The 144,179-nt window shown below is 41.6% G+C and overlaps 1 protein-coding gene across 4 annotated transcripts; it reads left to right on the top strand.

Annotated features, from left to right (window-relative positions):
- The first annotated feature begins 23,796 nt into the window (after window positions 1–23,796).
- Window positions 23,797–127,547, top strand: LOC129695645 (ELAV-like protein 2). 4 transcript variants are annotated; one of them, XM_055632784.1, is made up of 8 exons: window positions 23,797–24,287; window positions 48,263–48,353; window positions 51,329–51,581; window positions 71,540–71,643; window positions 89,904–90,057; window positions 103,972–104,197; window positions 124,177–124,215; window positions 124,904–127,547. In XM_055632784.1, the coding sequence occupies exons 2-8, from the start codon at window positions 48,282–48,284 to the stop codon at window positions 125,229–125,231; spliced, it is 1,176 nt and encodes a 391-aa protein (XP_055488759.1). In that variant the 5' UTR covers window positions 23,797–24,287; window positions 48,263–48,281; the 3' UTR covers window positions 125,232–127,547. The 4 variants fall into 4 exon arrangements, with proteins under 4 accessions (XP_055488759.1, XP_055488758.1, XP_055488761.1 ...); XM_055632783.1 differs by having other exon boundaries at window positions 51,326–51,581; XM_055632786.1 differs by lacking the exon at window positions 48,263–48,353.
- Window positions 127,548–144,179: the final 16,632 nt, after the last annotated feature.

The raw sequence follows: 144,179 nt of genomic DNA, 5'->3' as shown, positions 1-144,179 counted from the left end.
CTGATGCTGCCAATGGAAAAGCCATTGCACCACACAGATTTATATCGTATTAGGCAATATTATGATTTTCAATGAATATCCAATCGATTGTTCATGTGATAGATTCCATGTAGATTCTTTATTTCCCCATTATAATATAGATAGGAAAGGTTTAGATGTATATGGGCCAAATGCAGGCAAGTGGGACTAGTGTCGATGGGACATGTTGGTCGGTATGGTCAAGCTGGGCTGAAGAGCTTGTCTCCACACTGAGTGACTATATATATATATATATATATCTATATATATATATATATATATATATATATATATATATATATATATATATATATATAAACACACAGGGCTGCCAACTCTCACGCTTTGAGCGTGAGACTCATGCCCTCAAGCAAACTCTCACGCCCTCACGCTGATCAGAAATTTCTCACGCTCAGTGGTGAGAAATTTTGTGATCAACGAAAATTTTCGGATAAAAACTGCGGGAGGGATGGGAGCAGAACCAGCAGCGGGAAAACTGCCTGAGGTTTGCGGCGCTGTCGATGGTGTTGCGGGGCTGACGCTGTGCGCCATGGGCGGACAGTGCGAGTGGGGGGATCGGAAGCCGCTGCTGCGAAGTCCAGCCAGGGACAGACTCTCAAAGGGAGTGGAGAGAGGGGAGGGGGAAGAGAGGGGAGAGAGGGTTAAGGGAAAGAGAGGGGAGAAAGAGGGAGAGAGGGGAGGAGAGGTTGAGAGACGAGAGAGGAGGAGAGAGAGGGGGAGAGAGAGAGAGTCTCTGTGTCGAATTTGCCCAGGTGACCGGCATGGATCAGGCTACAGCTTGGTGCATCCTGGAGGACAACCAGTGGCTGCTGGAAGTAAGTACCAAGCACTGGGTAGAAACGGTGGACGATAGTGGACTTCAAATGCGGGGTGGTTGGAGAAAGCATCCTGCTTGCCTGCTAGATTTTTACTTACGGTAACTGCAGGAAAAATGTTCCCGATGTTGGGGGCGTTCAGGACCATGGGTCACAGTTTAAGAATAAAGGGGGGAACAGTTAGGACTGAGATGTGAACAAACTTTCTTCACGCAGAGAGTTGTGAATCTGTGGAAATCTCTGCCACAGAAGGCAGTACAGGCCAATTCACTGGATGTTTTCAAGAGAGAATTACATTTAGTTCTTGGGGCTAACGACATCAAGAGATATGGGGAAAAAACAGGAAAGAGGTACTGATTTTAGATGAATTGCCATGATCATATTGAATGGCAGTGCTGGCTCGAAGCGCCGATGGCCTATTCCTGCATCTATTTTCTATGTTTCTATGCTTGAGTATATGACAATAAAACTCGATCACTTGATTTTGAAGCATTCATGCATGGTGGAGGTATAATGTAGTCATAGAGTGATACAGTGTGAAAACAGGCCCTTCGGTGCAACTTGCCCACACCCGCCAACATGTCCCAGCTACGCTACCTGCTTTTGGTCCATACCTCCAAACCTGTCCTATCCATGTATCAGTCTAACTTTTTCTTAAATGTTGGGATGGTCCCTGACTCAACTATCTCCTCTGGCAGCTTGTTCCATACACCCATCACCCTTTGTGTGGATAAAGTTGCCCCTTAAAAAGTTACCTCTTAAAAATACTTCATACAAAAAACATTGAAATCATACTTCTACAGTGCACTAAAACATGATTTTAATACAACAAATTTCAAAAAGTTCCTACCCTGGGAGGGGGGATACCCTTCTTCCACACCCTCTCCCCACTCGGTTGCTCGACTCCCTCACCGGGTACCCCCAAGGCCAGTGATCAGTGATCGCACAGCCTCCCCCCTTTTCAAAAACACTCCAATTTAAAGCATATATATTGTATTCAAGTGTACGTTAAAAGACTCGCTGCAGTATGCACCATATTGCACAATTTCAAGCTGCAAAATGCAAATGTTCCGTACCAATGGGAGTTGTCCACCTGTTTCCACACTGTATCACTCTCTGACTATATCCTGTGAGAAACAAAAGTGTGTCAGTGAAGCAAACGTGGAAATTTAAAAAGGAGAGGGTATGATGTGTAAATACATGAAGATCAAAAATATAAACAAAGGATCTGACAGGATGTGGATTAGATTGGGTGGTTCTTTCTGACCAGCATGGATAATGTTAAGCTAAATAGCTTTCTTCTTTTTTTAGTAAATATTCAAAAATTCTTGCTCTTGTTTTATTTTCGGTGATTGTCTGTCCAGGATGATGAAACTCTAGTACCAATATTTTGCCAATTTAACCCTTCATATGGCATGTCAAGTGAATTAGATTAAGGACCAGGTACTATGGTTTAATGGATCAATGATTCTTTATTATCTCATGAACCAAGGTAAGTGAAATTCTTCTTTTTGGCATACAGTTCAGTAAATTATTACTATACACAGGCACAATCCCATAATCAGTAGAAAATGTTTAGAAATAGCCCACTGGGACCAGATACGTGAGTCTCCATGTTTTGGCAAAAGTTCAGGTTGCAGCTGGGCAGAAAGGCCCATTGCAGCTGTTGCATTGATCCAGATCGTCCAGTGAACCATCATCTCTCTCTTTGCCCAGCCACCATTCAGCCTTTATGCCCCGGGGACATCTTCCGCAGCCAACCTCGAGGTTGCAGAATGTAAGAAATCCAGAACCTCTTAATGGCCCTTTGTTCTTGCGTCCACCATTCCCGGCTCCCTCCACCTCCTCTCTGGTTTATCATTCCTCAGGGCCAAGCAGGGACTCTGTTTGGCGGCATCCCTCTCCGGGCTGGTTTCCTGGTTCCGCGGCAGGTGAGCCAGTCCTGCTGTCAGGGTAGAGCTGCAGCTCCATGGTCCTTGTGCCATCTGGCCTGACAGACCTGATATGAACATACGCCTCCATCCTTACACATCTAACAACTGAGGGACACAAAGAACAACAAATTAAGAGATTGTAATGAAAATCACAAATAGGAAATGTTAGCAATGCAATCTTCATGTAGTACCCCAGTATTGAACCTGATATTTTTCACCCAAATTTGGCGTAATTTAACGCTTCTTTAATCAACATTTTGGAAAATTTCTCCTCCGGTTTAATCAGTGATGGTGACTCTATTTACCCGTGACACTCATTATCATTTATATGTATGCTTCGCCATTGCAAAAATGAAAAAGATTGACATAGGCTGGAACCTACTTCAAAATATGATTTGTTTTGTTGTGTGGGGACTCCATTTTGATCATGCTTTCAAGTACAAGTTATAAGAATTATATGTAATGATGTCATCATTCTAGCTTAGAACATTTTGGAATATTTGACTTTTTTGCAGCTGATGTTTCAATGTTTGTCATTACATGTTTGCATGTATCCCTGAGTACAATGCTCAAATTTATATATTTAGATGAAAGGATTCAACATCTCAAAACAACAATTGCACCATGCTTTGAAAAAATAAAATTCACCAAAAAGGGTGTTGATGAGGGCAGAGCTGTAGATGTTGAATATATAGACATCAGTAAGGTATTTGACAGGTTTCCACAAGGTAGGCTGTGCTGGAAGGTTAGATTGCATGGGATCCATGGAGAGCTAGCTGACAGGAGAAAAAAATGGCTTCATGAAAGGAAACTAGGGTGAGGGTGGAAGGTTGTTTTCGGACTGGAAGCCTGTGACTAGTGGTGTGCCTCAGAGTTCAGTGCTGGGCCCATTGTTGTTAGTCATCTGTATCAATGATTTGGATGAGAAAGTGGAAGGCATGATTAATAAGTTTGCAAATTACACTGAAGTGGAGGCTATTGGAGATAGCGAGGATGGTTGTCCAAAATTGCAGCATTGGTTGGGCAGGTGGGCTGAGGAATGGTTGATGGAGTTTAGTACATGGAATTACGAGGTGTTGCATTTTGGGAATTCTTACTAGGGCAGGACTACACAGTGAATGGGAAGGCTCTAGGGAATGTTGTAGAGTGGAGGTATCTAGGAGTGCAGGTACATAGCTCCTTGAAAGTGGTGTTCTCTTGTAGATAGGGTGGTCAAGAACATTGGTGTTCATCAGTCAGAGTACTGAGTATAGAAGTTGTGAAATCATGTTACAGTTGTACAAAACATTGGTGAGGCCACATTTGCAGTATTATAGTCATAGAGTCATTGAGTGATACAGTGTGGAAACAGGCCCTCGGCCTCAACTACCTCCTCTGGCAGCTTGTTCCATACACCCACCACCCTTTGTGTGAAAAGGTTACCCCTATTAAATCTTCTGGACAGGTACATGTATAGGATAGGTTTAGATGGATATGGGCCAAATGCAGGCAGGTGGACTACTGTAGATGGGGCATATTGGTCAGTGGGGACAAGTTGGGCCAAAGGGTCTGTTTCCATGTTGTATGACTGAGTCTAGACATGACTTTACATGAAGTAGATTGCATTATGCTGGTCAAAGATTGCTGCTATTGGTGAGTATATTTAGTTACTTCTTCTGGATAACATAACTGTTTTGCGGACAACACACACTGACACACGTATATATATTTATTTATTCGTATATATATATATATATATATATACACACACACACACACATATACATATTAGTTTTATGCCCATTGAAATATTCTGCAAAAATGATTTATTTACATCTATGTCACAAGTTCCCATTCTTAGAGGTGGTATCGTGATCTTAGAGGAAAGTGGAGTGAAATTATGGCGAAGGGGAGGTGTTCACCTCAAGTGGAGGTGAGGCGAGGAAGTGGAGGAGTGGAAAGACAATGACTGTTACTGCAGCGATCAAATATCCAAAACATTGAGCACCCATCATTGAAGATCTATCTGTGCTTTGAACAGATGTGTAAGACTTTTGCAATGGAATTTTTGATTGTTCTTTCCTGCATTTGGTCACTGCTGTAATTGTTTAATTTATTTTTAAGTGCTTCATGTTAGTTAGTAATGTACATTGCGGAAGTGGCCATTTAGCCCTTGAGCTGGTCCCATGATTCAATCAGATGCATAGTCATCTGTACTTACGCTTCCTTTATCCATGTTCTAGGTCCTTTGACACATCATTAAATCATTATGATATATATTAATTTAAATGTCTAATGTTCACGGACTTTTATTGTAATAGCTCCTGTATTCTTGACAATATTTTGCAATTTTTTTTGTTTGACTTTGGTCCAAAATAGCCTAGATCTAATTTTAAACTTTTCTGAATTACCCAATACAGGAAAGATAGTTTATTTTTTTCCCAAATTAGAGAAAGATCCTAGTTTAAGACAATCATTGACATTTAATCCCCAAATCTGGATCCATCCAACACATAGCACTTATTCAAATGCCCTATATTTCCTGTTGAGGCAATCATTATGACAATTTATTACATCTGATAACTCAAGAATACAACAACATTTCTCCCAATTATCTTAATCTGCACAAGCTGAAATCAATTGTCAGCAGACAAATCACCCTTGAAATTATCCTAATTGAGTATGCTGCAAATATGATTGGTGTTTTAGCCTATTGTGACAATATATTGAATGCAACTTGCCAATCTAAATGTTATGCTGTGTAATGGTAGTTCTTCAGTGAGCAAAAACGGTTGAAACCCAAACTAATCAGCAGCTGCATTTTGTTAGCTCACAGAAGTGCACTGAAATGTCCTTCTGTCAGGGAGGTGCGGGACCCAATTGGGAACAAGTTTGGTGAGCCCCAGGTTCCCAGCCAGGGTCTGTAGAATCACAGAAATATAAATAAAGTATTTTATCGACTTTATATCTCTATGGTAGAATGGAAAGTAATCAACATGTCCGCTTAAAAAGTGCCTGCGAGTTAATGGACCAAACAGATCTAAGCTACATTTTGATATAAAATTGCATACATGTAAGCCTACAGGTAACAAACAAAATGTGTAGACGAAAAACCAGTCCAGGCATTACATTTGTGTGTGTGTGTGTGTGTGTGAAGTCAAGTCAAGTTTATTTGTCACATACACATACGAGATGTGCAGTGAAATGAAAGTGACAATGCTCGCGGACTTTTGTGCAAAAGACAAACAACCAAACAACATTATAAAAACACTCACAACACACATATTTTTTTACAGAATAAGCTGTGTGTGTGTGTGTGTGTGTGTGTGTGTGTGTGTGTGTGTGTGTGTGTGTGTGTGTGTGTGTGTCTGTGTGTGTGTGTGTGTTGGCTGTATGTTGTCTGTGCGTTATGTGTGTGTCTCTCTCTGTCCAGCAGAGGAGAGGGGAGGGGAGGAATGAAGAAGGGAGAGAGAAGAGAGGGAGAGAGGAGGGGAGGAGAGGAGAGGGAGGAGAGGAGAGGAGAGAGGAGAGGAGAGAGGGAGAGAGGAGGAGAGAGGAGGAGAGAGAGGAGGAGAGGAGAGAGAGAGAGAGGAGAGAGAGAGAAGAGGAGGAGAGAAGAGAGGGAGGAGAGAGAGAGAGAGGAGGAGAGAGAGAGAGGGAGGAGAGAGATGGGGAGAGAGGGGAGGAGAGAGAGGGGGGGGGGAGGGAAGGAGAGAAAGGGGGGAGGGAAGGAGAGAAAGGGGGGGAGGGGGGAGAGAGAGAAAGGGGGGAGGGAAGGAGAGAGAAGAGAAAGAGTGAGGAAGGAGGGAGGGGAAGGAGAGAAGGGGGGGAGGAAGGAAGGAGAGGGAAAGGGGGGAGGGAGGGAGAAGGAGGAGAGGAGGGAAGGGAAGGGAGGAAGAAGGGAGGGAGGGAAGAAGGAAGGAGGGAGAAGGGAGGGAGGGAAGAGGGAAGGGAGGGAGGGAAGAAGGGAAGGGAGGGAAGAAGGGAAGGGAGGGAAGAAGGGAAGGGAGGGAAGAAGGGAAGGGAGGGAAGAAGGGAAGGGAGGGAAGAAGGGAAGGGAGGGAAGAAGGGAAGAAGGGAAGGGAGGGAAGAAGGGAGGGAGGGAAGAAGGGAAAGAAGAGAAGGGAGGGAGAGGGGACGGGGGGGACGAAGGGAGGAAGGGAAGGGAAGAAGGGAAGAAGGGAAGGGAGGGAAGAAGGGAAGGGAGGGAAGAAGGGAAGGGAGGGAGGGAGGGAAGGGAAGAAGAGAAGGGAGGGAGAGTTTCCGGCGGCGGGAGCGGATGCCGGGGTCCGGGCATGAGCTGAGGCCGAGGTTTGCCGGGGTCCGGGCATGAGCTGAGGCCGAGGTTTGTAAACGTTGCTCCAACCCTCGGCCCGGCCCTCCCTGTACTGTTCACCACTTCTCCCCGGGAAGAGAGAGGGGGGGAGCTGGGGCTGTGTGCGTGAAGCACGGCTACTGGAGGGGCGGGAGCGCTGCCCCGGGACCGTGAGGGAATGACCCACCTCCCCTTCTCCATTCCCCCCTCACACCCCCTCCTCTCCCTGTCTACCCCTCTCCACCCCTCTCTTCCTCCCTCCACCTGGGGTAGATCTACCCAGGCCAGGAGTAGATTACTCTAGTGCGGGGCCGCCTAAGGCGCGGCGCCCAATTGGGAACAATTGGTCCAATTGGCTTAAGACCTGCCCTGCCTTCTGTTGAATTCACTGAAAGAGACTATGACAGACAACATGTGCAGCCATGAGTAGAAAGATCAAGTATTGTATTGGAGTTGCCTACATAGGTATCTCCACCACCTATTCCAACTTCTGCTGTATCTCTCCTGTTTGATCCTCTCTTAGATTAGACATGGGTTTGTATGGAAATTCTGTGAATATTTCAGTGTTTTGGGTGCCTCAATCTGATTTACAAACATTTTTAATCCAGTCAAGTTAGAGTGGCGTCTGTATTAAAACCCATCCCATCATAATGGGGTAGAATTAGTCCCATCCAAGATGTCTGATCTAAAAGATGTTCTCCTGCTTAAGCCTTGAATAAATAGATTCATCAGCATGTTTGCTTTAAGGGGAAAGTGAGTTAGTTTAAACACCAAGGAACAGTAAAACATTCATTAGGATGCTGTCTGATTGAAAATGTGTATTATTCATGTGAAGAAAATTGCAAAATGAAGTCTGAAGGGATGGGATACAATTGCTTTCTGATGGCTGAGGGGTGTAACAAACCATAAATATAATATTTAAGGTGGCAACTGGGAAAAATATTTTACAAAATACTCTGTTATACCATTTAGATATGATTTTGACTTGGTCTATCTGGTCCATCAGCAAATCTAATCCAAGGACAATAAAACAAATCTTCTATATACTAAAAGTCTGATCTTGACCACTTCCTGTTGTTCTGTATATTGATTTTAGAAAAAACGCTGCAACTTACGGCTGTGATTTTTGGCCATCTTACTCAGAGTCCCCCTCCGCTGTGCAGGACAAAAGGATTTTTCCCATCTATGAAAAATAAAAGAGTTATTAATATATTAAAAATGTTGAGATTTTCTCTCCTGAAGGCCACGCCCCTTCCGGAGGGACTATAAAACCCAGATGTTTGGAGATGCCTCAGTTCTCTGCAAGATGGAGGAGCGAGAGGTCTCATTCTCAGTCTGAGCTGTGAATAACACTGAACGCATATCTACTAAACTGTGAGTGGTTTTACTGAACTGTCGGTGCCCTTAATGTGGTTTGAAAATGCTAAAGTGTGTTTTGGTTTGAAAGTGCTCAAGCTGCGTTGCCTTTGGTTTTGAAAGTGCTAAAGCGAGCTGCCTTGCCTTTGGTTTTGAAAGTGCTAAAGAGAGCTGCCTTGCTTATTTAGAGCTGCCTTGCCTTCTATATAATTAAAAGTCTAATCTTGACCACATCCTGTTTGTGCTTTATATTGATTTTAGTAAAAACGCTACCCCGTACGGCTGTGATTTTTGGCCATCTTACTCAGAGTCCCACGCCGCTCATCAGGTGCCGAGGATTTTTCCCAACAATGAAATATAAATGAGTTATTAGTGTTTAGAAAATGTTGAGATTCTCTCTCCTATCAATGACGCCATGAAGGCCATGCCCCTTCTGGTGGGAGGGAACTATAAAACCCGGAAGTGTGGGCGTGGCTCAGTCTCTGCAAGATGAGGGAGTGAGAGGTCATGACTCGCTGTCTATAGTGGCCTTGCACACTGATTGAAATGGTATGAAACTGCACTTGAATTTGGTGCCTGCTTGAAATGGAATTTTAAGGAGTAGCCGTGAGTCAACTGCGAGCCCACCAGCCGTGAGTGAGTGAGCTGCCAGCACAACAGGCTTGAGTGACTAAGCCGCCAGCCCAAGAATCCATTCAGCCCACAATGTCCATACTAGCCCTCTGGAAACCAGTCCCTTCAGCACACAACACCCATACTAGCGCTCCAGAAAGCCCCCTCCCCTCCCCACTGGTCACCAATATTGGAATTTGTAGAGAGGTGGAATATTGTGTTGGGGGACCAGCCCTCCCATGTGATGCTGGGACTCAAAGGGTCCCACTTAATCTAGTAAGTATAAGTAGATAGAATTAGGATTGCGGTTTATGCAGAAGATTATCTTTAATGTAAACTGACCAGGTCAAAAGGATTTCCATGTTTGAATAAGTCAATTAAATTGGGTGAACCCATGAACTAAGTGCAACATTTGAGTATTTCAGTTGTTTCTAAAATCACACTGGAGGGCAAGTGTTCAAGATGTAGAAGTTGAAAGATGAAATTGAAAACAAAGGTAAGAGAAGTATTTTACTTTAAGTCTGACAAAACAATTTGTTTTTACTCTCATTGCAGATCAGATGTAAAACTAATATATGCAATGTATATCAAAAAACAGAAAATATTTATTACCTATAAACACAATAGCAACACTAACATGATTTCAATATTGATGATACATTTACAAAGGTTGTTGAATTTGTAAGTAGATGCAACATTTAAAATGCTTAGAATCAGGGAAATTAAGGTTAGAAAATCTGTATGGAGAAAAGTTGAACATTAAATGATTGTTGTTTTCCGACCATAATGAAGCAATGTATTAATATTTAGTCTCAACATTGCCACATCATTATTGTTTTGACAAAAAATAAAGTAGATACATGGAACTGCAAATGCTGGTTTAGAAAAAAATAACAAGTCCAAGGGTAACTCAGTGGGTCAGACTGCATCCCAAGAGAACATCAATAGGTGATGTTTCGGGTCGGGACCCTGACCTGCTGAGTCATGCAGCACTTTGTGTTGATTTCTGACAGAAAAGAGGTTTGTTGAAAGGTCTGTATTCATCCTGTATATCTGATGTAATACTTGGTTTGTTGTTGCAGATTCTTAATTGGATAATAAGAGAATCTGTGAAAAATCAAGGGAATCTGTGAAAAATCAAGGGAAAAGATTTAGGCACGTCCCATATTTTTGGATGCACACTTGAGATTTAATGCACAAAGTACATAAGTTTTTATCTGTTCCCCATCATCTGAAGATTAAATATCTTCTTCCAACATTGTCAGAATTGGTACTGATTTAAGTTGAGATGGATGAAGACAATGCATCTATCAATATATAAAGGGTCATTATCTATTAATGGCTTTCAAATAGGCATTTACTGGAAAAGTAAAATGATTGATAGATACTGCGTAAGCCCACATGTACTGTTAAAATGGAATACTATTAGTTTGCATTGTTATACTGTAAAGATCCCTATGCTTTGTAGATAACTGAGAATCTGAATCCACTAATTGAAGTTTGGGGAGCATTGCTTCCTTAGTACTAGGGGAAAATTCCAATTTGGGATAAAAATAATTTCAGCTATCTTTCAAGGTAAAGTTTGGTTTAGAGATACAACACGGAAACAGGCCCTTTGGCTCGCTGGGTCTGCGCCGACCAGTGACACTATTCTACACACACTAAGGACAATTTTACACTTATACTAAGTATACAAACTCAGGCCAATTAACCTACAAACCTCTATGTATTTGGACTGTGGGAGGAAACCGAAGATCTCTGAGAAAACCCATGCAGTCACAGGGAGAATGTGCAAACTGTACAGATAGCACCCATAATCGAGTTCGAACCCAGGTCTCTGTAAGCAACTCCACCGCTGTGCCACCGTGCTGCCAAAGATTTGCTTAAAAAACTTAGCATCTTTGTCCACCTTTATTATAGAATAAATCAGTTTACTGATTTTCTTTTTTAACTTAAATTAGAAATATTTTATCTTACGTTGAACATTTTTAGTCTCTTAAAAGTAAATACTCCCCCCTTTCTCAAACCTTGTTGCAGCCATTGCCCATTTTGTTACCTGCCTGTCTGCCACAGGAAGTTGGGCTTGGTTGCTGACCATTTTAACTTTGCCCCAAGGATTGACAAAATCTTATACTGTGCATTCTTTGACACTAGTTTCACACAAAGTTGAAAACCACATTCCATTCCCCAATATTATTAATACTAAATTAGGTTGAAATGAAATAATGACTTCGGATAAAGCAAGTATCTGAGTATTAATAAATACTTCTCAGCATGTGATCATAACTTTTTTTTAAAAATGCATGTACTTTTAAATGCAGCAACTTTAAGTCGACCCAAGTGGGATACGTTTTTTAAATAGTTCTGCCACGTTCAATAGAAACATCAAAAAGTTTATGTAGGAACCAAAGTTCTTGTATTTCAAATATAAAATTGTTCTTTTTTGGGAATAGTTCCTCACTAATGTGAAATCTGGTAAAATGTCACTTGGCTAATATAATTTGAGGTGACCGCTGATGTGTCAGTGTTGAAAGGCTCAGATGGTAACTCTTAGTGAAAAAGGCAGGTTGATCACTCATGTTGCTGGCATTGGTGTGAAGAAAGAACAGGCAAATTCACATCACAGCTGATTATAGAATGATGTTCTCACTTTGGAAAAGAAAAGTCTCCTAAGAGACTTCACTGTGGTTATTCCGGCAAGATATGATAGTATCCTGATCGCAGCATTGTCAGCTGAAAGACTCCACCATATGTGTTTATTGATAACTCAATTTACTCCTAGCTGGCATATGTTTCCAGCATTTTGTAAACATCATTATCCAAAATTCTGTTTTCTATTCCAACTCACTTTTAAATCATTACTCTTTACTTTCAAACCTTGCTTGAACACATCTTAAAATAAAAATCACTTCTTTTCAAATTGTTCCATTGCTTTGTCCTTCACTATCTTTGTAATCTTCCCCAGCTCGGAAATCCTGAATGATGGTTACTGATCTAATGCTAACCTTTTGTGCTTCTCGGATTTTGAATGATTCACCGATCCTCAGCAGTAGAGTGCTCTCTAAATCCCGTACATCTTTTCCATTATTTAAAAAGTACTGCTTTGACTTTTTGTCATGTACCCTAATGTTATTTGGCGCAGTGTCAATGTTATCATATAACATTCCTGTGAATTACCTTTGCAATATTTTGCCATGTTATAGGTGCTAAGTCAATTTGCAATTTTCTTCCAACATATCACATCTTAATCATACAAACATCCGTTTCAATGGTCAGCCAGCACTTCCGCTATGTCATTGAGACTGCTGTTGTAATATCTATAGATTCTAAGGGACGACATGCACTTATCTTTTACCACATCTGTCTATTGAGGCAGATTACATCTGTCCGTTGAGGTAGAAACAAAGTTACCAGTGGAAGGACATTGAGTGCATTGTGTAGATCCTGAATGGTTCAACATTCTATCAAGAGACCTTATTTTATTCCCAGTGTTTCAGACAATAAAATGTCTACTTGTGGTGCAATGAGGGGTGGAGAGGTACTATGGTTATAATTCTACAACAGAGAAACAAAGCAAAAACAAACAAGTGAAGTGAATATTAACTCAATGTTTAAAAGAGAACAAATGAAAGAAGCCAAGAATTGCCTGAAATTCCTAACAGTTATATGTTTACACTAAATTGATTTACTGTTCTTGCTTTGTGCCCAACATAGAACAGTACAGTGTAAGAAAGAACTGCAGATGCTGGTTTAAATCAAAGGTAGTCACAAAATGCTGGAGTAACTCAGCGGGACATGCAGCATCTCTGGAGAGAAGATATGGGTGACATTTTGGGTCGAGACGCTTCTACAGAATTATACAGAAGGGTCTGTAGAAGGGTCTCGACCTGAAATGTCACCCATTCCTTCTCTCCAGAGATGCTGCCTATCCCGCTGAGTTACTACAGCATTTTGTGTCTACCATAGAACAGCATAGCATGGGAACAGGCCCATTGGCTCACAATGTCCATTCCGAATGTGATGCCAAGTTAAACTAATCTCCTCTGTCTGCATGTGATCCATATTCCTCCATTCCCGGCACATCTGTATGCCTATGCAGAAGTCTCAAATGCCAATTTTGATTCTGCCTCCACCATCACCCTGGGCATTGTGTTCCAGGCACCCACCACACTCTGTTCATAAAAATAAACCCAACACATCTTCACAATTTTCTTCCCTTACCTTAAAGCTGTGCTCTCTAGTCCTTTACATTTCCTCGGGGATGGGGGGAAGAAAAATATCTGACTGTTTACTGTATCTATGACACCGAGATGGAGATTTGATTCTATCTCAAATTCAATTGAAAAGATACAAATATAAGCATGAGAACAATGCTCTGTACATCAGTTAAATATTAAAATGATCTCCTACCAGATTTGTTGCACCTGTTTATAGCCTGCTAGAAATGCATTCTGTCATGTGTGAGAGGACTCTCTTCCACTCTCTGATCTAGGAAACTGATTGTTTTCAAGGTGATAGCTGGAAGGAAAAGTAATCACAATAGATCATAGGATTTTGTAATTATAAGAACACCATAGAAGGCCACTTTGCTCTTCAAGCCTGTATCGCCCAATAAGGAACTCCCCAGCACCTGGTCTCTTGCCGTACAGGAAACTACTCTTCAAGTGCACATCCAAGTTTTTGCCTCTGAGACACTGGGTTCCAGCCCCCATTGCCCATAAAGGGTTGGGGGTGAAAGAACTCTCCCCTAATCTTACATTGACTACTTTAATCTAAGCCCCATGTCTTGAATCTATTGGGCAAGTAGAATGGGGCCTTCCTATTTTCCCCGGATCCCCATAATTTTGTCTCGAGTTTCCCAACAGCCTTCTTTGCTACATTTTGTTTCCAATCCTAGCAACATCCACAAATACCTTTTGCAGTGTTTCTGTAATAACTGCATATTCTCTTTAATGTGACCTGTCTGTAATGTTGTGTGCATTCATAAGCATCAACATGACCTTTAAACGAGTGTTTATTAGAGTATTAAAGATAATTTGGTTCACTTGGGCTCCTCTGCATTGCCTGTCATTAGTATGGGATATAGGCAGACTAAGACTATGGTAGTAATGTGGTTTTGAACAAAGACTACAATGCCTACTTTAGAGAACCGTAAAAGTTAATGATCTTATCAAAATGTAAACACCAGGAATGCGAGGCATTAATTAGAGAAATTGGTGTCATCCGATTTTAGGGTTAGATACTAACAACAATGCTTCTCCCATTTAAAGAAAAACAACGAATCTTCTGATGTAAAGCAGTATGTTGTGTTGATGTGCACAGACAATGCAGTTGAGTACTGACTTGGCTAAATAATTAGAAGACCCCCTCCCCTACCACCACCCCACCCCTCCTCTTTTTGGTTGTTGAATCTTAATAAATAACTATGGGATACAAGGGTTTATATAACTGCACCCTTCAATATTTTTCACTGGACATTACATTAAATTTATTGAGAAAAAATAATAGAAAACTGCCTGTACTAATCATTATACACAATATATACAGTGGTTATACACAGTGGTTGAAACGTGTTGCACTCTATACAACATTGCAGTTGTTCCTATTCACTATCTCGCACTCGTTCCTGCAGTTATCTTGAACTCATTGTTGACACGGCTGTGGACACGGCTTTGCTATCGCAAATTCCGGAATCGTATGAAACCTTCGGCAAAAAAGTGCAAGAAACGCAACTTCCATGCCTGGGGTGGGTTGTATTCACGAACATATTTGCTTAAAAAAGCCTTTTGAGCACTAACATTCTCATTCCGTAATTGTATGTCATCCTGGTCTTTGTTGGCTCGATGTCAAGACAATCAGTCAAAATTATGGTATTCATTTTTATTGTATTTTAACAGCAACAGGTAAGCCAGTCCACAATTCAACTATGCCCTTTTTGTTATCATGAAAGTCTCCTTATAATCTTCTACTGCCGCGAAGTGGTGCCAAGGACGTGCAAATCCTTGATTTCTTATTTTATCTGTGCACAACTAAATCGATCCGCCGCGCTTCTGCACCTGCTCCCTCGCTTTTTGCACGAATAATGGTGCCATCTAACTCCCCTCTAATCAGACCATTTAAACCAAGCTATTACAAAGGAAAGTGAAATTCCTGCTGCAGAGTAATGTTCGCCCTCTGGTAAGAAAAGCTAATAAATTTCCCAAACATGGCACATTTAACTGATTGTATGTGCGCTTTTTTTCTTATTTGACACAACCAACTGTTACCAGGTTAGTGAACCTAGACATCCCCGAAGACTCACTGGCCAGATTAATGGCGCCATCTGATTACTACCAACAACTTGCAGAGTATTCCAAATTGGCCATTGTTATAGTTTACCCCGTTTATAGTTTTGATCGCAAATGCAAGTAAAATCATTACTATTAAATAGTTTCAAAAGACTTTCATTTCCAGGGGCATTCAAAATAGAACTGTTGCAAAAGGAATTTGCGGTAACTATATTCCGTTTGCACTCAGCGTTTCAATAAAAGCCTACACTCTAAATTAATTTAACAGTGGTTTATCTGGATTTAATCTAGTACTAAAAATCTAATATCTGACTATGTTTTGAGTTGGGAGAAATAATAATTCGGCGCAGGATTTGATTAAATATATTTCAATTATACAAACTAAGTGGTTCCGGAACGTGAAAACAAGAATAAAGTGCGAAATGAAACCAAACCGGACAAGATAAACGCAGTTTTCTATAACTGTTTTCTATATAACAGTTCGACAAGTTTTCTATATACTATGTTGAGAACATTATCAATGTAATCTTCAGTCTATCAACCAAGGTACGATCGTTCCATATTCACAACACCAATGCTATTTATTTCGCCAACTCGGTTCATATTTAAGGACACATTAATCACTTGTTGATGTCTATCCTTCTCCCACATTTAATTTTGAATATCTATATATGTAATGCTGGCAGAAAATGATAACATCGTTTGTGCATAAATCATCCTCTAAATCATAAATCACCGATCTTCGTTCATTTTAGTAAACATATTAGAAAGCAGTATGATCTTGGAGGTTTCTACGTTCTAAACCTGGGTTACCGTGGATAATATATGTAGGAAAGTAAATTTCCTATCACTTCGGCAACTCGAAACTTCACATTTCTGCTGGCCTAGTCATATTCATTAAACTGTAGATATCGTTATCTTACAATTCTTGGATCGTTCGGACATTAAACAACCAAAAATATACCAGCGACATCTTAAAAGGTGAGCACATCGAGAATGCATTCTTTCAGCACCATGGACAGCTCCAGCCGGTAGGAATTATGACATTTTTAACTTGCTTTAACCCAGCAAAACCCTCTCGTTCAAAAAATAAATTCTGTAGTTCAAATGTTCGCCGTCTGTTTTATCGGGAAAATAAGATATTTACGTTGCAACTATTGAAACACTCACTCTATTGAAGTTCTGCCAACATCAATCATTCTTAAATAAAGCTAACATCCCTTACCACTATCGCATACATTTCTCTTCCCCATTAGCTGACCCCAAAATTGACTGTTTTGACCAAGTGAAATGGTTATAATAGCTAATTCATATTTTATCCGTCATGTGTTCAAGAAAATAACTGTTGGCTTAACATTTAAAGCTGCATTAGCCAAGTGAGTGAATGCGCTGAGTACTTGGGGCTGTCGAGAGGCAGTTTACAATAATTATTTCCATTATCTCCCATCCGTCAATCTTCAATCACAGTCTCTTTGGGAAATATTTCACAACGGGGTTAGCACTGCTCAGTGACAGTACTTCAATTGCCCAGATGCAATTTAGATGTGATTGAAATGTGAAAACTTAAACAAAAACAAGAATATGCTAATATCTGAAAACAACCATACTTGACTTTTTGAACTCAATTTCTGTGACACTGTTCTTTAATTGATTTTCTCAATTGTACCCAGACAAGTTGTACCTTTGTAAGCAGAGACTGATGGGAGATTAAATTTCATGTGGGTGTTTGCAATTGTCGCACCACCTTCCAATAATTGTGACAGACACTGGCTTAACAATTTCTATTAAAAGTCACGTTTTTTAAGCAGAGGCACTCGAAACGTTGCAGTAATCAACAATGACTGCAAATGCATACAAGGTGAACGACTTTACCCCATTTTAACGCAACTGGTGCTTGAATGATTGTAATTATAGAGGCTTAAAGTCCAAATAGATGATGATGATGATTGCTGCTTTGTGGGAAAACACCACGAAGACACTGAACGAAGCAATGTATTTGCTTCATTATCTCCATATTCATTAGCCTAAAATACGACTAGAAAGATGTGCATTTGAAGGATAACGCATTGTGTAATTTCTCGGGGATCAGCTAAATGCACAGAGAAGCGAAGTAATTCTTCAGCCCAGTGTAAATAGTTTGCAAGTGATAGAGGAAGTGATTGTTTTTCCTATAATCCATGTACAAAACATACGGTTTGGAGGGAAAGAGTTCGGGCAACACAAATATACCTAGTTTCTGAAAATTTACAACTTGCAACTAGCGATAATTAGTAACTTTGGAAAATAGTTCAATTTGCTAATACATGATGACATTATCATATTAGTTTCAATTCAGAAATAGTTTCATTGAGCTGCGTAATACTTGGAGTTAGGACAACGTTCCTATCATGTTTATAAAATACATCGCGACAGAAGATATAACAACCGCATAGATTTTGCTTTGATGTAGCAATGTAGGACTGAGCCAACCATTCGGTTGCAAAGTCTTCTGTGGTCATTCGGGCGGTAGAGTTATATCTAACCTTGAAAATCTGTCTCATCTGACGCGAACACGATAGTTGGCATATTTTCAAAGACCGGCTGAGCAGTTTGCTCGTGTTTCGCGCCCCCTACATCAAATGTCACCCAAGAAGATAAAGTAAAATGTAAGTTCATTTCTATAGAGAAAGTTCACTCAAAGTAGCGGATGTTGTCGACGCAAATATATTCTGCAATGTCCACCTGGAGATAAATATACTTCAGAATCAATTATGTTTGGTGAAGTTTTCAATTCTAACAATTCACAATTGCAAAAATAAGCTCTAATTGCATAGGAGATCCCATTGTGTTTCCAAGAGTTCTGTTGAAGGAAACTACGTTAAGTGAACTGAAACAAAGCAAAAATACCAATTATATGCGGTTCTGAAAACGATTCAACTGAACTGCTGTATGCGCACATTAAAAAAAAAACGCGTTGAAGGATCAGCGGGGTCATAATGCATACACCATCCGGCACACCCCATAATGTAAGATACTTTTTACATAGCAAATCTGTGATGTTACTGGCGAAAGAGAATTTAGATTTTCGGTAAACCTCAAAACTGGCACTAATATCTGGACTTATGAAAGGTATTATGTTTATATTATGTCCCCTTGTATTAGAATACCAGTTATATGAACCGAATTCATTTGTTTCCCACTTCCCTGCGTTTAATTTATGTGGAAATCCTATCCTAATACCACATGAATTTCAATTTCTTAATTTATAGCGGCGATAAAGTAGGCAAGAGCTGGATTGGTGCTGTTGTTACCATGGGCAGGTCTTATCAAGCGTGAAGTTGGGTGCGTTGCAAACCTATTTAAGTGATTATCTGTGGAGCACCTCTCGAGTCATCTCCATCGCTGCAGTCTGGCGATAAGACAGCTGTTCCTATGGCTGCTGCCTCTCGCTGGACCCTAGTCGGCTTTTGATATAGTGTAGCTTTGTTATTGCACCCTGGCGCTATCACTTGCTCTCTTCTGAAAACATTTGATCTGAAGACAAAAAGAACGATTGATTGATGCTAAACACTGCACTACAACGAGAGCACGTATCTTCGGCGAAAATGTGTTAATCTAAATGCAAAATCGGAAAATTAATTAAATCTGTCGATACCAATCACTGCATAGCCCGAAAAACACCAGGGCGTTCTACAAAGGTGTAATCGGCCTGCAATCGTAAAAACTCAAAAGATAAATATTAATTTGTTATTAAAATACGTTGAAGAACCACCACGATCGTGTTTTCCCTTATCAACAAACACGGTTGATGTGGAAGAGAGGGGGGCTGGGGAGGAGGGAGGTGGGAGGAGGGAAAAAGGGGGGGGGGGGGGGGGGGGTGGTGGTGCCGAGAAACAAATCTTAGACAATTACTTCGTGCATAAAATACAGGTGACATTTCCCTTCATCCCCATGCTGGAACTTGCCGCGAAACGGGCATATGTCTTATCAGAGGTGAAATGTCAAATAAACTGGCGGTTCAGATGAATAGCAGGCTGATAGTCTTAAACTGAGAGAAGGCTGAAATGTTTGCGATTTTTATGTGACACACTACAAAATTTACCATCTGAACTAAAATGTTAGTCTTTCTAATTTATATTCATCCCGTCTCAAGAATCACACACGAACAAGTCTGCTTTTCTCATTGATTCGACGGAAGGTGCTTTTCCACAAGCCAAACAGTTGTTAATTACTTAAAATAAGCATTTAACAGTCGGGCTAAATGTCACAATTGGTAATCAATACATCTTAAATGTCTATACGGGTAACAAACAAAGTCAAAGTGACAGCCTAAATGTAATTCCTCGGGGTTGTAATTTGTCACGAAGACAAAATTGTAAACATTTCATATTAACTACAAGATCCCTTATTTTTGTGACAAGCTCTTAGTGCAGGAAATTACATTCTCAAACAGCTAGATGTTATGGCCAGGGTTAAACAGCAGAGGCATAAAATCCCACTGATCTCCAAGTACAAGTGGTAAAGTGCATAAACTAAATGTCCAATGCAAGGCTTCTTACTGTTGATCGTGGTCTTGAATACTAATCACGTTTGAAAACCTACAGATTCTTCGCTGTGCCACATCTTGTATGTACTATTTGCGTCTCCGAGTATGTATGATCTTTAGAAAACTGATCCCGTATGAGGTGTAGGCTTGATTGCATGGTTGATACGTGCTGTGCGCTTTATAGAAATACAGAATCTGTATTAATCTTTTGGGTTCAAATATCATAATAGCTTGTTTCAACGAAGACGAGTTGAGAATAACAGCTAGAACGTTAATACAGTCGGTTTTATTTTTACGATGCGTTATCCGACTGTCAGTTTGCGGGTCGTAATTACCGTTCCTAAAGCTTGGCTCGCTGCTGGTTTTATTGAGAGAACAATCATTTGTTATTACTGCAAGGTCCAGGACTAGACTGGTCGGTCTATCCTAAATTAGATAGCCCGTCTTTCTATGCTGCCGCCATTTTACACCAGCTCTAAGCAGATCACAAAAGCTGCACAGTAGGAAACGAATTGAAAACTGTTCATCTTGATAATTCGTTCTTCATTTAGTTTTCAGTTTTAGCTATTCATTTGATCGCGATGGCTGCAGGTGGAGGCTTTTTTCCCTTTCGCGACTGCTTGTGTAGTGAAACTACGTGACTTTGAAATATTTAACAACCGTGTAACCACGTGCTTTTATGAAAGTGCCCAAGACAGATGAATTCACTTTGAATCCAGAAGTTACAAGAGTTTGATTAATACTTATGGCATGCTTGAAACTATGATACCATCTTTTCATGGTTGGATCTGGTTTCCACGCAGTAAAGACAGATCTGAATAGTGAAAATCTAGATTAGATTTAAGTAGCTGTTTGTGGAATTATGTGCACTTTTAAAGCGAGTCGTGGATAATATATTCCAGCGAATTAAATTGAAATCAATTGGCGTTGCTCACTCAGCAGAACATCTACTTGGGTGCTCATTAATCTGAAAGCGGATGTGATTTCGATGTGAATAATATTCTTGTTACACTAATGGACGCACCAACTTGTTGGTATATCCGTGTTTCCACGATCACAAATCCTTTAATAAAATTACCGAATGTAGTGGTTTATGCAATTAGTTTATCGTGTGTCCATTATTATCACGGTGTTCTATCGCTTACATTCTCGTAAGTGGAAATAACGGTACTCAAATGTAAATTGTTTCACAGTAAAGGGTAATTTGTGGTGTTTCTTATCCAACCTTAATGTCAATTACAGTAGAATGATACACACTTGTCTGAAAATCTTTGTTTGACAGTAGGATGCTTATTCCCATAGTGAGATGGTCAAAGGACGTGGAAACCAAATCCACTTCCGCATGCACGCAACGTTCTGCACAAAGGTTGTAGTTAAAAAGAGAAATGCACAATATATTCTACAATTTATGTTTTCATATTTAAATACATTTGGAAAAATCCTGCAGAATTAGTTAGAATTGCAATAAACGAATTGGGAGGAATAGAAAATAAATAAATTCCACGTGGGCCCGCATAAAGTCATACGTCGAGAGTTAAATTACAATATTTTTAATTTAAAAGTTAATTCAATGTTCTCATTTGGGAAAAAATGATTTAAAAAGTTTCGGGTGTTTTGAAGAAGTTCTTCGTTTACGTTTTTCATTTACGATTATTGAAATCCTTCCGCACACAGGACAGTTAAAAGTTGTAAGTTTTCTCTGTCATGCCAGAACCGTTGAGGAATCGTTAGTGTACTGGCTGGTAAACACTGGAACGATCAAAATGATTCGTCCATGGAATTGATCCTTAAAAACGCAACTACCTTTGCCGATGTAATTAATGGAAAGTTACTTACCGTATGAGTGTCACTTTTATACAGATCATTTTGCTGTGGTGAAAATAAGGGCAGTTTCCATTACGGACTGCAAGATAAGAAAACTGCATCAGTACGTCACATTATCAGTTATTGCTTTCTGTTGATTTTTCGCAGATGACTTCCCATCAATATGATACTCACAAAGGCTATTATTTGTCACTAACCGGGTTTATGGTATTCTACCCGCGTTCCTAATCGCTGACAATACTGAAATAGGAACATTATTCAAACTCGCATTGTTTCAAATATAGAACATCTATATTCGAGTCGAGTAAACGACTCCAAACGTGAACTGACATCGACGGTGAAAAAGTACCGTGCAATAGAATGGTGTACGAAAACATTAAATTGAGGAGTTGTGTTCTGTATAACACACGATTGCATATGCAATTGTCATTTTAATTTACTGGTGCCCTTGATCCAACAGTAACATATTCTCAGGTCGATGTTACTCAAGTTCCCATACGTGTGGAAATGAACATCCAGTTCACAAGGCTCTTGTTTTGGTACCCATGATAAAACGTAGCCTTTCATGTTAGTCCATCTCCTTACACCTCCATTGTTTCGTACAAGCTCTCGTTAATTACTCGCGTTGGTAAGGGTTGACCTCCCCCACCCCTTCTCCGATTTGTTTAGTTTTGTTTGGTCTAAAAACTCAGAATTCGAGATGCAAAAGATCCACATTTGTGTCAAACAGCTTTACGTGTAACGACCGCTTTCTCGGAGCGATTGTAGAATCACCTCACTGTCAGGTTTGATCGTTTCCTCATTGTGGTATGAGCTTTACCCTGTACCAATGTTACATGACTAGTCATACCCCAACGGATATCACCAGCAGTTAACCAGAAGCCTTTTTCATATCCATCATGATTTGATGGGATTTCTTTGCTATGATCTAACGTACTGTAAAAGCAATAGGAGCACGTTGTTGTGCACTATCTCTTTAGCAATGGAATTGTACACTGGCGCGGGCTGCTTCAATGACCCTATTAGCTCGAATACACGCAGGAAATGTTGCTTTGTTTGAGGATTTGGGCTCGCTGGAAAAAAAAACCCGTTACCTGTACATATCTGACAGCGGCAACGTTAATAAAAACTTGAACTTTCAGTAATTTATAAAATTACCACATGCAGAATATTGGGATCTACGTTATCAATTGTAATTTGCGTTGTAGGGATGTATCATTTAGAAAACGTGTTTTGCCTCCGCCTAGGATCAATGTCACTCGATGGGTTGAAAGATTGGAAGGTTTACTTTGAGGAAAGAAATTTAGAGCAATAAATTTGAGGGAAGCAATTCTCTATAGTGCACTATGGTTTATTTTCCTCACTTAATGCCAATCTTTCTATATAAATGTATTTACATAATCATTACGATTAAAACGGACTGTACTTTGGTTGGTTTCTACATTTAGTTACGCGACGGAAAACAAGTGACCCAGGAGAGGGTATCGGAATCAAAAATAACAGTAACTTACCAACAGTAAATACAGTAGGGCATTTTCCTATTACAATACAAAGCTATAATCGGAGGAAATGTGGCAGCTAATTTTTGACACATTTAAAATGAGTGGTTTAACTGGAATATTGAAAACAATAAATCTGATTTGGCTTTTTTTTTAAAGTGCGACGTTAATCCAAAATCATGATTTCGCTCTTTGTTTTCGGCGAGAATGATGGGGATAACGTCGCTTCTTCAGTCGTCTGCCTGGTTATGTTACTCAATGATATATGGGGGGGGGGGGAGAGAGAGGGGGAAAAAAAGGCAGCTTTGCGTTCAAGCCAACCTGCTTGCGAATAACAGGCTGGGCGGATTCCTCTCTGCTCGACCCCCTCCCTCTCCCTCCTTGCACCCCCCTGGCCGTGATTGACAGGAAGGCAGGCACGCGCCCGCTCCGGGCCCGCTGGTGGACGGGGACACGAGCCATGCAGCCCGTGGGTGGGGAGCGGCGTCTCGGCCAATCGGTGGCTCCCTCTCCCTCCCCCTCCCTCCCCCGAGCAGGGCTGCCGCTCCACCGTATACGTCCGCCGCCGCTGTAGGAGGGTCTGTGCAGAGATTGCTGGTGGCGTGCGGGGCCCTGTGCCTGTGCTGTGTTACTGAGCGAGTGCGGATGTGGAAAGGTGTACGGATGCGGTGCTGTTCGGCTCTATAAAGCTGTGCGCGAACACACCTCTCAGTGACAGAAAAAGCGCCTTCTTATTTCTAATCTGCGTCAGACCTCCTTACAGCGGGATGCAGCTGGTGTTTCTGCTGTAGGGGAAGATTTGAAAGCCGCTTTGACGGTCCCGAATTCTTTTGTTCATTTAAGTTATTTTTTTTCTTAAGTTTGCTTAACGTTATATGCTAATTAAATTAATTAGACTTCTCATTTGGGTTGTTTTAAAGTTTATTTTGTGCATTTTTTTTATTTCTATGTTGGACGTTCGGGCACACTTTTCTACCCCAAATTACTTCTATAAACCGCTTTCACTTCAGGGTCTACAGTAGTTGAACTATTAATACCCTTTGCGTCACCTTTTTTCGTAGAAGGACTGCACTTAACTTTTCTACTTCCTAAAAGCCAGAAGGTAAGTAACCGCTCCATTGGTTTTTGGTTTTAACGTTTTAGTATGAAAATAATTTGGTTTTGAATGGCAATACTCAGTCCGGTGATAAAGTGGAATTTCGGCAATTGCGAATAAATATCGTTATTCAAGGGAATTATTTTCAAACAAAATCAAAAATAATAGAAAAGGTAGTTGGTATAATGTTTTATGTGTGTCGCGTTTCTTTAAATCCATTGGGTGCAGCCGTGTGGTGGTTAGGATTGCAGGAGCTACTTTATCAAATGACAGATTGTGAAACCCATCTTACAGACTACATTTTGAATGCTTTGTTAACTCTGCACACAACAGCAACGTATGGTTTGACTTTTTTAAAACAAATGTTATCTCCCACGGAGATAGTGCAATGTCGGTTATAAGGCTATGATAGTATCTAGGTGAGATCCCGTTACATCAGATTGCTATACCGAATGCAGGCTGTTTGCATTTCTACCTCTTACTTTTGTCTTAATCACTCCTTGAGGGGGAGAGATGCTTCGTTTAAGTGGCTTTGTAAATTACTGCACGTGATTTCAATATTCGATGGGTTCTCCAATTAAATGTATTGCGCTGGTCGTTCGGCATACAATTGAATGGCGCTGGCAGTTATAACTAGGAAGGAACTTGTATGGAACGGTTCACTCGGGTAACTGCATCCACGAAAGAATGTTTACGTTAAAAATCTTGACTGATGCCTTCGACACGTCGAACTTGAATAGACTAGTCTTTCGGTTGGAAGATCGGCACGTGCGTGGAAGTGTTTTTTTTTAACTCTACTTTTTCGAGGTTAAATGAGTGAATTTGAGACTTTCATTCGCTAAAATCGAACACCGCCTACACTTGATAGATTTAGCACTATTTAGAAATGATTCCTCTGGATTTGTAAAACATCTCTCATCTGTGTTTTCAGTTCAGAATGGCATTTGCACATTGCCCCTTTCCTTCCAAATCTTGGGTTGAAGAAACTGCCCACTGCAGACCTTTTTAATCTAACAATCTCAGGGTGGATAGAGCGGTCGAATGAAGACATTTGGTTCGTACTCGGCTTCAGATCTACTACTTCATATTAAATTATACTGGTTTCAAGTACATGCAAGGTTCGCTAGTCCTATATCGGGATATATTTCGGGGCTAGGTTTGGGGGCAGGCTGGAATTGGAATTGTGCATTGGACATTGAGCGATCGGAGCTAACTGGTGGAAACGGTGAACGGTTGCACCTCGAGGGTTATTTACCATGCCTAGACCGTGTGCGTTGTTCATTCACGACACGTTAACGTATGGTAGAACTAATAGTAAATAGGCCTACGTTTGCATTTTCAACACGCTTTGCCAGTCGTCATGAGCCCAGAACCTGGCGAGGGGTTTCGGAGGTGTCCTCCGTTCAACTGTGTCGGGCACCTGGAGAGGCGCCAACCTCCATCTGCATCGTAATTGTATCTAGGAGACACCGTCGTCTTTTCCCGCCAAGCCTTTTGGTCGTTTAGTAGCAAAAGAATGGAGGGCGATAGCCTGCCATTGCAGAACGCATGTGAGATTGGATGGGGAAGAGATGGAAGCTATGCTTGTTGGAATGTTTCTTTTTTGTCGGCTTCGTTTGCAGCACCAGCCCGGCTTGGAACCCCTGGAACGTGGCGTGATCCCCGGGGAGCGCTGGCCGTCGCTCGTGTCTCTCACACCCGGAAGCGGCTCCCCTGAAGGAGTGATGTATGGTGGATGGTTTTGGTTCAGGCGCGACTTGTATCCTTTCGGCATCCTAAGCGACATCTCGCATAACTTCTTGCCGGATAGGGATCACTTTATATATTTTTTTAAAAGCAAATGGACTGTGTTCTAAATATTGAGTGAACTTGGATCTATAAAGTTTGACAGCATGGGAAGGGGGCGGCGGCAATATCTTGAACTAACCTGTTGTGAATACGGTATAATGAACGTTGTTCACTACTATCAGTTTGATTTTTTTTTTATCATTGTACTTCGTTTTAGTGCAGTTGGTGCGAGCAAACGAATCTAAAGCGATAGGATAAATATTGCAATGACTAAAGCTGAGCCTTTTTCAGGATTTGGTCTTGCACAATCTAAAATTATAAGGGCTCACCTTAGAACAGGTTTTGGTTGTGATGCTTGGAGGAAGTAAACTTTACATGGAAATAATTCCAAATAGTGTATCTTGACATTCTGAAATGCCACACAAGAAGTAACTATTGGCTGACGTGATCAGGCCATGCAATCATTGAGGAGATTCAACCTTGTTTAAAAGAAAATGCCTTGCATAAAATACATTTGGCCAAGTAAAGATGAGGTTCTCAAGGTTAATTCCTCTTGTATGTTTACTTTGAATATGTTGCATCATTGCATTTGTTCGGAACCTTGGTTATCAGTGATTTCAATGCCAGTGATCCTGTCACTACTAGTTTCACCCCACTGGAACTCTCCTTCTTATTTTGCCCCTGCACACCAGTAGTACTTGTGCGGTTGACGGTTTGACTATTTCTATACTTGCGGTGTTTCTAGGTACCAACTCGTTTCTTTCATGAGATCTGAGCACAGAAGATAGTGGTTGCAGAGCATTTCGATTGAGGGATTTAAGTATATGAAAATAAGCTTTTGCATTTATTGTTAAAGTAACTGACTTATTTCTTAAGGTAGGCTTAGAAACTTTATAGTTCTAGAATTGTCGCAAGAAGCACACATTTCAATCAAGTCTTGTGGTGGATGCAAAGATGTTATGTATACATTTTAAAATCTTGATATACCACTCCAGATTGAGGATTGTTTAATTGCATCATCTTTTCATTTGAAGCGATCAATTTATGGAACAAGATCCTGTTTTGACCAGCACTCAAATGTTCATGATCAATGATTCCAACCTTTGAAGCAAAGGTCTAGGAAATAACTAAAACTGGTGCAATTTATTAGATTTTAGATATTTGGGGAGTTATGGGTAGGATGGATGGTAGGAAAAATATTTAATACAATGTACATATTACAAATATAAATTAACACTAACAGTGTTAACTCTATTCAGCTGTTAGACCAAGTACATTAGATTTGCATAATTGTCAGTCCAGTTAAATTTATTGCAATCTTGTAAATTTTCATTGTGCAGTAAACATTTTGTCTAAATTTTAGATCAATGTCTGATGTACTAAATTGTGTTTTATTTAATTGTCAAAATTAGGAGTGATTTTAATCATGGCGCTGGTTTTATTTAATGGCACCTTGTGTTGACCAAAATTGGGCTGAATGTTCAACATACAGGTTGAAACAAATTAGTTGATTTCGTTAATACACTTTGTAATACGTTTTGACTACTTCACATTGATTTTTTTTTAAATTGCCTCTCAGCATTAAACAGACCGTATAAGGGTGTGCAGAAAGGCCTGACACACTGCTTCACTCATAGAAAAAATTTTTCTGTACTTTGCCATTCATTTAAAATTTAATCTGTTTTGTCCACTTTAGCAAGTTGCTAGCTATTTCTATTTTCGATGCTTTTCCGGATATGCATTTAATAGCAGTTTGAGTGTTGCGATGAAAAACTTGTTTTCAGTACTCCTTGCACGAAAGTGTTAGTCTTTATAAGATGGGTTATTTTTGTTATTTAATGTATTTGCAGACGGGATGACGATAAATATTTGACCTATACCACATTACCACTAACTCTCAGATTATGCCATGAAAGGTTTGGTTTGAGAGGCTAGATAGCTTGCATAATCACTTTTTCCCGTAGGATATTCCTAAAGATATTTATTTGTATGGTCTGTGAAGTCTGAATGCCCCTAAGAATGTTCTTAATAGGCTTTAGTACATGGCATTTGTGAGGATGGATATGATGCATGTATGCGTTCCATCACTTGATTAGATTGGACCATGAACTTGGAGATTAGTGATAGGTATCGTAATGGTTTCAACATATTGTATCAAAATTTGGTTTTAACATAATGATACTTGGTATGCAGTTTAAATTTGCACCCAGAAACAGCTCTTAATAGACCTTGGAGATGTTTGAATTCTATGGCAGAGAGAAGGTCACTACATATAGTAAAAGCTGGTGTGGACATCTATTCATAGAACAATTTTAAGTTCCTCCAAGCTAGTTTGGAGCCCGGCGGCTGAGGTAATGGTGGAACTTTAGAAACAATATGTCAGAATTGGAGGATTATAGCTATCTGAAGATTGTGCCTGGAAGAATTTGGAAATGGGAATCTGGAAGCACTTGAGAACAGAATTTCAAAATATTTGTCAGATGAGGAGTTAATGTAGATCACTATCTGGGTAATAGTTTAAACCAAGTAAATTAGGATGTGGGCTTGGTGCTTTGGCTGGATTTAAATTTAATAAGGTAATTGGATTTAGAGGGCCAATTTGAAGGTTTTGAGGGGAAGAAGTGGGTGGGGGTGAGTGCAACAGAAAATTAAGCCTTTACCATGTGGTGGTTTGGTCCTGTTTGGATTCTGTTCCCCAATGGTGTAAAATGCTGGTTAATTTTGTGAAGAGTTGCTATTAAGAATGATTAAGGTATTACGTTTTACAAATATAGCTTTGCTTAATGTTGTGCTGGGGAGGGAGATATTTGTAGTGGCAGATGTTAACATGATTGGATGCTACAGATTTAATAAACTTTAATATGTTCAATATGTGGGACATAGATTTTGCCCAAAACTTCCAGCATTTTGACCTTTTTGTGCTCAACTAAAGAAATCTATCAATGTTCATGATATGGCACGACTTTTGAGGTTTGTGGCAGAGTAATAGGAAATTTAAACTATCGGTCTGTATTTTTCTAGTCATTAGCAAATATAATAGCACTGAACTGAATTCAAAACGCACTCGGATCTTGAGGAAGAAAAGCAAAAATATGGTGGCAGCATCTGTGCAAATGAAAAAACAGAATGTTTCAGACCAAAGACCCCCATTCAGAAAACACTGGTGGTGAAAAACTCGGGTTTTCGATTTCCATCATCTACAATTTTGATTTACAATTGTCCACATCTCTGGATGGCACCAAGAGTTGCTACCAGGCATTAACTGTAGAAGATGCTCGAGTACCTAGTGGTGATGCCATCAAGCTGATTGGGCAATCAACCAGATTAAAGACTTGCTGTATCCAGTTATGAAGTAAAAAGCATCTCTTTGAAACTACATTTTCGGAAGAAAAATACCCAATGGTTATGTACGAGATCATTGTAAAGAGAAATTGTCAGAGAGCAACTGAAACACTTGAAATGTAATAGTTATCTTAAAGATTTGGATATAAGATGGTGCATTTGAGCCAGAATTGGTTATGCCTCTTATGTGATTTGTGCTACATTTTAGAAACTTGGTTATGCTTCATTCAGCAAGGCATAACATCAGTTTTTGATAGATTGTTAAAATGAAGAATTCTCTACATTGATACTGGGGGAATGTGTGGCAGCATATTTTTTGAAGTTGGGAATTGTCGCTGCATTTTCAGGATTTCCACATTTTTGTCCCAGAAATTGCTGGCAGATATAATTTATTTTAATCATGAGCTGATGTCCTTTGCATATTGACCCAGAAATCTCTTTTTTGTTGGGAATGTGTAGGATACATTTCACTAGTTCAAGTGTGACTTCTAGCACATAGAACGGGATTCGATCTTGGCTACGGGTGCTGTCTGTATGGAGTTTGTACGTTCTCCCCGTGACATATGTGAATTTCTTCAGGGATCTTTAGTTTCCTCTCGCACTCAAGACAAACAGGTTTGTAGGTTAATTGGCTTGATATAATTTTAAGTTGTCCCTAGTGTAGGAAGATTGCAGATTGGTGTGGGCTCGGTGGGCCGAAGGGCCTGTTTCCTTGCTGCATCTCAAACTAAGTGTCATTCATGAAAGAAAAATCCCAAATGTACATTAACTTATCCAATAGAAATAATTGATTCTTTTTCGCAGCTAATGGAAAAACCTGTCAATAGAATTGCTGATTTTGTGATGACGTTTTGTAAGAATTTGCTGAACTTTGACGTTGCTACAGGCTCTTATGTTAGTGAAGCTGGTCTAATGTGGAATAAGTAAAAGAACACTGCTTAGTGAAAATTTCTGCAGCACAATGTTTGTCGTTCCAAAAGCGCCAAAGCAAATGATAATTTCAAATAAACCATTTTAACAAAGGAATACAGTTGACACGATTCAGCTGCATACCTTTACAGTGAAATGCGTGGTAGGTGCTGGGAGAAAACGTGGGTGGGGTTAGGTCTCATAGATGTTGGGGGATGAAATTTGAACAGAATAAAATATAAGGACATTGTAGTGTGAAGTCACTAAGTGGTTGGGACAATTAAATGATAAGCATTCTGAAATAAATGAAACGATAGAAAAACTGGTGAGAATGGAGACCTGTTAAGTATTTGAAATTGGTATTTGATCTGGGTTTGTAAAATTAAATATTTCTTTGGATAAGGTGTGGGCATTTTTAACAGGGAATTAATAAATGTTATTGATATACTTTTTCACCTTATTTCTTCAATTGGAACTTTTATTAAAGATGGTGAAATAAATTTGGTGGAGAGTACTCGGCAATTGGTATCTGGAGAAAAGTGGAGTTAATATTTTGGCCTGGTGATCATTAGAAGTGGTTCTGACTTGGCAAAATTACAACTAATTGGAAAAGTGAGATTTAAAGTGAATTAAAATTATGGGTTAAATGGGCAAAACGAAGAGCTGATTGTTGAAATGTGGAATCAAGTCTGTTTGTTTGGGTGATTCATCAGGGCACCAAATTGCTGAACCCATTGAATAAAGTCAGAGACGACCGTTTGCAAATAAGTGAGTGTAATGAGAATTTGCTCTTACTGGCAATTTGAAATGACGGTCAAAAATTATAAACAGCAGTTCAGGCAATATCTGCAAGAAGAGATACAATTAAATTTTCTGGTCGCAGACCTTTTAATAATCATCAAAGATTAGGGCGGCAAAGTAGCACAGTGGTAGAGTTGCTGCTTTATAGTGCCAGTAGACACTGGTTTGATCCTGACTATACGGTGCTGCTGTACGGAGTTTGTACGTTCTCCCCATGACGCTGTGGGTTTTTTCCGGGATCTTTGGTTTCCTCCCACATTTCAACGTTTATGTACACGTTTATAGGTTAATTGGCTGGGTGTAAATTGATCCTGACTACAGGTGGGGGGTGCTGTTTCCACGCTGTATCTCTAAACTAAACTAAAAATAATAATTTATCTTTTACCCCTTCCGTAAATGCTCCTTGACCTGTTTCCAACATTTTAATTGTAAATTTAATACTGGATAACCGTACAACCCCTTCAAAAAAAGATTTGTTTTCGTCTTATTTTGCACTTATGACAGATTTATCCTTCTGCAGAGATCTGTGGAACAAGAGGCAATTTTTTGCTATTTATTTAGCCTTATGAAATTGTTTGGTTGTAATCTGAGTTCCTGATTTAGCCCATGATAAAATAGCCCTTGCGTGGCTTGACAATTGAATAAGGACAGTTCTGGATTTTAAATGTGCTCTCGCTAGGTTTGCTAAAAGTTAGATTTAGTGACTTTGGGAATCTTGCTGTTTCAAAGGATCAATATATTGTGGTGCTCGATGCTCACGATGCCAGGAACAGCACCTCGGCTGGAATCTAAATGTTGAGTTTGTCGTGTGTCGAGGTGTTTTCCCCAGTACTACCCCATTAAGATCCTGATCAAGTCAGCTTTCCATCTTTGCACCCACAGCAATGAATTTATACGTTGTCACATGGTGTTAGGGCTGCTTGGGCCGATTGGTGCAACTGCTCATTGCGGGGGCTGGGGTGCATCCTGGCTTGTATGGTGAATATGGACCATTGCTGGAGACTGGCAACTCCTGCTCTGTGTTGCTAGATTGCTGGGGTATTATGATTCCCTTGTAACCCCCTCTTAGAATGTGTCAGAAGCCTCTATTACCTTGGCTGAAGATTTCTTTATGGTTAGGTTTCTGGTTGCTGCCCTATTTAGCTTGTCACTGGTTAAATCCCTAGATGAGGACAGTTGCACACCCAAACAGGGACAGCCCTTCATCTTGCAAGAGACCATAATAGCCAGGCAGTCAACACATGGAGAAGGTGTTGCCTCTCCCCATCAATGGCCCATACTTGCCATGCTCGGATGCAACCTAACTTGCACATTTCATTGTGGAATAGCTGTACTGTTTGCCCTAGTCCTTGTAGGTGACCCATTGCATTGGTGGTTCATTCCGCATCGAGCAATGTGATGATGCGATCACTGTTTCGCTGATTGTTGGAGAGGCAGTGTCTATGTTTAGCCCGAGTGGAAATCTTAAGAGGTATAAACTTGCAAGTCTGTGTTTTGCTCCCAGCACAGCAGTCACTGCAGTGATTCAGTGCTGTGTAAATTGCACATAGTTGGGTACTGGCAGGTGTATAATAAATGACACGTGTATATAGTAAAGGGCCTGTCCCACTTTCACGACCTAATTCATGACCTCTGCTGAGTTTGCCCTTGACTCGTACTCGCAGGAGGTCGTAGGTAGGTTGTAGCAGGCCGTGATGCTAGTCGTAGGTACTCGTGGCATCAAGTAGGTCGGGCTGTTTTTCTAGCATGATGAAAAATGTCCATGAGTGAAAAAAAGGTTGTGATTTAGGTCGTGCAATTATGCAAGATTCCAGTATCTGGTTCTTTGTCTCCATGGCACTGTTACGTTTATCTGCATGGCGATACTCGGTGTTTGTTATTTGCATACAGCAGAAAATGTGGGCTCTTGAATTGATCTCCTGTGGGTTCTCTTAAGTTTCCAATCAGTTGTGACCACCTCCCCACAATGATGTTGCTGAATTCTTTATTAGCATTGATATCAACAATGAAAATAGAGGTCAGAGAAGCTTTTCAGAGGACAAAAGAGCTGGAAATCTCCAGGACCTGACAATGTTTCCCCTCTACTTTTAAGCTCTGTGCCAAACAGCTGGCACTGGTCTATACAGCCATTTTTAACCAGTCCCTGCAAACATGTACTGACCCTGCCTGCTTCAAAGTCTCCACTATTGTCCCTGTACCCAAAAAGGCAAGGATTACTTGTCTTGATGACTACAGGCCTGTCGCACTGACCTCTGTAGTCATGAAGACACTCGAAAGACTTGTGCTGGCCAAGCTGAAAAATATCACAAACTCCCTGCTGGACCCTCTACAGTTTAAACCTACAGCACCTAGACCACCAGGGGACCTATGCGAGGACCCTGTTTGTTGATTTTAGCTCTGCATTCAACGCCATTGTGCCAGAACAACTACACTCCAAACTTTCTGAGTTGACTGTGCCTGAACCCCTGTCAGTGGATCACCAACTTCGTGACAGACGGGAAGCAGCATGTGAGGCTGGGAAAGTACATCTCTGACCCGCAAACACTCAGGAGCACCACAAGGCTGTGTACTCTCTCCTCTCTCTACGCCAACGACTGCACCTCCACAGACACCTCTGTCAAGCTTTTCAAGTTTGCGGATGACACAACCCTGATTGGACTGATCCAGGATGGGGAGGAATCTGCCTACAGACAGGAAGTGTCACAGCTGGGGTCCTGGTGCCGTAGCAACAGCCTAGAGCTCAATGCTCTTAAGACAGTGGAATTGATTGTAAACTTTAGGAAAGCTCCCCCTCCCCTCACCCCACTCACCATCAACAACACTGCAGTCACATCTGTGGAGTCTTTTAAGTTCCTGGGAACCATCATCTCCAAGGACCTTAAGGCTACCAGTCAAAAAGGCACAACAGAGGATGTACTTCCTGCGGCAACTGAGGAAGCACAATCTGCCACAGGCAATGCTGGTCCAATTCTCCACGGCCGTCGTAGAGTCTGTTCTCACCTTCTCCATCATGGTCTGGTTTGGCTCAGCCACCAAGCACGACACCTGGAGGCTGCAGCGAATCGTCCGATCAGCAGAGAAGATTATTGGCTGCAACCTTCCCTCCATTGATGATCTGTACACTGCAAGGGCCAGGAAGCGAGCGGGCATGATCATCTCCGACCCCTCGCACCCTGGCCACAATCCCTTTGAATCACTTCCCTCTGGAAGGCGACTCCAGACTGTCAAAGCTGCCACAGCCAGACATAAAAACAGTTTTTATCCACGAGTAGTTGCTCTACTCAACAGCCAAAAATCTGTAGCCTCCCTTTGATCTGATATTTTGTTGGTTCACATGCTTGATCAATGGTGTTTCATCATTAATGTTTTATTATCGCCTCAGCGCAGAGGGAGAAGAGGAGGGAAGAGACTGCAGACCTAAGACTTGCCTCCATCACAGTGAGGAGATGTTGGGTGGTCTCACTGTGGTGGATGTTAATATGTGTTTACTGTTGTTTTTTATTGTATGTATGACTGCTTCAATTTCGTTCAGACTTCAGTCTGAATGACAAATAAAAGGCTATTCTATTCTATTATTATTAATGTTTAGTGTTTTCAGAGTCATTCGGAACTGTCACTATGTCATGTTACTTGTGGGCGGAGCTCCAAGGCAAATTCCTTGTATGTGAATACTTGGCCAATAAACTTACTTACTTAAAAGTAAGGTGATTGGCATAAATCTCCAAATATTTGTAACAGATGGTGGCTGCTACTTATATATACGCTGCCTGGATCTTGCTGCACGATTAAAGGTGTTGCACTTGGAAGGGAAACAAGTATGCTAAGAGTTACTTTTTCGATTATCAAAACCTGCGTTAAAAAAAAATGCAATTCCTTGGTTTTGTAAATCTGGGATCAAGAGTTGGAAGGCTGGCTCTTAATCGTACTGGGTGGAGATTCCGGCATCGCTAAATTTAACAAATATTAGTGTTTAAGTCTTTGGTTTGTAGTGTCAATTCCTTTATTGTTGTTGGCTTCAGTGTGGGGAAAAATATTAATGAATTATTATCAAGTACATCTTGGTAATCTTTTTGGACATTAATCAATGTTTTACCTTGTTTATCCAACACTGTTCAAGGTTTACATTTTGAATAACATTATACATTTCTTTGGAGCTTTCACACCATCTTGTAGACATTTTAGGATTAGCATTTGAAGAGTGTACTACTTTAGCTAGAATGGAATGGTTTAGTTGACTATCCTGAGATGAGAATGCTTAAGCTATTGAAAAGCGTGTGTGTATATAGGCTCGGTGGACTTTTTCTCTGCTGTATCTTTGCATTTCCTCAAATGGGAACTGTTAGATAAGTAAGCTCCAACTGACTAAAGCTGGGTCGGTATCCTTTCAACCCCTTTCTTTCGTGGTAGTAAAGAGCATTTGGCATGCGTAAGTTTGAGGTAAATCTTCCTGGTCCTTGATGCTGTAGGATGGGGTATTACTTGTTTGTGTAAACCAGCAGAATAACATAGTACAATAGGAAATAGGCGACGTTTCGGGCCAAAACCCTTCTTCAGACTGGTGGGGGGGAGAAGGAAGGAAAAAGGGAGGAGGAAAAGCCCGAGGGCGGGGGGATGGGAGGAGACAGCTCGAGGGTTAAGGAAGGGGAGGAGACAGCAAGGGCTAGCAAAGCTGGGAGAATTCAACGTTCATGCCATCCGGATGCAAGCAACCCAGGCGGAATATGAGGTGCTGTTCCTCCAATTTCCGGTGTTGCTCACTCTGGCAATGGAGGAGACCCAGGACAGAGAGGTTGGATTGGGAATGGGAGGGGGAGTTGAAGTGCTGAGTCACCGGGAGTTCAGGTAGGTTATTGCGGACTGAGCGGAGGTGTTCGGCGAAACGATCGCCCAACCTCCGCTTAGTCTCCCCGATGTAAAACAGCTGACATCTAGAGCAGTAGATGAGGTTGGAGGAGATACAGGTGAACCTTTGTCACCATGGATGTCCAGTCACTCTACACCTCCATCCCCCACCAGGATGGCCTCAAAGCCCTCCAGTTCTTCTTCGACCAGAGGAGCAACCTATACCCAGCCACTGACACCCTCCTCCGCCTAGCGGAGTTGGTCCTCACCCTCAACAACTTTACATTTGATTCCTCCCATTTCCTCCAAACACAAGGCGTAGCTATGGGTATACGCATGGGCCCCAACTACGCCTGCTTCTTTGTCGGGTACGTTGAACAATCCTTGTTTAATACGTACCAGGGCCCCATCCCCGACCTCTACCTCCGTTACATTGACGACTGCTTTGGGGCCACCTCCTGCACCCACACACAACTGACTGACTTCATCCACTTCACCACCAACTTCCATCCGGCACTCCAATACACCTGGACCATTTCCGACACTTCCCTACCATTCCTTGACCTCACCATCTCCATCGCAGGGGACAGACTTCTGACCGACATACACTACAAACCAATTGACTCGCATGGCTATCTGGACTACACGTCTTCCCACCCTGCCCCCTGTAAAGACTCCATCCCCTACTCCCAATTCCTCCGCCTACGCCACATCTTCTCCCAGGATGAGACGTTCCACACCAGGGCATCGGAAATGTCCTCGTTCTTCAGGGAACGGGGATTCCCCTCCGCCACCATAGATGAGGCTCACACCAGGGTCTCATCCATACCCCGCAACACTGCTCTCGCTCCCCATCCCCGCACTCACAACAAGGGCAGAGTCCCCCTAGTCCTCACCTTTTACCCCCACCAGCCGGCAAATACAACAAATAATCCTCTGCCATTTCCGCCACCTCCAACGTGACCCCACCACTCGCCACATCTTCCCATCTCCCCCTATGTCTGCCTTCCGCAAAGACCGCTCCCTCCGCAACTCCCTTGTCAATTCTTCCCTTCCCTCCCGTACCACCCCTCCCCGTTGCAACCGCAAGAAATGCAACACCTGTCCCTTCACCTCCCCCCTCGACCCCATTCAAGGACCCAAGCAGTCGTTCCAGGTGCGACAAAGGTTCACCTGTATCTCCTCCAACCTCATCTACTGCATCCGCTGCTCTAGATGTCAGCTGATTTACATCGGGGAGATTAAGCGGAGGTTGGGCGTTCGTTTCGCCGAACACCTCCGCTCAGTCCGCAATAACCTACCTGAACTCCCGGTGGCTCAGCACTTCAACTCCCCCTCCAATTCCCAATCCGACCTCTCTGTCCTGGGTCTCCTCCATTGCCAGAGTGAGCAACACCGGAAATTGGAGGAACAGCACCTCATATTCCGCCTGGGTTGTTTGCATCTGGATGGCATGAACGTTGAATTCTCCCAGTTTTGCTAGCCCTTGGTGTCTCCTCCCCTTCCTTAACCCTCGAGCTGTCTCCGGAGTCCCAACCTCCCCCGCCCTCGGGCTCCTCCTCCTCCCTTTTTCCTTCCTTCTCCCCCCCCCCCCCCCATCAGTCTGAAGAAGGGTTTCGGCCCGAAACGTCGCCTATTTCCTTCGCTCCATAGATGCTGCTGCACCCACTGAGTTTCTCCAGCATTTTTGTGTACCTTCGATCTTCCAGCATCTGCAGTTCCTTCTTGAATATAGTACAATAGGTGTCTTTATTTATGACCAGTTACCAGGCCATATTTTTTATTAAACTTTGTGATGGATGTTTAAACTAAATTTTAAATTGTGGATAGCATGAATTGAGCCATAATCTTTTTTTGCTCAACTCTTTCCTTTTTAAATTTTCACCTCTATGCACAAAACCTTGCCTTAAGATTGCTTTGTTTCATACCCCAAAACATGTATAATTGTAGTTTAAATATATCTAGAGTTTAGTTATAGAGATCGAGTGAAAACGGGCCCTTTGGCCCACCGAGTCCGCACCGATCAGCGATCCCTGCACATTAACACTATCCTACGCACACACTAGACTTTTTTAAACTTATAACAAGCCAATTAACCTACAAGCATGTAAGTCTTTGGAGTGTGGGAGGAAACCGAAGATCTCAGTAAAAACCCACGGGGAGAACATACAAACGGCACCCATAGTCGGGATTGAACCCGGGTCTTCGGTGGTGCAAGCGCTATAAGGCAGCAACTCTACTGCAGTGTCACCGTGCCGCCCCAGTTTGATCTCCGTTTGGTTGGTAAAGCCGTACCCGCCAATGGGTTCCTTACACGTCCAGAAGTCTACAGCCAGAAAATGCAAAAATCTTTATGAACATTTAGAATTCAGTTCTATGTGAGCTTATGTGTGTGAATATTCATAGATCAGGTGTTTGTAAACCAGTGGCTTGTACATTGTGTTGGTGTCATTCAATCTGTACTGCCCTGGTATTATAGTAAGGAGTTGGACATTGTTCAGACAAATTGAAAACATTTTGTGGAAGGTGTTTTCAACATACCCATTTGAATAGTATTTTCTGTAATTCTAATGGTATTTGTGTAGCTTTTTTTTTTTTTTTTTTTTTTTAATTTCCAAGGAGATTTAATGATTTTCCAAATGACCAGCCAGTTAGATTAACATAAATGTTGTAAATTATCTGTATTCTAAGGATAAGGGATCTGTAGATAGAACCCAAATTAATTGCTTACAATTAATTTGAATATAGCAGTATCTGAACAAGGTTTTTAAGTTATTGTACAGATTATTTGACTTCAACTTGGTTAATATTATTTTCGGGCAAAAGTACTACTGTTAAATAAAAGACAAATATTGGGCACACTTGGCAGGTCTGGCAGTATCTGGAGAATATTTTGGGTTGATGACTTTAAATAATGATCTTTAATTGGAAATGTTGGCTGTGTCTCTCTGTATAAATGCTGCCTGGTCACCTGAGTATTTCCAACATCTCCAAATTTAGTTTTCCCTAGTAATACTATGAACTAGTTTAATTTTAATAAAAGCATACTGATATTACAGGGAAAGATCAATGTCTATCGTTGTAAAGGGTGCCAGTTACTAAGTGAGTGACTCTTCAATACAAGTCTGATTATATAGGATAGGATAATAAAAAGTGTATCAGTTCGAAAGAACTTCTTAATTTGGGAAAATAATACGGGATGATTGCCTTTTACCTAGTCTTTATCAAAATGGGTAACTTTGGAGTTGGATTGGCATGAAACTGATTGATGGTACACCTGGAGCAAATCACTTTTTCACACAGCAATGCATGTTTATCCCATAATTTAAGAAATCGTTGGAACAGGTACATGGATAGGACGGGTTTGGACAGTTATGGGCCAAGCGCAGGCAGCTGGGACATTGTTGGCTGATTTGGGCGAGTTAGGTCAAAGGGCCCGTTTCCACTGTATCACTCTATGACCGAGTGATTAAATTCTAGTTCATTCTAGATGCTTTGGACAATAGTAGAAAGTACTGTTTAGTGCTGTTGGTAAATGAATGTTCAGTTCTTGGCATTAGATGTGAAGCATAAAAAAAAGTGTCATGGTTATGCATTTGGTAGAGAATAAAAGCTAAATCAGCTATTCAGTAGAATTTTGCACTTATGTAATAGCCTTAGTGCAAAGTGTGTAGAAATGCAAGTATAAGCAGGGAGTCTGAATGATGACTGAGCATTGGTATAGGTTTATGAAGTTGACTAGATTCAAGCAGTGGATTGCCCAGGATCTGTTGTGACCACTGTTGCAGGTCTGGATCAAACCTGTTGTCTTTCAACAATCTTATAAAATTCTGCATCGGGTGATATCAGCACTCATTTTATAAGTATTGTGACTGAGAATATATTGATGCCTCATTATAGTAACGTGGAAATAGTTCATGAATAGAGGCTAAGAATTTGGATGTGACTATTTCTGACTTGGTAACTAAGGTATAATAGTGGATATATGATCGTAATACTTTGTGGGTATGTCTAAGGACTGCAGACTGAAATTATCTATGTTTAACCTGTGAGATGCACAAGCATTGATAGTTCATGAGGCCATTGGTTAACAACAACTATCAGTGCAAATATCAGGACTGACTATAATACCAACTTAGCTCAAATAATTTGGTAAATATTTGATAATAAATGGAAAGACGTCTGAAGAGAGCTTTAAGGTTTTCAACAAAGATTTGATTTCCCAACCTGCCTCGCATCAGGATGTTTAAGATGGAACTGCAGATGCTGGAAAAATTGAACGTAGACAAAAATGTTGGAGAAACTCAGTGGGTGAGGCAGTATCAGAAGGAATAGGCGACGTTTCGGGTCGAGACCCTTCAGACTGATGTCAGGGGTGGGGGGGGCGAGCGGGGAAAAATAAAGAGGCGGAGACAGTAGGCTTGTGGATGAGCTGGGGAAGGTAAGGAGGGAGAAAGCAAGGACTATCTGATATTGGAGAAGACGACTGTTCGTACCGCTGGGATATAAACTACCCAAGCGAAATATGATGTGCTGTTCCTCCAATTTGTGCTGGGCCTCACTCTGGCAATGGCGGAGGCCCAGGACAGAAAGGTCTGATTTGGAATGGGAGGGGGAGTTGAAGTGCTGAGCCACCGAGAGATCAGGTTGGTTATTGCGAACTGAGCGGAGGTGTTGGGAGAAGCAATCTGCGCTTGGTCTCACTGATGTAGAGAAGTTGACACCTGGAACAGCGGATGCAGTATATCAGGTTGGAGGAGGTGCAGGTGAACCCCTTCCTCACCTAGAAAGACTGCTTGGATGGAGTCGAGGGGGGAGGTAAAGCGAGAAGTGTAGCATTTCCTGCAGTTGAAAGGGAAAGTACCAGGGGAGGGGGTGGATTGGGTGGGAAGGGACGAATTGACCAGGGAGTTACGGAGGGAACGGTCTCTGCGGAAAGCGGAAAAGATGGGAAGATGTGCCCAGTGGTGGGATCCCGTTGGAGGTGGCAAAAATGTCGGAGGATTATATGTTGTATGCGACGGCTGGTAGTATGGAAGGTGAGGATAAGGGGGACTCTGTCCTTGTTACGAGTGGGGGGTGATGGGGAGTGAGAGCGAAGCTGCGGGATATGGAGGAGACCTTGGTGAGAGCCTCATCTATATTAGATGCGGCGTAGACGGAGGAATTGGGAGTAGGGGATAGAGTCCTTACAGGAAGCAGGGTGTGAAGAAGTGTAGTCCAGATAGCCATGAGAGTCGGTGGGTTTGTAGTAGATGTCAGTCAGTGGTCTGTTACCTGCGATGGAGATGGTCAACGCTGCATCTCCACCCAGAATGAGGTGTTTCAGCCCAGGGCATCAGAGATGTCCTCATTCTTTAGGGAACAGGGGTTCCCCTCTTCTATTATAGAAGTACACCTTGATGAAAGCTATCAAAACAGTATGAAAGCAAAATGACTAAAATGGCAAACTAGACTTTATTTTGAAGCAGTTTGGCTTTGAAATTTAGCTATTATCTTTTCACTGTACACATTTTCTAATATAATGTGGTTACAGTGGTTTCTGAAAATCTGACCAGGCAATTCTGCATGTAAAACCAATTTTAAAATCGTGTACATTCCATGTTGGAATGAAGCCATCCTTAATGAGTATACATTTGGAGCTTTAATATAATAATTGTTCATGAAACAGGCTGTCAGTGGGCACAATAGCCAGTGAACTTTAGTAGCTTGGTTTTTTTTCCAAGCAGGTTAAGCTTCAGGTAGTGGCATAGTGTAGAAGACCTACCTATGGTGGGCTCAATTTATTTATCAGCTTTTTCACATTTTTCTCTAATTCTGAGATTCTTCAATATGAAGACCCTGGGATCATGTCTTTGTGCCTGTACAGTCAAAGAAAATCCCTTTACTTCACTCTATACCCATGACTGTAGCCAGATGCAGTTCCAACTCCATCTTCAAATTTGCTGATGGCATCACCATTGGTGGACAAATTACAAATGACAATTTAGAGTATCAGAGGGAAATTGATCGACTGACCAAATGGTGCCAGAACAACCATATTGCTGTTAATATCAGTAAAACTAAGGAAATTATTGACTTTAGCAGTGAAAGGCTGAAGATCTACGGACCTTTCTTCATCGATGGATGGTGGTGGAGAGATTCAAAACCTTCAAATTCCTGGGCTTCTGTGACGCAGCACATTGATACAATCATAAAGAAAGCCTATCAACACCAATACTTCCTTGGAAGGTTGAGGTTATTGCTATGTCGATAAGTACTTCTACAGGTATACGGTAGAGAGCGTATTGACGGGCTGCATCACGGCCTGGTTCGGTAACATGAATTCCCCAGAGCGAAGAAGATTGCAAAAAGTGGGAACACTGCTTAGTCCATCACTGATACAGTCATTCCCACCATCAAAAGAATCTACAGCAGCTGCTGCCTAAAGGCTGCCAGCATTATCGGAGACCCACACCATATTGGTCATGCTCTCATTTGACTCCAGTCTTCTGAAGAAGGTATAGGAGCCTGATTATGTTCAGGAACATCTTCTCAACAACCATCAGACTATTAATCACTAAACCTTCAGCTAATCTCCAAACTACATAGACTTGGGGGTATTGTTTCTGTCTTTTTACTTTTTATTTTGTATATGTTGAACCTTATTGTTCTGGTGTTTACAGAGTAAATGGTGTTCCATTTCAGGACATATGATAATAAAACACTAACTCTTGAATATCTTTGGAAGCCCCCATTACTTTTGGCTGTATTACATTTCTGTCCATCACTGGAAGACTCATTGATATCTATTAGCATTTAGTAAAAGCTAATGAGTTTTTTAGGCCCTTCAAATGAAATGCAGATTTGATTTTGTCATAGAGGTAATTTTAAATGGAGGTCATTTTCTGAACTGAGTATCCCAAAGGAAACTGATCCTTTTCTTTCCATTAGAGATTCGGGTAGAAAAGACAAAAGTCATTTCTGTTTTGAAATTGTTTGATTTGTTCTAGCACTCCCCTCATCCCTATTGCTATTTTACATTCCAAACTTGATGGGATTATTTAGAAATTTATTGTACAGGTGTCCACTTGATCCAATGTGATCCCATCAAGCAAAAATGAAATTTAGTCATTTTTGCTTCCCAGCTCATGATTCAATGCCCTGCTCTTCAATTGCTTAGTAAGATACTTTTTAAAAATTTGGTAATGCTTTTCATCTTTGTCACCCGTTTCATTCCATGGATCCTAACACTGATTCCTTTGAATTATGTAAAGTGGCTCACATCTGATGCGAAACGACGCTGATTTGCTGGGGAAGCATTATATTTGTAGGTAGACATCATTGACATAAAGAAGTGCATCATTAACTGACTGAAGCTTGGATTGCTTGTAGCTTCCAATATTTGAATCGGCTTTTATATCGATAAAAATCTTTATGCAGTAAGATTTCAAGTTGCCTTCAATTTTAAGTATAGCTTTGCTGTCTTCAAGAAAAAAAATTGCATAATCTTCTATATTAGACAAAGGTAAATGCTTGCATTTAATAGTTGGTTTATTTTGGCATATAGTGATAAGCTTTTTGGTTGATTTCAATGCTGGTTGCAAACACAATTCTCCTGCACTTGGAAATCCAATTTGCTCATCAAATACAAATTTCCAGTGTTTTATAGATTATGTATATTAAGCATTTTGTTTTTCAAACGCATTTGTAAGAATTGTTAGCGCACGTTAAAAATACTTTTGGAAAGACTAAATTCAGTATGTTCTTTTGCTGAATTGAGAGTCTGGCAGAGCTACTAAACAATGTCCACAGGTTTGCTATTGGTATGAGTGAATGTGTGGTAAATCCTTTTGATGTGTAATTTTGCTCATACTTCAGCTTCTTTAATGCACCATTAGGTCAGAAAGTTTGTTCTATTTTGGGGCTGTTTCAAATATACAGGTCTACTGCTGTTTTTCCCCTGACAACTGATGGTTGGGACCCCCTTAATCCGGACTGAAGCCCCTCTGAAAATGTGGTGCCTAGGCTGGGTGATGTGGCCAATCTCGACCTCATTGGGACCTACGTGTCAATCGCCGGGTTGAATTTGCTACCTGCGGTCAGGGCTTTGGAATTCCGGCCAAGCCGGAGCCGGAAGATCCGTTCCCATAACTGACTTCCGTGGCCGACTTTGCGTGTCTCAGTCCCCCAAGGTCGTGACCTCTGTTGTTCCGGCCAAACTGATAATCCAGAAAAGCGCTGTAACCAATGGTGCTGGAAAATCAGCGGTGAACCTGTACTTGATCACAAATATAGGAATGCATTTTGTTTTGGTAACATTAGTTCGCAATACCATCAGTCTAGTCTAACTTACAGCAATGAATGGACTTGGTTTGTTCAAAATGATTAACATTTGTATGAATCGTTCTTATTTTGAAACTAAGAGGTACATAGCAGGATAGACAGTCAGTAGATGCTGTTTAGATTTTCAGAAAGTCTTTGATAAGGTGCCACATGTGAGGCTGCTTAGGAAGTTGAGAGCACATGGTATCAAAGGGCGGATACTAGCATGGATAGCAGGTTGGCTAGATGGCAGAAGGCAAAGACTGGCAATAAATGGGGCTTTTTGTGTTTGGCTGCCAGTGACTAGCTGAGTTCCGCAGGGGTCGGTGCTGGGCAGCTACACTTCACGTTGTAATGGTTTGAACGAGGGGATTAAAAGCTTTGTGGCCAAGTTTGCGGATGATTCGAAAATAGGTGGAAGGACATAGTAGTGCAGAGAAAGGACTCTGCAGAAGGACTTGGACAGATCGTGAGAGTGGGCAGATGGAATATAGTGCAGCAAAGTATGGAGTCATGCATTTTGGTAGTAGGAATAAAGGTGTGAACTATTTTCTAAATGGGGAGAGAATCAAGAAATTGGAAGTGCAAAGGGACTTGGGAGTGCTGGTGCAGGATTCCCAAAAAGTTAAAATGCAAGTCGAATCGGTAGTAAAGAAAGCAAACTCAATGCAAACATTTATTTTGAGGGCTTGTGTACAAAAACAGGGATGTAATGTTGAGGCTCTAAAGACACTGGTAAGGCTGCATGTGGAATATTGAGAGCAATTTTGGGCACCATATCTGAGGAAGAATGTGCTGGCTCTGGAGAGGGTCCAGATGAGATGATCCCAGGAATGAATAGGTTAACTTATGAGTGTTTGTCAGCACTGGGCTTGTACTCGCTGGAGTTTAAAAGAATGAGGGGGGACGGCATTGAAACATACAGAATAGTGAAATGCTTGGATAGAGTGGATGTGGAGAGGATGTTTCCACTATTGGGAGAGTCTAGGACTAGAGATCATAACCTTAGAATTAAAGGACATTCTTTTAGGACGACGAAGAGAAATTTATTTGGTCACAGGGTGGTGAATCTAGAATGCTTTGCCACAGAAGGCTGTGGAGGCCAAGTTGGTGGATATTTTTAAGGCAGAGATAGATTGTAATGGTCATATTTACAATTGGAGGTGTGGGTTCGAATCCCACTTCTGACACCATGTAAATATGACATCAACACAACACGTAATTTAAGATCATCTTTAATCCACATAGACTTGACAGCATGTTAGTAGTCACTGCCTCCTGTCTGCTACCAAACTGCGTATCATAGGAAGTAGTTGTTAATATAAATGATACAGTAAGGCGGTGTTAGTGATGCTAACCTATGTATGATTGGTTGCATGCATAAACCAATCTACAGTCATGGGTGTCAGGAGAATGGGGTTAGGAGGGAAACATAGATCAGCCATGGTTGAATGGTGGAGTGGACTTGATGGGCCAAATGGCCTAATTCTACTCCTATTGCTTATGACCAATAGTACAATAGTTTAAATAAAAATAAACTTTCAGATGTTTCATTCCAAATTCCATTCTCCAGATGTTTGCTCTCTATTGTTGCATAGGATTTTGATGTCACTGTCTTGAGCAGCAATTATCACACATCCATAATAGCTTTAAGGTTGCAGCTCGTCATTTGGACAACATTTTGTTCTCTGTTGCTGTTGGATGGTTTCAGGATTTCTAATCCAGAATCTGGTGTTTTTTTTAATCTCCAAGGTGAAAGTTGGAGAATTCTTCAGGTTCCATTGCCACATGGCAGTTGCCTGCCTTCTTTCAGGTGTGGCGGTTGTGGGTTTAAGAAGTCCTGTTGGTGCCTTTGCAATAATTGTTGATATGAAGAATGCAGCTACAGTTCTTTGGTTGTCCAGTGTGATAATATTTAAGGTGGTGCATTAGGTGTTTGGCAAGCCAGTTGCTACTTGAGTGTTGGACTTTCTCGCAGGCAAATGGGAAATATCCAGCATACCCTTGATGTGAACATGTTGCATATGCTTTGGTTCTTGGGGAAACGTATAGTTTGTTACATTCCCAGTCTCTGATCTGCTCTTATCAATTGTGGTATGTGGCTCATCTATTTTGTTTCCAGTCAGTAATGGTACTCTTTTGTGGGTTAAGGTTAGGGGGTGATCTGTCCTGTGAGATTTAGGTTCAATACAAAATGTCGTAAGTTTTTCAGGAGAAAATAATTCTAAAATTATGTGCTGTTGTAACCCCAAGCATAAAATGCTTGAAGATTCAGTGCAGCTTCTTGTTTCCACTTGTAATCGTGGATAGAGCATAGTACCTATGTTGGTTGTGTGTTTGGCACGTGCTGTTGAATTAATCTCTACACTGCTGTTCTATGAAGCTGTGAGTCATTGTTTCCCTGACTAGTGAATCAGAAAAGTCTAGTTACTGCCTTGGTCAAAGTCGGTTTGGACTATAATACAGTGAAAAACCTTGTGCTATGTTTCTAAACGTCTTTTTGTTGAAGAATATAAAACGCCTCAAGTAGTTAAACTAGAATTAGGCTTGTTTGCTTTATATTATATAAAGCCACTGATTTCAGCTAATATCTCAATACCTGTCATTGAGTTTGTACAAATGTAGGAGGTATTGGCGAAAATGTATTTGTCTTTGGATACACGAGGAACTGCAGATGCTGATTTACAAAAAAAAAAGACATGTGCTGAAGTAACAGTAGCTTGGGCACCATCTCAGGAGAACCTAGACCAGTGATGTTTTGAATCTGGACCCTTCAGACTGATTGTGTGTGGGGTGGGGTGGGGTGGAAGGGGTGGAAGGGGAAGTGTATGGAAGAGAGGTGGGGGCAGACCAAAGCCTGGAGTGATGGGTGGGTACAGGTGAGAGGGGTTTATAATAGACAGATTGGAACAAAAGCCAGAGATAACTGGCCCATCACTTGCCAGGCATTGGCCAGTCCCCCACCTCGCTTCCAGTTTTCTTCCTCCCCCCCGCCCCCACCATAATCAGCCTGAAGAAGGGTCTTGACCCGAAACGTCACCTATCCTTGTTCACCAGAGAAGCTGTCTGACCTGCTGACTTGCTCCAGCACTCTATGTATCCTTGCCCTGAAACTTGAGCTGCATCATACAACACTCTTTGACGGTGATTCTATTTCCTATAAAGGATTTAATGAAATTAACAATAGTTAATGCTGAGAATTGCATTCCAAGACTTCCTTTGATTAAATCTAATCTTCCACAGTGAAACTGAAGTTTTAACTTGCGATCATTCCACTGTGATAATCTAAAATTATAGCTTACTGCGCAAGAAACGGATTCACTGCCTATTGAGTTGTGCTTTTTGGGTTTAATCCATAGTTGGGCACAAAAGTTACATTTATCAATAGTAACCAATATGCATCCCTCCTTGAGGGCGACTAAGATACTGGATTCAATATGGTGTATGGAATATTCATTGGAATGTTCATGTAGTCTTGTATGATAAATGAAAATGCACAATTTGTAGAAATTGAAAGAACAAGAAAAGGTTAACTATAATTTTCGTTGTGCATTTCGTTGTCTCTGTACTGTACACTGACAATGATAATTAAAATTGAATCTGAATCTGAATCGGATTTTAGCAAACATCCTGAATAAGTTTGCAATTGTAACTGCTAGAAGCCCACCTCTGCATCACCAAATGTATTTGTTGTAGTTTGAATCACAATTGTGCTTATTTGTACTAGTTTTAACTAATGTATTGATTTTTTTAAATTGCAGAATCTGGCTGCAATTTTATCACTATCGCTTGCTTATACATTTCACTATTCACTACATATAATTTATTATGCATGGGGTAATTTACATTTTTTAAGCGGATTAGATTGGAATTGCCTCATTTTCTTGAGCCCAAACTGCATGGACATGCTGTGAATATACATAAGGCATTGTAAATTGATTGTTGCATTATCTTGCTAATCTAACATACGGTACTCTTTTGTGTCCATATTGCAGACGGCAACTCCAAACTAACATGGCAGTCAGACTGTGTGATGTGGCTACTCTGCTTAGAAGTGGTTCGTGGGCTGCAGAGCCTTGGACTGGGGTCTGTGGGATTTTTCTTTAAATTCAGTAGTGACTAAGATATTTTATTATTGAGGCCATACCAAAAAGTATAAAATACATGGTTCTCAAAGGTCCTTTGGTCTTGCAAAAATCTAATTGTTCAGAAATAGATAATTTATATAGATAATTTTAGAACAGCAATAGATCTTAATTACAAAATAGCTGTATGTAAAGTGAAGCCAATGTAACTATTTTGGTATGGTCTGATTTAGAAATTGTATAATTTTTATTGAAGTGGATTTGATGCATTATGCTGTGCGCTGTTGTAGCAGTGCACATGTTTAACTGCTGTTAATTTCCTGGGTTGAGTTGCTAATTGCAAATGGCATTTCAGTGAAGTTCTTTAAAACCCAGTTACTTGTAATCATTCTGAACTCTTGCTATTGGTTTATGGTTCATTGTTGTGATTCCCATCCACATTTTGTAAGTGATTATATTTATAAAAAAAAAAAAAAAAAAAGTTCTTGGCTAGAATGAGTACTTCTGCAGCGTGCATGTGGCTGCTCAGTAGATTTGTGGTTGTGCTATAGTTTTTCACATAAAGAAAAATCTGAATTACAGTAGTGGATATCACTACAGGTCTCTGTTTTTGCCAGTGTTATACACTTGTTTTACCAATACTTTGCATTAAATTTGTGTTAAGCCTCAAAATTTGCTCATTTTTTTTTGCTTACATCTTGAGTATTGAATGGAATGTACAGTGGAATCAATAGAGTATTTGAATTACATAGGCTTATTTCTTAATGGCTGCTGTGCTGTTTTGAAGGCTTTCCTCATCTAGGGTAGAGGATGGCTGCAGGTGGCACATAGTTTTTGTGTATGTAATAATTTGTGTTTGACAAAGGGGAAATATCTTCCTTGAGATCCTCCTTGTCTGAACTCAGTAGTTATAAACTAATTGCTGCAGTTGCTGGCAGTGTAGAATTTGCCCCATAAATATCTTGTAACCTTGCAAACATATTGAGCTGTTTTATCTGCTATATGACTTTGAAATGGTAAAACAAGTTGTGTATCTTAAATTGTTGAATGATATCCCCAACACCACTGTTCCTCACAAAAAGATTGTGGTTATCTAAATTCCCTATTCTGAATATTGTGTGAATTTGTAAAATGTGAAATATCAGTTGGAATAGTTTATATTTTTGGAAGTTGTCACAGCTATGATCTTTTGGAGGTGGTCATAGCCAGGGGCTGTTTGTATTGTGACATTGCAATAGCAAAGTTCAAATTTTTTTTTTTTTTAAATGTCCTCCCTTTGACGAGCTTGGAGGATTGCAGGAGAGGTCTGATTGAATGAGATTGCTGCCAAGTTGGTGGAAGTGCTATCCCTGTCTCTTGTGTAGTGTACTACACTGTAGTGTGGGATTATAGTCGTGTAGTTGCCGTTGAGCTAGTGATTGAAGATTTTGGCTAGAGATCCAATCTTGAAATTCAACAATACTTGTGAATGTTGTTTCAATAATTTACAGTTAACATAACAGATCTTGTCTGGAAGGATTTTAGTTTAGCCCCATTTCTATGACTAAATTTGACTTTAATATTTCTACCGCATATAGTTGAGTGGAATTCTTTTGATATTTAAAAAAAAACAGGTTGCTGCAAGCTGTGGAATATGAATGGATTTTATTAAGTTTATTGTATAATGTAGTATGGCTTCAGGAGGTTCTGTTGTTATTTTGTTTCACCACAAGATGGCGGAAATCTAGCTGTGGGGATTCATAACCCTCCATCCGTTCGGGAATGCTGTGGAGTGCATTTGCAGCATGGGTGAATTGCTGGTGTGCACAGAATATCAATCGGGTATCTCTCCAGTATGAAATGTAAAACTGTTATTACTTAATAAAACTAAAGGATGTTGAACGTTGTGGCTGTTGACGTCACCTGGACTTGATAACTGAAAAAAATTAAAAGCCTGCTTCAGGTTACAAAAATAGTTTGAACCATAATGCAAGCTGTGAAAGGCTAAAGTGTGATCTTATTTGATCAGTAAACTTCTGAAGAAATATCTTCTATAAATTGAAAAATTTGCTATATTGCTGCTTTGGTTTGTTCTGTAAATCGAAATATGTCTTTTTTTAACATTTTGATTATAAGAATAATATTTTTTTGAATAGTTTGAGGCTCTGCATTGATACCCAAATTATTGCCGCTTGGATCACAAGTGATTTAGAAGTTGAATTGTATTCCTTGCTTAAAATGTGTCCAGATATTCATGATTACATTTCTTAATTACAAAGACTAGGACTTGTACCAATTCTTAATCCAGCTAACATTTATATGTTGGGTGATCTGTACGTATGTTCTATTTAATTATTGATCATATCCCCAATAAAACGCTATTGATCTCCATTTTGCATTTCATTGTCCATTTCTAGTTCTTGGGGGAGAAAGTGAAGTATTCCATTACTCCTGTTAAAGTGGATAGGGGAGAAACTTCCATGTGTTTTATGGCGTGTTTTGGGTGGGTGAGAAGGTTTGGGGTGTAAATGGGTTATTGCCGCAAGAGATAATGTATTTTGAATCTTTAATCTATTAAATATAATTATAAATTAAATATAATTCGGTATTTTTTTTAAATCACTTGGTAGTACGTATGCACCTCATCACCTTCAACCAATCAGTGTGTATCCTTCATTCGTGCTCCACTCCTGACCAATTTCCACACAAATGGAATTTTAGAATTTAATTTTTAATAAAGTTGTCAATTGGCTTTTGGTGGTGAATTCTGATTGTGTAATGTCAAATGTATCAAAATGAAGCAAAAGGTCATCAGACCGTTTTACTGCTGGAAATGCCAAAGCAACATGGCAATCTGTTGGTCAAGAAAAGGCTTGCATTTTGGGTGTTTCTAATATAAATGCACGATTGGCATATCAGAAAGGTCTTGGGGGGTTTTGTTGAATTGCATTTTTAAATGGGTTCATAAGATAATGTTGACTTATTTATTTTTAGCAGGTAATTGCTGCCATGGAAACGCAACTGTCCAATGGTCCAACTTGTAATAACACATCAAATGGTCCTTCCAACACCAACACTGGTACAAACAACTGCTCATCACCTGTTGACAGTAACACCATACCAGAGGACAGCAAAACCAACTTAATAGTCAACTATTTGCCTCAAAATATGACGCAAGAGGAGCTCAAAAGCCTGTTTGGCAGCATTGGTGAAATCGAATCCTGCAAACTAGTACGGGACAAAATTACAGGTATCTTGCACTTTACCATTGTATGTTGTTTGCTTTGTATTATGGCCACTAAATGTGTAGAGCCTCCAGAATGAACAACCAGATATTTAGATGTAGAACATAGAAAAGCTGAAACTTTCTGTAAACCCTTTACTGCTGACTGAATATAATTTCTAAAGTCAGAGCTTTGTTTCATTTTTTTTTATTTAGACTTGGTTTATGTGCATGTAGATTGGGTTTTTCATCAATAAGATTATAAACTATTTGAAAGCTTTGGAACAAGGAAATTAAAATAATTTTAATATGTAGCCTTTGTGCAAAAATGGTATGTTCCAATGTTAATTGAATTTATTTTATAACAGCTTGTGCAACAAAATGGGATTTTGATTTTAATTGACTACAGTTTATTTCCAAATTCACGTTAATTTGCATTTTTATTTGATTGCGGTTTAGAAGTCTATGCAGTGCATTCTTTAGGCAGGTTCCATTACAGATGAGAGCTTCAAGATTTCTACTTTAAGGCTGTGTGTCAATTAATCTTGAAGCTGGCACTTTCTTAAATAGTTGTGGCAAACCCTTAAAATTCAGAACATTAAAGTGGTTCCACCACCTTTTGGGCCGTACATTCCAAATGTATACACATCTTCTCTGCCCATTTGTAATTCTTGAGCGAATTGTCTTCCATTAGTCTCTAAATTGCTGTAATCCAATTGTTTTTTTGGTTTTGAGCACAGAGTAAATATTGCTTTAACCTTTTTGCTTTACAGAGAATGGCCTCATTTTGCAGTATCCCAAAGGTCATAGATTCATAGTAGAATTCTAGCAAACCTCTTTTCTACCATCAAGGTTGTGATGCAAGTATGGTACAGAGTATTACAGAGTATGATACAGAATATTACAGTATTGTTGCAGCTGGGGAATAACCAGTGACTACTGTTTATACACCTTATTTAGTTTAGAGAGCATGAAATGGGTACTTCGACCCACCTAGTCCATGCTGACCATTGATTACCCCATACTTGTTATGATATACCACTTTCCCATCCATTCCGTGCATACTTGCGGTAATTTGAGGTCAATAACATACAACCCCTTATGTCTATGGGATGTGGGAGAAAACCAGAGAACCTGGAACCCCACGGTCACTGGTAGAATGTGTAACGTCTACAAAGACAGCCGTATAACCGTACTTTTTTGAAAAAAGGCAACAAGACGTGCAACTACATAAGTTAACATAAATCCACCACAGCAGATTCCTCACTGTGATGGAAGGCAATGAAGTCCAATCTTCCTCATTTATTCTCCCACGGTCGATGCCCCCGCGGCCTGGAGCTCCCGAAATCTGTCTTCAACCAGGGACCGTAAAGTCCTGTAGGCTCCCGCGATTGGAGCTCAGTGGTCGATCCCCGACAGGGTTCACACGCTCCACGATGGCAAGTCCGCAGGCTCCCGTGGTTGGAGCTCCAGAAGTCGGTCTCCAGCCGAGGCCGCCAACTCCTCGATGTTAGACCACAGTGTGGATGGAGATAAGATATGGGGAAAAATGTGCATCTTCCCAGACCCCCACCTCCCCACATAAAACAAGCTAAAGAACTACAACATTTAACACGTACTATTAAAGACAACAAAGAAGGAAGTGACAGATAGACTGTTGGCAAGGCAGGCATTGCTGGCACCACCCAGTGTTTGCTATAATGTCTAGTTTATAATGCTTACTGAACATCACGAGAAATTATCATAAATTATGTAACAGTCATCTGGTTTAGGAATTGCACAATGAAGAAAGTTGCTATTTCTGTCAGCAAAATGTGGTTGGATGTTTGGCACATCGGAGTCAAATCTTTGGAATTCTCAACCCAGGGCTGTGCATGCAGAAGGTACACAAAAATGCTGGAGAAACTCAGCGGGTGCAGCAGCATCTATGGAGCGAAGGAAAGCTGAAACCCTTCTGAAGGAGGAACTGGAGAAGAAGGGTTTCTGCCCAAAACGTTGCCTATTTCCTTCGCTCCATAGATGCTGCTGCACCTGCTGAGTTTCTCCAGCATTTTTGTGTACCTTTGATTTTCCAGCATCTGCAGTTCCTTCTTAAACGCTGTGCATGCAGAGCTGTGTATATTCAGGGCTGGTGCTGCTAGATGTTTGGATGATGGGTTTGTGGATGGGAAGTAGTTTTGAGTTGAAGATTAGCCTCATCTCATTCATCCATCTCATTGAATGAATGGTACACCAGGCTTGAGAATGTATACAGAAAATTATAATTGTCTTTTTAAAATCAGCAACTAGATGGTCTGCTTTAGACTTGTTAGAGATGATCTTACAAGACTATCTTACTTGAATTGTATCCCCTGATTTTTGATCATGAATAAATTGTGATCTTTAAGATCAATGTACGATGAAGTAACAGATGGTGTAAGACATTGTGCAGTTTTATAATCTTATATCTTTACTTGTGTACCTTGTGTGCATTTTGTTCCAAATTATTCCTTGTACCAGTTTTAACTAGTTACAAAGCTGCAATTTCCAAGCTGCTGAATACTAAAGTTCATACTATAGATCATGACTGATGAATAGTTTTAAATCTTTTGGGAAGTACACATTTGCTCCTCAAAAGTAAATTATGTATAGTTTATTTTGATTCTTGACAAGTATTGTAACCTTAAGTGGTTGTATAATGGGTATCTGTAGGTGTTTTTTTTTAACTCTGGCACTGTGCATCAAATATTGTGTAACATTCTAGCTGTTATAATTAACAAGTGGCAGACAGAAATTGGTTATATTTAACAATGTCTTCCTAGTAGAAATGTCTGACTATATATGCAGTAGGGCAATGCAGTTATCCGGCTTTTTTTTGGCTGTATGTGCGACAATATGAATGTTGTTAACTAAAATAAGTAAGTCAGCATTAATCTAAAATTAATCCGTTCAATTTCTGGAAAATAAGTGATTTCAGCATTTATTTTGGATAGATCAAGGGTGAAAAGCAATCTCCCCCCCCCCCCCCCCCCCCCCCCCCCCCCCCCCCCCCCTTTGTACATTGGGTTTAATGCTTTGGAATATCCTGATATTCAGAAATCTACCCTTAACAGGTACATGATAAGGGAATAATGTTTAGTACAAGATAAAGCCATTAAAGTGATCAAAGATAATCCAAGGGTCTCCAATGAGGTAGAGTGTAGGGCTGCTCTCTAGTTGTGGTAGGATGGTTCGGTTGCCTGATAACAGCCGGGAAATAACTGTCCCTGAATCTGGAGGTGTGTGTTCTCACACTTCCAATACCTTTTACCCAATGGAAGAGGCATTGGTGTGCTTTCTTGTTCGTTGCTTCAATATGGGTGTTCCAGGAGATGTTGTTGGTGATTGACTCCTAGGAATTTGAAGTTTTCAACCATCTCTACTTCGGTGCTGTTGTTGCAAACTGGGGTATGTGTATGCTTTGCTTCCTGAAGTCTATATCACTATCTCCTTTGTTTAATACTACAGTTTGCCATTATAATGTACAATTATCACTACTTTTTGATGCAAGTGGTTTTGAATTTAACCCTATCAAAGTTAACTTCAAGGCTGCGTAATTGGTCAAAGCTGCATTTGCTGCTCATTCAGCTTTATTTGCTTTAGAGGTTGGTTTTGGCAATGTGGTGGAAGGAGACAAAGTGAACAGCTGAACAAAACAATGATAAAATATCATAACAGACATAAGTAATTCAGCGGGTCAGGCAGCATCTCTGGAGAAAAGGAATAAGCGATAGTTCGGGCTGAAACCCTACAGAGCGAGTCGGGTAAGGGTAACGAGAGTTATAGACGGTACTTTGGAGAAATGAATGGAGGGTATGCAAAACGCACCGATAATTATGGAAATGTGGAGCACATAGAAACATAGAAATTAGGTGCAGGAGTAGGCCATTCGGCCCTTCGAGCCTGCACCGCCATTCAATATGATCATGGCTGATCATCCAACTCAGTATCCCGTACCTGCCTTCTCTCCATACCATCTGATCCCCTTGGCCACAAGGGCCACATCTAACTCCCTCTTAAATATAGCCAATGAGCTGGCCTCAACTACCCTCTGTGGCAGAGAGTTCCAGAGATTCACCACTCTGTGTGAAAAAAGTTCTCCTCATCTCAGTTTTAAAGGATTTCCCCCTTATCCTTAAGCTGTGACCCCTTGTCCTGGACTTCCCCAACACCGGGAACAATCTTCCTGCATCTAGCCTGTCCAACCCCTTAAGAATTTGGTAAGCTTCTATAAGATCCCCTCTCTAAGAGCACACAATAGGCCATTGTCAGGTGTGGAATAGGTGAGGAAAAAGTAAACTTAGGACTCAACAGGATGACAGTAAAACTGGTACGACAACTAAGGTGGGGAAGGATGGAAAGAGGGGATGCAAGGGTTAATTGAAATTAGAGAAATCAATACTCGTACCACTGGGTTGTAAGCTTCCCAGGTGAAATATGAGATGCTGTTCTGTTAAACTGAGTTATTTTGTCAATCTAAAGTCAACTTGACTCAAACACTTGTAGCTGTTGAAATCGATTATTTATTCAGCTGAGACTAGTCTCTGAACCTTCCAACACAGAGCTGATGCTCTGGGGCGGGTTCAGAGAGGAGTAAGTTTGATAGAACTCGTGTCATTTATATAGGTATTAGACATTTCAGATACAGAGGGTATGACAAGCTAGTAACCAATCATCTGAGTCCTTCTGATGATTTACAACATCAGTCACATGATCCCCTTCCCTGGTTTCACAACCTTCGTTTGCTTGTGGTATAACTTTACTTATTTTATTTCAACACGGCGAAACCCCAGTCGACTCAATTATCAAAGAACACTCCTCAAAATATAAGATACATATGTAATACAATGATCACACAAGTCATACACACTTTCCATACCAAGAAGAAAGATATTTCTATAAATCTAAACAAGGTCTAATGTTTACATTCCTACTAAGACAATACATTTCATAAATTGTCTCACTACAATTTTACAGTTTAAAATATCATTACCTATGTATTTAAAACATTAATTATATAAGTTTGCTGAATTAGTTTCTAAGTTCAAAACCCCCAATCTCCCAACCAGGCATACATGGGTCGTAAATCTGTGAACTTAATAGTGAGATTAAACGAGTACTTACCAGTACGAGTTTGATCTGTATTTTATGAGGAGTTACGATGAGGGATTACGTGAAGAACCCACCCAGCGTGCAGGCGCGGCATACTTCCAAGCAGCGGTGTGGAATCACAGATAGACACAAATTGAAGTAAAGATAGTAAAGATTAATGAGACATCAGGCCGAGTTTGATCTATACAATGAGGGTGGGAGCGGAGGGCACGTAATCCCTCATCGTAACTCCTCATAAAATACAGATCAAACTTCGTACTGGTAAGTACTCGTTTAATCTCACTATTTTACTTCGGAGTCACGTGAGTGACTACGTGAAGACTTCAAAGGTCTGTGATTTCAAACCGTGTAACAGTTATATCACTCACTGCCGAAAGATCATCGAGGGAGGAAGTGGTATCTAAAGACCAACGAATTTGTTAGTTTTAAACAACAAATGTTTATTAACAACTACAAAAAATAGCTCCCCTGGGCTTTAAATTATAAATTTGCGGTTTCTAAAATTCTCTCCGCAAAGACGTCCTTCTCCATCAGCGGTTTGTGGTAGAATTTTTGGAATGTCGATTCCCTTGACCATCCTGCTGCACTAAGGATGTGGTCTAGGGGAACCTGCATCCGATCCGCCGCTGACGTGGACGCTGCCCTGGTTGAATGGGATTTAAAAACATCCGTGTTAATCCCTGCCGTATTAAGGACCTGTTTCAACCATCTGGATATTGTCTGGCTGGTAACCCGTCCAAAAGGCTTTTTATGGCTGACCCATAAGGCTTTCTCTCTCCCTCTAAGAGTTTGGGTTGTGTCTATGTAATCATAAAGCTGGGTCACCACACACAGCCTAGGTTCTGGAGGGTAGGCCCGGAAGATCAACGGGGAGTTGGATATACCTGGCCTGCTCTGTTTAACCAACCCCGGCATGGTAAAAGTAATGGAATCTGGGGTGGTCACCATGTGGTCCAGACTTAACTGATGCAGAGACTGAACCCTCGGTGAGCAGAGACAAGCGCCATGAGCATGAGGGTCTTGTAAGTGGACTGTTCCAGGCTCAGGGATCCCACCGGAGGCCAACCTCGAAGGTGTGACAATACTACACTAACATCCCACACATGGGTGTATCTAGGTGTAGGGGGTTTGGTGTTATAAATCCCTTTAAGGAGTTTGATAACCAGAGGGTGGGATCCAATACTATGCTGTCCTGTGGGCATAAGGTATGCGGACAGGGCGCTCCGAGCTGCATTGATGGCACTGTAGCTCATCTTTTGGTCATGGTGCAGGTGGGCCAGGAACTCCAGCACATCCGTGATTGAAGCCGTCTTGTAAGATGTCCCTGCTTTCAGGCAGTACTGTTCCCATTTCCTGATGTAGGTCAGGTACTGTTTCTTGGTGGAAACTCGCAGGGATGCCGACATGGTGGTGATTGTTCTCTCTGATAACCCCAATCCCTGGTAAGGTCTGTTCAGAATCTGGAAACCAGGAGGTTCAATTTTTGATGGCATGGATGACTTATGCCAGTTACCGGGCGAGTCAATAACTGGGGGTGGTTGTGAAGGCCCATAGGTGTCTCTACCACCATGTCGTGGAAAATTGGGAACCATGGTTGGGTAGGCCAGTCGGGTACGACCAGAATACCTGAGGCTGAGTCAGCTTGAATTATCTGGAGTACCCGACTGATGAGGCAGAAGGGAGGGAAAGCATAGAAAAAGAAATTTCCCCAATCCAGCGTGAAGGCATCTACCGCTGCTGCCTCTGGGTCTGGTTCCCAAGCCACATACATGGGTAGTTGGTGATTTAGTCTAGACGCAAACAAATCTATATCTGGCGTACCATATTGCTTAACAATTCTAGCAAATAGTTTCGGGTCCAACATCCATTCGATGTTGTCGTTGAATTTTCGTGACCTGGTGTCCGCCACTGAATTTAGCTTGCCTGGTAAATAGGCAGCTGATAGCCAAATATGTCTCTCGACACACCATTGCCAGATTATAGTAGTCAATTTGTCGCATGATACTGATTTTATGCCACCCATGTGCCGGATGTAAGATACCGCCGTTGTGTTATCAATCATAATCCTAACATGCACATGCCGCATATCAGATGCATATGCTTTTAGCCCATAAAAGGCGGCGAGCATCTCCAAGAAGTTAATGCCCAGTGTTTGTAGTAGCGATGCCTCTGAGTTAGTCCATCTCCCACCTGTGCTGTCTATAGAGTTAGTAGCTCCCCAGCCTAAAGCACTGGCATCCGTTGTAATGGTTATGTTAGGATTGGCGACGGCGATAGGACTGTGACTTTGCCAAATGTTATCCACCCACCACTGAAGTTCTGATCTGGCTTCAGCGGGTAACTCCATTTTACGGTCATAATGCCCCCTATTAAGATGTAATGCATGTGTCCTTGCTCTTTGCAAATTTTGATAATGCAAGGGCCCATATTGGGCAGCCGGGAATGCTGCTACTATAGTACCAATGACTCTGGCTACGTGCCGTATCCTTGGTTGCGGTATTGCAATTAAATGGTTACAGGCTTCTGTAAGTGTAACTTTTTTGTCTCTAGGCAGAGTGACAGTCATATGGATAGTGTCAATAGTGAAGCCTAGGTAATCCATGTTAGTAGTAGGCTCCAATATTGATTTATCTGGGTGTAGAATGAATCCCAAGGTTTCAAGGAGTTGCTTGGTAGCTGTAACTCCTGCGACAGCTAGTTCCCTTGTTCTCCCTAATATGAGAACATCATCCAGATAGGCCACAACTAAATGTTTTTGTTCTCTCAATTTCTTCATGGCCACTTTAAGAATTTTTGTAAATAATCTGGGAGCTGTCGTTAAACCATTGGGCAATGCTCTATACTGCCATAGCTGGCCCATCCAGATAAATTTCAGATATTTGTAATAATCCTTATGAATGGGTACTAAATAGTAAGCATCCTTGATGTCTATGCTTGCCATGTAGTATCCCTTGGAGATCAGTTGTCTGGCAGTGACAAATGTCTCCATTTTGAAATGTTGATACTCAACAGACTGATTAAGTGACGTCAAATCAATAATAATACGACATCCACCATCTTTCTTGGATTTGAGAAAAATATTCGATACAAATTCCTGCGGCTCGTGTGTGGTCATTTCTATGATGCCTTTAGCCACAAGCCTGTCTAGTTCAGCTTGTCCTTCTACCTTCTCTAATTGTGAGGGAAGGAATACCCTTTGGGGCATGTGCTGAACTGGCGGTTCTATGCCTGGTTTGAATTCAATTTTGTATCCACTGATGCTGTTGAGTATAAACTTGTTGTTAGTAAGGGAGCACCAAACATGCTTGAAGAACCTCAAACGCCCTCCTGTTAACACAACACCCTTTGTCTGTGCATGTTGGCAGGAACCAGACCCACCTACCTCCATGTTTATTTGTGGGGGCGTTTCCGATGGGTTTGGCCCGAGGGTGTCCGTGTTGGTGCTGTGGTGGGGCGGCGCATCTTCCCACGGCTCCGCCCTGGGCCCCGCTCTAAAAAAGAGCTCTGGGGGTAGTGGGAGGCGGTCACCAGGCTTTCACCAGCTCGGTACCTACTGGTGGATGCCGAGGCGTGCTGCCAACTGGGTGTCTTCACCCTGCTCGGTCCTGGCGCTGCCCTCATGAGGCCTACAGGTTTGGCCGCCTCTTCCAATTCTTTGAGTTTCTTGGCCAAGTCTGCTCCAAATAGCAGCGCCTCCCGTTCCGGCGCTGGAGCTTTGCAGAGGCCCGCGTATTTGGGATTGAGGGCAGGCCTGATGTTATCCCGCCGTAGGCTGTTGAGCTCGTACGTAGTGTTGCACATCAACGCCAGCGCATCCTGCTGGGGTATGGAGAGCTCTTCGTTACCGATGGACCGAGCAAAGGCGGTGATGGCTGCAGAGTGGAGCTTCAGGACCCGCTGCATTTTTACCTCCTGAGTCCTGATCTGCTGCCCCAGCTGGTTCCATATTTGCCCGTTCACAGTTTTCACCCGCAGCGCCTCGCAATTTTCTGGCGCTGTATAGGTGTCAAGGGCCTGCTGCACGACCTTCTCCTGCAGCGGCTTGTTGGAAAGCCTATTGATACTGGCCGCCATTCTAGGTGGTAGTACCATCCCGGTCGTTGGGGGCGCTGCGTACCGACCGACTACACCCAGTAGCTCTTCTTCCTGCTCGCCCGGCATACTTATGTTGTCGTCCGCCTGCCCTTGTGATAGGCCAGCCCAGTCCTGGCCTCCCTTACTGCCCTCGAACAGAGAGGGTACAGAAGGGTGTGGCGATGGTATGGAGGAGGCCAAAGCCCGTCCTCCTTGGAGATGCCTAGCCTGCATCTCCTCATTGATCATCTGCTCCAAGAGCTGCCTCATGCAGCTGATGCGGGCGTCTCCCCGTTTCGCCGGTGGAGAGCGTTCCCGTTCCTCCGACGAGTCGGAGGACACCGGCCGGTCAGTCTTGCGGGTTGCCTTCCTCCCTGTGCGGGGCATCGAAATCGGCGGCATAGGGAGCGGCTCGGTGTTGGGTGAGCGGGAGCGTTGAAATAGCTCCTCCGCTACTGGTGGCTGCCGCCCAGATATAGACCCCTCCTCGGGTGGAGTTGGGCAGGCAGTCCTTTTAGCTGGTCGCTTTCGGGTGGCCATAATTTTCTCACCGTTGAGCGACTCTGTAACACAAAAAGACACTTACCTGAGGTCCTGTCTTTATGCTGCCGCTGGAGAGCCTGGCTCCAGCTGCTGCCGCTGTTGCACTGCTGACGTAATGTCGCGCCTGCGCGCTGGGTGGGTTCTTCACGTAGTCACTCACGTGACTCTGAAGTAAAATTAATAAGTGTTTGGTGCAAGGATACAACTCGATTCTAATTTGTAGCCCCTTTCCTGCTATCTGGAAGCTGGATTTCCAATGTCATGTACAAGGCAGAACACAAGGGAGATTTACAACTCAAACCATTACATCAGAATTACATCTGCTTCTTTGACTTTCTATAAACAACTCCATCAATTTAATTATTTTCCTCTCCAAGCAACTACTCCCCTTCACACACATCCTATTCCTTATCACAATCTCATTATAATATAACATAGCCAAGGCTAACTACAGGGTCTATTATCTCTCAGCCTTGAATGCTGTCTCAAACTCAGCATAAACCTCACAGCTTAAGAATGTGCCATAGAGAAAGAGCAGTTGACCTCTGGCCTAAGAAGAGGCCCCTATTCAGCTATCCATTCTCCAACACAATCATACCAAATACAATTTCCTCCAGCATTATAATTGCCTCAAAGCAATAAACTAAGCTAAGCAGGTTCAGGTTTCTATGCTTTGATTCTTCTTTCCCTGTGTATGTTTTATTGTACTTTATTTCTCTTGGACACATATTTCTGAAAACCTTAAGCTTTTATTTTGCAAATTACTTAGCTTATATAAAAGTCACTATCTGAGCGGTTCTATTATATAATATTTCCTCAGTTCCTCCAATATGCATTTGGCCTCACTCTGACATTGGAGGAGGCCCAGGACAGAAAGGTCAGAATGGGAAGGGGGGTTAAAGTGTTTGGCAACTGGGAGATCACTTGGGACTGAGCGAAGGTGTTCAAAGAAATGATCACCCAGTCTATGCTTGGTCTTGCTGATATATAGTCCACACCTGGAACAGCGGATACAGTCGATGAGTTTGGTGGAGGTGCTAATGAACCTCTGCCTTACCTGAAGGGACTGTTAGGGTCCCTGGACAGATGAGGGGAGGAGGTATAGGGATGGGTTTGATGGCAAAGTTAAATGTACTTGTTATAGTACTTGTGCTTTCATGGGATATTATGCAATTGAGTTGAGTTTCTTGTGAATTGAGAATGGAGATTGTGTTTTCAAATTGTATTGCACAAGTACAGTTATTGTAGTTCAGTCAATAGGTTTTGTATTGCTACTTACAAAAGGAAAAGCTTATCTGCAACTTCTGTAATTCCTTTTCGCTTTTGCTGCCCAGCTTTGTTTTGAAGTAAGTCTATGTAATCTTAACAATTTTTCATCCCCGTTCTTTTTATAAGATGAAAATATTCCATCCTAGGATCTAAATCCTGGAATTCTCCACCCAGTCATTTTGTGGGAGTACCTTCAAGTGAGAATGTAGCAATTCAAGAAAGTGGCTTACTAACAAAGGTAGCTGGGAATGGGTAGCTGAATCCCCAAAATGCAATTTATTAGTAACTACCCTGTAAATTTAATTTTGTTCTTTTGAAGCTTTAACGTTTTCCTATTGGTATCCTGGTATACCCTATGCTGTATTTTAACCGGTTTTCATGTAACATTTGATTGCCACTTCAGTTTGCATTGGGATTGTCTGATCATTTGCTATTATTTGCCAAGCTTGTGTGGAAATTCACTTGTATATTTTGCAATTTCTCCAGTAATGTGCAAGGCAGTGACATATTGCAATGGTCCATAATTAAACCCGTTGATGCATTGAATTGGGGAAAATCAAAAACTGCAGATACCAAAAATGGGAAGGAAAAACATGCTAGGTCTATAAAGGGAAAGATTTAACATTTCAGTCCCTACACCCTTCATCAGAAATGTTAACTTTCTCTCTATCTGCAGGTGCTGCCTGACATTAGAATTTCTAGTACTGAGTTTTGTCATATTGATCTTGGTTCTGTTTGCACGTGTTATTTTCTTGAGATACTTTAAGCATGTGCTGCAAATTCATTCACCAAATGTAACTTGGTCGAGCTTCTGCAGGTTCAACCCACGGAGTCATAGAGCCATACACAGCACAAACAATCCCCTTGGCCCAACTAAAATATGCTGACCAAGATGTACCATCTAATCTAGTCTCTCTTTCCCATGTCTGGCCCATGTCCCTCTAAATCATTCCTTTCCACAGAACTGGGGAGCTTTTTCCTGAACTGAAGAGTATTTTCCAGAATGTAATGTTCTTAGCCTAGATTTCTCAATTTATCAAGATTCAAGAGTTTATTGTCATGTGTCCCAGATTGGACAATGAAATTCCCACACAAATAAGCAGATAAAGTGCAATGGGCTATTAATGTTCAGAGTTTTGTTTGAGTTGAGATTAATAGCCTGATGGCTGTGGGGAAGGACTATTCCTGAACCTGGATGTTGCAGATTTCAGGCTCCTGTACATTCTACCTGAAGGCAGCGGGGAGATGAGTGGCCAGGATGGTGTGGGTCCTTGATGATGGCAGCCTTTTTGAGGCAGCGACTGCGATAGATCCCCTCGATGGTAGGGAGGTCAGAGCCGATGATGGACTGGGCAGTTTTTACAACTTTTTGCAGTCTTTTCCGCTCCTGGGCGTTCATGTTGCCGAACCAAGCCACGATGCAACCGGTCAGCATGCTCTCTACTGTGCACCTGTAGAAGTTAGAGAGAGTCCTCCTTGACATACCGACTCTCCGTAATCTTCTCGGGAAGTAGAGGCGCTGATGTTCTTTCTTTATGATTGCATCAGTGTTCTCGGACCAGGAGTGATCTTCAGAGATGTGCACGCCCAGGAATTTGAAGCTCTTGACCCTCTCCACCATCGACCCGTTGATATAAACGGGACTATGGGTCCCCATCCCTTCCAAAGTCCACAATCAGTTCCTTGGTTTTGCTGGTATTGAGAGCCAGGTTATTGTGCTGGCACCATCTGGTCAAACGGTCGATCTCACTTCTACACTCTGACTCATCCCCATCAGTGATACGTCCCACAACAGTGGTGTCGTCAGCGAACATAATGATGGAGCTCGCACTGTGACCGGCCACGCAGTCATGAGCATAGTGAGTACAGCAGGGGGCTGAGCACGCAGGCTTGAGGTGCTCTCGTGCTGATTGTTATCGAGGCTGACACATTTCCACCAATAGGGACAGACTGTGGTCTGTGAATGAGGAAGTCGAAGATCCAATTGCAGAGGGATGAGCAGAGACCCAGTTCTGAGAGTTTGGTAACCAGCTTGAAGGGGATGATTGTATTAAATGCCAAGCTGTAATCAATAACAGCCTGACATATGAATTTTTGTCAATGATACAACTTTTTCGGTTTGATCAGAACAGGTCTCCTCTGATATGTTGTCTCTGTCCTTCAGAGCACCAAAAAGTTCCTTTCCTTCCAACATTTGCTGATTGTTGATTTTGCTGCAGTTATGTAAAACTAGCTTGAGCACATTTGGCACTCTGTGTACAGTCCAAAGCATCATATTTTTTGGAGGATTTATTGGTCATTGTCAGGCTATACTGAAGCCTAATTTTCACCAGAAAATTACCTAATATTAGTGAGGGGAGATGGCATGAACTAAGTCTTCCCTGGAGGAAATTGAAAATTATGGTCTTAAGGCACTGACGAAGATGACTTTGTGCATATGTGGGAGCTGTGGCTCAGGATAAATGGGAATTTACATTGGGATGTTTGGGAGAGAAATTGCAAAAGGGATCATGCACAGGGTGGTTGAAGTTGCACACTGACCCCTCTCCCAAATAAAAACTAGATGCAAGCTTAATAATACCTCCTGGTGAAATAGATTTTTAAAGAGCTGAAGCTGATGGAGGTAATGGAAATACACGTATGATGTATCAAAAGCAAGACAAGCCTGGTTTATTGGCTTCTCTGGTGTATCTGGCTCTGGTGTATTTTAACTTGGATCCCTGAACTGGCTGCACAAACCACTTGGTTGCATAGTAGGTGTAGATTGCTTTGGTTATCTTTTTCAAAGCAACCAGGGAAGGACACCAGATACTGGGCATCTTGAATGAATTTTATAGGTCGCGCAAGGTCTATTTTCCAATAGAACAGCCGTGTTAAAAAGAAATGGAAGCAGGTAGACTATTCGGCTCATCTTACTGCTCTGCTGTTCAATATTACTATTTGTAAAAAAAAATGCAATCACTTTACTGCGCCAACTCATTGCCCATTGATTCCCTTGGCTTTCCAAAAATGTCTTTCTATTTGATGTATGATACTCCATCTTCGATATAGAATTTGAAATATTTGCTATCCTTGGGCAAATATATTTATTTCCATCTGGCTTGACTGGTCTGTCCTTTATTTGGTAACTGAACCTGGTTCTCAAACACCACAACCAGATAACCCAAAGTGCTGGAGTAACTTGACAAGTTGGGCAGCATCTCTGGAGAACATGGATGTGATGTTTTGGGTTGGGACCCTTTGTCAGATTAATTGTAGGGGGGGGGTTATAGAAAGCTGAAAGGAGGACAGGACAAAGCATGGCAGGTAATGGGTTGATACAGGTGAACATGATCTTTTTTTTTTAAGGCAGATGGTTGGACCAAGGCAAGAGATGAAAAGACGACAGAAATGTGTTGCACATTGTGAAGCTAGAGGGAGAGATGTGGGTGGTGAGGGGAGAAATTGGTGCAAATGTAAGTGGGGGATGGGAGCGAGTGTGGGGGGTTATATATGTGGGGAGATGGGGAGGGTTAAGTAGTTGCCTAAAGTTGGAGAATTCAATGTTCATAACATTGGTTTGTAAGCTAACCAAGTGGAATATGAGGTGTTATTTCTCCAGTTTGTGTGGCCTCACTCTGGAAATGGTGGAGGCCCAGGACAGAAAGGTCAGAATGGGAACGTTTCCAAATGTGGCCTCACCAATGTACTCGGATTAACCTCGATCTGCCACTTCTCAGTTCCTTCCTGTCATTCATCTATTTCCCTCCGAGTACTTTAGCAGCCTTCCTCAGCCTTCCTTCAAAATTCCTCCAATTTTGGTGTTGCCTGCAGATTTATATTTATAAACATATATATATTTTTACGTCCAAGAAATTCACATACATCTCGAGATTCCAGCAGATTCCTGTGGAACTCCACTGGCCACAGACACCCGTTCATCACAACCCTGTCTTCAATGTATAAGCCAGTTCTGAATCCAAATGTCCAAGTCGCTGTATCCCATGTATTTTAATCTTCTGTGTCATCCTGCCATGGGGGACATTGCCATATGTCTTCTTATAATCCATGTAGACAACCTCCCATCGAGGAATTGTAAGGGTGAAAAGACCCTAATGGGACTAATCTACAGGCTCCCAAACAGTAGCCTGGATGTAGGGCGCAAGTTGAATCGGGAGTTAAAATTGGCATGTAGTAAAAGTAATGCTGTGGTTGTATTGGGAGATTTCAACATACAGGTAGACTGGGAAAATCAGGTTGTTACTGGAGCCCAAGAAAGGGACTTTGTAGATTGCCTTTGTGATGGATTCTTTGAACAGCTTGTATTGAAGCCTACCAGGGAGAAGGCAATTCTGGATTTATTGTTATGGAATGAACCGGATTTGATAAAGGACCTCGAGGTTAATGAGCCATTAGGAGGCAGTGACCATAACATGGTCAGGTATAATCCACAATTGGAGAGAGAGAAGAGTAGATCGGAGGTATCAGTGTTGCAGTTGAATAAAGGGGACTATAGTGCCATGAGGGAGGAGCTGGCCAAAGTTGACTGGAAAGATACACTAGCTGGGATGACAGTGGAACACAAATGGCAGTTGTTTCTAGGAATAATACAGAAGGTGCAGGATCAGTTCATTCCTAGGAGGAAGACAGATTCCAAGGGGAGAAAGATACGATCATGGCTGACAAGGGATGTCAGGGACAGTATAAAAATTAAAGCGAAGAAGTACAATGTAGCAAAGATGAGCGGGAAGCAAGAGGATTGGGTAATGTTTAAAGAACAACAGAAGATAACCAAAAAGTCAATGCCGGGAGAAAAGATGAGGTACAAAGGTAAGTTAGCCAAGAATATAAAGCAGGATAGTAAAAACTTCTTTAGGTATGTGAAGAGGAAAACATTAGTTAAGACCAAAGTTGGACCCTTGAAGACTGAAAAGGGTGAATTTATTATGGGGAACAAGGAAATGGCAGATGAGTTGAACAGGTACTTTGGATCTGTCTTCACTAAGGAGGACACATGCAATCTTCCTGATATAGTAGTGGCCAGAGGATCTGGGGTGACGTAGGAACTGAGGGAAATCCACATTAGGCAGGAAATTGTGTTGAATAGACTGATAGGACTGAAGGCTGATAAATCCCCAGGCCCTGATGGTCTACATCCCAGAGTACTTAAGGAAATGGCTCTAGAAATTGTGGAAGCATTGGTGTAATTTTCCAATGATCTATAGACTCAGGATCAGTTCCTGTGGATTGGAGGGTAGCTAATGTTATCCCACTTTTTAAGAAAGGCGGGAGAGAGAAAACGGGGAATTATAGACCAGTTAGCCTGACATCGGTGTTGGGGGAGATGCTGGATGCTGATGACACTGTGGTGGTGGGCCTGATCTTAGACAACGATGAGAAGGCCTACCGGAAGGAGGTGGCTGATGTAGCACTCTGGTGCCATGACAACAGCCTCCTCTTGAACATCAAAAAAACAACGAAGCAGCTGATCGTGGGCTTTAGGAGGGCACATCATCCGAGGACGTACACTCCATTGAGGATGAATGGGAATACTGTGGATAGGGTGAGCTGTTTTAAATATCTGGGAGTCCACACCTCTGAGGATATGACATGGACATCACACGCCGCAGCACTTGTGAGTAAGGCAAGGCAGCGCCTTTATCACCTCAGGCAATTGAGGAAATTCAGAGTGTCTCCGAGGATCCTCCAGTGCTTCTACTCAGCGGCTGTGGAAAGCATCTTGTCCGGAAATATTACCATCTGGTTTGGGAATTGCTCTGCCCAGGACAAGAAGGCTCTGCAGAGAGTAGTGCGTTCGGCCGAACGCACTATGGGAACTTCACTCGCCCCCCCCTGCAGGAACTATACATCAGGAGGTGCAACTCCAGAGCCAATAGAATCATGGGAGACCACTTCCACCCATGCAACGGACTGTTCCAGCTGCTACGGTCAGGCAAACGCCTCCGTTGCCATGCTGTGAGAACGGAGAGGTTGAGAAGGCGTTTCTTCCCAGGGGCCATTCGGACTGTAAACTCCTATCTCACCAGGGACTAACTTTACGGAACATTTTTCCTTCCAATATTTAATATGTAAAAGAATATGTGTGTTTATGATTGTGTTTATAGTTTGTTTGGTTGTTTGTTTGTCTTTTTGCACAAAGTCAGCGAGCATTGCCACTTTTCATTTCACTGCACATCTCGTATGTGTATGTGACGAATGAACTTGACTTGGAGTCAATTATAAAAGATGAGATAGCCGCACATTTGGATAGCAGTAACAGGATCAGTCCGAATCGGCATGGATTTATGAAGGGGAAATCATGCTTGATTAATCTTCTGGAATTTTTTGAAGATGTAACTAGGAAAATGGACAAGTGAGAGCCAGTAGATGTAGCGCACCTGGACTTTCAGAAAGCATTTGATAAGGTCCCACATAGGAGATTAATGGGCAAAATTAGGGCACATGGTATTGGGGGTAGAGTGCTGACATGGATAGTAGTGGTTGGCAGACAGGAAACAAAGAGAAGGGATTAACGGGTCCCTTTCAGAATGGCAGGCAGTGACTAGTGGGGTACCGCAAGGCTCGGTGCTGAGACCGCAGCTATTTACAATATACATCAATGATTTGGGTGATGGGATTCAAAGTAACATTAGCAAATTTGCAGGTGACACAAAGCTGGGTGGCAGTGAACTGTGAGGAGGATGCTATGAGAATGCAGGGTGACTTGGACAGGTTGGGGGAGTGGGCAGATGCATGGCAGATGAAGTTTAATGCGGATAAATGTGAGGTTATCCACTTTGGTAGCAAAAACAGGAAGGCAGATTACCATCTAAATGGCGTCAAGTTGGGAAAAGCTGAAGTACAACGGGATCTGGGGGTCTTTGTACATCAGTCTATGAAAGTAAGCATACAGGTACAGTAGGCAGTGAAGAAAGCGAATGGCATGTTGGTCCCCTAATTTGAGGAAGGACACTTTGCTATTGAGGGAGTGCAGCGTAGGTTTACAAATTTAATTCCCGGGATGGCGGGGCTGTCATATGCTGAGACAATTGAGCAGCTGGGCTTGTACACCCTGGAGTTTAGAAGGATGAGAGGAAATCTCATTGAAACATATAAGGTTGTTAAGGGCTTGGACACACTAGAGGCAGGAAACGTGTTCCCGATGTTGGGGGAGTCCAGAACCAGGGGCCACAGTTTAAGAATAGGGAGTAAACCATTTAGAACTGAGACGAGGAAACACTTTTTCTCACAGAGTGGTGAGTCTGTGGAATTCTCTGCCTCAGAGGGCGATGGAGGCAGGTTCTCTGGATACTTTCAAGAGAGCTAGATAGGGCTCTTAAAAAATAGCGGAGTCGGGGGATATGGGGAGAAGGCAGGAACGGGGTACTGGTTGGGGATGATCAGCCATGATCACATTGAATGGCAGTGCTGGCTCGAAGGGCCAAATGGCCTGCTCCTGAACCTATTGTCTATTGATCACCATCGTCACTGTAACACGATTGTTCAATAGGCATGACCTGCCACAGACAAAGCCATGTTAACTGTTCCAAATTAGCCCATTCTCTTACAAATATGACTAAATCCTATTCTGAAGAATCCTCTCCAATAGCTTCCCTACCACTAATTAAGCTCCTTGCCTATAATTTTCTGGATTATCTCTATTTTCCTTATTAAATAAAGGAGCAACATTGGCTACTCTCCTGTCCTCTGGGATCTCACCTGTGGCTAGATAAGATATAAAGATCTTCGTCAATATCCTGCAATCTCTTCTTTTGCCTCTAGAATTCATTTTGTAGCTATCTCCGTTGTAATTTTACAGAACTATAAATGTTTGATCTGAAGTATTTTTTGAATAGAGCTGGGTAAAAAAAGTGCATAGGTTTGATTAAGATGTAATCCGTTTGCTTTACTTTAGAGATAATGCATGAAAACCGGCCCTTTGGCCCACTGAGTCTGCACCAAACAGCGATCACCCTATACACGTAACACTTTCCTACACGCTAGGGACTTTTTTTAATGATATTACCAAAGCGTATTAGCCTGCAAATCCCTACGTGTTTGCAGTATGGAAGGAAACTGGAGCACCCACACAGCCGCAAAGAACGTACAAACACCACCCATAGTCAGCATCGAACCCGGGTCTCTGGCGCTGTATGGCGGCAACTGTACTGCTGTGCTACTGTTCTGCCCGATATATTGTTTCACAATTGTATTGTTACCAGCTCAAAGTTCTTGTGAGGAAATGGTGGTAGTGACTGATTTGCTGAGAAAGTTAAGACTTGACTGCATTAAAGTGAGTCTGACGTTGTAGGCAAGTTGAGGACAATTTATTTTCTGAAAGAACATTATTTTATTTTCCACATTGTGTTATGACATAGGACTTTTTCCATTGTGTTTTTGCTGGATCTTGGGGAAATAAGCCAATGGATTGCACTGAAACCCATTCCCTTGCACATTCACCAACTTCCCTTTAATTCTCTTCCTACCTATCCTCATTAAAAGTAAATTGCAGATAATTTACAAAACCTGCACAGATTTGAGATGTAGGATAAAGCTGGGGGACTTGGAGGAACATGTAAACTCAACACACAACATAGATCAGGATTGAGTCCAGGTTGCTGGAGCAAGGATGCTGCTGCCTACCTGCTATCTCTGAATCTATATTGTTTTTAGGATAACATGTTGAAAATAGTTGGGTTATGCAGTATCTGTGGGGATTTATTAATCCCCAATGAATCTGTTTAAACAATTGGTTTGGTATAAAGTTGCATTAGTTAAAGATGTGGTTAATTGTTAGCTGCTGCTTTAGTACAGGAGCAGTTGGCAATAATTATGAATGTCCATACCCTTTGAATAAATAAAATAATCAATCTGCAGATGGGGAGTGGGGGAAACATTGCTTTGAAATTAATGTTACAGGCCATTTTCTACAAACTAACAGCACAAAAGTGACCCATTCATAATTGACTTGAATTCTCTCTCCTCCACAGGTCAGAGCCTTGGTTATGGGTTTGTAAACTATGTGGACCCAAAGGATGCTGAAAAAGCCATCAACACATTAAATGGTCTCAGACTCCAAACCAAAACAATCAAGGTAAATTTGTGACACTAAGACTTCGTACTTTGTATTGGGTGCTGCACTAAATTTAATTTTTCAAACAAGTATTTGGGGTAGATTTGATGGGTCTGTCGTACCTTTCATCTGCTTTAACCAATAGTCAAAAGTCTTTAATTGTCATATGACATTCTTGCTGCAGCTTCATAGTTTTGCTCTTAGTAGTTAACTATTAAGAGCAAGATGCCTTCAAATTTCCTCATTGAAATACTGGCTGGTATTAGGATCAAATATGAGTGCGAGTAAAATGTGCTTTCATTTTCAACTATCAAATGATCTGTCCACTAACATTCTAAATTTGGAGCGTTTCCAGTGTAGTGTTAGGGGCCTGTCCCACTTGGGTGACCTAATCCACGAGTTCTGGCGAGTTTGCCCTCGACTCGTACTTGCAGCATGGTCAACACAAGGTCGTAGGAGGTCTTCGTAACTCTCCTTCATGCTCGAGTCGTCTCAGCGTACCCGAGGCCTCGGTTAGGTCGCAGCGGTTTTTTCAATATGTTAAAAAATGCCCGCGAGTAAAAAAACGTTGCAATGGAAATCAATACTTTTTTACTCATAGGTTTAGTCGTAGTAGGTCGCCATGTTAGTCGAGGATAGTAGAAGGTAGTCGTAGATAGTCTTCATCATAGTTGAAAGGAGGTCAAAGGAGGTCGTCTTCACTCCCCACTATTCGATGTCCAATTTTCCTGAAGTTAGTTGAAGCTAGTCTTCAACATAGTCAAAGGAGGTCGAAGGAGGTCTTCTACATAGTCGAAGGAGGTCTTCAACATGTCATTTTTTAAAACTCTTCTCTACTCGCCAATTAGGTCGCCCAAGTGGGACAGCCCCTTAAGTGACCATTCTAAATCTACAGATCTTTTATACTGGGCTAGAAAAGAGATCTGCCTCACAATTATGTAAACTTGGAGATTGTAGCATCTTCCACTTTTTTTAAGAAGCTGCTTTGTTTTTCAAAAAGTGCTTGTTTTTTGGTATGTAAGAATCAATTAAATAAATTCTCTGCTGGGAGTTTAGAATCCTGTCATGTGAAGACTTGACTGTTTTGCTGTTCTTTCAGGTGACCAGATGAACCTTTTTGAGCAAACCAATAGGTCTGCAGTTTTTTTTGTTTAATGCCCAGAGGTACTATATTCAATCAATGATACTTTATTATCACATAGACCTAGAAACGGTGACATTCTTTGTTTTTGCATACAATCCAGTAAAATCATACTGCAAACTTCTCCTAGGCAGTACACAGTGATTAGTACCTCTGATCCAGCAAAATTTTAACCTTTCACTGGCACCAGACCTTGGGTTTGATAGACGTTATCTCCTTGTGGCGAAGTGTGCTGATGTTGCAGTAGTTTTAATGGCATTGCTTTGCCCAAGACTAACCAAATGGACTGACAAAGAGCATAAATGTAAAAGGTGTTTAATTTTGTTGACTTCATTTGCTTTGGATGGCATTTTTCCACAGCGTCCTAAAGGTAATTGATATGTTACTGTTAAATGTCGAGTTTCAATTTTTCAATTTCCTTCCAATCTAAACTCTATTCTGTGTAGGAATGAACTGCAGATGATGGTTTAAATTGAAGGTAGACCCAAAATGCTGCAGCATCTCGAGAGGAGGAATGGGTGACGTTTCGGGTCGAGAACTTCTTTCTGACGAAGGGTCTCGACCCGAAACGTCACCCATTCCTTCTCTCCAGAAAAGTTGCCTGTCCCGCTGAGTTACTCCAGCATTTTGTATCTAAACTCTAATCTGGTTGTCTTTAGCCATGGAAAATATGTTCACATACCTCAACCAGGTCTAACTGTTGTATTTGTAGTTCATTTCTGCATTGGGCAGGTTTTTATAGAAACTATTCTGTGTGAACCATGATCTTTAGCAATGGGATAAAAAAATTTGACCTCTAATACAAGTCCAACTCCACACAGGAAGTGAGTAATATGCAGTGGAGCCAGAGAAGTGGGTCCCTGCCCAAGTTTCTTGCTGCCCCACCTGAATCAAATAGTTTATCTGTTAGTACTCAGTCAGGTATGATAACTGTTCAACACTTTTTTATTGCTGTACACTATGTATTTGATTTTGATCAGCCCAACATCTATCATTAAAATGTATGTTGCAGAATACTACAGAACTGTAGGTGCTTAATTTTTTGTGTTGACTCTGCTGTCAAGTGGAATTTGTTTTCACTTTTTTTCCACCTGTTGAGGACTAGCAGTAATAAATGAGGGACTGCCTCATGCCCTCGTAAACATGTGTAGGCATTGGGCAGTATGCTCAACTGATGGCTCATTGTCTGTCTGTCTTCCCAGGAGAAGTTATCCTGCAGTATAAAGGTAAATAACTTTCCCAGCCGTGGGGGGGGGGGGGGGGGGGGGGGGGGGGAAGGGGAAGAGTGAACTATTTGCTGTGTATTGTAGTATTAATAATAATGGTTTTGGTTAGGTGGTGCTCAAGCGCTACTGTTTATTGTCCCTGTTTGGTCGTACACTTTATAAATTTGAAAGGCAGAATTGTGTGCACTGTTGGAGTAGAAGTGCTTTTTCTCCCCACAAATGCAGCTACCCTTAAATGGATCTTGGACTTTCATTCTTGACTTTCTTCAGCTCGAAGGCTGAGGAAAGAACCGAGATGTATATAAAATTAGAAGAGGCATAGATGGAGTAGACAGATTTTTGTTCCCCCCCCCCCCCCCCCCCCCACCCCCCCCCCCCCCCCCCCCCCCCCCCCCCCCCCCCCCCCCCCCCCCCCCCCCCCCAGGATGGAAATGTCAAAGACTAGAAGGTATAGTTTTAAGATCAGAAGAGCAACATTTAAATGATGAGCAGGGCAAGTGGTGGATGCCTGGAATAGTGGTGGAGGCAGATCGGATAGGGGAAAACAAGAGGGATTTAGATAGGCAAATGGAAATGCAAGGGATGGGGTATATGGATCATGTGCAGGCAGAGAAGATTAGTTTAACTTGGTATCATGTTCAGCACGAACTTTGTGGGCTGAGGGCCTATTTCTGTGCTCTACCGTTTTATGCTCTATTAGACACGTTAGATACCAAATATGGTATAATCTAATGTAAAACAAACACATCACACTTGACATGCAATCTCTGCACAATGAATTTGATCAAATATTAATTTGGCCAAATGAAAGTTGAATAAAAGCATGAAACATTTGCAGACAAAACTAAGTGATCAACTGCAATATTCAACGCTATTCACATGGCATGTACCAGAATAGAGAGATTGGATTCTTCAATTTAATTTTATTCTGCTATTACTTCCTTTTATTTGGGTAAAACACTTGAGCATGTAACATTTAAAATAAATAATATTTTAATGCAATTTGATTTTTAAAATGCCTCTCATTTCTAGTATTCTGGTTTAGTCTGGGTTTGTGCCATTTTTCCAGCAACTATACTTCAATAGAGATGAAGGGTGGTTTTGTGAAGGGTGAGGCAGCACTTTAATCCACATTTACAGTAAATATTGTGATAATGATTATGGTTTTTGGAGAAGGGAAATTACATGCTTGTAAGCATTCAAGTGGTAGGTAAAGCATTGTAGTTCATCTAAGTGCTGCTGTTGCAAAGGTTGGTGGTACATGGTAGCAATTGATTCCTTTGCGGCAGTTGCTGAAGTTGGGGCCATTATAAACACTTGGTTCCATTAAATGGTTTCTAAGCTATGGGAAGACGTACTTACTTTAAACGCTTCTGAATTGCCTTTGTCCAATAACAACAAAACGGATGAGAATTTGCCATAGTTGATCTTAAAGTAGTTCTTGTTGGATTCCCCTGTAAAATGTAATTTGCTTATTCACCTTGTTGCTGCGAGCCGTTTTATTGATGTTGTTATGCATGGTCCAAGGTGGGTCAAGTTGAAGGTTGGTCTAACAATTAAAATGTAGGTTGGGGTTAATGAGTGAAGTCCATATTAATGCAAATTTGATTTGAAGCATTTGCATGTACTTCCAGATAGAGTACACTATTGTGATCTTTTGTTTGCATTGCTTGCTCGCTTGTTCTGACTTTTGCTGGAATTGTTCAATAACCACAAATATTTTGAACTGTGTAATCAATCTTACACTGCAAAATTGAAGTAAAGCCTAAAAATCTAGAGCATTTTCTACTATTGATTTATAAGGGGGAGGCAAGGACAAAACTCATTTTTGAGTAATTGCTATACTGTGATTCAAAGGATGGGTGAGTTGGCAATATTTGACATTGGTATTATTTTATCTCCTTTGCCCACATCTAAATTTACTTTGCTAAGGTCAGTGTGCTTCATTTCCTCCTTGAACTTGCTTTAATCAAAATTTGTGGCATGTTTTTGCCGTGCAGTAGATGCATCTAATTTCAGTTTGGAGAACTGAATTGATGCCAGTTGAAGGCTCGTTTGTGGAGATAAGCTGTAGGTAAGAAGAGTGATAAGAGTGAGGCAGTGATAAGCCAGTGATGCATGAATAATGGACAAACATATTGATTATTTTTCTTCTAGTTTATTTCTTCAAAAAAATCAATTTCCGGGCTTTTGAGAGGGGGTGATGAAGACTAGATAAGGATTCAATACTAATTCTTAGTTTTTATTAAGTTTGGATGTTCTCTGATTGGGTCATGTATCAAAGGTATTTTATTGGTCACATTCACATACACCTAGGTGTAGTGAAGTGAAATGCTTCTTGCCATTTTGCAGCACATAAAGAAGGAATACAGACATAACATTAATAAGAGTTTTAAACATAAAGAACATCCCCCCCACAATGGTTCCCATTATGAGGGAAGGCACAAAGTCCAGTCCCCATCCCCAGTTCACCCATAGTCGGGCCTATTGAGGCCTCCGCAGTTGCTTCTAAGGAGGCCCGATATTCCTGGTCGTTCTCGCCGGGTGATGTTGCTCTGGCGTCGGGAGAGTCCTCTCAGCGGCTTGGGAACCCTGGAATGGCCGCTTCCGTACTGGAGGCCACGGCTTCCAAAGCCAACAAGGCCGCACCGGTTGGAGATCCGCAACTGGCGATCTCATCTAGAGATCCCAGGCTCCCGGTGTAAAGTTCAGGGCCACCGCCCGCAGCTTGTCGCTCCACAGTCCCGCAGCTCCGTGATGTTTTCCTCACGGTCATGTCCTGCCATGTTGTACTTATCTTTTCTTCTTATCTTAGACTGTAGCTACTTCTGCCTAGGGAAATACTCCCCAAAGCCAATACTTCAGAAAATATTACTGCTATTTAGTCTGAAGCTTGGTTTAAACACAGAACTATGTTCCTATGAATTATATCAATATTTTGATTGAAATAAAGTTTTGTTTGGAGCTTTCATTATAGAATAACGATTCTTGCGTGTGTTTATATTTATTTGTGAGGTGGGAAGGGGAAGAAACGGGGTGCAAGTAACTTGGTATTGTACCTTTTTTGTGCAGGTTGAATATCCAAAGATACTCTAAAAATATCCAAAGGAATTGCTGAAAAATATAAAGTAATCCAATGATGCAGGAGGGAGTGGAGCATTTTACTGGGAAATTTTGATCAGAGTAGCTGGCCTTGTGGTCAGTGAAGTAAATGGAGGTGGGAGAATGCAGGTTATCGTATTAATTTTGGCACAAACATTAAGTAACATTAGTAAAAATTACCAAAAGACTGAAGGGCCTGTTTTTGTGCTGTGCTTTTCTGTTCTGTTAGTGATGGGGAAGAAATGAAGCAGTGACGCTAAATAAAGCAATACATTTATAAAGTAGGTAACGGAGCAGAAGTAGGTCAATTGGGGTACTAGGATTGGATACGAGTGGTTAGGCTCTGGGCAGCAGACATTCACATTGGGTTTTCTGTACTCCAGTAGGAGGGAAACCATTGAAGGGTAAAATTAAGGTTATTGGGTATTGGGCGCGACATGCAGTGTTAGAGGTAGAATAGGTAGTTTTGGTCATGGAGAGGATATTCAATCGTAAGCTGTGCTCTGGATGCCAAATAGCAAATTTGAAATGGGCATCGCTAATTGCTGGCTCATTTGGGATGTGGTTTGGTGGGGTTGGTGTGTGATGTGAGAGGAATGTGGTTTGTGATGAGCACACAGTTGTTTCAGCCAAAGGCTGAAAATGATGGCTTTAAACTTTTTACTGTTTAGATGGATAAAGTTGCAGCTCATCCAAGACCAGATGTCAGACGAGCAGTTTGGCCCAAATTAAAAGGTCAGACATGTATTTACCTGATCCCTTACAGCAAGCTAAAGAAAGTAGTCGGGATAAGGCTATCTGCTTTATCCAAGTTTTCCCCCCTCCTCCCCTCCCCCAATTTTTAGATTAAGACTTTACCATCTAATGCACAAGCCCCATCAGGATTTCTTCTGTCTTGGGAGTTGCAAAATACCCTGTGTTGGGAATTGTTTTTTTACCGTAATGGAAAGATTGAGTACAAAAATTACCAAAAGATAGATTTTATCAAGGGTAACATTTCAGTTACATACAGTATAAAATTTGACTGCTATTGAGGTTTTTATTGCATATAATCTATATTCCGGAGCATTTAAGAACTGTTTTGTCGTTCTGTAGGTTATCATTAGAGTCAATCAGCAGTTTTGAACAGGTGGCAAAAACAATGGCAGTACTTTCTGCATGTCAAACCTTTTTAATAAGAGCAATGATTTGCACATAGCCAGAAAGTGATTTTAAACTCGCAACCGCTAATCCAATAATTTGAACTAGCCATTTATCCTGTTTTAAGAAACAACGCATAGTTAGATAGTTAACTTTGACTCCCCCCCCCCACCCCCACCACTATATTTGGTGTTGTGTTTTCATAAATTGCCTTTGGGCCATTTTGTTCAGTCCATCTATTTTTTTATTGAGTCCAGTTTACACTTTAATTTTTGTCACTTTAATGTAGTGACTGGCCAGTGCCATAAACCGCCAACTACCATCGAGTTTCCCCTCATCACGCACCCTGTTACTCCAGGTACTGAAGACGTTCACACCACACACTATTACTTCAGGTACTGTAGTGAAGACTCCAGTATAATATTTGGAAGAATATTCCTGACCATTTGGATGCGGCTGCACTTCTAGTTGTACCAGTGAACATTTATTTATAATCCCACCTACCAATGAGTTTCCCTCATTGAACTGTAGGTTCTGTTTATATCCATTCTGCTGTTGATATATCCACTCTATGTCACTAAAATGTTCAATGGAGTGGGTCTTTCACAAACACTACTGACAGCCACAGATTAATGTTATTTTTGTCTGCCAAGGGATAAATACCAGTTTTAAGATTGAGCAAAAGATGGCTCACATATGAGAGGAAAATGAATTTATTCTCTTTGAGAAGGATGGATATGCATAATATTATCTAAATGATGAAGCTTAATTTCCAGACTGAATTAGTTGTGCTCCTACAGAAAATAAGGCATTTAACTGCAACAGTAATTTGGAAGGGTAAACAAATTAGTTGTGCAGAATGGCACTACGCCCTGGAGTTTGGAATGAGTAGCCTATTTGAAACATTTTCTAAGGGGACTTGGCAAGCTAGTTATTAAGGATGCTTTCCTTACCATGCCACACCTAGCCCCTAAAGCAACGTCAAGAATCTAGAACTAGGAGCCAATATTATGGACATTCAGCACGGAGGTAATTTTGTTTTGTTTCTTGAACGTGAAATTTTGTACCAATGAATGGTATGGAAATTAGCAATTGGCATAACAACAGTCAATAGGTGCAGGAGCAGGCCATTTGGCCCTTCGAGCCAGCACTGCCATTCAATGTGATCATGGCTGATCATCCCCAATCAGTACCCTGTTCCTGCCTTCTCTTCATATCCCCTGACTCCGCTATTTTTAAGAGCCCTATCTACCTATCTCTTGAAAGTATCCAGAGAATCTGCCTCCACCGCCTTCTGAGGCAGAGAATTCCACAGACTCGCCAATCTCTGAGAAAAAATGTTTCCTCGTCTCTGTTCTAAATGGCTTGCTCCCTATTCTTAAACTGTGGCCCCTAGTTCTGGACTCCCCCAACATCGAGAACATGTTTCCTGCCTCTAGCATATACAAGCCCTTAACAATCTTATGTTTCAATGAGATATCCTCTCATCCTTCTAAACTCCAGAGTGTACAAGCCCAGCTGCTCCATTCTCTCAGCATATGACAGTCCCGCCATCCCGGGAATTAACCTTGTAAACCTACGCTGCACTCCCTCAATGGCAATGTCCTTCCTCAAATTAGGGGACCAAAACTGCACACAATACTCTAGGTGTGGTCTCACTAGGGTTCTGTACAACTGCAAAAAGACCTCTTTGCTCCCATATTTGATTCCTTGTTATAAAGGCCAACATGCCAATTGCTTTCTTCACTGCCTACTGTACCTGCATGCATACTTTCATAGACTGATGTACAAGGACCCCTAGAACCCATTATACTTCCCCTTTTCCCAACTTGACGCCATTTAGATAGTAATCTGCCTTCCTGTTTTTGCTACCAAAGTGGAGATAACAAAGCTGAGATTCTTATTCCATAGTGTAATTCAGAGGGAAGCAGGCAAGAAATTGACTTTTCCCATTAAGTTCCTGTTTCCAATAGCAATGAGATAGTTATATCTTGCATGTGGTTTGGGATGTGTAGAAGGCCAATACTTGATTCATTTGGACTTTTGTCCATTATTCACCATAATCGTAACTGAAATTAAAATTAACGTGTTTTAATTTGTGCAGAATCTTTAGATTATAGAGTTATATATTTTTTGCAAGATTTTTTTACAATAACTGAACATTGCTGTCAAGATCAGGTTTATTGCATTCCAAAAATGGTGAGCTATTACCTTGAACTGTTGATGTTCTCATGAAAGCAACCCTACAGAGATGATGAGTGTGGAGTACCAGGGTTTGGACCAGTAGTGTATTTCCTAATAAGAATGGTGTGAGACCTGGTGGGGAGTCCAGATGCCATCCTTGACCTTGGTTGTAATAGACAATGGGTGCAGGAGTATGCCATTCGGCTCTTTGAGCCAGCACCTTCAAGACAGCACATTTGGGAGATGAAGTTAGAATTTCCTATGTGAGCAACTGCATTGCATTTTCCAGATTATAAATACCTGTTACTTTTAAACCTTTAAATTTAATTTGAATATTCTAGTTGAATGTCCAGAAACATGTGCGACTTGAAGCATCAATGCATATATCCAATTATTACACGTTGAATTTGTTTATCTCAAAATATGACATTAACTGCAGTAAACCCTTGTTATAATGGACCATGGTGAGGGGGGGGGTGGGGGGGAAATGACGTCTGTTATTGCCGAGTGTCCGCTATAGCAGAGTGAGGTATTACCATTTGGTATTGTTGAAATAAAGAACTGCAGATAATGGTTAATAAACAAAATGACACACGGTGCTCGAGTAACTCAGCAACTCGGGCAGCATCTCTGGAGAACATGGATAGGTGATGTTGGGATCCTTCAGACTGATTCAATCTGCTGAGTTACTCCAGCACTTTGTGCCGTTTGACCTTAAAACTAGACTCCGATGCCACTGGACCTCGCCACCGAGCCCTTCACCAGCTATCCCACAGTCCAGTTGAAGCGGTTATTTTGCTTCTCACGTGCACAGGCCGCTGCAACTGACAGGATACACTCAGCCACTGCAGGTCTGTGACACTCTCGCCAGCTGCCACTTCTTCGCTTTGCCCGTTCCACCGTCGCTGCCTTCCTCTCCCAACATCGCCACCATCTTTCAAGATGGAGTATGTCGGCAACTCCGGGGAAGGAGACATAGGTGGTGGAGGGGGAGAGAGACAGTGACGGAAGGTGACGACGGTCGGGGGGGGGGGGGGGGGCAAAACTAAGGAAGAATGAGCAGCTGGGGAGAGGGGAGGGAGCCCCATGGTGACCAAGCGCGTCCTGTCATAAGCGACGGCATGTAGAAAGCCCTCACGGCCAGGGGCTACAACGTGAGTCACAAAAGAACGATTTGGACAGGTTGGGAGACAGGAAACCGAGTAGGGATTAACGGGTCCCTTTTCAGATTGGCAGGCAGTGACTAGTGGGGTACTGCAAGGCTCGGTGCTGGGACCGCATCTATTTACAATATACATCAGTGATTTAGATAAAGGCATTAAAAGTAACATTAGAAAGCAAATTTGCAGATGACACAAAGCTGGGTGGCAGTGTGAACTGACGAGGATGCTATGAGGATGCAGGGTGACTTGGACAGGTTGGGTGAGTGGGCAGATGCATGACGGATGCAATTTAATGTGAATAAATGTGAGGTTATCCACTTTGGTGGCAAGAACAGGAAGACAGATTATTACCTGAATGGTGTCAAGTTAGGAAAAGGGGAAGTACAACAAGATCTGGGTGTCCTTGTTCATCAGTCACTGAAAGTAAGCACGCAGGTACTGCAGGCAGTGAAGAAAGCGAATGGCATGTTGGTTTTCATAAGAGGAGTTGAGTATAGGAACAAAGAGGACCTTCTGCAGCGTTCACGACGTTAATTATGGTGGGACTGTCATATGTTGAAATAATGGAGCGACTGGGCTTATATACACTGGAATTTAGAAGAATGAGAGGGAATCTTATTGAAACATATAAGATTATTAAGGGATTGGACACGCTGGAGGCATAAAATATGTTCCCCATGTTGCGGGAGTCTAGAACCAGGGGCCACAGTTTAAGAATAATGCAGGCCATTTGGAATGGAGATGAGGAAAAATCTTCTCACCGAGAGTTGTGAATCTGGAATTCTCTGCCTCAGAAGGCAGTGGAGGCCAATTCTCTGGATGCGTTCTAGATGGAGTTAGATAAAACTCTTAAAGATAGCAGACTCGATGGATATGGGGAGAAGGCAGGAACGGGATACTGATTGTGAATTATCAACCATGATCACAGTGAATGGCGGTGCTTGCTCGAAGGTCCAAATGGCCTACTCCTACACCTATTGTCTAACTTACAGTTCCTATTATTCAAAATCAAAGTCATCACAACCTCAGTATCTGACTTGAGGTACCATAGACAATGCTTGCTTTTTGTATGATCTGAAGTCATTATTGATATACATCAATGATTTGGATGAAGGGATTTAAAATAACATTAGCAAACTGACAGATGACACAAAGCCAGAAGGCAGTGTGAACTGTGAGGATGCAGGGCGAGTTGGACAGGTTGGATGAGTGGGCAGATGCATGGCAGATGCAGTTTAATGTGAATAAATGTGAGGTTATCCACTTTGGTGGCAAAAACAGGAAGGCAGATTATTTGAATGGTGTCAATTTGGGAAAGGGTGAAGTACAAAGAGATCTGGGGATCCTCGTCATTCAATCACTGTAAGTAAGCATGCGATACAGCAGGCTGTGACAAAAGCTGTTGGCCATCATAACAAGAGGAGGCGAGTATCGGAACAAAGAGGTCCTTCTGCAGTTGTACAGGGCCCTAGTGAGACCACACCTGCAGTATTGTGTGCAGTTTTGGTCTCCAAATTTGAGGAAGGACATTCTTGCTGTTGAGGGAGTGCAGTGTAGGTTCACAAGGTTAATTCCTGGTATGGTGGGACTGTCATATGTTGATAGAATGGAGTGGCTGGCCTTGTATATGCTGGAATTTAGAAGGATGAGAGAGGACCTTATTGAAACATATAAGATTATTAAAGCGTTGGACATGCTGGAGGGACGAAACGTGTTCCTGATGTTGGGGGAGTCCAGAACCAGGGGCCACAGTTAAAGAATAAGGAGGCAATTTAGAACAGCGATGAGGAAACGTTTTCACCCCGAGAGTTGTGAATTTGTGGAGTTCTCTGCCTCGGAAGGCAGTGGAGGCCAATTCCCTAGATGCTGGTAGATAGAGCTCTTAAAGATAGCTGAGTCGGGGGATATGGTGAGACGGCAGGAATGAGGTACTGAATGTGGATGATCAGCCATGATCACAGTGAATGGCGGTACTGGCTCGAAGATCCGAATGGCCTACTCCTGCACCTATTGTCTATCCACTGTCTCCTTGTAACCTAAACCTTCAGAGCAGGCAACATCGTCAAATCTCCTATGTCCTTTCCATTTAATATCATCCTTTCTGTAGCAGGGTGATGAGAACTGCTCATAATACTTCAAATTTACCCTGAAATGTACAGCTGGAATGTGCCAAACACCACCTTCAACATCCTATCTACCTTGTTACCGGTTTCATGGAACTATGCACATACTACCCTCTTTTCTACTCTATGCTCCCCCAGGCCCCTACGATTCACTAAGTTTTGCCATAATTTGTCTTGCAATAATGCAATGCTTGACATTTATTTGAATTAAAATCCATCTGCCATTCCTCGTCCCATTGGTTCAATCAATCAAGATCCTGTTGTACGCTTGGATGACCTTTACTCTCTTCTAATTCCAACTTTAGTGTCGTGTGCAAACTTACCAGCCATGCCACCTACATTCACACATTAATATAAATAAACAATTGTGGACCCAGCACCATTTGTTACAGACCTATAGTCTGAGAAACACAACCCTCTACCACTACCCATTGTCTCTCTAATTGGTTAGCTCATCCTGAATCTAACAAATCTAAAGTGATCTAACGTTTCAGACCAGCCTACCATGGGATACCTTATCAAAGGCCTTACTGAAGTCCATGTGGCCAACATCTGCACTGCCCTCATCAATCTTCATAGGCACCGTTTAAGTAAAAAAAATTGGTCAGACTGGATTTCCCATGCATTAAGCTATGCTGACTACATTTCCAATAATGCAAAGATGTGCTGCAATATTCTTGCAGAACGATGCTACTTAATTATTTTTCTAGAAACAAGGAAATGCCGGTTTACCAAGGTAAGATAAATTGCAGGAGTAACTCTGGGTTACTCAATCATTTTGTCTTTTAATTTTTAAACCCTGGCCCTTTTGATCTTTTGTAAAAACTGCTGTGCTGTAATTCTAATGACAAAAAATGACTTCAGTCTCTGCACCTGCCATTTTACCACCTTGGTCTAAATTTAACTATTAATAATAACTCATCCTGCATAAATGATTGAGAATATGATTACCTTGTGCTTTTTTGGACACTATTGTAGGTCATTGAAATGGTGATCCTTTCAGACATCTATATCTATATATTACTAAAGCTCTCATCTTGTTTCTGTCTATCTGTGCTTATGTGCTCCCTGAACAATGGAAAACGGTACAAGATAACGCTAACATTTTTTTGCACCACCTAAATCGCAATTGTGCTGTGGTTTTGTGTCAATTTTCTTTCAGATTGGTTATATTTCGTTAGAAGTTTGTGACATTTTTATTTTTTTTAATTTAAAATAAAAAATCCCTGTGCTTACATCTATGATGTCACAATGGGATTGTAGCCATGCTCGCAACATTGTTCCTATCCAAGTACACTGAGTCCTGCTAATTCTAGCAGGTGCAAATGTATTTTTCTTAAAAGATACAGTACACTTATTTTTTTGTTTAAAATGAGGGAGGGTGATATGGCAGCCCCTGCACAGTTGGGGGCTATGGGTGAGTGGTGGAATATTGCGTTGGGGAACGGGTTGCGTTGGGGTACCAGGCCTCCCATGTGACAGGGACCCAACGGGACCCACTTGGTCTAGTGTGTGTGTATATGACAAACCCTCATCTTGTTAGTTTGCATGTGTGTGAGTTCCGGAAACTACGCCAAAACGGTACACGGTAGCGCTACAATTTTTGCCCGCCATGCTCACCGTTGTCCTGTGATGTAAATGAAACCAGTTTCGTTCAGATTGATGTTATATTTTACAGGTTATTGACATTTTAAAATTTAAACTTTACAAAAAACACTTTTCCACTTGCCCTGCCCGTCAACCGCATTACAATGACGTCACAATGGGCTCCGAAAATCTCATTTACATTTAAAAAAAAATGTGATTCTGAAAAGAAACGTTGTTTTAATCAAATTCTATTTTCATTAACAGCTTAGGTTATTTTTAAAGAAAACGCGATATTCATTGAGAATACTTTTTTTTTTTTTAATTTTACTCGTGATTTTCATTGTTCGGGGTGGGATAGGGGGATGTTTCATTTTTTTTAAATCATCACACTTTTCATTGGTGGGATGGGGGGTTCATTTTTTTTTTAAATTGCCATTTTCGTTGGGAGATGGGATGGGGAGGTGAGAAGTGGGGGAGCTGGGGGATAGGGGGAGGTGAGGAGGGAGTGGGGGAGGAGGGGGGGGGGGAAATAGAGGGCGAGGGCAGTGGGGGAGGTGGATGAGGGAGAGTGGGGGGTGGGGATAGGGGAGGTGAGGAGTTGGGGAGCAGGGTGATAGAGCGGGTAGGGAGGGGAGAGGGGTTTATGGAGGGAGGGAGGGTGTGACTGAGGGTAGGGGAAAGATGTGGGAGAGGTCAGGGAGGGAGTGAGGGAGGGAAGAGTGAGGGTGAAGAGGGGGAGGGAGTGCTGGGGATGATGGGGAATGGAGTAGGATAGGGGTAGGAAGAGGGATGGTGAGGTAATGGAGGAGGGGAGGGGGAAGAGGAAGGAGGGAGGGGGTGATATTTTACAGGTTATTGCCATTTTGAACAGTTGCGCTTCCACTTGCCGGCCGTGTCTACGCAGTTGTGGGAGGGTTTACCGTGACTCGTGTCACAACGGGGATCTCTGGCGTCACAACGGGAACCCGTCAGCCGCGCCTGCACAGTTGGTTGCTATGGGTTAGTGGTGGAATATTGCCTTGGGGGACCTGCACCTGGTCTAGTAAGGTAATACAACGAAGCTTGAGTTTCTTGCTAACAGATGGTGCCTACCATCAGCATTTCCAACATTCTGTTTCTATTGACCACCAGAAGTTTCGTATGTCCTCTTGTTCATGTCAGTGTTCCAGAATTATATTTTTGCTATCAGATCTTCAAACTATGAATACAAAAATGGTGGCAAATTCTCAACTTAATGCTTCAATCCAGAAACTGTGCCCAAGAACTCCAATTTCTGTCTCAGTAAAACATTAACAAAAATATTAATGGCTGAGAATTTGCAAAGAATTAAATGGTCTTGGACATCTAGAAATCTGGATGATATGGGGAGTGCTAATATAAAGGCCAGTATGTGAGAAAAACTTGCAGCAAAAGGCAGTGGACGAAAATTGGGTCTATTTTATAACATCAGTTGTTAATAAACCAGGAACCTTAACACAGTAAGGTTTGAGTAGATGGTCTTGATCAGGGGTGGGGAACCTGCGGCCTTCTAGGCCATTAAGTGCGGCCTTTTGAATGAATCCAAATTTTGTAGAACAAATCCTTGTATTTTTATTTATGTTTTAGTTTGTCTTATATTAAAATTAAAATAATGAACGTATTTAAAATACCAAAGAGTAAAAGAAGATTCAACGAAAGAATCCTCCCCGACTGACGGTCACAATTAAAACATTAGTAAGCCATGAGGGCTTTTTTAACACCTGTTATGCTCATGATTTAGTTCTAATGCGACTCTAGAGTTAACTTTGACATGCACAAAAACTGCTTTCTTGCTTTTCAACCACTTATTGCTGCAAATCTACATTCTCCTATCTAACCCAAATCAAGACGCCCTTAAGATCACAAATGTCGGATACCCATCTAGAAGATCATCTGAAACTGCGTACCTCCATGTTGCAACCAAATATTCAAATGCTTTCCCACAAAAGCAGTCACAACAAAGTCATTAAAAGGTTAATTAACTTTAGAATTAACAATTTTTTTTCATTTTCTTGAAGCTAGTACACAGTAGTTAGATTTTTACAAAATAATGTACATTTTGAAATATTTAATTAAACTTTCTTGGACGCGACCTTATTAGATTACAGCTAACTTAATTTGGCATTCCAACATGAAAAGGTTCCCCACCCCTGGTCTTGATGCATGAGATGGTTAAGAGTGGAAGTGATTGGAGTTTAAGTGGTAGACTAGAGTATTTGCATGTCAGTTTGATTGTGATTGCATTTGAGCCAAAACACGAGTTGGCAGACAGGAGGTTTGAACTGACTGAAAGTATGATGCAATTTTAAAAGTGTATTCTAAATGTATTATTAAACAAGTCTCATGCCTGACTACATGCAAACTGTTCTGGGGGGGCTTTCTTAAAAACTTAAAAGCCCATGGCTTTCTTAAAAACTTATTTTTCTGTATCCATTGTTAAGATTGCTTGCAACTTTTCCAGTAAATCAACCATTTTAATATCCCATCTTGTCCTAACAGTATTCTCATTCAATAATGTCAGAACATTTATGCACCTTGTTAGTGTTTTAGAGCATTGAAGTATGCAAACAATCCTGGTAGGGAGAGGGTGTGGCAAGTAGTATTTACTTTATGGAAGTAGTTTGTGCTGAGATTGGTCCACCAGCTTGCGTCGGAATCCCTGACCATCCTTGTTACAATTTCAGTTGGGCTCTTTTTTAACATTTTAATAAATACATTTTTTATAAATGAGCTTGTAATAATATTGTTAATGTCTTTTCATTTCACGATTCATAAGATCATACGATCACAAGTGATAGGAGCAGAATTAGGCCATGTGGCCCATCAAGTCTACTCCATCAATCAACTTGGCTGATCTATCTCTCCCTCCTAACCCATTCTTCTGTCTTCTCCCCGTTTCCTGCCTTCTCCCTATTCATTGAAAGTTTATATAAAGTAAATCAGATGAACATAATGAAGTCGAAACGTTACTGCAGAATACTATGCTCTTTCCAGAAGAGAAGACTTAAATATCCATATAGAAACTTAAAATCTTTATTTTTGACCCCCTGTGAGTGGGTCTAACTAAACCACGCTGATGTAAAATTAATTCACAAGTCGCACAACTGAAGGATTGGTTTTTAACAATTTAAAAACTGAAGGAAAAAATCTAGTCTAAAATTTACCAATTTGCTAATTATGACCATGACATTTTGTAAGAAGGTTTATAAAAAATAACCCATGAGAACTTCATCCCTATATTTTGAGGCTTGATTTGATGCCATGAAATTCTCTATACTAGATTCCAATTCCAACCCTTCAGGATTTCATTTATTACTGTGATAGATTCTGGCTTCAGACCAAAATATATTCCCTAGCCCAATTATAGCAATGGATGTTGAAAAGCAAAAAGTTGCTCTTCAGCATCCCAAATTAAATCTGAAATACGACAAAATACTGGAAATATGCAGCAGGCCAGGCAGCATCTATTTAGAGCGAGTTAACATTGAGCCAGTAATATCAAGTGTTTAGTCAAGTCAAGTTTATTTGTCACATACACATACGAGATGTGCAGTGAAATGAAAAGTGGCAATGCTCGCGGACTTTTGTGCAAAAGACAAACAACAAAACAACCAAACAAATTATAAACACAATCATAACACACATATTCTTTTATATAATAAATAATGGAAGGAAAAACGTTTAATTGTCATATGTACTGAAAAAGGCACGATGAAATTATTGTAGCAACATAAGTCTGTAAACATAGTACTCGTATATAATATAAATAAAGTTAAATGCATTAGAAACGATATCAGTGCAAAACAAAACCCCAGAGGCAATTAACTTTGTTTCCTTTCTCCACAGATGTCAAGAGTGTTTATGTCCCAGATAGAACAATGACATTCTTACTTGCTGCAGCACAACAGAATATGTAATCTTAACAAATAATATAACAAACTTGGGGGGGGGGGAAGAACAAACAATAACAGTGCAATAATAATAATAATAGTCTATTGTAGTTCATAGCTTAGGAGGTTGTAGTGTTTAATAGCCTGATGGCTGTAGGGAAGAAGCTGTTTCTGAACGTTGCAGTTCCTAGGCTCCTGTACCTTCTTCCCGATGGCAGTGGTGAGATGATGCCTGACATGAGCATTGATAGCATTTTATTTCTATTACAGTAGTGGGTGTTGCAGAAAAGATGACCCTTATCCATAAGCCACAACCACTAGATCAGAAAAATGCTGCTAATCAAAGTTCTAGTGGGTCATAGCTGGATTATGGCCTGATGGACTTTGGAGGCGTATAAAAAGAAATGCATGGTTTCAATCGATGCTATTTATGGCCATTAGTTGCAACATTGGTTTATACCTGAATTGCAAAAGTTGCAATTTTTGCACATGATGATCCACTTTTAAATTATTATGATCATTCGTATGGTTTTTGACTCTTAATTTTTCAAAAGTAAAAGGTGGTTTCTTTGTAGCATATCTACTTGTACTAATGAATTCTAGATGTGCTAGACTTTTGATGTGCAAAGTCACCTGTCAAATGAATATTGGACTTGCTAGAACAATGCTTGAATGTTTACGTTAAATAAAAATATATTTTTCTTCAGGTTTCCTATGCCCGTCCCAGTTCTGCTTCCATCAGAGATGCAAATTTGTACGTCAGTGGGCTCCCAAAAACAATGTCACAAAAAGAACTGGAGCAGCTTTTCACCCAATATGGACGTATAATTACCTCGAGGATTCTTGTGGACCAGGTTACTGGTAAGTGTGCGCCCATTTCTGTTCATCTTTTAAGGCTGCAGGTTGTGAAATTCTTCATTCGCTGATAACTTGCCTCCAGAACCTGTCAAAGGTTGAGAGATTTGGGCTAGAAAATGTAATTTTCTGCTGGAATTGTTCATAAATATGCATGAGCAGAAATAGATTTAAGAGCTCTCTCTAACTTGAGTCAGTTCCCACCCCAGAGGTGCAGGTTTGAACTATGCTTTCACACATGGTGAAGTAATAAATTTAAAGTGGTTATAATCTTTATTTCAAATCTACTGCAGAGGATGCAGTTCTTAATCCTTATTGTGCTGCTAATGTGCTTTTAAATTTAACAGGAATATGAAGCAAATTTAAAAGCTTGGATTTGGCACTTAAGCCAAACCTTAAACAAAACTGTTTGTAGTAGCAAGTCTGGGTAGCACAGATAGGTAACAGTATGTCAAGTCTTTACAACATGGACAAAATTGGTAGACTAAAGTTTAGTCACTGGACCATTTACATTCTACAATGCAAATGGAAAGAAATATTGTCCACAAAGCCAAAGTTTAGTTATTCAGATCTTCTAAATTTGGTGGGAACGGTTTGAACTATAGATATTCCAGGATAAAAATCTAGCATGTTTGACAGTACAATTGGCAAGATGTATGGATTTACACATCAGTGAATATGTTCACACTGGATTCCCTTAATCTTGATGTATTGTGAGCAGTTAATTTTAAAGCTAAATACAGATCAAAGATTTCGCACTTCCAAACGCACAACTCCCTCCAAAGAAAAGGCGCTTTTCATGTGGTCATTACCCTACAGAAATGGCTATTTCCAGGGGCTCCCTTTCATACCTACCTATCTTTAAGTAATACATTTATATTGCTAATCTAACAAAGTAACTCTTAAATACTGTTAATGGCTCTTGACATAAACATAAATCAATTGTAAGAATAATGTTACAGAAAGTAATTGACCTGGCATGTAGGATAATTGATGATAAAACAGATTTGTATTTGAATTCAGACATCAGTGGTGGCGGCCTTGTTTTCAATTTGTATCAGAGCCGTGACTCAATTTGTCAATGGCACATTTCCATGATTTTTCTGTTGGATGTGCACAATGCAATTGATTACTAAATCCTGTTCATCTAGACCAGCATTGGCTCAGATCTTGAATGTTTTAAAATTTGCAACTTTGATGGTCTTTGGATTTTGAGTGGGTGAGCTGAGGATTCGAACAGTATGAAATATGCATAAGTGGATAATATTGAATATGGAAAGTTAGTAATGAAAGGCTGGTTTGGTTTTAAGCTTCTGGGTAAATTATTATCCAATATGTTGAGATTGGGTTGGGTTTTAATATAAATTTTGTCATTGATTTCTGTCGTCTTAAATAAACATTCTCGGGCTGCATCCATTTCCTGTAAAAAAAGGTTTATTGCTAGTGATGAAGACTAGAAACCTTGTGAATCAAAAGGTGGTAAATCTTTGCATTGATTTGTGCAGGTAATTTGCTTGAATGTAATGCCGGTGCTTACAACCTTTGGTGCTGGATTGGCAGACTATTGGAACACTTTTTTCAGATTTAAGTTGCACAATATTACAATATTCCAGGTAACATTAAGTTTCAGGGACCAAGACTGAGTCCTGGAAAGCAGGTACTGGTGAGCTTTGGGGGAGTGTGAGGAAGTAAGTTGGTGAGGTTGATGATGAACCATCGAGATTTCTAAATGGTGTGATTATAGATTATTTGTGTTTTACTGAAGGACATTTCCTTTCTGAAATGGTTTGAAATTCTGTAGATTTTATTGACCCATTGCACAAATGAATTTTCCTATTTCTTGGGACCACCTAATGAAACATTTGTTGCAGCACAGCACCTCTCATTCTTTTGCAGGGGGGCTTATCTGCATACTTAGAATGTATTTGGCATGCTCATGTTTGCCTATGGAATTGCTGTCGCCTTAAATATCTGAATTTACTAACACCCTCAAAAGATGTGCTTTTTTAGTGCCATTTTCCAAGAAACTCGGTGGCAGTCCATAAGGTTAAAACAATGACTAACTATGGGTGGCACAGTGGTAGAGTTGATGCCTTAATCTTAATGTATTGTGAGCAGTTAATTTTAAAGCTAAATACAGATCAAAGATTTCGCACTTCCAAACGCACAACTCCCTCCAAAGAAAAGGCGCCAGAGACCTGGGTTTGATCCTGACCTCGGGTGCTGTCTGTGTGGAGTTTGCATGTTCTCCCTGTGACCACATGGGATTTCTCTGGGTGCTCGGATTTCCTCCCACATTCCAAAGACATGCAGGTTTCTAGGTTAATTGGCCTCTGAAATAAAAATAAATGCCCCTAGTGTGTAGTGTGTGGGTGATTGTTGGTTGGCGAGGACTTGGTAGGTTGAAGGGCCTGTTTCTATGCTGTATCTCAAAATTAAACTAAAAAAAAATGTGTATTTGGATCATCTGTGCAAGAACAATGACCTTTTAAAAGAAATGTGTAAAATGGAATGGGTTTCCAAATTATAACGCATAACCTTTTAGTATACATTACCTCTCATTGGTTAAACATTGTGCGATGGAGGATTTTGTATATTTGCTACATGTACTTGGAAATATGGAGGGTGATCTGTGCTCCAAATGAGCATCAAAATAAATGCAAATGAAACTTTGCAACCAATGTACTATGCCATTTAAGCTGATCAGTGTATTTTTAAACTAATTATTATTGTAGTTATCTTTTAATGTTGGAGTCTCTCAGTTACACTTATGTCAAATAAAATAGATATTAGTTTTAAACTTATCAATAACTGGTGGTTCTTTAAAATGTGGTTGCCCATGGTAATTGTTTAGGAGCTGTGGAAATGACAGGACAGGGCATGATCCCCCTTGCTGGACCCTCTGCAGTTTGCATATCGGGCCAATAGATCTGTGGATGATGCAGTCAACCTGGGCCTGCACTTCATCCTACAGCACCTAGACCGCCAGTGGACCTATGCGAGGACCCTGTTTGATTTTAGCTCTGCATTCAACACCATTGTGCCAGAGCCACTACACTCCAAACTTTCCGAGTTGACTTTACCTGAACCCCTCTATTGGTGGATCACCATATTCCTGACAGACAGGAAGCAGCATGTGAGGCTGGCAAAGCACATCTTGGACCCACAGACGCTCAGCATAAGAGCACCGCATGGCTGCGTACTCTCTCCTCTCCTCTACTCTCTCTACACCAATGACTGCACCTCCACAGACACCTCTGTCAAGCTTTTCAAGTTTGTGGACGACACAACCCTGATTGGACTGATCCAGGATTGGGAGGAATCTGCCTACAGACAGGAAGTGTCACAGCTGGCGTCCTGATGCCATCGCAACAACCTAGAGCTCAATGCTCTTAAGACAGTGGAATTGATTGTAGACTTTAGGAGAGTTCCCCCTCCCCTCACCCCACTTACCATCAACAACACCACAGTCACATCTGTGGAGTGTTTTAAGTTCCTGGGAACCATCATCTCCAAGGACCTTAAGTGGGTGGCTACCATTGGCTCCATAGTCAAAAAGGCACAACAGAGGATGTACATCCTATGACAGCTGAGGAAGAACAATCTGCCACAGGCAATGATGGTCCAATTCTATAAGGCCATCGTATGGTCTGTTCTCACCTTCTCCGTGATGGTCTGGTTTGGCTCTGCCAACAAGCACGACACCTGGAGACTGCAGCGAATTATCCGATCAGCTGAGAAGGTTATTGGCTGCAACCTTCCCTCCATTGATGAACTGTACACTGCAAAGGCCAGGAAGCGAGTGGGGAAGATCATCTCTGACCCCTCTCACCCATGCCACAAACTCTTTGAATCACTTCCCTCTGGAAGGCGACTCTGGACTGTCAAAGCTGCTACAGCCAGACATAAAAGCAGTTTTTATCCACGAGTAGTTGCTTTACTGAACAACCAAAAATCTGTAGCCTCCCTTTGATCTGGTATTTTGTTGGTTCACATGCTTGATCAATGGTGTTTTATCATTAATGTTTTATTATTATTAATGTTGTGTGTTTTCTGAGTCATTCGGAACTGTCACTATGTCATGTTGTTACTTGTGCGCGGAGCACCAAGGCAAATTCCTTGTATGTGAATACTTGGCCAATTTACTTACTTACCTGCAATTAAGGTTTTCAGGTGCTCAACAAGATGTTAGCCACAGAAGAGAGTTGCATTATTATTTTCACAAGAAAATGGAGCTGTAAGGATTACTTGTTATCACCTTTTAATGTGTGATGCAAGTAAATGAAATCCAGAATAGAATTGGAGGACAAACTTTGGATTTCATGGATTAAGCATTTCTTGGGAAAAGCAACTCTTGGTCATAAAATGGTTCTCCTGTATAATTGATCCGTTCTTCTACTGATACGTTTGCTTGTACACGGTTTTGTTCATGGGTAAATATTGACCCGTGTCTGCCTGTTCCTTGGAAGGCATTGTTCTTGGAAGAGAACAATTGAACCTTGAATGTGTTATTCCTTTTATAATTTGTTTGAATCTATGTGGATAATTTGCCATTAGAAGAATAAATTATGCATTTCTTTATGGCAAAACCAATTTGGCAGCATTCAACTTTGCCTTTATTTTTGAGACCCTGAGCCATGGTCTCAAACCACTGATAGTGCTTGGTGCTTCCGAGTAATTCGGTATGGCCTGTAAGATTTTGCAAGGCTTCTGATTTTCTTGGCTTAATGCGTTAGGAAGGTGTTTTTCCAATGTTTGGTTAGTTGTTGCATTGTTCCTATAGGGAACATACAAAATGTTCTAGGTGAGCATGCAGTTTAGTAGCAATAGAGCTATATAAAACAGTAATGGATAGAGATTAGATTGCAGCGGCTGGCTAATCACTATTGTTGACATTGCACCCACATCGCCGTCTATAGTGGCACTTGGATAACAAGGACACCCATATTAGACTTCTATTTAATGGCCACCAGCTCTGCCTTCAACACCATAATCCCAACCAAACCCATCTCTAAACTACTGGATCTAGCAGTTGTCGGCGCTCTTTGACACCTGATCCTTGACTTCCTGACCCATATACAATAATCAGTGACGATAAGCAACAAAAAAAATCCTCCACGATAATTCTCAACGCCAGTACATAGCAAGGTTGCGTTCTCAGACCTTTACTTCACCCCCTATAGATTTATGACAACGCAGCCAAAATCTGCTCTATTTGCAAATTTGCAGATAACGCTGTTGTGGCGGGCTTGATATTGAACAATGATGGGACGGAGTACAGGAAGGAGGTGGAGAATTTAGTAGCAGTGTCAAGACAACTTCTCCCACGATGTCAGCAAGATGGAGTAAGTTATTGACTTCGGGGAAACATGATGCACGTTCCAATCAGCATAATTGATGAAAATGTGGAGATAGTAGAGACCTTCCAGTTCCAAGGCGTGAATATCACTAACAATTTGACATGAGCCAACTACATTGAAGCTACGGCCAAGAAGACGAAGGAAGTTCATGTCTCCAACAACTTTTGCCAACATCTACATCTACATTGAGGAATGCATCACAGCTAGGTTTGGCAACTGCTTTGCCCAAGACCACAAGGAATTGCAGAAAATAGTGGATGCTGTCCAGTTCATCTCACATATATCCCCCCCGATCGGCTCCATCTACACTTCACACTGCCTTAGGAAAGCAGCCAACATAATCAAGGTCCATTTACACCTGGGTCATTCCCTCTTTCTTTGTGGAACTTCGTCCTTCAGTCCACAGAGTCCATGTGACCATTGATCATTTGTTGACTCTTATGCTATGTTATCCCACTGAGGCATCCACAACTTACATATTGGGTAATTTACTGAGGCCAATTAACTTGCAAACCCACATGTCTTGGGGATTTGGGAGGAAATCCAAGTGGTCAAAGGGAGAATGTGCAAACTCCACCCAAAGTCAGTATTGAATTCTGTTCTCTGGTGTTGTGAGGTAGCAGCGTAAACCAGTTGTGGCAGGAATTTGGTTGTTTCATGTTCCTCGATCTATATCGGCTTCACTCATCTGTTTTGATCCTTAGTATCAGTGTAGTTTACATACGTTTTAAGACCATTCAGCACATGGTACATACTTGACAGAGAACAGAGTTCAGTGAATGGGCAGCAGGGAAGGAGAGAGCTCTGGGTTGAGGTGAAAGTTATCTGATGCATGAATTCTGTGAAGCTTTAGCCAAGGATAGCCTAGATTTTAAATGCATCGTACAGAGGACATGACCATTACCTTGTACAGGTAGAATAGCCATTTTGGAAAATGTCAGAGATAATTGAACTTAATAGATCAATGTTCATCTCCTAGAATCTCTAGGATGGGAAAAAAAATTGTTGATGCAGGAAATCTGAAATAATACCTCAGATTTTAATAATCTTCTGCCTAACTCCCTCAATTCACTGTGCAGGATTATTTCCCCCTTTCTACCAAATTTGTGACTACTAACATTTACTATGACCTCTGGCTGTTCTCCCTCCATCAGATTGTTCTGAACCCAAGCGTCTCTGACCCTGCTCTTGGGAGGCAATAGACCATTCTGGAGTCCTGCCCTTGACCACAAGTGCATGTCTATTCCCCTCAAGTTTATTCCCCATCACTACTGCTCTCTGACTTTTCCCACTGTGACTTTACTTCCCTGGCTGTATATCAGAACTCGCTTTGCTGTACAAACTCAGAAGCAGCTACTGCTGCTTTCATCCAAAGCTGTCACCTTCCCACCAATAACCACAGGAGTCTCCTGCGCTAGCCTCCTCCACGTACTGCCACTCTCATGTCGTCACATCCTTTCCTTTTGCAACTACAGTGTTACCAACTCACTAAATGTACTATCCATGACATTATTAACATCTCCAATGCTCCATAGCTAGTTAAACCAAAGCTCCCAACGATATGGACACCCTTCCCATATGTGTGGTCACCAAAGTGGAATTTTGACAGAAAAATTGAACATTTGAAAAAACAAACAATGGGTGATGGAAGGTCATTTTGTAGCTAGAGGTAATATTGAAGCTGGGTTTTATTGATAAAATATGAATGTTGCACAGAAAGATTCTCTCAGTAACATGGACTTTAAAATGAAAAAGTGAAAGGTGGGGCTGGGCAGGGAGAGGTTGATAACCTGATAAGATGGAGGGAAGGAATTTGGGATTTTTTAAAAATTTCTAGATTCCAGTGGAAAGAACATGTTATATTGAGCTAGAATAGGCAATGAATGACTTAACAGTGTCATGTGGTTAGGCTTTGCCTTTAGAGGGTGTGAGTATGTGGATGAGACTAGGCATGAGAAATAGCTTTCATTTAGAACATGTTGCCAAGGATGGAGGCATGTCATCATTACCTGCAGAGGTTCATAAATAGAACTAAAGGATGGGTAGTTGCTAATTTGGTGACTATTGTATGCGTTTTTTTCCTTTTAGGGAGGCAGGGTTGGAAGAGGAAACAAAAGTGGCAAGCAGTTTATGATTTCATAATTGAGTTGGAAGTTTTGAGCTGTTTCCCTGCTCTCCAAAATATTTGGATGTGGATAAAACAAGGTTATCAACAATCCTGTGCAAGGTCCTTGATCTGCAGCAGAACCTGGCATTCTCAGCAGTTTAATTTCCCAGCTTTGTGCAAATTGGTTTTCTTTAGTGGCTGGACGCCACACGAGAATAGTTTACAAGTACTGGCTTTGATAATTTTATTTTATCTTGCTCCTATGTTGTTTCTTGTGCTGTGTTGGTTCTCCATAATTTAAAGTCGCTTGGTGTGTGCCAATTAATCCTTCAATGTACAAAATGGTTCATCGTTGAGCTAATACTTCAGCTTGTTAGTAACAAGATTGAGACAATTTAATATAGGATATTCCAGTATAAGATAGGATTTATTTTGAAACTTGTTTCATAATGATGACCAGATAATTATCTTCTTCCTCATCCATCTCCTTGTCAATTTGTTTCATGATGCTGGCTGTAGATCAGTAATTACTATTTCATGAGCCAGAAACAAACTGCTGGAGGAACGTGGCGGGTCAGGCAGTGTCTGTGCAGGGAACTGATTAACTGTATTTTAGGTTGTAACGTGCTTTCATACTGATGGAGTAGAAGGGAGATATCTGGTAGAAAGGGAAGGTTGGGGCAAGAGCTAACCAGTAATAGGGGTGTCCAGGCAAGGAGGGGTTGATTAGCAGATATGTGTGGTGGGAAGAAGGGAGAGTTAGTAATAAGGCATAATAAGGTGATAACTGGAGTAGGTAAAAGTGTGCAAATTATAACATCTGTTAAGAACAGAAATGGGGAGTGAAATGTATGCCCAGTAGGATGGATGGTGGGCAGATGGGATAGAAGAAAGCATGGGGGACATGGAATGGTATAAGGTAGGTATGATTTGGTGGAGGAGTGGAAAGCAACTGAGTAGTGAAAGCAGGGCGAGTAGAAAAAAAGCTGTGCAAGAAGGTGCTACGTCAATGAGGAGGAAGGGAACATCCCACCCCTCTCTATCCCCCTCTGTGCCGTTTACCCAGTACTATTTCCCATTTATTTACTCGTCACCCATCTGTTCCCGCTCTGGGTCCCCCATTCTCACTCCTGGGATAAATAAAGTTCTATTGTATCGTATGTTGGAGTCTCACCCAATCATTGGTACAATCAACCCCTTCTTTACTGAATCCACATCACTTATCAGCATTTTCAAATATCTCCCCTCTACTCCAGCATCCTGAAGAATGATCCAAAATGCCTGTCCATTTTCCTCCAAGAATGCTGCCTGACCCCCTGAGTTCCTCCAGCAGTTTGTTTCTGTTTGCTCAAGCTTCCAGCATCTGCAGTCTTTGTCTGTTTTGCTATTTCATAGCATATGATCATCGATGTAGCAAAGTGTATATTTTATCAGAACAAATTGACAGGGTACTGATGGTTGATCTTGACATGGTAACAGATACCCACATACTTTGGATAATTAGATTGTATGCAATTTGAGTAGTAAATTAAGATTTTTCAAAGTCCAGTTCTTGGAAACTGGAGGTGCAATATTTGACATTTCACCTGTTGGTTCTAATAAAATCTCACATGAAACGTGAACTATTTCTCTCTGCAAATACCTCTGAGCATCCCAGTATTTTCTATTTTATTTCAGATTTCCAGCATGTATATATTTTTGACATACAATTAAAGTCAGTACTGTCAAACTCTAGAATCATCTGAACTCCAGACAGCCATCCTTGGAAAGAAGTTGATGTGCTCCTCTGATTTAAGTGGGGCTTGATAAAACAGTGCTGCAAACCTCGGCCAGATCAGAATGGGATGGGCAATTTACAGTGACCATCAGCAGGCAGCTCCAAATTGCCCTCTGTACGTGCTCCCCTAAAACAGCTATTCAATCTGTATTTTGTTTCTCCAATGTACCAATGATTGGGTGAACTCCAACATACGATACAATAGAACTTTATTTATCCCAGGAGTGAAATTGGTCTGCCAAGCCATAAAACACAACAAGATAGATAAAACATGAAATTAAAGTGATGAGTGGAAAGTCCAGGATTGGGCATGTGCAAAGATGGGGGGGGGGGGGGGGGGGGGGGGGGGGGGGGGGGGGGGGGGGGGGGGGGGGGGGGTCTACAGCCACGACCGAAGGGGGAGAGTTGTAGTCTACAGCCACGGGGGAAAAAGGAGGAGGTGTTGTAGTTTGAATAGCTCTAGACGGGAGAAAATGCGGCTTTGTCCTGTGCTTATCTTTATTATTTTCGTGGTGCGTTAGCTTTAGAAATGTTTGAATGTGACTGACTGGCTGACATTTTAAATTTCGTTGTACATGGCCCATGTTACAATGACAATAAAGAAACTATTCTATTCTATTCTATTCTAGGTTGACCAATGTGTCATGGAGGGGGTGAGCTGTATTGTCCCAGACGCTCCACAGTTTGAGGAGCATCGTCCCCTCCAAGTCCAACTCCAATGAATCCACTCCCAGGATGGAGCCAGCCTCCCTGATGAGCTTGTGATTCTGTTGGCGTCTGTGGCTTTCGCCCTGCTTCCCCAGCCCATGATAGTGTAGAAGATGGCAATCGCCACCACCGATTGATATAATGTCTGCAACATCTTACTGCAGACCTTGAAAGAGCGGAGCCTCATAGTACAGACTGCTCTGTCTCTTCTTATACAGTGCCTCAGTGTTCCAGGACCAGTCCAGTTTACTGTCCCGATTAAGCTTTGTTGACTTTCTGATTTAATATTTAGTTCTATCACATCAGGTAACGCACTTTGTATCAGAACTTGTCAATTCTGCAGCCAGTTATCCAGTAGTGTTTTGGGGGGTTTTCTCCTCCATTTAGCCAAACTGATCTGCTGGCCATGTCCACAAAAATGTTCACAACTTATATTTTCTCTCGTATGGGATCTCATTGGAACTTTCCTCATTACATAGATTTTCTTCACTTAATCTTCCTAACTGTTCCCATTAATGCAGTGTCAAGATGATCTTTACAATAATGCCCACGTGATCTTACTGTGTCAGAGAGATTTCTCCTTGGTCTATCAAACCTCTTCAACTTTAAAACTGTCCTGTCTCTAGTCTAACTGTGGGGCTTTGATTTGAACTGTTAACGGGTTCTCTTTCCACAGATGACGCATGACATGTATGTTTCCAGCATTTTGATTTTCAGATAACACCATTTAGTTCTATCTTCTTGAATTTTAACATGCTGGTTTAGATTTTATACAGTGAATAATCTGATTACAACAAATGTTATCTTTGTTATCTGTTGATTGATACAAATACATCTATATATGCTCCTGAACACATCATCAGTGATGTAACCTGGGGTCATTGGGTGTTTCAGGTCTTTCAACATCAGACACCCTCGCCCAGGCGACCCAGCCGTGGTTGATCAGACCACGACTTGTGTTCAGGTGGCATTCGCTCCTCCCCATGGACCTTCTCTCCTGATCCAGAGCCATCTCCAGGCCTTCTCCGCTGCCTCTGTGGTGTTATTGATGGCCCTTCCCCTCACCACTCCGTTGATGCCCAGTGCACTCAAGGCTTTGTAGAGCGATTGCCCTGCTAAAACTCTGCAGCCAACCTCGATGGCCAGCCCTGCTTACAACAGTCTATGACCAGCTCTTCATACTTGGCCATCTTCCTCTCGTGGGCCTCCTCCAGACGGTCCTCCCACGGCACTGTCAGTTCCAAGAAGATTATGTTTTTGGTCGCCTCTGAGACCAGGAGGATATGTGGCCTCAGGGTGGTCGTGGCAATGTGCTGTGGGAACTTCGGCTGTTTCACCAGGTCTACGGAAAGCTGCCAGTCCTGCGCAGTTGCCAGGATTCCTAACGGATTCCTGGCTACTGTGGTTCTTAGCAGCTGCACTCCGGCCTTCACGAAGGTGATCATCTGGGTGGTGGGGCGTGAATTTTAACATGCTGGTTTAGATTTTATACAGTGAATAATCTAATTACAACACATGTTATCTTTGTTATCTAGTAATATATCAAAATGGTTTTAAACATTTTGGGAGATTTTGCTAATTTAAATGTGTCCATAATGCAAGTAATAAAATGCATGGAGAGATTAAACCAGGTAACCACAACTTTGCTAAAGATTACATTTGTAGAATTGTAAAACTAATTTGGGTTGTTATGATTCTAGTTGTTGGACCCTTGGCATCTGAAGGTATGCCAGTGGTATTTCCTTAATTTGGGAACTGGGCAAGACTGACTTTATTTTCCCATTTCTAAATTAATTCGAGAAGATGGTAGTGAGCTGCTGGTGCTACTGTCCTTGTGAGGAACTCCCACAGTGGTGTTGGCTAGGATTTGAAACCAGAAATATATTTCAGAATTGGAGGGGGACATTCAGATGGCACTGTTTTTGTGCACCTGAAGCCCTTTTCTACTCAAAGTAGCTTGGGTGAGTAACTGCATGCCTTTTTGTAGATGTAGACTGCAGCCATTGTATGCTGGTGGTGGATGGAATAGATGCCTAGGGTGGTTGATGGTGTACCATTTGAGTGGGTTGCATCGTCTTGAATGTTGTGCAACTTTGTGCTGGAGTCATTCTTATCCAGGCAATTGGTGAGTGTTCCTTCAAATGACTGAAGTACCTAGTAAGCGGTGAGAGGCTTTCGTTTTCTGTTATGCATCAGTCATCATGGAATACCTAGCCTCTGAATGTAGCTATTGTATTTGTAGCTATTCCAGCTGAGGTTATGGTCAAGTGGGACTATAGTGATGGTGTTAAATATATAACGTAAGTGATTGGTTTGGCTAGTTGGCGATGGTCACCTTCTGGTACTAGAATGACTAACATTATCATGTCATGCTCAATGCTGCTTCTTTGAGTTGAGAATAGTTAGCATTGATGTATTAGATGAAATGGGAGTGAAAAACAAGTGTGGATTTTATTTAAAAAGTATGTTAACTCCAGTTGAATCAAAAGTTTCAGATTAAATGGGGAGAAGATGCAAATTATCTCTTGTGAATGAAGTAAAAAGAGTAAAGCTAACCAGAAATGTGAACATATCTTCATGTTCATTAGTAATAAAATGTGTAATTCTGGGTCCAAAACTAATTACAACCCAGATAATATGAAAATAACCTCTTGTGAGTAATAAAATCATTATATTGAGTTGTGTTGCAATGCAGAAAGATTTATCTCGAATTGTTTAGTGTTTTCCAATGTTATTGGACTGTGAAGGCAAGTCTGGGGATTGGGAGATGTAATGAGCGCTGTCCTACTGCAGTATATTATTGGAGAGCAGAAGATTCTGATTTTGAGAAGTAATTAATAGATCACAATGCATTTTACCGTAATCAAAATTGCACTAGTCTAGTTAGAATCTGTTAGGCTCTGCAGAAATTGCATTTTTGACTGAAAATGTACCCTTTTTCTGGAGTGGGGGCGCTGTCCTGTACGGCTGCCAGTCCTGCAGCTGTCCGTTTCTTTCACTTTTTTATTATTTTTAGTAAAGTGTGTAGTCGGGGGGGGTCTAATCTTTTTATGTGGGGTGTGGTGGGGGGGGAAGGGGGAAACTGCTTTTTCAAGTCCCTACCTGGTCGGAGAGGCTGCCTTCCTCCGAGCAGCACCTTCGACCTGTCCTCACGGCCTACCAGCTGGTCCTGGAGCGACGTTTCCTGAGGGGACCTGGCCAGAACCTCGGCTTTGGCAGTGGCGCAGCGCTGGAGCGCTATCGCGGAGCGGGCGATGCCTTGCCTGGGTCGCCGCGCTGGAACTCCAGTATGCTGGGACCGCCGATAAAAACATCGTGGAGCCGCGGTTCTGTGGAGCGGCCAGCTGCGGCGCTGAACTTTACATCCCGAGATCGCCAGTGTGTGAAGCTTCGTCCAGCGCGGTCTGTTGGCTTGTGAAGCTGCGGTCTCCGGTAAGAAGGCGGCCGTTCCTGGCACCCCAAGCCGCTGAGGGTTCTTCCGACGCCGGAGTATCATCATCCGGCGAGAACTGCCGGGAACATCGGGCCCCGTTACGGCGACTGTGGAGGCCTCAATAGGCCCGACTCTGGGTGGACAAGAGGATGGGGACTGGACTTTGTGCCTTTTCCCACAGTGGGAACCACTGTGGGGGGATGTTCTATGTTTTAACGTTAAACTTCTTGAATGCTATGTTGTAATTTTATTAGTGTGCTGCAAGGACATCTGAATTTCCCCTGAATAAGGGGATTAATAAAGTATTTATCTCATCTTATCTTTCGCTGAACGGGTAAATTACTAAAGTTGAATAAAGAAATACCTACTTTTTAGATATTTTTCTCTATTCCCCTTTGTTTGTTTCCAATATGTTATCTTTTGCTTTCAATGTACTTTATGCATGGGTAGTTTAAAAATCAAATTATAGCAGCTTGTTCATTGAGGGTCAAATTAAATGTAAGTTGTGTAACTGGGCGTATATTTTGTTTTTAAGGTGTGTCCAGGGGCGTTGGCTTTATTCGGTTTGACAAAAGAGTGGAAGCAGAGGAAGCAATCAAAGGTTTAAATGGGCAGAAGCCTCCAAACGCCACAGAACCAATCACTGTCAAATTCGCTAATAATCCAAGTCAGAAAACCAACCAGGCAATCCTCTCGCAGCTGTACCAGTCTCCAAATAGGCGATATCCTGGACCCCTTCATCATCAGGCACAAAGGTTAAGGTATGTAATAACCCTGCACAGTTGCAACTTAAAGGGGGTATTTAACACATGTTGGGGGTAAGTGCTACATGAAGCTGGATTAAATAAATATGGTAGCTGACTAGTTTCATTCCAAAATTTTATCTGGATATTTAACTGTGCAGAATCTTGATGGATTGATGAGTGATTTTTATAATATAGTTGAAGCTGCAAGAAATGCCATTTTGAAACTGCCCAATTTTCCCTGGGCCTTATTTTGCTTGCTCTAGCTAGATGGGGAAAAAGACATCTACCATCTAGCTTGATGGTGATTTTTAACTGTCATATTTTTAGTGTTCAGCTTCTCCCTATAAAACAATTAAATCTACCAATGTCCATATTTTGTTGAGGATTAATGCATGGGTTTTTCCTATCTGTCGAGAATTGTACCATAGCAGCCTTTTGTCTACAGTTCACAACAAATGCCATATTTCAAATAGTGTTCTGTAATGCGTAGCTACACACGAAAATTGCACCAGAATTGGACCCAAGCGATGGTGACAGTTTTTGAATTAGACGACGAGTTTGGTTTGACCCCTTCCTACATTTCAATAGAAATTCTTGATTCATCTTGGACTAATTGTGATTAAACTGAGCAGGGTGACCAAGGGGTTTGTGGAGCAACTTGCATACTTTGAAGGAACATTTAGTTTATCTGAAGCTGACAACTGCGAGCTCTGCTTACTTGATCTTTGTACCGTGTTTAACCTGAATCAAATAAATTCCCGAGAGTTAAAGGTCTGGCTTAGCTTGTGTAATTATGCTCCTACAGCTTACCCCCTTAGTCTAGTTCAGTAAAACACTGAGTCAAGCACTGGATCAACTAATTCTTTATTCTCACTAACACAAACAAACTTCCTATACGATACCTAACCAACCGTAGGTCCGATCCTTGTCTCTATTCGTCCAAGCCCTTCATCCTCGTATGAATAGACACCTCCAGACAGTCACACAGTCCCAAGTGCACTCCCAGAAGATTGTCTCCGATCTATGTGGTGTCCCTCTTTTACAGGGTATTGGACCCGTGGCGCGAAACTATATTGTTGGGGGGGGGGGGGCAACCCCTACAAGCCAATCACAAATATAGATCATACAATACATTTATTGGCAGTTCCCTAACCCAATCACAAAGTACCTCATTACATTGTTTCCACAGAAGGTTCTAGTTGGAAGACAGTTTACCAAAATGAAGAAACATTTCCCCAGGTAGTATAAACAATTTGAACATAGCTCCATACTTTAACCAATCACAGGACAACAGCACAAACACTGCAACGTAATTAAGAATACTTTATAACACCCCATTCTATAACCAATCCTAATCTTGCATTTGCAATCCTGCTCAGCTCTCTCTGCAAAACCCTTATATATATTAACAATAGGGAGGACATCTGGACCTCACATTATCCTCAACTTCCTCCCAGGGTCCCGACACCTTGGAGCCATGACTCGTGGCCCTGCAACCTTTCACAGAAGGAGGACAAGCAGGCTTTGCAAATGTAGAGATTCTCCATTTTGTGACATATTTATTTGGCCAATATTATCACTTGTACATAGTTGCTTTCTTTGTGCACATCTTCGGACCTCGTGCATCAGAAATCAAATGCAAAGCCTTCAAAGTCGATATTCAAGACTGCCTCTTTCTGCAAAGTAGCTCTATGGGAATGGAATAGATTTGGTTTAGGAAATGGTGGAGTGCGGCTAGAGAATTATTTGGGGGGGGTGGGGGGGTTGGCGATGGAGGGTAGAATTGGTGCCTAACTTTTGGGCCAATATTAATCATAATATTTTTATGGTGAATTTGAAGATATGGAGAGAGCAAGAAAAATGGCGCAGGAGAAATTGTGATTTGGTGGCTTTGTGCGTATTTCAGGAGATTGAAGGTTGCATATTTTAATTATATTGTCAATGGGAATTAGAAGAGCAAATATGCCAGGAGATTGCATGCAGCGGCAGGAATAATAGGGTTGTCATAGTAGGGGATTCTAAATTCCCTAACATAGACTGAGACTATCGCAGTGCAAAATACTTGGTTGGGATGGGATTTGTCAAATATGTTCAGGAAAGTTTTCTCGGGTAATATGTAGAGGGCTCTACATGGAAGACAGCAAAGGTCAATCAATCAATCAATCAATCAGTTTTATTCATCACATTGCACATAAAGTGCAAGTGAAATGAATTTGTCAGCAGCGGTACAATAATAAAGAACACACAACCACACTAAAAATTTTACACAAACATCCACCACAGCATTCATCACTGTGGTGGAAGGCACAGAAATTGGCCAGTCCTCCTCCATTTTCCCCCGTGGTCGGGACCTCAACCTCCGCAGTTGATCTACTCTTAGCAAATTAGGAAGGGCAAGGGACTGAAGTGGTTGTGGCTTAGCCTTTGTGCACCAGTGACTACTTTTTTAAACTTTAAGATAGCTATGGCTAAGGACAGGGCGTGCCTGCGAGATAAAATTCTGAATTGGGGCAACTTTCATATTGGACAGGACTCGTTTAAGTTGAAGTGGGTTGTATTCAAGTATAGAAACGTCTGGAAAGTGTCATACTTTAAGAAATGTAATGACTAGAGTTCAGGGCATGTTCCTGTCAGAGTGAGGGGCAAGTCAGGTGGGTGTAAGAAAGCTTGCATGACAATAGAAATTGAGCGTCTGGTTATGAAATGAGGCATGGGGCAGGTGCAGGCAGTTGGGCCCAAGTGTATCCCTGGAGGAGCTTTGGGAACTGAGGAGCATACAAAGGGGATAACTCTAGCAGGAGATAACTCTGGCAGATAATATTATGGAAAATCCAAAGAGATTTTAAAAGAACGTTTAGGAAAGAGGATAACTAAAGATAGGATTGGACCCTTGGAAACCACAGCAGTGAGCTGCAGGAGTTGTGCAGGGTCCTCAAGAGTATTTCTCCTGCTTTTACCATGGAGAAAGACATGGAGACTGCAGAGCTTGGGACGGTCAAGGTGGTGCTGAATGTCCCAAGGTGTATGAAGATAGACAAATCACCCGGGCCTGATCAGATATATCTATGGATATTGGGAAGCTAGAGAAGAAATTCTAGGCACCTGGCTGAGATATATGAATCATCAGTTATGGGTGAGGTGCTAGAAGACTGGAGGGGGCAAATGGTGTGCCTTTGAGAAAGGGTGCAAGTAAAAGCCTGGGAAATGTAGGCCAGTGAGCTTAATATCTGTGGTAGGCGTTACTGGAGGGTATTCCAGTGTCTAAAAGACGTGAATTTAGATTAGGGCTAATTAGGTAGGGTCATCACCATTTTGTACGTGGGAGATCGTGTCGCGAGAATGATTTAAAAAAAAAGGTGAGACCAGAGCTTTAGACATTTTATATATGGATTTCAGAAAGGCATTTGATAAGGTTCTGCATGGTAAAGTGCTCTGGAAGATTAGTTTGCATGAGATGTAGGGAGAGCCAGCTGACTGGCCAGAAAATTGGCTTTGTCATCCATGCCTTCATCTCCTCCCGACTGGACTACTGCAACTCACTTCTCCTTGGCATCAGCTCCACCTACATCAACCAACTCCAACTGGTCCAGAACACAGCCGCCTGACTCATCACTCACACCAAAACCTGGCATCACATCACTCCAGTCCTCAAACAACTTCACTGGCTTCCCATCTCCCACCGGATCACCTACAAAATCCTGGCCCTCGCCTACAAAGCCCTCCACCATCCCCCCCCCCACATCTCACTGACCTCCTGTCCCCCTACCAACCCTCACGGTCCCTCAGATCCACAGCAGCCGGTCTCCTCTCCATCCACAAATCCAACCTCCGCAGTTTTGGGGACAGAGCCTTCTCCAGGGCAGCTCCCAGGCTCTGGAACTCCCTCCCCCAACTGATCCACAATTCAGTGTCCCTCACCATCTTCCAGTCCCGCCTCAAGACCCATCTCTTCACCTCTGCCTATCCTTAGCCCCACGTCCCCCTCCTTTTTCATCTGTGCTTGAATTGCCTCATATTGTGTTTTGAATTGAATTCTGTCTTTAATTTGTGTACTAGTCGTGTCTCTACTATTTATTTCATTCCGCTTGCATGTTTTTCCTCTACTTGCTAACTTTTTGTAAGGTGTCCTTGAGACTCTTGAAAGGTGCCCATGAATAAAATGTATTATTATTATTATTTGTGGAAGGAAGCAGAAGGTGATGGAAGGTTGCTTTTCAGACTGGAGGCTTGTGGTTAGTGGTGTGCCTTGGGGATCAGTGCTGGACCAATTATGTTTTATGGTTTATATTAATGATTTAGATGAGACTAAAAGGCATATTTGGGAAGTTTGCAGATTACACTAAAATGGGTGGTATTGCAGATAATGAAGATGGCTATCAAAGATTACACAGGAATTTGCTCAATTGGGCAAGTGGTCTGAAGAATGGTTAATAGAATTAATGCAGGCATGTGTGAAGTGTTGCATTTTGGGAAGTCAAACCAGGGCAGGACCTTAAGAGTAAATGGCAAGGCTCTGGGAAGTGCTGTAGAACAGATGGCTTTAGGAAACACAAGTACAAAGTTAATTGAATGTGGTGTCCGAGATACATATAGTGATCAGAAAGGATTTCAGTGTTTATTGCCTTCATAAGTTAGTGTATTGAGTATAAATGTTGGAATGTCATGTTGCAGTTGTACAAGGTGTTGGCGAGGCTGCATTTGGAGTATTGTGTTCGGGTTTGGTCACAGAAAAGATGACGTTAAGCTGGAAAGAATGCACAGAAGATTTGAGGATGTTGCTAGGGCTTAAGGGCCTGATTTATAGAAAGGTTGGGCAAGCTAAGACCTTATTTCTTGGAGATCAAGAGGATGAGGCATGATCTTATAGACTTGTATGAAATCATGAGGAGAATAGAGTAGATGCAAAGTCTTTTACCCAGAGTAGGTGAATCGGGAACAGCAGGACATAGGTTTAAGGTGAGGTGGGAACGATTTAATAGGAATTAAAGGGCAAATTTTTCACCAGAAGGTGGTGAGTATGTGGAATGAGCTGCTAGAGGTGGCAGTTTAGGCAGATACTGTTAATAACATTTAAAAGCCATTTGGACAGGTATATGGACAGAAAAGATTTAGATATATGGTCCATACGTGGGCAGGTAGGATTAGTAAATGGTGCACCTTGGTTGGCGTGGGCAAGTTGGGCCGAAGGGCCTGTTTCTGTGCTATGATTTGTCTCCCTGCTAGCAATGTCACTTAATGGAATTGACTCTAATACATTTAATTGTGCTATGCATCCATTTGCAGGTTATTTATAACCAAGCATGTGTAGAAAACCAAACACCAGAAAATAAGTGAAGTGTGTAAGAATGAACTGTAGATGCTGGTTTACACTGAAGATAGGCACAAACTGTTGAAGTAACCTAGTGGGATAGGCAGCAGCATTTCTGGATAGAAGGAATGGGTGACGATTCAGGATGAGACCTTCAGATAGAGTCAGGGGAGAGGGAGACACAGATAAGTGTAAGGTGTGAAAATGAGACATCAAAGGGGACGCAAGTCAAGAAAAATGTAGAATGGATCATTGTTAGCTAGCAAAATGTGAGAATGATGCATACAGAGATAATTTAATCGAGGTCAGTCAGACTGGTCAGAGAACTAGGAAGGGGGAGTGATGGAGGGAGATCACCAAACTCGGTAACCTGGGCATCGACCCCTCCCTCTGCAACTGGATACTGGACTTTCTAACCAACAGACCCCAGTCTGTGAGGTTAGACAAGCACACCTCTTTAACCCTCACCCTGAACACCGGCGTTCCTCAGGGCTGTGTGCTGAGCCCCCTCCTCTACTCCCTCTTCACCTATGACTGCACACCTGTACATGGTACTAACACCATCATCGAGTATGCAGATGATACAACTGTGATTGGCCTCATCAGCAACAACGATGAGCTGGCCTACAGGGAGGAGGTCCAGCACTTAGCAGCATGGTGCGCTGACAACAACCTGGCCCTTAACTCCAAGAAGACCAAGGAGCTCATTGTAGACTTCAGGAAGTCCAGAGGCGGCACGCACACCCCCATCCACATTAACGGGACGGAGGTGGAACGTGTTTCTAGCTTCAGGTTCCTGGGAGTCAACATCTCCGATGACCTCTCTTGGACCCACAATACCTCTACTCTGATCAAGAAGGCTCATCAGCGTCTCTTCTTCCTGAGGAGACTGAAGAAGGTCCATCTGTCTCCTCAGATCCTGGTGAACTTCTACCGCTGCACCATCGAGAGCATCCTTACCAACTGCATCACAGTATGGTATGGCAACTGCTCTGTCTCCGACCGGAAGGCACTGCAGAGGGTGGTGAAAATTGCCCAACGCACGCATCACCGGTTCCACGCTCCCCTCCATTGAGTCTGTCCAAAGCAAGCGCTGTCTGCGGAGGGCGCTCAGCATCGCCAAGGACTGCTCTCACCCCAACCATGGACTGTTTACCCTCCTACCATCCGGGAGGCGCTACAGGTCTCTCCGTTGCCGAACCAGCAGGTCGAGGAACAGCTTCTTTCCGGCGGCTGTCACTCTACTAAACAACGTACCTCGGTGACTGCCAATCACCGCCCCCCCCGGACACTTATTATTTATTTTTTATTCAAATCGTTTGCTATGTCGCTCTTCAAGGGAGATGCTAAATGCATTTCGTTGTCTCTGTACTGTACACTGACAATGACAATTAAAATTGAATCTGAATCTGAATCTGAATCTGAGGGAAAGCAAGGGTTACTTGAAGTTCGAGAAGTCAATATTCATACTGCTGGGGTGTACGCTGCCCGTGAAATATGAGGTCCTGTTCCATTGGTATTGGGTTCAGACCTGACAAATTATTATAGGACCGACCTTGGATAGGCCATAGGGGTTACTTGCATTCTGGTTTTGAGATGGCTGAGGCCGGTGTGGGAACTGCACCCACCTTCAGATGGGGCAGGAGGTGATTGATGGGGCAGGCAGGCTTGTAGGTATTTGGGTTGGTTTGCTTCCGCAACTTATGGCTTTTGCATGCTACTGATGCATGGATTTGAATGCGTCTCCTTCACTTTAAGCAATCATGGGCTGGATGTTTCTAGGTGTTTAATGGAGATGTTGCACTTTAAGGAAGCTTTGGGCATGTGTTTAATCTTTTTGTTCATCTGATAGCTCGTCCCATGATGGCTAGAAATAGTGCATCCATTGCAGGGATGTTGCCAGGACTAGAGGGTATAAGCTATAGGGAGAGGTTGAGTAGGTTGGGTCTCTATTTCATGGAGTGCAGGAGGATGAGGGGAGATCTTATAGATGTTTACAAAATCATGAGAGGAATAGATCGGGAATATGCACAGTCTTTTACCCAGAGTAGGGGAATCGAGGACCATAGGACATAGGTTCAAGGTGAAGGGGAAAAGATTTAATATAAATCATAGAAACATAGAAAATAGGTGCAGGTGGAGGCCATTCGGTCCTTCGAGCCAGCACCGCCATTCATTGTGATCATGGCTGATCGTTCCCTATCAATAACCCATGCCTGCCAACACTCTCTTAAATCCATCCAGTGACTTGGCCTCCACTGTCCTCTGTGGCAGGGAATTCCATAAATTCACAACTTTCTGGGTGTAAAGGTTTTTTCTCCCCTCAGTCTTAAATGACCTCCCCTTTATTCTAAGACTGTGGCCCCTGGTTCTGGACTCGCCCAACATTGGGAACATTTTTCCTGCATCTAGCTTGTCCAGTCCTTTTATAATTTTATATGTTTCTATAAGATCACTCCTCATCCTTCTAAACTACAGTGAATACAAGCCTACCTAGTCTTTTCAATCTTTCCTCGTATGACAGTCCCGCCATCCCATGGATCAATCTCGTGAACCTACGCTACACTGCCTCAATCACAAGGATGTCCTTCCTCAAATTAGGAGACCAAAACTGTACACAATACTCCAGATGTGGTCTCACCAGAGCCCTATACAACTGCAGAATTACCTCTTTACTCCTATACTGAAATCCTCTTGTTATGAAGGCCAACGTTCCATTAGCTTTCTTCACTGCCTGCTGTACCTGCACGCCAACTTTCAGTGACCGGTGTACAAGGACACCCAGGTCTCGCTGTACCTCCCCCTTACCTAACCTAACCCCATTAAGAAAATAATCTGCCCCCTTGTTTTTGCCGCCAAAGTGGATATCCTCACATTTATCTATATTATACTGCAACTGCCACGCATCTGCCCACTAACTCAACCTGTCAGGACCCTGCAACCTCCCAACATCCTCTTCACAGTTTACACTGCCACCCAGCTTTGTGTCATCTGCAAACTTGCTGGTGTTGCTCCTAATTCCCTCTTCCAAATCTGTATATATAGTAAACAGTTGCAGCCCCAACACCGAGCCTTGCGGCCAAGAGGTAACTTTTTTCTCTCAGAAGTGGGGGGTGTATTGAACAATTGCCAGAGGAGGTAGTTGAGGCTTGGACTATCCCATCATTTAAGAAACAGTTGGACAGGAACATGGATAGGACAAGTTTGGAGGGTTATGGACCAAGCCCAGGCAAGTGAGACTAGGGTAGCTGGGACATGGTTGGCCGGTGTGGGTGAGTCGGGCCGAAGGGCCTGTTTCCACACTATCAATCTATGACTCTATGACTATCCATCCTGATGCTTAGTTGGGTTAGTTCTTCCCAGAAAAAAATATTTTGCAACTCCCTGATCTGTTTTCAAGATTTGAAACGTTCCTATAAACTTGTGTTAAGGCTTCGTGCTCCTTTATATAAAGAAAAGACAAATCTAACTTTGCTTTAAATGGAGAGAACTGTATAGAAACACTATCACTTTTTAAAATGTGCCCTCTGGGACAATGTATTTTAAATGTAGATGAAATCCTATGTTGATGGTATAATTCTCGGCCTGGCAAGCACTTGTGTTGTAGTGCTAATCTATAACAATGTTACCAGTGAATCAAAACACCCTTTTAGAGTTCCTGATTCCTGATTTTTTTAACTGTCTGCTATAAGGTGGTCATTATGCATCTTCTAGTTATCTTGACATGAATATTAGCTGGGTTTCCAGTTGCTTTACTTGCATTCGAGTTGTAGAGATGTGGGGGGTGGGATGAGGTAGAATTAGTGTAGGAAATCAGCCCTGTCCTGGAAAGTATTTGGTTTGTAGGGGGGAGAAGCAAGAAACTCCTCGCATGTTTTTAGATTAATGACAATCTGTGAATGGAATTGATGAAGGAAAGTCGTTTACATCGTGAATGTTGGAACTGTTTACTAATTTGAACTGTTGCTATGTTAGAGGGGGACGTCTTATTACTGGATTAGATGGAATTTGTCATGGGGATTTCAGATTTTTAAGCAAAAAATATGCCACAGTTAATTAACTAGCAGCTCTATGAAGAAGTCTTGTGTTTTCTCTGCACAGTTCTACACAGCGTAAAACCAATTACACCTGAAAGAGAAATCCATCCCTCACTATCCATGCTCCATGTAAGGAACGGATTCTTTCAATACTGATTTATCCTTGGAGGCAATTTTGAATGACTTGGGGCCACTAAGATTATAAGCGCCAAGCTAATTGTCTGTCCACATATTAAAAATACCTGGGAAAAGTGTTAACGTTTGCATTTCACCATTGCTGATATTTGATATGTTATCCTCTGAAATTGCAAAAAAAACATGTAATCAAAGTCAAGTAACAATTAGTGCAATCAGAGTTTGTATTTATTGGTTGATACAGAAAGTTAATGTTGGTCGAGTACATCTTGTACACAGTTTGTTGCATGTGGGCCTTTGATTTATATTCCCTAAGGTACTTGTAGATTTTTTTGTCCGTTATTGGATTTGCTAGTCTGGAACTAATTGCACATGGTTTGATAAATGTGTGGTAGATTTTGTTTGCTTGTTTTGAGGATATGTCAGTTAACCAAAATTTGAAAGTTAATTAAATTATCTTGGATGTCTTCAAATGTTTACCTACTTCAAATATTTTAAGAAAATTACAAATCTTCATTGAATGGTGAAGATATTAATTTCCCCAGAATGGAACAATTATCACTTTGGTAACAGTAGAACAGCTACACGGATGAAATCCCCACTTTGGTATTGCAAAATATTGGCATGCCTTCAAACTCAAATGGTAGAATCTTCAAGGTTTTTTTAACCTTTACCTTGAGTCCAATTGAGAAAATGGAAAATCTTGGGCAACAATCTTAAATTAGAATGATGTAGCCCATTGTCTTGTTATCACACTCGTCTTCTGTCTTTTTTTTTGCTCTGACTTTTTTCAAGTATGTATCTAATGTCATTAACAGGCATGAGATTTCTCCGCGAACCCATGGATTTCCGCGGATTTTGAAATTTTTTATATAAAATCTATATCTCTAAATCTATAAATGGCTTTCCGCGAGTCTGATGATTGAGGGTGTCGATTGGACGAGAGGGACGTCGGTCAGCAGGTAGTGGAGGGTGGGCGGGACATGATGATTCAGCACGATGATTGGAGGAGGGAGGCGTCGGTCAGAGGCGGAAGTGGGGGGTGGGATTGAGGACAGAGTGGTGATTGGAGGAGGGAGGCGCCGGGGGCGGGACAAGGCAAGGCGCCGGGGCTGGGAGCGCAGGTAGTGGCGGCCCCTGGGGACGGCAGCGGGAGAGTGGGCACTGGGCTTGGAAAGGCCGGGTCGCAGCTGCAGGGCCGGGGCCTTGTCGGTGTCAATAAGTGTTTTAAAGCAAGTAGAGGGAGTGTGTGTGAGCCCTGGTGAGCAGAGAGGAGAGTGAGCTCTGTGAGTGTGAGCAGTGAGGGGTTCCCTGTGAGTGGGGAAAACCCTACGGGAAATTAAGGGTAAACAGGGAAGAAAACTGTCATTTCAAGCTCCAATTATCAAAATAAATCTGCATAAAGGGGGCGCTGCCCTCTTTTATCCCCGCCAGGGGCCTTGGAATACTACTCGGGGGCAATGCCCCCTTCACCCCCATCTCTCCCTCTTTTTTTCATTTTATTCTGTCTCATGCCTGCATTAAGAATATTACATTTGAAATTTACTACTACTACCCTCATGGCAGCTGGGTAATTTTATACCAAACCAATACACTAAACCCTCGTATTAGTGGATCCTGCTATGCAGAGGACAGACCTGCGAATGCAACCCCACTCCCTCACTGGCCATTTACAGCCCCAGATTCTGACGCCACCCCTGGGTCACCAGGTGCACCAGCGAGCCCACAGCACAGTCCAGTTGATGCAGCTGTTGCTGCTCACATTGTAGCCACATGGGGACAGCATTCTTCAGGCCGCTGCTACCGACAGCGCGCTCGGCGATCGAGTGTTTCCCTCCCCTCCCACCAGCTGTCACTTATTCCTGACAGCTGTTGCTTTGTCTGAGCCACCACATCCTGTCGCTTAGTCTACTTGGCCTCTTGCCTCCTCCCACGGAGTCGCTGACGTACTCCACCTTGGAAGATGTCGGCGATTGTGGAGGAGGCAGCGGAGTTGATGACGCAACAGGAGAAGGAGGCGGTGGCGTGGGGAGCAAATAATGCGTAGGAAGAAACGGCAGCTGATTAATTGGGAGGGAAACCCACGGTGACCGGGCGCATCCTGTTGGTGACGGCGGCCTGATGAGATCGCTGTCGTCTGGGGGCTACAAGGTGAGCTGCAAAAACAACAGCTGGCGAAGAAGGGCTCACTGGTGCAGACCAGTGGCATTGTCACCTACTTTTAAGGTGAAACGAAGATGTGGTGGAGTAACTCAGCAGACTAAATCAGTCTGAAGAGGAGTTGCAACGTCTCTTATCCATGTTCTGCAGAGATCCTGCTTGTCCCGCTGATTTACTCCAGCATTTTGTGTCTAAAATCAGTTGAATATTACTTGCCCAATTGCCTGTTTAACTATTAAGGTTATAAGGAATAGGAGAAGAATTAGGTCATTCGGCCCATCAAATCCCCTCCGCCATTCAATCATGGCTGATCTACTTCTTCCTCCTAACGCCATTCTCCTGCCTTCTCCCCGTAACCTCTGACACCTGTTCTAATCACTAATCTATCACTGTGATTCTTGATTTCATTTGGGTTTTGTTATCTGCTTATTAATTATATCCTCAAATCCTGGTTGGAGTCGTGTTACAAGTGCAGAATGCTTCTCCAATTTGGAAAATCTCCAGGGCTACTTCTATTCGTTCATGTAATTGTATATACTTGATTAGCCTTAAACCATTAAGGCTTACATTCTATAAAATGACACATCAAAAATTCTTCATATACATGCATCTCATAACCTTCAGTTGTTTAGCAATCTCATCAGACTGTTAAAGAATGTTTTGTCAAATCTGTACTTCCAATGTATAAAGTCCAATGTGTCATGGGTGCCCGTATTTGCTTGTTTCGGTCACTCTAGGAGCTCTAGATTTAGATGACTCTTTGTTTCTCTCGTTGGAATGTCTACAAAGTACCTGAACGATGTTTTCTTTAAAATGTTTCCCACTGTTGGCTCCAAGCCAGCTGTTGAAATTGGATTTCCATCCAATTGTTGGTTTACTTGGCCTTTTCTAAAACTGCTCAATCTGATATCACTGCTGAGTTACGCTCCTTGATGCAATTCATTTCCCATTATAAGATCCGGTGCTGACTTTCTTGACCTGGAAACTAACCCAGAAATATTTGGGGAATCGCCCCTTTTGTCCTTCACAATACTCCTGATCCCAGTCTGTAATGGAATTGGACAAACCCCACTATATTTGCCTCTCTCTCCTCGGTAAGTTAGATTTTTGAAGGAAAAACAATCTCTTCTCCCCTCCCCCCCCGTTACCTGTTGTACTTACCCAATAATGTAAGAATTAAGTGAGCGATTCTCTCAGTTCTCCTTTTTCCCTTTTTTTAAAGTATCGTCAAAAATATATGTATATTTTTTATCTTTTCAACACAGGATCTGGTTTGTGCTGCTATTCAATCCTGTTCAGCACATGTTTTTTATTACACACCTTATTTATAATGGTCACTTCAAGTCCATATTCCACTCGCCGGTTAACAATTTGTTTAATCCTACCTTTTCAATGATTTTGTTTCTTATTTTATAGCATCTCTTTTTTCTATGTGTAATCATATTGCCCAGGACCATACCTCCAAGTTCATGTCTTGCAACGACACGTCAACCATTCATCTTAAATTGATGTGCGCAGAATACAAAGTTCTCCCTCCAACACCATCTGAACTTTTGAGCTGTTTATCCCAAGTTCATGCCTGTAGGAGTTGTGTTGTAGATGCTACTTTTGAAAGTTACTCATAACATGAAACTGGCAGTAGGATCTTGACTCATCCCACCTAATGTTATTGATTCCCAACTGGGAAAGGATTCCGACCACCTTCATTTCTCCCCAAATCATTCTGCAACTTCCAGCTTTTATCATTACACCAAGAGGCAAAAGATGTCATACTTGAGAATGCATAAGATGGACACAATGCTGGAGTAACTCAGTGTGTCAGGCAGCATCACTGGAGAACATGGATGGTGGTGTTTTGTGTTGGGACTCTTCTTTGCACTGATTTTGGGGGTGGGCCGGAGGGGAACTGGAAGCAAGAAAAGTCCAGGACAAATCAGGAGCAGCAATAGAAGATCTCGGGAAAGGCGATTCCCAAATAGGCCAATTATTGACGAGGGATGGTATGATCCCAAGAGGAATACATCCAAACGGTCTGAAGATGGATCCCAACATGAAATATCTACCCATTTTCTCTGGAGATGCTCCCAGACTCGCTGAGTCACTCCAGCACTTTGACTATCTTTGGTAATAAACCAGAATCTGCAGTTCCTTTTTATTACTTTGAAATTGCATGTTCTGCAATGTTGTTGGTTTTGTCCACATTTATTCTTATTGGTGAATCCCACCAGTGTACCTTTGGCTGTTGTGCTACTTCCATGTTTTGGTTATATTTTAAAGTTGAAAGACAAGTTGCATTACTGCAAGCTTCTGATGTATATATATATTTTTTGTCTGAAGTGAAATAGTGTCTTTGACTTGAGCCTCATTTCTTCTTGGAATAACAGAGTCCCTTAATGTCCCCGAGGAAAATTGTGTGAATAGGCAAAATTAGTGCCAAATAGATGAAATTTGAAATAAGTAATTTGCAGTATTTAATTGTATCTGACAGATTAAAGAGCTTGAATTCTGTATCTATAATTTAAAACTAAAATGGTAGCCACCAACATACCAGCTGCTTTCCAAGAATCCTGTCATTCCTTACTGCTTGAGCAATACAATTCTAAACTGGTATCTGGTTCTCCATCTGGATTCTGCACTGATTAATTTCAACATCTGGAGGACCAGATGCAATGCAACAACTTGCAACATTGCACTCGGTTCATGTACCTGCGACAGCTTGCCTTTCAATATTGAACTTTTGTATTGATGCAATATTTTTTCTGCCTTGAACATAACATTTATAAATCTAGATCATGAATTTCAACCAAAAAGCAACCTGCGAGACGAATTCAATTGGCTAGATAAATGATTTTGACCTGGAACATCAACTGTGCATCTAATAATTGCGCTCATTTCGCTCCACAAATGCTGTTTGGCCTGCTGAATTCCTCCTGCAGTTTATATATTTGCTTTAGATTCCAGCATCGTATATCTGGGAATTCCAATCTTATGTCCACTGGCAAGAATTTAATCATCTGTATTTAATAAATTTATAAAGCCAAACAGGTTCATGGTAATGTTGCAAACATTTTAGCTTTTGCAAACACTACCAAAATAATAACAGCAATTTTATAAATGTGCAATAATGTAGAGATCTGCACATTTCTATTGATATCCCGTTACGCCAGGTATGCTGTAGAAGTCTTTCCAAATGGTAAACTTTCTGAAGTCATCACATTGACAGGATGTTGTAACTAGTGCACTTTCTTGTAGTAACTTCCCTTGAAAACAGTAACTGAATTAACTTTTAATGATTTGCTGAGCCATAACTAGCATTGAGAACGTGTTCATTCTGTCTAAGTTAATATTACATAAAATTACATAAAATCCAATTGAGTTTAATATCAAAGCATCTAAATGTAATTGTTTGTATTCCCAAACTTCTGATATGTTTGTTAACTAAATCCTACCTGGTTTGTTATCTTCTGGCTTTTTTGTATTATGGCTGATTTGGGCACTAATTTAAAAAAAGGCAGCATGCGTTGGTCTTAAAACGATAGTGATCCATTGCTTTGAACCACTGCAATGTTTCTGGTTATTGGTATTGGGGGTGGGGGGAGAGGAGAGGAGTGGATTTCTAGGATTTGTGCCTAGTGACAATAGAATGGGGATTTTTTTTTCATATTGGGGTGATGGGCAATATGAAAGGGAAAGTTCAGGGCATGATGTACAGGTGCACAACCTTTTATCCGACAGCCTTGGGACCAGACACTTTTCGTAATTTGGAATTTGTCGGTCTTCGGAATGGAAATTTTTTAGCGTAGATTTTAATGGCTGGCTCAGTGGTAGAGTGCTCGGCTCATATCCGCAAGGTCGCGAGTTTGCGCCTTGATCCCGGCAGTTCCTCGGTTGCGAGTTTGAGTCTTCAGTGTAGTTTTTTTCTTGCAGAATAAATGTCTGTATGAAATGCAGTGTTGAATGAATTCCTGAATTTGTAAATGTGACCGCAGCATTGAATCACCTCCCGCACTCATGTCACCCTAGCAGGGCTACATGCCCTTAGGCGGCCTAAGGCGACATTTTCACACTCTTATATCCGTGTGTAGCAGAGGCGCCAAACGTGAGCTTTGGTGTGCAGACGACATCCTGGAAAAAATGTCTGGTTTCTTCCAGGTAGGCGATATACCCTCCCGCGCAATATACCCTCCACTTCTCTTTTTAGTTCCCCTTTCTTCCAGGACCGACCCGAGGTTCCGCTGTCACCTCTGCAGGCCACCCTCGGTGAACGCTCACTCAACTTTGTCTTGGGATTCCTACTCTCCCGCGCAATATACCCTCACCTTCTCTTTTATGAATGGGGATTTAGTTCCCCTTTCGTCGAGGACCGACCGGAGGTTCCGCTGTCACCTCTGCGGGCCGCCCACGGTGAACGTCCTGTCTCCCTGTCCCTGGGATAGCAGGGGGCGATAAAACAGCACAATACCCCCCCTCCCCCTCCCCCCCACCCCCCAACTCCAGAGGAATCCGCTCCCCGATGGGCCGCTACGGCGACGCGCTGCGCGACCTCAAGAACAAGACGCACCTTGCGCACCATCAGTTTCTGCCCCTCTGGAGTTGGAGCGGGGCTGGGCTGGAGTTGCTGATCTGGGATCTCCGTGCTTGCAGTGGGCCTGGGGGTCGGTGTCCCGGATGAGGGGGCACAGCTCGGGCTGTGGGCGAACTGCCACTTGTCGCCGTAGCAGCCCATTGGGGAGCGGCTCCTGGTGGTCCCGATGTCTCCCGCTAGTTTGCAGTTTTCCTCTGGAGTTGGAACGGGGCTGGGCTGCTGCTGGCTGTGGGTCTCTGGGATCTCCGTGCTTGCAGTGGGCCTGGGGGTCGGTGTCCTGTTGGTCCTGACGTCTCCGGTGACTGGCACAGCTCGGGCTGTGAGCGAACTGCCACTTGTCGCCGTAGCGCCCACCGGGGAGCGGCTTCTGGTGGTCCTGATGTCTCCCGCTAGTTTGCAGTATTCCTCTGGAGTTGGAACGGGGCTGAGCTGCTGCTGGCTGTGGGTCTCTGGGATCTCCGTGCTTGCAGTGGGCCTGGGGGTCGGTGTTCCATTGGTCCTGACGTCTCCGGTGACTGGCATTGCCGACGTGAAGACAGTGCAAAGCCCCTACGCCGGTGCAATGCACGGGGAGCTGGAGAGGGGAGGGAAGGGGTCACACACATGGCCGGGAAGCAGAGGGGTGTAGGTGGGGTGAAACTGAAGGGAGCGACAATCTGCAGCTCCCTGCCCGCTGAGTTAAAAAAGTCCCCACGCAAGACTCACGATACACTGTGTATCGTGAGTCTACCGTGGGAACTTTTTTAACTCAGCGGGCAGACAGCAGCATATTGTCAATTATTAACCCTCCCGCGCAATATACCCTCACCTTCTCTTTTATGGATGGGGATTTAGTTCCCCTTTCTTCGAGGACCGACCGGAGGTTCCTCTGTCACCTCTGCGGGCCGCCCTCGGTGAACGTTTTCAAGGACCTTTTTTCAAGGACTGAAAAAATGTCGCTATTCGGAGGTTTTCGTTATTTGGATCTTCGGATAAAAGGTTGTGCACCTGTATTCATGTGTCCAAAGTCCCTGTCTTCCTTAGTGGAGGCTGTGGGTTTTCGATGAGCTCGTGGAGTAACCTCGGTGAGTAACTGCAGTGGATTTTGTACACTCTACAGCAGGGGTCCCTACCTTGTTCGTCCTGTTTACCCCTGGCAACTTTAATAGCACATAATAATGTTATTTCACTTATTTATGAACAACTAATGATGAACAGATACCAGAACCAAACAGTCAGTCAGTCAATGAGAAAAAATATGTACAAATCCAGAATCAACAAATTTACCCCCTGGGTAGGCAAAATTTACCAGCCGGGGGTAAATTTACCCCAGGTTGTGAATCCTTGCGCTACAAGCACTGGTGGAGGGAGTGAGCATTAGGGGGTAGATGGAGGTCTCTGACCTGGATGCTGTAGAGCTGCTTGTGCATTTGACTGCAGATCCAATTATGCAAGTGAGTGTTGCATCATACTCCTGAATGGCCTTGCAGATAGTGCAAAAGCTTTAGGGTGTTATAAGGCAAGCTACTTCCTGTTAGATATCCAAACACTGACATGCTCTTAGCCCCAGTACTTCTGTGGATGGTTGTGCTGAGTTTCTGATCGGTGATGACTCCCAACTCCAGGATGTTGATGGTGGATGAAATAGATTCTTGATTAGTATGGATGTCAGAGGTTATCGGGAGAAGACAGGAGAATGGGGTTAGGAAGGAGCCATGATTGAATGATCAGCCATGATGGAAATGTTAACTGGTTAGACTGCCATTAGCCTTGTCATCGCTTGGCATTTTAGTGGCATGAATGTACCTTGTCACCTATCAGCCCATGCCTGAATATTGTCTAGGTCTTGTTGCATGCAGGTGTTTACTAAACTTTGAGAAGTTGTAAATGGAATTGGACATTGTGCAAACATTCCCATTTCAGACTTTGTTGAAGGAAGGGTGTTAATGATGCAGCTGAAGATGGCTGGACCCAGGACCTTTCCTTGAGAAACTCTTGTAGTAATGGACTCTGATGTTTGACTTCCAATAACTACAATCACCCTTTTGTTTGAGATGACTCTGGTGATGGGGGTGTATTTCCTTGTGATGCTCTGATATCATGGCCATTGACATTTGTGGTCAGATTCAGCTCATTTATCTGTTTCAACCAAGGTGGAGTGATCCTGATAAAATCCAACCTGGATATTGAGCAGTTGGCACTATCAATGGAAGATCCATTGCATTTGATCTGGTCATTTTCCATGTTGGGGCATTGCCAGTATGGTAACAGTGCAGGTTTTCAGTCTTGCAGACTGAATCAAATTCTGAATCAAACCCTGCAGTGCTGGGATCTCAAAGCCAAGATTGATCAGTCACTTGGTGCCTTTTGTGAATATGTTTGCTAATTCTTTAGCCTTTTGTATTTGCATAGATCCAGCTAACAACTAGGATGGAGATGTTCTTGGAACTGCGTTGTGTTTAATTGTCCTTATCTAATTGATTTGGGTCAATGTAATTTTGTAGTTGTGCCGTGTGTATGTGTGTGTCCTGCTTGGGTCAAGTGCAAAACAGCCTTGGAAGACCCCATTGACCCCAAATCCTCTGGTATCATTTATGATGGAAGATTTGGAACACATTTTATAAGATGTATGATTCTGAACGGATCACTGTTGGGTGTTACTTAATTACTAGGTAATTAATGAATAAACACTCCCAATTTAGAAATCAGTCTCTAGATATTTGAGGGGCTTAATTTCCCTAGTCACCCAGGCTGGGAGCAATTTTGTTGCCCAAATTCTGTTTCTATGTTGGGTTGTAACACATCTGAATAGCTTCCTTGCCTCTGTCAATGTCAAGCAATAACGTTGAAGTCTGGAGCTGCGTTAACATTAAGTAAGAAATGAAGAATGTTGTTCTTAAGGGGATGTATGGCCAGATGTTTTATGGCTATGTAGTCTTTGGTGGTCATTATTAATAATTACCATGTATCAAATTTAATTGGATTGCACAGCTGGGATTTGCATTCTGATATGCCATTTGGTAATCCAGATATCTGCATTATTCATGCCGTTACCTAACTGCTGCACCTACACTAAACCTCATGTTGAGAATTCTCTAGTGTCCAGTAAACATGGAACATCTTGAAGGTATGCAGCGCATCTTGTTGCAGGCCACAAAATATGGCTCCTTGTGTTCAGATCCTGGGAAACTGAAAGCTTAAGTTTCCAGTTAATTTGCAGATGGATGCTGACCAATGTCTGCAGTGCCACCATCTTTTCCAAGATGTTATAACTTTGCACATCCTTGCAGTTAATGGGAGCAACGTGAGTTAGGGTAGAAGTCTTTCAGAATGATGCTGTCAGGTAGCAATGTTTTGAGCACTTCATTTGGTATTGCTATTGTAGGCTGGACAAAGTAATGATATCTGAATCTAGTCTCTTCACTATTGCCACAATATTTGTTTGTGGAGGTGGAACAAATTAAATAGACAAATTCGTAGTGAAAGTAGTTTTCATTTGCTGAACTGGAATGGATATTTTGCCAAAGCTGGATGAAGGAGTCAGTTCTGCCACTGTGAGCACTAGTTGTTAATTCCCATTTGTTTCTCTATTGTATCCCCCACAAAATTAATCCTTGCTTGTAGATGAGCTGTTATTTCAAAGACTGACCCTGTAATAGCATGCCTGTCATGTAATACTGTAATGAACTGTGTGGTTTGATTATTTTTGAATTTGCTTTCTGCAACAAATGCAATTTTCTTGTCTACTTTGTTTTATGTCAATTGAATTGCATTATGTTTTATTTTACAGGTTGGACAATCTTCTAAATATGGCTTATGGTGTCAAGAGGTAATTCTCTGCTTCGAACTTTTAATGCTTTTCCTTTGTCTCCAAGTAAATAGTCCCTAATCTTGAATTGACAGTGTGTTTAAGGGGGCAAGGTGTAAAATCAGTTTGAATTGACCAGGTTAAATTAAAGTTCAGTGCAGAATGCTGAATTTTAAAGATATTATTATTATTATTCTGAGAATATACAGTGGAAATTACTTTTTAAAGTTTATTAATGTATGAATCATTTTAAGTACTGTAGCCAAAAATGGTTTGTTAATTCACAATTTTAAAAGTACTCATGAGCAACTCTTTTCATTATGGTTCTAGCATTTTGTTTAATAAATATTTTAGATTAGTTTTCTAACTTCAAACTTCATTCCATTTGAATGTTAATTGTTGGTCTCCAGTTACTATCATTGCAAAAAGCTTTTTTATGAGAAATTGTCTTGATTGCACATTTGCCTTAATTTCCTAAAAATTTAGACTGACTAGTATTGTGTCTTGGCAATAAATTAGACCTACAGATTCACAACATATTTAATGGCTTTGCACAGCTGCATTGAGGTTCACAAAATTTTAATTATTTGCAATAAATAGTGCAAATGCTAAATTGTTTGAAACCCATTGTAAAGGGGTCATATTAGTTTGTTTTAATATCAACTTTAGTCACGGATGAGGATCTATTGTAGCTTTTTATTTTTGGCAGGTTTTCACCAATGACCATTGATGGAATGACCAGTTTGGCAGGCATCAATATCCCTGGACATGCTGGAACAGGCTGGTGTATCTTTGTTTACAATTTAGCGCCTGATGCAGATGAGAGTATTCTTTGGCAAATGTTTGGACCATTTGGTGCAGTGACCAATGTGAAAGTTATCCGTGACTTTAACACAAACAAGTGTAAAGGCTTTGGATTTGTGACTATGACCAACTATGACGAAGCTGCCATGGCAATAGCCAGCTTAAATGGATACCGTCTAGGGGACAGAGTACTGCAGGTCTCCTTCAAAACCAACAAAACGCACAAAGCCTAATATGTAACATAACTGTTATATAGCTATTCAAAAAGACATGTTAAAGCAAAACTTTATATACTAGTGCAAAGACTTTGTAAGTCAGTGTTAAGAGAGAAGAATGACTATTTAGCATCCTAAGAATGAGAGGGTTTTATATTGCTGGTAACTTTGCATTAAATCTTCTTTCATAGCTTTTATGTTTTGAAAATAAGACAAGAGGTGCAGGTTTTTTTACCTGTCACAAAACATTCTAGTACCTCCTTTGAAGGAGGTGGACCTTTTAAAAAGAATCTGTTTCAGCTGAAGGAAGAAAGACTCCTAGATTTTTACACAACTGCCTTGAAACAGAACATAAAGTGAATTTGTGAGGCTTTGTTTCTTTTTCCTTTTATTAAAAGAAAATATATTTTGGTCAAGTATTTGATTTGCCTTTAAATTCATTGCATTTAAGTGATCAGTTTCAAAATGTTGGTTTACATTTTGTTTTTCTTTATTTACATGTTAAGTAAAGTTTTATTTTGATAAGACTTTGAATTGGGAAAGGGTGGGCTGCAATTATACCTTTAGCTTCTTGGATTTTTTTTTTTTTCGTAACACAGTACCTTGCCAAAGAGAGAGAGCCTCTTTGCTGAAGTGGGTTTAAAAAAAAAAGCATCTATTTTTATAAAAGAAATTTGGAGAAACTTTTTACAGGACCTGGAACAAATATTTTGACTTGGTTACTTTGAGAATCTCTTCATATGACATCTAGTGAGCTTTTGAAAAATTAAAACCAGGAAATTTCCAGTGGCTGGCATTTATTGGAAAGTCTTGTGGTGTAGAGATTATCTTGAAGACCTTTGTATTACCAAGATGTAGAACCAGTGGGCACTGTGGGTTTCGTTTGTATAATCAGTGGATCATCCTGGTTATTTGTGACAAAACGGCTCGCATTTAATTGTGATTTCAAGAATTAAAAAGAGGCTTAACATTGAGACAGTGCATGCAAATGTATCAATTATTGAAAATTGGGGGAAATGTGTTCTTCCTGAAAGTATTCCCTTCTGTTGAAGCTCAAGGTGTTTAGTGATGTACACTCTCCTGCTGTATTGTCCGTGCTGGAATTGGGTGGAAAAATGATTTGGAGTTGCTTTGCAATACAAATTTCAAAGCAATTGGAATAAATTTGGAAAATGCAAAAGTATAATAGACTGCACCTGAGCATTGTGTAATGTAAATACGTCCTTGTTATGGACCTTTTCTGCTTTTTGTTTTTGACTACATGCCAAGTGCTGTTTAAAAAAAAAAACCTGAATGCTTTGTATGTTTTTTGTTTCTTGTAGACTGCATTAACATTACTTGAAGTTTACTTGTTTTGTTGTCCTAATGACCAGAATTGCAGTGCATCAGATTTGTTTGTTGTTGGTCTGTAGATAGTCTTGTTGCAGCTCTTTAAAACTATAGTGACACTGCTTTTGTTATATATGCATTTGTGGTACAATGGGTAAAGCCACAGTTTGAACAAATATGCTTACATTTTCATACTAAAAAGGAAGATATCCTGTTGAAATGTTAAAGTAAATTTGCAATTAATGCTTAAATCACTATGGGGAGATATAGCAGTTCTTTATCATAACAGGAATAAATTTGAAAAACTCTATTTTCAGAGAAGCATCTAGCTTAACTTATTCTTCTAAGAACAAATTGGTTGTGGAATTGCAGTCCTCGACCAGGTGCACTGATAACTGTAGTTAAATGTCCTGCTTTGTGTAAACTGAAATGCTCATGTGCTCTTCCCCTTAGAACAAGCAATGTGCTATGCATAACATAGTTGTACATTTATCTTTGCTATTGCTTTTGAAAACTGTAGTTATAAATTCTCAGCCTAGTTGAAGTACATATACTGTGAAGCACGTGGAAGTGCACACCCATGTTTTCATGCTAACCCACTCTATGCTGTCATCTACAATTAATTTCTTGGGCCTTGCACGAAAATGGGCTGTGAGAGCCCAAGTGCAGCTTTAAAAAAGACATTGTTCAATGTTGAAGCCTGTAGCAACGGATATGAATTAATAGCCTAGTCAAATGCAGCAACATTAGTGGGAAAGCATGTGAATTGGTCTTCACTTCACGATGTTTATCATAGCACTTAATAAGATGTAAGTCTGTATTTATTTGAAGTTGTAAAGTATGACTAAATTTACATCGGTTGAATAGAATGTATGTTCTTTTGAGTATTTAAGAGGCTGTACATGTTTCTTTCCTTATATTGTGTTTGGATCATTTGTACCTTTTCATGTTCAGTACATCAATAAACAAAAGTTGAAGGGAAATAAAGCTTGTTTTAAGGTTCAATATACCTGACCATTAGGTTTATGCACCCATCTTTCCTTGCCTTGTGGAATTTGGGGAATGACATTAAAAAATAAATAAGGAACTAGTTGGTTCCTGGAGAACAGGGTGTTTGTTTAATTGCTTGCTACACCGCTCGCTTAAACTGGTTCACGTCATTGAGGAAATGATTAGAAACTAAAGCATTGCACTTAGTTGCATGATATTCTGTCTTTAATGTTGAGGTGCATTCGAGCCATAGTACCAGTTTTTGAATGATCGATACATTTTTAATATTAATACCATTTATATTTATGTAGCACCTTTTAGCCGAGCAAAACTTTAAGAGATTCATAAAAACCATTATCAAAAGATTCTGTCAGCTTCATGAAATATTGCATGGCTAAGTACTTTAGTGATTTTAAGGCACATATTAAACAAAAAGGATGAAGGGGAAGTGTGGTTTTACACTTAACACCTTAGCATTTGAAACGACACCTATCGGTGGAGAAGCAATTAAGTTCAGATGGAGGTCAGAAACTGATGTTTCAGTAATGCTGAAAATCTAAATAGGTATTGGACTTAATGAAATTTAGATAAGGAATTTAAAATCAAGCATTATTTAACTGAACTAGTGTGGATGAAGTACGGGAGAGATGGGTGAATATGATTTGGCCAATTATGGAACAGTTGTAGCAAAGTTTTAGACTGAGGATAATGGCCAGGAATCCGCTAAAACTGTCCAATGGAGGAAATCTGCTAAATTTGGTTTTACCAAAGCCTCAACTGTTTTCCTTTGATTACTGTTCTTTTCAGTAGCCCATCCTGTGTTATTATTTATTGTACAGTTATTTTCAAGAAGTCTTATTATTACTTTGCTTTGTGCTGCTGCAATAGAGATTGTAGCTTCTCATCAGTATGTTACATGAATGAAGCATTGCTGGTTAATGAAAAACATGTAACCCTTTCAAAAAATTCAAAATTCTGTGTTTTCCTTATCCTCAATCTTGTGAATATTGGATTTACTTTTGCCTAGCTTTTCAGAATGAATAGCTTATTTCAGTGGCTGGTATGTGCAAAATTGCAGTTTAAGAACGCAAAGACAGCTCAGCATTGACTACACCCACATGCACGTTTCATCTTGCCTGTGAAGATTTGACCCTGTGTGCTGTATCGAAACTCTCTTGAGGGCTTGCAATGCCAGGTTGAATTAACTACCTTTGAAATGCTTAATAGGATAAGGAACTGAAGTTTGGCACAGGACCTTGGTGAAAAGTTAGGTATTTGTATTCGAATTGACTGTTCAATAAGCCACTGTGGGGGTTTGTCTCAACTAAAGTAAGTGGCATGTCTTGGATCAAATGTGAGAAGCAAACATTATCTGCTTTAACATTAGTTAATACCAATCTTGTGTGCATTGTTTCTTTGGTTACCTCAAAGGTACCAATGTGGGAATACCCAATAAACTTCAGAAACTAAAGGAATGAATCTCTGGCAAAACCTTTACATAAATCATGCTAAGCATGTTAAATATTCAAATTCCCTAAATTTCATTATAACACCTTTCCTGCAGTCAGCATATTCAAGCAAATTCAATTTGACAAAAGCATTATCAGAAAACTAACGTTGCCTATTTCCTTCGCTGCATAGATGCTGCCTCACCCGCTGAGTTTCTCCAGCATTTTTGCCTACATCAGAAAACTAAACACATTTTTAGTAAATTTTCCTTCAATATCCAACTCAAGATTTTGGTTTTCTTGTCACTCCAACCTTGGCACAAGTGTAACTGTTGTGCCTAACTAGGAATTAGAAATAATTTTGACGTGCCCCTCAGGTATAGCATTATCAGGAACCAACTATGTTCTATCATCATGATGCCTAATTTTTCTAAAATGTACCTCATTGAAAGCTACTTTGTGCCGTTATTTTAAAAATATTTAAATGGTTATTTTCCAAGTGGGTGTAGCTATGTTTTCATCAGACTAGAATTGAATGTAAAATCTGAACTTTGTTTTAACACTGTACGGAGAAATCTGTACTGTGCAGTGTAAGATGTGGTCCTTTAAATATCAGAAGTTTGATATGTCCTGCTAGGTGGATATGTGACCCATAATTCTCAGTGGACTATCTAATATATATCTTAAGCACTGTGATTCTATAGCACTTTGTTTTGTTATTTTAACTGTTATTTTAACTGATTTAATTGAGAAGAATAGTTTAGTTTAAAGATACAGCACAGAAACAGGACCTTCGGCACACCGGGTCTACGCCGACCAACGATCCCCACACATCAACACCATCCTACACACACTAGTGCCAATTTTTACATTTACCAAGTCAATTAACCTACAAACCTGTACGTGTGGAGTGTGGGAGCAAACTGAAGATCTCGGAGAAAACCCACGCAGGTCACGGGGAGAACATACAAACTCTGTACAGACAGCACCCGTGGTCGGGATCGGAATGGGGTCTCCAGCCCTGCATTTGCTGTAAGGCAGAAACTCTACCGCTGTGCCACCGTGCCGCCATAGATTGGGTAGACTCTGAGTTCTTTGTCCCAGACAAGGGGAATCGAGGACCAGAAAACAGGTTTAAGGTGAGGGGAGTGAAGGTTTAATAGGAACCCGAGGGGTAACTTTTTTTACACATAGGGTGGTGGGTAATGGAACTAGCTGCCGGAGGAGGCAGTTGAGACTGGTACTGTCATAATGTATATGAAATATTTAGATAGATTCATGATTAGGATTGGTCTAGAGGGATATATATTGGCCAAGTGCAGGCAGGTGGGGCTACTCTCGATGGGGCATGTTGGTTGGTGTGAGCAAGTTGGGCCCAAGGGCTCATTTCCACACTGTATGACTAATTTGATTTTCTCTTACCTCTGTAATATGTGTAGTTTGGCTGCTTTGTTTATGATGATCTTGAAGTTTTAAAGAGCAAAAGTGACACAAACTTCCCCACTTCCACTTTCTTTAAATTCAGAGAGGTGGTTGCTGTTTTATCAAATTGAGGTATAACTCTAGCTATATGCCAACAATTCCCAGTTGGATTCCTGTGGTCAGAAATAGGATTTTCTCAAAATATCTTTTGTCCTTAATGTTGGGCAATTGAATGTAGAACAGTACAGCACAGCAACAGGCCCTTCAGCCCACAATATTTGTTCTGGACATGATATCAAGACCAACCCTTATCTGTCTGTACCTAATCTATATCCCTCCATTCCCTGCATACATCTCGCTGTATTTTCCGATATTATTCCTTACTGTCTGCAACTCCAATTCTGGTTTTGTCAGCAAATTTACTCACCAACCCCATCCACATTTATGTCTAATTCATTTATATGTCACAAACAGCAGCGGTTCCAGCACAGATCCCTGCGGAACTCCACTGGTCAAAGACCTCCAGCCAGAATATCTTCCCTTCACCACCCTCTATTCTCTATGAAAAAGCTAGTTGTGAATACATATGGTCAAGTAACTGTGAATTCCGTACGGTTTAAACTTCTAGATCAGCCTACTATGAGGGACATTATCAATAGACTTACAAAAATCCATGCATGGAACATCCACTGTCCTACCTTCATCAATCTTTTTCACTTCAAACTCAATCAAGCTAGTGAGGCTGAACGGAAATTGGTAGGAACAGCATCTCGTATTTCGCTTGGGCCGCTTACAACCCAGGGTTCGCTCTCTCTCTCGCTCCCTCTCGCTCTTGCATATCTTTCATTCATTTGTTCTGAATCTCTACATCGTCTATATCTCTCGTTTCCCTTTCCTGTGGCTTTTAGTTTGAAGAAGGGTCTTGACCTGAAATGTCACCGATTCCTTCTCTCCAGAGATGCTGCCTCGCCCGCTGAGTTACTCCAGCATTTTGTGCATCTTTAGTGAGACTTGGCTTGCCATGTACAAAGCTGAGCTGGCTATCCTAATCTGCCGATTCTCTTTCAAATGGGAGTGAATCCTACCTCGAACTCTCTCCAGTAGTGTTCCCACCATTGATGTGAGGCTTACAGGGCTGCAGTTCTCTGGATTTGCTCTATCCTTTCTTAATCAAAGGAACAATATTAGCCACTCTCCTGTCCTCCGGGACCTCGCCTGTGACCTGAGAAGAAACCAAGATCATTGTCAAGGCCCCCGCAATCTCCCCTCTTACCTTCATCAATAACCTGGATAATAGGCTTCCAGAAAACCTTGGGTACATGTAACAAATTCTGCCCTGTCTAATCCTCTTGCCCTGAATAAATCCCAGTGAATATGGGGGAAATTAAAGTGACCCACTACATCAAACATGTGGTTCTTGCATCCTTCTGTAATCTGTTTACTTACCTGATCCTCTTGTCTCCTCTTGACTAATGTGTGGTTTATAATATAATCCCATTAGAGTAATTTCTCCTATCTTATTTTTGAGCTCAACCGATAATGCCTCAGCAGACGTATCCTCCAGTATGTCCTCTCTGAGTACTGTTCCGACACCATGATTAGCAAAGCAACTCCTCCACCTCTTTTAAACCCCCCCCCCCATCTCGTCTGAACCATAGAAACCCAGGCACGTTGAGCTGCCAGTCGTGTTTTACTCGCAACCACATTTCTGTAGTGGCTACATCTTAATTCCAGGTTCCATGTTCAACCCACAATACTCCTTGCATTGGAGTAAACACATTTCAACCCCTCATTATCCCCATATTTGTGAACCTCTGTATCCTTTGAGACTTCTCGTAATCTCCACTTTGTCATCGGCCCTTCCCTTTGTTGACCTGCTGCTCTGGTTCTCACCCCCTTGCTATTTTAGTTTAAACCTGCCTGAGTAGCACCAGTAAACCTTCCTGCAAGGATGGTGCGGCCTCTCCAGTTCAGGAGCAACCTGTCCCTCTTGTGCAAATCACCTCTGCCTATGATGATTTGGACCAATGGTCCAAAAATCTGAAACCCTGTCCCCGACACCAATTCCTCAACCACATTCATCTGTCCTATCCTATTGGTATCCTCACTAGCACGTGACACTGGTTGTCATCGAGAGGTTACCACTCTTGGTCCTGCATTTTCACCTTTTTCTTTACTCCCTATATTCACTCCACAGGGCCTCATTGCTTTTCCTACCTATGCAATTTGGAGCTGCTTTGAAGCTGCAGTCATTAAGATAAGACAGCACTCCAACATATTCCTGATGTGCTGTGTAAATAGTGGAAGACTGGGCAGTGTCAGGATTCACACCCTCTGTAGACCACTATGGCCATGTTCCTGGACCACAGAGAACCATCTTCCTGCCTCGACCCCCTGGTGCTGCTGGAGGTGGGAGGGAGATGTGGGAAAATACCAAGATTTGTTTGTAACATTTAATTAAACATTTGTCGCATGTTAAGAGGAGCTACATTACTGTCAGAATTGGATATTACCTGATCAGTAGTTACTTGTCATACCAGGCCAGGTAAGCATTCTTTTTTGTTGAGTTGTAAATTGAACTAAACTTGGCCAATGTTGTACAGTATCATTGCTTTAATCTTGAGGAAGCAGCTGAAAGGTGGATATTGAGTAAAGTCCTGGAGTTTACTCTGCTTTGAAAAACACAGCCGCCTACCTTATTCTGAGTTTGACTCCAGGGACTGGATTACCATTGAAGTTTTACCAGAGCTTTTTGATGGCATATTCAGTAAACTAATGCCTCGATGTCAAGAACCATCTCACTCACCTTGGGGTTGTCTTCAGCGCTCTTATCTATGCTTGGGTTGAGGTTGTAACAATGTATGGAGCTACTTTGCTGATGACTGGAATGCAGAATGAGCATTGATGATTTTAGTTTAGTTCATTGTCAGGTATACTTAATTTAAATATTTTTATTTGAATTTTGAATTTAACAGCAATTTGCATACATACAGTGATAACAGACAGTGATAGTCAGGACATAATTGTACAACAGTATGTAAACGACCCTCAAAACCCTTACCCTTACCCACCCTCGCCACCCAGGGACAAATAACACTCGCATACGTACACATCCACACAAATACGATAAGATAAACAAAATGAAGAAAAAAGAAGAAAAAAAAAAGTGTAGGGAGGGGTTGAGGGGATAGCAGCTGCAATAAGACAGAGCAGTGATAGAGGGCACTCAGTCCTCTTCCGAGTCCGGAAACAAGTTAAGAGAGTTAACAAGTTCCAGGAAAGGGTTCCATGTATCTAGGAATGTCTTGGTAGAGCCTTTGAGAGAGAACCTAGGTTTTTCAAGCTTTAAGTTGTAGAGCACCTCCTTGATCCAGCGGGCGTGTGTCGGGGGACAGGTAAGCCTCCAGTTAAGCAAAATCAGTCTCCAGGCTAACAAGGTTGTAAAAGCCAGGACCCGCTTCAACGCAACAGAGAGGTTGGTGTTGGGAGGAATACCAAAAATAGCTGACAGTGGGTTTGGAGGAATAGTCTGACCATATGCTCTGCTTAGCACGTCGAAAGCACTCCTCCAAAAGGTTGCTAGCTTAGGACAAGACCAAAACATATGACTGTGGTTGGCAGGGGATTGATTGCATCTGTTGCAGGTGTCTTTAACAGCGGGGTATATTCTAGATAATCTTGCGTTTGTGTAGTGTGAAGGACTTTGCATTGGATTAGGCCATGACGGGCACATATGGAGGAAGAATGGATCAAATCCAAGGCAGAGTCCCATTGCTGGTCTGTTAGTTTCGTATTCCGCTCGCCCTCCCATACAGCTTTTAATGAGGTATTGTCAGGTATACTTGAGCAAGTACATTGATAAAAATAATGTCAACCTGTTTGTCTGCATTACTGGGCATTGAATATGTTAGCAATTTGTTCTTGTGGGTTTGTCCTGCATTTTGTAGACAGAATGTGTACACTATTTTCCACATGTAAGTACTTTGTTGTAGCAGTTCTGGAAAGGCTTGGCAAGAAGTGTAGAAACAGATGCTGATTTACACAAAAACACAAAGTGCTGGAGTGATTCAGTGGATCAAGCAGCATCTCTGGAGAACATGGATAAGTGACATTGTGCTAAGGGACCCTTCAAAGCAAGAAGTGTGGCTGTAGAGGCGGCGCGGTTGGCCAGCACGCCTCTGGTTCTCATTATTTTTTGTCTGTTTTTATGTAGTTTTTGTTATTTTATGTTGGGGTATGTGTGTGGGGGGGATGGGGGGGGGGGGGGGGGGGGGGAAACTTTTGATCTCTCCCTGCACTGGAGAGATGTCTGAGGTGTCGTTGAGGCCGGATGAACTACACTCTGGTCTCAAGTTATAGGAGCGGGTAGAATTTGGTCTGCTCCACCATTCAATCATGGCTGGTCTCTGTCTCCTAATCCCATTTTCCTGCCTTCACCCCATATCACTTGATACCCGTTCTAATCAAGAATTTGTCTGCTTTAAAAAAAATATCCACTGAATAACATTCACTGGAATACCAGGCAAAAAAATAATTAAACTTGCAGTTTGTGATGGGGAAATGGTATTGGAATTGATATTGGTATTGGAATATCAGTAATTGTGAGATTATAGACTGCATGTTTGTTCACAGACATGAAATGCAGTCAGATTGTTGCCATTAACTTGGCTAACTGCTGGAAACTATCAATGCTGTGGATCGCATCAGAAGTTAGGATAATTTTGCAAACCACCTACCTTTTTCGAAATGCCAAGAGGCACTTAATCCACACATTTCATGACTTGTGTGAAAAGAGTGGGGCACTTATGAGATTATAGATGTTGCAACTACTGAAGTGAAGTGGTTAGCACCTCTGCTATGAGAGAACTGATTGTTCTCTCTGCATTATTAACAACATTTCTGGTGCACTTCTAATAAATTGAAAAAGATGACCAGATTGCCAATGTATTTATTATTGTGTAGTGTTTTTGATAATCAATGCAAGGATGCACTAAATGAAAGTTCCAATTCATCTTGCACAGGAGTCTATCTCCATCTCGCAATTCTAAAATTTTACAGATGTTGGCTTCCTTTACACACCACTAACTTGATCCATAGTGATAAGCTATTTCTTACTTTTATTCTTGTATAAAAGTGCATTATTGTTCACATAATTAGGTAAGCTTTTCTGGACTGTTGTACGAGAGAAGATGAACCAAAATCTCTACTGACTGCTAGATTACCATTGATCCCACATAGCTTCCCTCGGCAACTCCAGCATAATGATAAACTGGTGGACTGAATGAACTCCTACCCAGCCATTAGCTTCTGCTTCTGGGCCTCCATTGAATAATGGAACGCACTCAATGGAATAGGGAATAGTGTCCATTATGTTCAACTCTGTCACTATCCATTGTGTTGTAACAGTTCACCTACAATTAAATGGCATATCATATCATATATATCAAATGATATTTTAAATTCTAATCTTGCCACGAGCAGACCAGGAGAGCAAAGACTAACCAAGTTTGTTACCGTCTAACTTCTGCGGACTCGTAATGCCATTGTGCAGTCTGTGACAATTATGCATGGTATTCTTTTGGTTACTTATACAGTTAACCAACTTGCTACCTCATTTGTTTGTACTCTTTGAATGCTTGTCAATGTGATATATGTGAGATGTTGTAAATAACTATCTTGTTCTGAGATCTGTTGCTAGATACATGGAATGTGAGTGCTTCCCCATTCAGTCACAGTTCCCAATCAGCTAATTTTAATATAACCATGGAAAGAGTGCAGAGTAGATTTATGAGGATGTTGCCAGGACTTGAGTGCCTAAGCTATAGGGAGAAGTTGGCCAGGCGAGGACTTTAATCCTTGGAACGCAGGAGGCTGAGAGTAAGGTCTATACAATTGACGGGAATAAATAGGATGAATGCACAGTCTCTTATCCAGAGAATGGGCATCGAGACCAGAAGATATAGGTTTAAGGGGAGAGGGGCAAGGTTTAATAGGAATATGAGGGGCACCTTTTTCAAAGGTTGTGCGATATATGGAATGAGCTGCCACAGAAGGTAGTTAAGGCAGATATTTCAACAACACTTAAGACATTTTGGATGGGTTCAAGGTTAGAAAATATTTACAGGGATATGGGCAAAATGTGAGCAGGTGGAGCTAGTGTAGATGGTGCTTGGTTGCCATGGGCATTTTGGGCAAAAGGTTATGTTTTCGTGCTGCATGAGTCTATGACTGAGCAGCCCAGCTACAGTTCTGCAAAACATGATTTGCATGGAGAAACTCAATCCCGTGATGGATAAATGCATTATAAGGTCACGACTTTGACAGTGACTGTAGGAAAGTAAATACCTCCAACCACTGAGACTTCAAGCTTGCTACGCAATATCTCATCAATTGGAAGTTGCTCTTGTGGGCGTGGATCGTTGGCAAGATCAGCATAAGAATGGGTGAAGAAAACAAAACTGGTAATGAATTATAATTCCCTGCCAGAGAAGCTTGTGAGGTAAAAAGGCCATTGCTGGTGAGGCCATAGATTGCACTGAACCAATAAGTGAACCGTCAAAAATGTTTCACTGTGACTGCTGATTGAACCGCTTCCCCAAAATATTTAAGAATATAATTTTTGACAAGTGCAGGTCCTGAAACAATTATCAAATAGAGTGCTGTGGTGGGTAGATTTGAGGAAGCTTGCAACCACTCCATTATTCATTCCCTCTTGACTTTGGCAATCCTGGAATCTCATGGAAGTCAAAGGAAGACCTGTTGGAAGCTGTATACAAAGTACCTGAGCAAAAGCTGAGGGGAAAAAAAGCAGGTAGTTGAGAGGAAAGAAAAGTATTATTTCAGGACTGATTATGAAAATAAAAGCTATCAAAATATCAAACGTTTATAAAATGGATATTAAAAGTTTAGAGTGGTAATTTGATAAACCTACCAATCTGTCATGAGAAGCAGAAACGGGTTTATGCAGTTTAATTTTCATTTGTTGGTGCAACAAAATAAAAGTGATGCTTTTTTTCCCATTTAGCTTTAATGGTCCTGACCTTGAAATTGGTTTGAAGAGTTGTGCATAATGTTTAAGTTTGATTTAATTTTTATTATTTAAACATGTTTGTTGTTTATTCTCAAGTTTACAACTTGGACCAACGGTCCATGAAAACTAGACTTTACTATTAGATTTCACTTAGATTCACCTTCCACCCTACACGCCGTTGCATACAACATATAATCCTTCGACATTTTCTCCACCTCCAACGGGATCCCACCACTGGCCACATCTAACCGTCTCTCTCTTTCTGCTTTTCGCAGAAACCGTTCCCTCCATAACTCCCTGGTCAATTGGTCCCTTCCCACCCAAACCACCCCCTCCCCGGGTACTTTCCCTTGCAACCGCAGGAAATGCTACACTTGTCACTACCTCCCCTCTCGACTCCATCCAAGGACCCAAGCAGTCTTTCCAGGTGAAGCAGAGATTTACCTGCACCTCCTCCAACCTCATCTACTGCATTCGCTGTTCTAGGTGTCAACTTCTGTACATCTATGAGACCAAGCACAGGCTTGGCGATCGCTTCGCCCTTATACCTCCATTCAGTTCGCACTAAGCAACCTGATCTCCCGGTGGCTCAGCACTTCAACACCCCCTCCCATTCCGAATCTGACCTTTCTGTCCTGGGCCTCTGCCATTGCCAGAGTGAGGCCCAGCGCAAATTGGAGGAACAGCACCTCATATTTTGCTCGGGTAGTTTACACCCCAGCGGTACGAACATTTGTCTTCTCCGATTTCAGGTAGTCCTTGCTTTCTCCCTCCTTCCCCTCCCCAGCTCTCCCAAAAGCCTACTGTCTCCACCTCTTTCTTTCTTTTCCCCACCCCCCGACATCAGTCTGAAGGGTCTCGACCCGAAATGTCGCCTATTCCTTCTCTCCATAGATGTTGCCTCACCCGCTGGGTTTTTCCAGCATTTTTGTCTACCTTCGAGTTTTCCAGCATCTGCAGTTCTTTCTTAAACCTTAGGTCCTGCAGGATCAATTGTTTAAACTGAGCAGTGCAAGGAAATATAGTCAGTCAATCATAGGTATCGAGTGCCAGAGACGCATTTGATAGTTCTGGCAGATTGAAGTGTCAGCGACAGTTAGAACCAATCAATTTAACTGTTCTTTGGTGTTGATGAATAATTTGCTGTTACAAACATTAACAACTTATCAGCCAACCAGAACCCCAGAAGCCAAATTGTGATTCTTTGAATCTGTTTCTCTTCAGTTTTAAGTTGCAATTATTTAGCAGTTCGCTCAACTTTGATGTTTGATAGATTTTCAAACGTTTAATTGTTTCAAAATGTATCAACAGCTTAATCAAAGGAGGGAAAATGTGCATAAATGAATTATAAATTACTTCATGCTCACATCTGCTGACTTAACATCAATGTCACTTTTCAAGTCTGGCTGTAGCTTTAAGATATGGCAGAGCAAGTGCTTATCTGGGGACGTTTTTGAGCTGGATTTTGTTTCAACCACCTTTTGGACAGGGAGATCCAAACCCACCATCTTCCCACAAGCAACTGAGAGTTTGCTCCATTCTGTCGAATCCTTTCTGTTCCCTGCCAGTTGAATATCTTCAAAGGAAGACGGTTTTCCATCAAGGCCCCTCAATGGACTTCATAAAATCCCACATACCTTGTGGAAGTAAAACAAAAAAAACAAATTAGCCAATGTCCTCTCCCCATAGCTTGATTTCTCCATCTCTGGAAAACCCTCTAAATCCAGTTGCATTACGTCCCAGAGTCTCTATTTTTGACTAATAAAAGGGAAAATAACCATTTTTAACCTGTCTCAGTGTCTTTGATGACTGGTCACTTCTCTGTATGTCTGCTCCTCTGCAATTAGTAAGCAAACATTTTATATTATCCTTTTCATCTTCCTAATGCACTCCGTCTCCAGATTGAATTCCATTGCCACAATTCCGTGCAGTAAATCAGTTCACAAACATGTCCCTGCAGTGTACAGATTTTGTTGCTATTAACCGCAAATTCTAAATTTCAAATGTCTCCTAAAGGATAGAAATGTGTTATTCAGAAGACATCTTCAATTGTTTGGAAGATGGGTCAGTTATTTCATTTCTGCTGCTACCTTTTTTAGATTATTAGTAGCCACTGCTTTCATTTTTTTGTTGTTGCAGATATTGCCCACCCTACACTAGAAGAAGCAACTCTTGGCTATGGAAACACTCCTGATGTTTTTCCTTGTGATAGTGACATTGATTTTTTTCAGGTGTAAGGTTTTTGTGAAAATGCCAAAATCACGATCACAAGGCATATACCTGCAGATAAAAATGTCTTTATTGTCTCTTCAGGTTCATTAAGATTATACACTTGCTCCTTTGTGATTGATACAAATACATCTATTGATGCTCCTGAACACATCAGTGATGTAACGTGAGGTCATTGGGTGTTTCGGGTTTTCAACATCAGACACCCTCACCCAAGTGACCCAGCCGTGGTTGATCAGACCACGACTTGTGTTCAGGTTGCATTCGCTCCTCCTCATGGACCTCCTCTCCTGATTCAGAACCATCTCAAGGCCTTCTCCGCTGGCTCTGTGGTGTTCTTGATAGTTAGCTCTTCTCTCCATTCTGTTGATGCCCATTGCACTCAAGGCTTTGTAGAGCGATTGCCCTGCAAAACCTCTGCAGCCAACCTTGATGGGAATACACCTTGCCTTCCAGCCCTGCTTACAACAGTCTATGACCAGCTCTTTGTACTTGGTCATCTTCCTCTCATGGGCCTCCTCCAGACGGTCCTCCCACAGCACTCAATTCCAACAAGACAATGTTTTTGGCTGCCTCTGAGACCAGGAGGATGTCTGGCCTCAGGGTGGTTGTGGCAATATGCTGTGGGAACCTCAGCTGTTTCACCAGGTCCACAGAAAGCTGCCAGTCCTACGCAGTCGCCAGGATTCCTGACCTATTCCTGGCTGCTGTGGTTCTTGGCAGCTGCACTCCGGCCTTCACGAAGGTGTTCATCTGGGTGGTGGGTCGTGCAGTACAAATGTGGATAAACTTTTAGGATATTTTCCAATGATTTGAAAATTAAGAAATGCAGAACTATGAAAAGTTATCAGTCATGACTGCACGTAGAATTAAGAAAGGTGTAGGAGGGGAAATTAGCTTTAACACGTTTTAGTAAAGAATGTTTTGGAGTAAGATCTATAAAAGACATCATGGTTTCAACATGCCGGATTTAAGATGAGATAAATGAGAGGTTGGGGCGACGAATGGTGTATGTACCATTGATAACCCATGATTTTAGTGCTGGAAACTAAACAATATACAGTAGCCTGACTGAAGCAAATGTGAAAATATGCTTTTTTGCCATGGCCATTCTTGATGGGATGCTCTTGCACCACTCTCGCTAAGCTGTTAGTTTCATCTGTTGTGTCCAAAATTTGATCATTAAATGGATTTCTGTTGGGACAAAAACAAAAGTGGATGATTAGTGATGTTCACAAGCGCGTGAGACAGATCTGCAGTACAGAAATATAAAATCTCAGGATTAAAAATGGAGCACTATTCAGTGTACTTGACCTAAGCCAAGCAGTGGCTATCATTTGCTCTGGCGTATTTCTACCTTTGTCCTTTAATTTGGCTTGGATGTCTTAAAAGGAGAACTTTAGGTTATAACCCTAGAGGATCCTCTGTTTCCTTCAGAATCTTGTACTTTTTATTCTCACTCCACTCGGCTTATGTAACTTTGGGTAAATGATTTTTGATTTGTATAACCATATAACAATTACAGCACGGAAACAGGCCATCTCGGCCCTACATGTCCGTGCCGAACAATTATTTTCCCCTAGTCCCATCTACCTGCACTCAGACCATAACCCTCCATTCCTTTCCCATCCATATACCTATCCAATTTATTTTTAAATGATAAAATCGAACCTGCCTCCACCACTTAACAGCCTCCAATTCTTTGAGCAGTGCCAATGTCTACCTATTCACTACGCATGTTATGCTCCTTGTTCTTGTTGACCAAAACAAATATAGAAACAGGGCAGCACTGTGGTCAATGATCGAGCTGCTGCTTCAGTGTCGGACACCCAGGTTCAGTCATGACTACGGGCGATGTCTGGAGTCTGTACGTTCTCGTTGTGACCGCATTGGGTTTCTCCAGTTTCTTCCCACACTCCCAAGATGTACAGGACTTTTTGTGTTAATTGACCTGTAAATTGCACCTAGCATGTAGGATGCAAAAGTGGGATAAAATAAAACTAGTATACAGGTAATTAATAGGTGGTGTGAACTTGGTGGGCTGAAGGGCCTGTTTCCATGCTATATCTCTAAACTAAACTAATGTTCGTCATGAAAGGAAGAATATTTATTTACATGGATGACTTGTCTTTGATACTGATTATTACAAGATAATAACCATATAACCATATAACAATTACAGCACGGACACAGGCCATCTCGGCCCTACAAGTCCATGCCGAACAATTTTTTTTCCCCTTAGTCCCACCTGCCTGCACTCGTACCATAACCCTCCATTCCCTTCTCATCCATATGCCTATCCAATTTATTTTTAAATGATACCAATGAACCTGCCTCCACCACTTCCACTGGGAGCTCATTCCACACCGCCACCACTCTCTGCGTAAAGAAGTTCCCCCTCATATTACCCCTAAACTTCTGTCCCTTAATTCTGAAGTCATGTCCTCTTGTTTGAATCTTCCCTATTCTCAAAGGGAAAAGCTTGTCCACATCAACTCTGTCTATCCCTCTCATCATTTTAAAGACCTCTATCAGGTCCCCCTTAACCTTCTGCGCTCCAGAGAATAAAGACCTAACTTATTCAACCTATCTCTGTAACTTAGTTGTTGAAACCCAGGCAACATTCTAGTAAATCTCCTCTGTACTCTCTCTATTTTGTTGACATCCTTCCTATAATTTGGCGACCAAAATTGTACCCCCATACTCCAGATTTGGTCTCACCAATGCCTTGTACAATTTTAACATTAATCCCAGCTTCTATACTCAATGCTCTGATTTATAAAGGCTAGCATACCAAAAGCTTTCTTTACCACCCTATCTATATGAGATTCCACCTTCAAGGAACTATGCACGGTTATACCCAGATCCCTCTGTTCAACTGTATTCTTCAATTCCCTACCATTTACCATGTACGTCCTATTTTGATTTGTCCTGCCAAGGTGTAGCACCTCACATTTATCAGCATTAAACTCCATCTGCCATCTTTCAGCCCATTTTTCCAAATGGCCTAAATCACTCTGTAGACTTTGGAAATCCTCTTCATTATCCACAACACCCCCTATCTTGGTATCATCTGCATACTTACTAATCCAATTTACCACACCTTCATCCAGATCATTGATGTACATGACAAACAACAAAGGACCCAACACAGATCCCTGAGGCACCCCACTAGTCACCTGCCTCCAACCCGATAATTTTGAGTGTTTTTCACCATCCTGCAAGTTTGTCGTAAATTAGATTTTTCCTCGGTCCCATAGGGTTAGGTCCGCATTAACCAACCTGATCTCCCTGTGGCTCAGCACTTGAACTCCTCCTCCCATTCCAAATCCGGCCTTTCTGTCCTGGGCCTCCTCCATTGCCAGAGTGAGCACCAGTCGGCCCGAAACGTTGCCTATTTCCTTTGCTCCATAGATGCTGCCGTACCCGCTGAGTTTCTACAGCAATTTTGTCTACCTCCCATAGGTTTAGGTGTCAATATACATTTGTGAACTGAGGACAAGCAACTCTTTCAGGCTGTACTACATATATGTAATGGAGGGTCAGTATTGGTGGCTAATAACATCAATGTTGGGGGGGAAAAGTCTATGTACAATGCAGAAGTCATGAAATAATCTGAAGTAGTGAGGTCCATTCACAGAGTCTACTATGGTAGCATCGCACAAAAGGCTTTCTACATAACTGTGATAATCGATCAAACAGCTAATTAAGCATCAATAACGGATGCTTATCTCAATAACAACTGATCGGTATTGTTAGATGCCAGGCTTCAACTTAAACTGCCCTACAGAAAAAATATACAAAATAAGCAAATTAACAAAGAGTATTTATTGTACTAAATATTAGTTGTTGGTAATCAGTCAATGTTTCCATAGATGTTTTCTGGTGTGAGAGAAGTGTCTAATTTTTATTCTAAACTATAAACCAAAAGTACTGGAAATACTCAATAAATCAGGCAGTATTTGGAAAGAGAAACTAAGTATTTTAGATGTAAGACCCTGTTGACTTTTTAATACTAAACGATTCCAATGTTTGCTGTTTATTTCAGATTACCAGCATAGACATCTTTTTTCTATTTTGTTTAATTCTGGTCTGGAAATCTAATGATGCTCAATTATGTTAAATAAAAAGTAACACAATACTTTTTCTCCTGCATCTTATTCCTTTTTTTTTAATAAACTATGTGAAGAAGATCCATGGAAGAAGGGGTCATAAACTCAGCATTGCATGTCCCTGCTTTAATTATCCAGGTCTTGGCTCATTTACTCTGCACTGGCCTATAACAATGTTTATATATTACATTGACTTGTGACATTCAACGACAATATATAATTGGCACTTTGCTGGACCAGTAACCATTGAAAGTTTACTTTCTAGAAATAATGAAACATACTACACATCTTAAATACAATGGAAAATGTCTTCTGTATTTGCTAGCATATTTGGGAAATTGGGTGAACAGATATTTACAAAATGGGCAGGAAAAATCTGCATCTGTTCAGAACACAACGTAAAACA

The sequence above is a fragment of the Leucoraja erinacea genome, chromosome 3 (assembly GCF_028641065.1).
Source record: "Leucoraja erinacea ecotype New England chromosome 3, Leri_hhj_1, whole genome shotgun sequence".
NCBI lineage: Eukaryota > Metazoa > Chordata > Chondrichthyes > Rajiformes > Rajidae > Leucoraja > Leucoraja erinaceus.
This window is presented reverse-complemented; position numbering and strand designations above follow the sequence as displayed.

Bases quoted from the DNA above. Each gene is read 5' to 3' on its own strand.
- LOC129695645 (XM_055632783.1), top strand. From the start codon at position 48,282: ATGGCAGTCAGACTGTGTGATGTGGCTACTCTGCTTAGAAGTGGTTCG. The intron at 71,644-89,903 runs GTAAATTTGTGA...ATTTTTCTTCAG, and splicing joins TCCAAACCAAAACAATCAAG to GTTTCCTATGCCCGTCCCAG. The intron at 124,216-124,903 runs GTAATTCTCTGC...TATTTTTGGCAG, and splicing joins ATGGCTTATGGTGTCAAGAG to GTTTTCACCAATGACCATTG.